Source organism: Buteo buteo, chromosome 23 (genome assembly GCF_964188355.1).
Source record: "Buteo buteo chromosome 23, bButBut1.hap1.1, whole genome shotgun sequence".
Lineage (NCBI taxonomy): Eukaryota > Metazoa > Chordata > Aves > Accipitriformes > Accipitridae > Buteo > Buteo buteo.
Window position 1 is genome coordinate 23,390,432 of NC_134193.1, and position 144,179 is coordinate 23,534,610.

Genomic DNA, 144,179 nt, shown 5'->3' on the forward strand with positions numbered 1-144,179 from the left:
AGCACGGGGTGGGGGATCGCTCTTCCCGGCTGTCGCGCTCCCTCCGACGGAACGAAGGAGCGCGGCCTCTTCAACCGCGGCTGCTGCTGCTGCTGCGGCTGCTGCCCACGCACAGCCCGGGCAAACCCGCGCCCCGCACACCCACCGCGGCCCCGACGCGCCCGGCCGCGGTCGCGCTGAAGCGCGCGGAAGCCCCGCGCACCCGCGGCAAGCGCCGTGTAGGCAGCGGGAGCGGGCGCGGGGCCGCGGCCGATCGCTCCCGGGCCGCCGCCGCCGCCGCCTCCGCGGGAGGCTCCCGCAGCCCTCGGGCCGCCGCTCGGCCCGGGCGGGAGGGCGCGGGGCCGCCGGGCGCTCCGCCGGGGCCCCGAGCCCGCCGCCGGCCGCCGACCCCGCGGCCGGGCCCTCCCGCGAGCAGCCCCGCCGCGACGGCGCGGAGCCGCCCGGCGGCGAAGGGCGGGCGCGGAGCGACGCCCGCACCCCGTCCCGCGTCCCCGCCGGGGCCGGTCGCGCCGCCGCCGCCCGCGGGACGAGGCCCGCGTCCCCCGCCGGCGCCGGCCGCCCCGAGGGACGGTCCCGCCGCCACCTGCCCGCGGCCCGGCGGGGGACGCGCGCTGCTACCTACCCCGGGCAGGGCAGGAGCCGGGAGCCGCCGTCGGGCCGGGAGCGGAGCGGGGAGCGGGGAGCGGAGCGGCCGGGGCCCCGCTCCGCCGCCATCCTCGGCGGCCGCGGTCGCTCGCTCGCTCGCCCCCCACCCCCCGGCCCGGCCCCCGGCCCCGGCCCCCGGCCCGCGGGGGCGCGCCCCCTGCCCTCATCGCCGCCCGGCCGCGCCGGCCGCCCCGGGGTGCGCGGAGCCCGCCCGCCCCGCGCCCCGGGCGCCGCCGCGCTTCGGGGGCCGCAGGGGCCCGGCGGGGCCAGGGCACTATTTGACGTCGAGGAGACGGATCACCGCGGCGCAGCGATACGGCGCGCACCAATGGAGTTCAAATGTCAGCAAGTTTGAGGAGGGGTGAGGCGCCGGGGGGTGTGTTCCTCCGCCGCGGCCCCTGCTCTAAACGGCGCGGCTCCTCGGGACGCCGCATGGCACATGGGCTGCGGAGCGCCGGGGAAGCCCCGCCGCCCCGCCCGGCCCCGCCGCGCCGCTCCGCCCGGCCCGGCCCGGCCCGGCCCCGGGAGGGCCCTCCGCGGAGGGCGTGGGGCTCCGGCGCTGCCGGCGAGCAGGTGACACCGCGGGCTGCCCTGCGCCCTGTGCGCGGCATGTGCGCGCCCGTGTAGCGCGGGCTGCCCCCATGGGCAGCGGCGCCGGCTCTCTCCTCTGCCCCCCGTCTCTGGAAGCCCGGGCAGGAAACGCTCCTCATGTCTCCCAGATAAAAATAAAAGCGACTCCCTCCTCCCGGCCGCAGAGTGTCCCCGAGCTCGGCCAGACGCGGGGCTGAGCCGGCCCCGCCGCCCGGCAGCGCCTCTCCCCCGCCGCCCCGGAGCGCCGGGCCGCGCCGCCGGCCGCCCCATGGATATCGCAACAGGTCCCGAGTCCTTGGAAAGGTGCTTTACGCGGGGCCAGTCGGACTGCTCAAAGATGCTGGACGGTATTAAAATGGAAGACCACCCTCTGCGCTCGGGTCCGGCCACGTTAGGAGTGCTGCTGGGTGAGTTGCCGCTCGCTTCTCGGCTGCGCCGAAAGCGACCCCCGCGCTCCGCTCGGTGCCCGGGGCTGCGCGCCGGCGGGGCCCGGCCGGGCTGCGGCCGCCTCGCCCCGGGGCTGCCGGCGGGCGCGGACCTTTCTCACCGACGTCCGCGGGGCGAGGGCTCGGCGGCGGCCGTCGAGCTCGGTGTCGCCGAGCTGCGGGGCGGCCGGGCTGCGCCGCCCCGCCGGCTGCCCCCGGGCCCGGCGGGGGGGGGGTGGGGAGCGGGGCCGGGGGGCAGCGGAGCAGGGGCCGGGGCCGGGTCGGGGGAGCGGGGCCGGGGGAGCGGGGCCGGGGCAGGCGCTTCACGCCGCTGTCTGCCGTTCGCAGGGTCGGACTGCCAGCACCAGGCCGTCTGCGAGGGCTGCCAGCGGCCCATCTCGGACCGGTTTCTGATGCGGGTGAACGAGTCCTCCTGGCACGAGGAGTGCCTGCAGTGCGCGGCGTGTCAGCAAGCCCTCACCACCAGCTGCTACTTCCGGGACCGAAAGCTCTACTGCAAGCAGGACTACCAACAGTAAGAGCGCGGCGGGGCCCGGCGCGGTGCCGCCGCCGGCGGGGGAGCCCTGGCGGGGCGGCCCGGCCCGGCCCGGCCCGGCGGCGCGCTGCGGGCTCGGGGCGCGTTTCCCAGCGGGCCGCCGCCGCGAGCCCGGCGGAGCCGGGAAGCGCCGCGCCGCGGGGCCCGCGGCCGTGCGCGGGGGGCGGCCTCGGCCGGCGGGGACCCCGGCGCCGGGCGGCGCGGCGGCGGGCTGCAGGCGGGCGGCAGCGGGCAGGACCGGAGAAACTTTGAGCCGCAGCGCCCGTCCCGAGCGGGGAGCTGCTGCCCGCCCCCCCCCCCCCCCGCCCCCGCCGCCCCCCTGCCCCGCCGCGCTCGGACCCGCCGCGGTCCGGGACCCCGCGGCGCCGTCGGGGGCGGGGGGCGGGGGGGGGGGGGAGGCGGCGGGGCCCGTTCCGGCCCGGCCCGGCCCGCCGCGGCTGTCGCCGCCCGGGCAGCGCCGCGCTCGGAGCCGGCCCGCGGGGCCCTTCTGCCCCGGGCTCGCCCCGGCCCGCCGGCGGCCGCGGCCCCGGAGCCGCGCCGGCAGCCGCGGGGAGCGGCCGGCCCCGGGCGCTGACCTGCCCGCGGAGCGGCTGCCCAGCGGCGGCGGGGCCGGGGCGCCCGAGCCGGGCTCGGCGCGGCCGTCGGTGCGGCTGCCGCGGGCCGGCCCGGCGGAGCGAGGCCGGGCGCGGGGCCGCCGCCGCCCCGCCGAGCCGCCGTCGGGCGCGGAGGGTGCGCGGGCGGCCGCGGCGGTGCCCGCGGGGCCCAGCCGCGGGGACTGGCGCCGGCCGCGCCTCCGCGGCCGGCCGCGGCGGGAGGAGCCCGGCGCTGGCCCCGTCCCTCCCGGGCCGGGCGCTGCCCGCGCTTTATTTTATTTCGGCTTTATCCCCAAATGTCAGGCTTTGTCGGGAGGCGGCCCCCCGCCGCGCCGCGTCCCTGCGCGGAGACAGAGCCCCTGCCCCGCGCCGTGTTTGTCCTCCCCTGCAGAAGCCCACTTCATGCTTGTCACCGAAATTGAGGATCCTTTTTGTACCGGGAGGGGGGCGAACATGGGCACTTCAATCACTAGGACATAATATGGCTCTGCTAGAAGTCTGGCAACAAACAAAGAACAACAACTATTGGTTTGCATCAACTTTTGTCAGGCATTCAGCAGGCTTCCAGAAAGGCCTGAAGTGGCTTAGTGGCAACAATGTGCATTTCATAGCTACAGCATGAAAATCCATCTCCATGGAAACTGGTAGTAAATGCTAACATGACATGCTGAGTATAAATATTGTTAGGGTTATAACTCTTGTATAAATGGCCCAGATAAATGTCCCCCTGTTTAGGAATTACAACAAAACGTGCTATTTCGTGCTGCAGCCCTCACCAGCACGCTACCAGAGAGTCCGCCACAGGCCCGGGCGTTTCGCGTGAAAATCACCCGGAGCTTGCCTCCGCTGGGCCGCTGCGATCCTGCCCTCGCGGGGCCGGGCCTTCAGCTTTATCTGTGTTTTCTCGTACCCCGGTGTAGGGAACGTATCCGCGGACTTTGTCTTTTACTTCCACACAGAATAGAATGCCCCGTGGTAGCTATAGCTGTAGATCAATGAAACTTGTGTCTCTGTAGGTAGCACTACCTTAGCTGTTTTTGTTAGGTAGGAAAGAATTTATAATAGTCTTTAGGCTACCTAAAAAAGCATTATTTGGCAATGTAAATATTTACATTATTTGCGAGCAAATGTACCCTCTAAGTCCCATCTTTAGTTTCTGTAAAATAAAGGATCACGCTTCGCACCTTAAAAAGCAAGATTGTAGACTATTGCTTTGTAAAAACAGAAACACTTTTCGGACTGAAAATAGAAATGTCACCGCTTCAGAACTTTCCGTATTATCAAAGGTGTCCGATTGTATAGGGGGGAAATGGGGTAACCAGGCTGACGAGCAATAAAAAGATATCAACATGTTAGCCTTTGTTGAATCCCAGCACCTAGTGTGACATTACATGGTGACCTGCTGTGTGTGCCCCTAAGGACTGACAGCAGCAGCAGCTCATGGAAAGGGGAGGGGAGACACGGTAAATCAAAATTTGTTTTCTCTGAAATTTTATTAGCCCCAAAGAGCAAACATGTGAAACTACGCTGACATTGTTTGTGTGCTTTCCCTGTCTGCTGCCTTTTAGACTCAGAGAAATACTCTCTTATGATAGATAGCTGAAGGATAAGAATAGCTATTCATACATGCGAGCAGTTCTCATGGGCTGTGCGATGCAGATGATCAGTTTTATCAGTGAGAGTGTGGAGGGAGGAGTGAAGCCATGAGCAAGTTGTGCAAGTCACCTCCAGCGTGCTGGTACAGCCATCATCCTGTGCTGTAACATACAGGGATGTGAAATGCCTATATGCCAAGTAAGCGTGCTTTGGAGTAGTGAGGTGGAACAGTGTCAGTATCGGAGGAAGACCGGTATCAGTAAAATCAGATGCTTTTTGTTATCCCAAGTCCTATTTACAGATCTCTGGGGGGGGGAGGAAAAAAAAAAAAAAAGAGGGGGAATAAAGATTACTTAAATATCTTAGTTACTGAAATTTGCTTTAAATAGATTTTTCTGTACATAGTAATGTAATTTAAAGGTCAGATTTCTCCAGAACTCCCAGGACTGTAATCAAGTGCTGTGTGTATATCTTTGGAAAACTGGTGTCTCGTCTTTCTAATGAAAGCAAGCTTCTGATGGGTCAGATATCAGACCTTAAACCTTTCACTGGGTCAGGAATGATTACTGCCCATCCTTGGATGAGGGCATTTCACATTAGGGGGAAGGGTGAAAACATTTTTGCTCCCCCCCCCCCCCCCCCCCCAAATAAAAACGTTGGCTGTTTGAAGCTACCCCTATGCTTGCAATGTTAGAATAAATCCTGGGGGAGATGGATTAGTGGCCCAAGCAGAGTTTGAAGTAGGCAGAGGTGCCTGATAAGTGTAATTTGTCACAAAAATATCATCGGTGCATCAGTGGGACAAGCTATGCGTGTATTTTAGACTCCTTTCATACAAGAGATCCAACAAATTTTTGCAGGAGTACATCGTGATCTTTTGATTTAATGTAAAGTACTTATTTTGCTAAAATTTAAGATTTTGAGGGTCACAGGTACATTTGATTGCGAGGTTTTTAAGGGGAAAAAAACCCAGAGCGGTACAGTGGCACCAGGGAGGCTGACTCTTGCAAGCCCAAGTCAAACAGATTCACTTTGATTTTAATGAGAGCTTTGCCAAATTGCAAGATTGTTGCACATTTGGAACCTTACACTTGCACTTCTTTTCTCTAAAAGAAGTTTTCTTTCTGACAAACTGAAACCTTCAGAATGAATGTTTATCAAAAATAGGGGGTTTGCGGTAGTTATATTCCGGTTCTTTGCTTAAATGAATTTATTTATTGTACCACTCATAACAGTGCTTCCTGCTATAAAACATTAATAATTATAAATATTACATTGCTTTCCCATTTGTATCTTTTCAATTTTTTTTTGATTTTTGTGATTTTCTGGTTTGTTTTTATCTCACTACTCAGTGTTATGTAACAATTTTTCCTAGTTATTGCTGATAGTAAAGAAAATATATGCTATGAAAAATAACTGTTTCAGGTTACATATTTCATATGTAAGAAATGCATGTAATTTCTAGAAAGATCCATATTCCTATTCTAGCTTTGGAAATAAAGGCTGTAAAAGAGGTCATTTATTCGAGGGATAGGGTAGCAAACAATCAGCTGCTATTTCATAATTTTTCACTAATGCATTCTAAGTTTTGCTTAGGGTGGGAAAGAGAAATATTTAGATTTTTGTTAGATTCTTCAAGATATGTCAGACATTGTTTTAGCATCGTTATTGGGTGCTGTTAAAAAAGACTTAGTGTATATTTCTGGTATGTCATTATACTGTTCTTCATCTTTGAGTCCTTTCTTGTCAGTGACTAGGTTTATTTTTTATGTACAATCAGCACGGAGCAGCACGTACCTCGCAGGAAGGAAAGAAAATGCTGCGAAGCCTCGTTGCTGTAGGGAAATATCACCCTCTCCAGATTTTGGAAATTCCTTCACATGAGTATAATACTGAGGCTGATGTTTCCCAGTTCAGTTGCGTTTTCTATTCGAAAAAAGACAAAAGCTTCCTATTAGTAAATGTCTCTTATTTTTGTGAATGTTATTTTTCTTCCAGAGGGAGCGAGCACGCGTGTCTGTCGTGAGCGCAGGCTGTGGAATGTAGGCAGGATCCGTGGTACAAGAGGTGACTTGAGCTCCCAGATTCTGCTACATGCAGAATGGGTAATAACTGTTTGCTAACAGGAGGATTTTATTTGTTTTCAGTTTTACTTTTTTTTTTTTTTTTTTTTTAACTGAGGAGCACCAGACGTGTCGTTACACTCATCAGTGCAATTGTTCATCATGAGAACTCGGCAGAGTTGTGTAGAACAGCGGTGTCCCCCTCCGCTTCGTTTGTCTCCCGTGTCAGACTGGCACTGACTGGTCCTTGAGCGTGTGTCGTTAGGGAATAGCGTAAAACCTGACTGAATCTTAGAGATGAGGAATAGCCTAAGCACATGCCCAGGACATGGAGTAACGATTAAAGTTATGTCATCCACTAAAAATGCTTTTAAAAGTCGCTGAAACACTCTGGCATTTTTGCTGAAAATCCAGCCAGCCCTGCGCTATCGGACACATCAGCCCGATTAAAAATTCTCTGTAGGATCAGGCTTTTGTAGCACCTCGAAACAATTCCAAAAGCGGGAACGTTGAGGAAATGTAGCTGTTATTTCTGCCGATGACGTCAGCAGAGTAGCCGCGATCGGGCAGAGCCCCCGCAGGTCCCCCCTGTGTCAGCAGGAATTCATCTCTGCAGCACGTAGGGAGGCTGCGGGGCAGATAACGGCACGGGCGCTGGGACGGCACCGGCCCGGCAGGGCCAGCCACGAGCCTGGAGCTGGTTCGGAGTTAGGCTGAGTAAATACTAGCGGGGATCTGGAATGGAATGTGTTTTAGGAATTTGGGGAGACATTTTGGTTTTCTGCTACAATCATGGTAACCTTGTTGGACAAAATAATTGCAACGGTAATATGTAATTTGCACTAATCCATGGTAGAAAATGATAGGGAGGATCTTTTTGCAATGTAGGCAATAGGCAATTAGATTAATAAGAGGATAATTTATAATTCTTAACTACTAACCTGACAAAAAATAACCAATAAATATGAGCTACACTGCAAGAATTTCTTCACTGAAATATGTAACGGGAACATTTTGTTTTCTGTTTAGAAATCATGTCTATTACTTTTTGGCCTAAACTTTTGAACTAGTTCAAAGGCATATGTCACACCTTTTCAACTATCGATAATATATCATGATAAAATAGCTGGATTATAATGTCTCTTCTTAGACAAATTACATTACTAGTGTATTTCAATCGTAAATATATACAAACCCCTCTTGCTTGCCTCCCTTGTGAAGCAACCAATAAGGCATGGTACCTCTTAAAATGCTTACTACTCTGGTGAACTTGAAAGGTGGGCGCATATTTAGCAACAACTGGAGGCTGCTTAATTTAGTCAGCTAGCTGGGAAGAAATATTCAGGAGGAAGAGGAGTATGCTTGTCGTAATGCAGCTGTGATTCTGATTTTTCATTCCAGACAAAATTCAAATTTAGACTAAATCTGCCATTTCTTGTTGTGACAGGAATTGATTTCATTTTATATAATACCTCCTTCTCCTGGAATGAAGAGTACAGCAGATACAGTAAATTACGAGAGGAGAGCTTGAGTTCCCTGCATACTCGGTGTGCAAGTCAGCGGGAGGTTTCAGCGCACGAGCAAGCGGCCGGGGCCCTCCCCGGCTGTAACGAAACACACGCGGAAAGCCACTGCGCTGGCTGCCCTGCGCTGGGGAGCGAGGGGGGAGCGCGTTCGGGCACACAGACACACGCGCGTGCACCCCCCACCCTGGCACACGTACGCAGAGAAGCCCTCGGACGCCTGCTGACGTGCTCAGAGGGGTAATCTGGGGGGGGAAGAGAGGGCTTAGTAAAACGCTTCATTTTTCTTGTCATTGCTAGGCTAAGGGCAGGCAAGTACGTTCTCTGTCTGTTTGGTTTGCACAATACTCCTTGCGCTGTTCAGTTCTTGTGGTAGTTTTGGAAGAATGTGGTGTGTAAATATAACAGCAGTATTTCGTGGTAATATTAGAAAGGGATTTTCTACTGCTTGGGCTGGCTTGGACCATGCCGCGAGTTGCATAAAATGCAGATTCACAAAAAGGCTGTGAATTTTAAATGCCAGCGAGATGGAGAAAGACCATTACAATGTCTTTTGTAAGGGGTGCACTAGGTCAAACGACATACTTGCAGAAAAAACAGGGATAAATGCTTCTTTTTGCCTACATTTTTTTTGCCTGCATGATATGTCATGTTATTGCTCAAGTGAGGTAAGAAAGGAAGCACGTAAATAAATAAAACTGCAAAGTGAATTGTACAGTAATCTCCAGTAAAGGTAAACAAACTGGGTATTGCTCTTGGATAGTTTAGTGTGGTAGAAAGGTTTTTTTGGCATGATTTGGGGATGATTGCATTACTCACGAGGCAAAGATTGACTCATAATGAAATGACAGTTTTCTTGTTCATTACAAAATATAAAATCTCCACATTTGTTCTGAAACAAAGAATAAGGTTAGTTGTAAGTAACAGTGTGACGTGAACCTTGACAGCTGAGTCTCTAACAGCTAAATAATGAAATTAGAGGAGTTACTTTGGGCTTAGATGGGTGCAATTAGGAACAGAAATTTCCTTTCTTTAAGTCAATTGGAATAGATATATCAAGTGGGCAGGGAATGATTATTGAATATACACCTTGCGGACTATGTAATTGTGGTATGCTATGTCTAAAGCTATGAATTAAAACTGATTTTTGTTTGATGAAAACATATTAGAATTTTTTTTTTTATTATTTTTTTTTTAGAAAGCAGAGGTGTTTTCTGAGTTAAGATACTTTAAAAAATGTAACAGAGAGATAAGATTATTTTGCAGCAGTGGGAGCTTTAACAGCATTGGTAACATTCAGGGAAGGAGACACCACTTTTCTCTATTGGTAACTAAGTAAAAAAAATATGTGAACAACTTTGTATCTAATTTAAAATAAATGTTGAAAGTAAAGCTAGACTTCTGAGTTGGAGAACAGAGACCGTAAGGGAGAAAAAAATGACAATACTTGTAAGGTAAAATGAGCTGCCTTTCGGTTTAAATGTGATGCTCTTTGGTATTTATAACATGCATGCAAATACAGATCTGAATCTTGCATACTTTGTTCAGGCAAATTATTCACTGTTTCTAGATGCCTCTTGAAATTCAACATAAAATTGAGGCAGATCTTCGACTTTATTTTTTTTTATTTTTTATTATTTTTTTACACATACTAACCTTAGGTTTACTTTAAGTTTCTGGACTTGCTTTGGCTAGACTGATATTCCCCAAATGAAATATTGTCTTACTTTTGTTTTACTTTTTGGTATGCCTGCAATTGCTTTGAACATATCTTGACAAACTTGTCCGATCGCTATGACTAATGCAGTCAGTGAGACCCGAGCCAGCCCCTGGCATCAGCGGGCACTAAGAAAAGTAAGGGCAAGTTACTGCTGTGAGAGGGATATGAGGAGTGGACGGGGACTTCTGTTCCCTGGACTTGACCAGGCTGTTCTCAAAACAGCCATTTTGCAAAATAGGCTCTGGTTGTTCCCAAACAAATTACGGACAACAAACCTTTTCTCCTTTTAGATGACCAACACATAGACAGAATATATGCATTGCCATTGCCCTTTATGGGATGCTAAATATACCTTACAAGTAGAAAGCACCATATGTGGCATAGTATGCAATTTTAATGCAGATTATGTAGAAGCAAAACCCTTAAAATGAAGTTATCTTGTACGCAACATTAAGTATCCGCTGTCTCGAGAAGGTAAAACATTCAATCAGTATTGCCAGAGGAACCCAGGTTCTGTTACACCAACTTTTCCGGGCTGAGATGGAAATCCAGCAGCCCAGCTAAACCCACCTGCGTGCTTCTCATTGCAACGCTCGTACAGAACTGGGGTATTGTACTCACCTCTCAAAAACTGTTTGCCTGTGGGCAACTGAACAAGTAGACATTTGCAAGATTGTATTACAGTAAAGGAATTGTTAATATGATTAATTCCAGTTTGTTATTTTGTTGGTTTTGAAATTTTACAGTGATCTTCTTTACAGATACAACAGGACTGCTATGGCACAAATTGATTAAATGCCCCCAATATCAACATAAACAAGGAATAACGTATTTCTTGGGAACTTTATAAGTGTTTATACCCTGATGCTCCTGTAGGAAGCCAGTACATTTACAGAGTATGCTTGTCGTGGAGGTCATTTGCTTTGCCTCTGTAACATAATATTTTTTTAATATGCACAAAATTTTCCTTTGCAAATGTTGACGTGAACTTGTGAACATGCAATTCCTATTGACTTCAATGAGAGCCATCCTTGCTCATCAAAGGACAGAATTTGGCTCTTGATTTTACTGCAATCAGTGTATTATTTATAATGTACAAGAGTGCACATGCACTCTCCCAGTAAGAGCTAATGGAATTTATGTGCACATGCTGAGGACCAAATCCTCCTGGTAGCTGTTAGGAAGTTTACTTTCATGTGTTTGTTCCTTCGAGTAACCTGAATCACCATTCACTGATTACAAAACCAAACGCAAACAAAACCAAAAAAAGGATAATAGTCTACATCAGTAATGTTTTTTTGCAGTTGCTACTTTTATTAGAGGTTATTATTATGATAGGAAGCAAGCAAATTTGAATTTGCAGAAGAAATGACTAATATTGTTTGAAAGCATTTCTAATTACAGCCAGTGGTTACTCGTCGTTCTCTCAGACTGATAGAAACGTCATTGCTTCTTACAGTAGTTTCTCCTTACAAATTGAGCACTGGTGCATTCCTTGCATATTAGCGAGAAAACACTTTTCTCGTAGAATGTGGACATGGACGGTGTGACTGGGGATAGCGTTTGCTCTCTGGAGGTGGGGCTCGGCAGCGCGCTGGGCACCGCTGCCTGCCACAGCTGGAGCTGGGGTCACTGGGAGCTCCGCGGGACTGGACCCTTGGGCTGCAGCATGATACCTGCCAAAACTCATTAGTGAGAAAGGTTACAGTTCTCATTAACATCCACTCCACAGAACAGTTGTTTTCAACCTGTGGGATCCTATCCTTTGGCATAATCAGCTTGCCTACAGCCAGCATTTTTCTATCACCCGATAGAGCTATTTCTGCAGCTTCCCAACGAAGCAGCTTCTCTGGTTTCTGTTTTTTTCTCTTATGTCACAACTTTAATCCAGTTTTGGTGGTGGTGGGGGGTGTGTTCTTGCTGAGGTTTCTTTTGATAATGCCTGTGAAATGAGACAAGTATTTAATTCTATATCGTACAAGGAGGTTTATTAGCAAATCACAATAAAGCACTGTAGGAAATAATGAAACGGACAAAAAAATGCAAACCAAAACACTGAAATGACCGCAGAAGAGGCGAGCTACCTTCAGTTAGGGGGATACTTTGGTGCAGTAAGGTCCGGCTGTACGTGATAGTCTGGAAGCCCCAGCACTATTCATAAATGCTCAGTGTCTGCTGCAGACATTTCTCTGTAGTTGGTGATCTGGGCTAAGCCATCTCCAGCGCAGCAGCACCTCAGCTATTTACTTCAGCGGTGCTGTGCCCTCAGTTCTGTGGTTGACATTGTCCAGGAGCAGGCCAACCTGCCCAGCTCGTGAGCCTCACCCTGAGCTTGTCAGATGGTCGGGAGCCACAGGAGAGGTGCCAGGAGCTGCAGGGAGCTGTGGGAAGGTGGTGAGCAGCGGGGAGCGAGGGTTGACCTGGCTCCCAGGGTCCCACCACGGCCGCACAGGCTGGAGCTGGCTGGGCACACAGCCCCATTTCTGCCTCGGCCACTTCTTCCAGCAGCTGGGGATCTAGGTGACCTGGTCCATTCCCCCTACCAGTCGAGTGACGTGTTCAGGATATTGGAGTTGTGCTGGCGCTGCTCGTGAGCTCACGTGGGTCAAAAGCCACAGGCTGGCTCTTCCTGGCTGTGGTGGGCGAGCGGGAGCTGGGGGGGCGGTGAGTGGGGGTTCCCTGCATGCGTGGGATGGGGTCACGCGGGTTACCCATTCAGGTGGGTCTGCCTGGGCATTGGGAGGTTGGCATTTCTGACTTTCCAGGCGAGAAAGATCTGATCCTCCCTCCTTCTACTCCCTGCCCCCTGCTATTAATAATTGTGGTTTGCAGGCTGAATATCCACTCCATGAAGGTTTGTATGTACATGCAGGCTTGAGTCAGTACCTATCTGTTATAATTTGAGAGCTATCTTCAGATTACCGGTGCGCGCAGCGGGCTGCGAGTGCTCGCGGATGTTGGCAGCACATTGCTCCTGCAGCAGTCACCAGCACCGGGAACACTCCCTGCGCAGAGGGGCTGACGCTGCCAGCTTGTGGGCCCCGGTGGGGGCCTCAGCCAGCAAATCCCCGCTCCCAGGGCTCCCGTGAGTAATGCCATTGAAGCCAATTGCCCCGGCGTGCAGTGGCTTGCAGTGTCATGCAAGGTCAGTTTACTTACCTGACAGCAAGTGTCTAGAGAGGGCTCGGTGGAGGCGCTCGCTGAAGTTTCTGGGGATGGGGCTCTTCAAAGGCAAAACCCACCCTAAAGAGAAGTCGCAGTTTAATGTTGTGAGTTGTCTTCGCCGTTGGATCTTGGCATGGGCTTCATCTGATGGCAGGAAAAGTTTCGCATGTGGAGCGTGACCCTCCGGGTCAGCTCCCACTCACACTGGAGTTGATGAGGAAAGCGTGGTGGGGCCCTATATAAACGTTAGTACCAGCAGCGAGGCTTTAGAAATCCCTTTCCTTCATTAAGCATTCTGACAAAGCCGAGCATGTGCTCCTTGCTCTGCTGGTGGCTCTGTGGTCCTCTGCAAGGCACTTGGCTTCTCTGTGCTTGTGACTGCACTGGGGAAATGCAAATACTGTATTTCGAGTGCTTTCCAGTCACCTTCTGGTCATTAATAATTAGAGTCCGGAGCGAGAAAGGAAGAGGGAAGAGAGAGCAAGAAAGGAACAATGAGCAAGACCTACCTCTCTGCAGAGGTCAAGGCAAAGCCAGGCCGCCCTGGGTCCCAGTGAACAAGTTTTGCATATTGTGTGCCGCTCTCTTGACATCTTAAGAGAAAACGTTTTTCTGAAGGGATTCTGTTGATACTAATTTTATTACATGTCGGTCTGGTTTTTATTACATGCAATCACACAGACACAGCATCTCTACTTTGTAACAGTGACAGGGGCAACTAAGGAAGGCTCAGTGAAATTTAGGCGACCGAAGCCGTACAGAGAAAGCCCCCCCAGGCTGTCGTGCCAGTAGAATTTGCATTTGTACCTGGGAGGGGAGAAGTCCAGAGGCTCCAGGATTGCTGTCAGCCCTGCAGGTGAGGGTGCGGACCCTGCGGTGGTGGGCAGCTGGGGCTCAGTGGTGGCTGCTGTTGGACGTCCCCAGCGCACGCTGCCATGAGAGGACTGGAGTGACCCTGCGTGCCCCTGCGGAGCTCAGGTTCGACGGCCGGTGCAGCCCGTCCAGCTGACACTGCCCCAGCCCCATGCAGCTCGGCGGCAGCTCTAGGCTCTGCCACTGCCATAGTGCCCCTTTCCAGCTCTCCCCTTGCAAAAAGGAGAGGGTGGGAGCATGGGTGGCAGCACCCGCTCTGCCGTCGCTGCGGGCAGGCTTGTGCATCTGCTGGAGGCTCACGCTGTGCTCCCCGGCGTCAGGCAGATCCTGCCCCATGCCCACAGGCTCCGGCTCGGCGAGGGTCTGCCCTGCGGTCGGAGGCACGCAGCCGACAAGCGTGCGCTCCGGTGCCGTCACCCACCGGTGCCAAGAGCTGGCTGGGAAGTCCTGCTGCCGTGCCGGTGCCTCTGCCCGCCTGGGGCTGGGGGAGGCAGTACCGACAGCCTCAGCTGCCTGGGTTTTCATAGCCTGTTTCTCCCTGAGGTCTAGGGAGGAAGAGCTCCCATGTTCTGGGCATCGCTTTGCCCCAGGGGCGATGCTGCTCTTCTAAGGATTCCCTTTCTTGTCAGCCAAACATGCCGAAGCTTTGCAATATCTGGATACCTTCTCACTTTTATTTATTTACACACACATATGAGAAATTGTTTACTTCATTACTTCATTTAGCAGCCAAGCTGCAAGGAAGCTGTCCGCGCCTTTTCCCGTGAAAGTTATGAACAGGTGACAGTAACAGTGTTGTAGCCATGTGCTGTTTGTGCTTATGGCAGCATTTGCGTGAGCACTGATGCTTACAGCAGATACTACAACGTCCTCCGTGTGCCTTTTGGTTTGTCTATGTGTAAAAAGAAAAGCAACAGGTTTTTTACAGATGAGACACAGCGATGGGAGTACTTGTAGTACAAAAGACAGGTTATTGTTAAGAGCAATTTATGAAATGTTGCGAAAGTACAAATGGAGTAAAACTATTTGAGGGAATAAATGGCATGTGAAATGTTGCAGCGATACTATCTCTACTTGGTATCATTGGTTTGAACCTGCCAGGCTTGGTGGTTGGAGCTGCAACAAACAAGTGATTCAGCTGATGGGAGCAGAAAGCGTTACAACCAACAGCTACTCTGTTAATGGAGGAGCGGGCAGAATCCCACTGCTGGGGGCATCCCCTGCTGCAGCCGCTGCACCCTGGCTGCTCCTGGCTGTCGCAGCCCTGCCAGGAGCTGCCGTGGAGAACGTTGCATGGAGGAGGCAGAGTTTGTATTTCAGTGGCAGCTTTCCATCGTGTCCTGTGCTGGCGGCTGTGAGGGCACTCGTGGCCTTTGTGGGGTCCCTGAACTCCTGGGTGGGTGTCCTGCGCTGGAGGGAGCAAGGCGATGCTCCGGGGGCACGCAGCTCCTGCTAGCTTGGTCCTTAGAGTCGCGCTGCCTCGGCCTCGCTACCCATGCCCGGGCCAGTTCCCCAGCATGGTTTTGTGGGTGTGGAATAAATTAGCCTTGATGGCGCCTGCATTAATTTTATGTGGGAGAATCCCCAGAGATTCCAGGGCAATTACAGGGAGAGCAGCCTTGCCCGGCACGGCGTCCTCCCCATCCAGCCGCTGCTCCCCACGGAGGAGATGGCAGGACTCGGCGAAGCAGCGCTGGCACTCCGGTGGTGCCCGCTCCCTGCGGACGCCCGCCTGCCCACAGCATCCCCCGTGGCAGAGGCCAGAGCCGGGCAGTCCATGGTCCCACGAGTGACTGTGCTCCACGGCTGGCCCAGGGCGATGGGACTGAGCGCTGGGCAGTAGCGGAGCTCGCTGTGCTGATCCGTGTCTTACAGAAAGGTTGGAAAACAAGCCCAAGGCAAGCAAGCTGTCTTTGTTTCATACATGTCCTATGAATATTGGTTGTCTAGCATAATTGAAGCCTGTTCCATTTGTGGCTTTTTTCTTACTTAAAAATTCAGCTCATATTTTGGCAGGGGTTTGTCTGAGCGCAGAGCGGATACATTCAATGACAAGAGCTATAACATTCAATTTGTTGGATGCCACAATTAAACCTCAGCTTTTTCACCCAGCCATCTGAAAGCCAATTGCGAGTTGTCACTCAAGCAAGAATACATACAAACAAGGGCAGTACATAGCCCCGGATCCTAACAATGTGATTTTCATCGCCTTACCAGTCTTTGGGGAGTCTTCAGCTTCCATCTGGAAGTACCTTCAACCCTTTCCAGCTACGGATCTTGAAATAGCTAGAACAGAGAGAAAACCAAAATTACATGGAGTTTATTGCCATTTCAGAAGGAAAAAAGTGTTTGAAAAACTTTATTCAGGAAGCCAGGGGAAGTTAAGTGGGAGACATTTGCCATTTCATCAGTCTGTTGGTGATAGCCATTCATGTCATAAATGGCTTGTGTCATTTGATGCCAAAAATAACACAATTTTCCTCCCCAAAGGCCTATAGGGTTTTTTTGCAATAAATGTTTATTTGTTAATAATATACTTTAAACAGCCCAGTCTTGACCTCAAGTCTCCAAAAGAATCCATCTTCTCTCTGAAAAATCCTACAAAGTTTGTGTAATTTTTTCTGGGAAGGTGTAATTGATGGCGCAGTGAAGGGTAGCGTGTTTGCTTTAACTACTGCAGCTGCGTGGATTAACTGTTTATAAGGGCCTACTGTGCTTTGAATGGCTACTTTCTTAGATTTCAAGCTTTAGTTGACAGCACTTCCTAATGGTTCCTTGGATTTGCTTAAGTTCGATCAGTAAAAATAAATTTCTGCACTTAGCTCACCCATTGTTCTTTCCTCATTGCTGCTTTGTAAGCTTTTAAACATTCATTTGTAGGCATTCGCTTTCATCGATTAGCCTACACCCTGCAACGTTTCAGATGGGGATGACCAGGACAACTCCCTGACAGAGCTGAGTGGGGGGCTGATCTTGTTCCACATCTCGTGTTGATTTCAGGAAAAATGTAAGAGGAATTTGGGTGCATAGCAAATAACCTGTATGCAAATATTTTTGACAGGTTTTCTCAATTTAGTAATCAGAGTCTCTAGAGTCTAACACAGAACTGGCAGGTATGAAATATGTGTGATTAAATATTTGAAAACGTAATAAAGGATTTTGTAAATACACATAATATAGAAACTGTTGTTTTGAGAGAAAATAGTAAGTCAGGTAATTAATTTATAATATGTTGCACTGTTTTGAAATTGCCTTCCCAAAAGCTGGAGTTAGATTTCCACTGGCAAAGCGTTTGTGGAATGCCAGTGACATGTGATCAGCAGCCCAGTAATGTAACAATTGTCTTTTCACTAAATCACCAACTACCACTGATTTAACCAATGTTAAATCACATTTTTCAGCTGCTTTTGTTCTGCCATCAACCACTCTGATGCTTCTTTCTTATGATTTTTCATGCGTACTTTTACTAAAAAAGCAAAGAATTAAGACATTTGTCATATTTCTTTTGTTAGTCCTTAAATGAAAATGTGGTTTTCTTGAAGAACACTGGAGGACTTATTTTCTTTAAGATCATCTGAGTTATGGGAGAGAATTACACTTTTAATTTCTCAAAGCATTTCAACTTAAAGTGCTAGTTTGTTCTCAGTCAGACAGGCACTTGGATAAAATAAGGAACAGTATGTGTAAAATGAATGGAATTCATTTTTTCTTTAAACATTTCACATTTGCAGAGCTAAATTATTTGGATAATATGCACACTCAGGTGCTTTGTGTAAAACTTACTTTAGTGGTACTCTGTGGCACTAAATGGCACTAGTCGTTTACACAGAATATGTTTGTAGTTTATTAATCGTGACAATTGTATGATGCTTTAAAACTATATATTTTGAGAAGCATAGCTTCTAGCTTGGGCTGTGATCCTGCATTAATAAGGTGGTTAATATTACTCAGTCTCTTCAGTAGCTATTTACAAGGTAAAGTTACACGCACAACTGGTTGAAGAACTGGGGGCCTTGGGGTGACTAAACTGCGTGGTGAATGCTCATTTACTTCCCAGAGGCATTTACTGAGGCAATCTGGGCCACAGTGACCTGAGCAACTTTCCTCTTCCGTACCGGCAAAGGCTTGGCTAATCTTTGTGTCCATTTTGATATTTGCAGGACAGGCTTCTTGACCTTCGATTTAGCCTTTGTCGGATTAGCCCTGTTAAAGCAAGATCACATCCAAGCTCTCTTTCCCAAACTGGAAATATTTGGAAAATAGCTTTAAAACTTTGCATGGCTTCCTGCTATTCTGCTGCTTCTGGCACCGCTGAGGAGTTCGAGCCAGACCAAATAGTCCCGCTGCCGCTCGACGGCGACGGTGGCTGATCCCCCCCAGGCCCCCGGCTGCGGGCAGAGCTGCCTGCGGCCCCCCGGGTGGGCAGAGAGCAGCGACCGCCCAGCGGTAACGGCAGCCCGGGCCGCTCGTCCTCTCTCTCCCGGCCTCGACGTTTGTGAGTGCCGGACTGCGACACGCACACAGAGCCGTGCGGCGCACAGACGTGCACGCGCAGGGGAGCGCCCGTGCCGCACGGCAAACACGTGTAACACGACAGCGGGCGGCACGCGCAGCGGGCGATGCCGTACCGCCTGTGTGGATGACGGCTCGCCCTTCGTACTCCGTCTCCCAGCTGCAGGCACAACGGCCTCCTTCGGCTCAGAACGATGGCCGGGGTGTCTCGGGAAGGTTGGGGGACTACGGATGAGGACCCGAGTCCCATGTTTGCCCGCGAGCTGTGCTCGCTATGTCTGGGGCAGGGGATATGCGTGTGGGCTGCTCATGCCGCAGCTGCACAGCCACACGGGTGGCCAGCTGTAGCGTGTCCGGGCGCCAGAGCCACCTCCTCCGCACCAGGGTTCAGGGTCTTCTGGTCGGACAGAGTATCCCGTCCTTCTCCTCTCCTTTCTCCCCAGAAGAGAGTACTGTGCAGACCTCGCGTGTGCCCTCTCAAGCCTTCCTCTCGGGCACGGGAGAGCTTCCGTGCTGCCAGGGCTCCTCCGGACACCCTGGCCTGTGTGACACGGTCTGGATCCTGACCTGCTCCCGGCCGAGCCCAAGGCGTAGCGCGGCAGGTGCCGGCCGTCGCGGTGGGCCTGCAGGGGATGCAGATGCTGACGTTCCCAACTCGCCCCTCCGGGCTCTGGTGAAGTTTCTCCTGATTCATTTCTGGCGGTGTGCGGTGATTCATGCTATCAGCATCAGCTGCCTGTTTTTGAAACTGAAAGAAACAACCTGAAATTGGCTAGAACAGTCACATTACTAAGGCTAATTTGGATTCACTCCTGTAAGAGGATATTAAAAGTCTACCTTTGTTTGTTGCACAGAGACTGAGCTTTAACCATTTTTTAGTCTTTTTGTCAGCTTCTTTGGTAAAGCAACTGACATAACATTTAACTTTATCCTTGTGCATGAGCACTCCTGCTAATTAATTCAGTAACTCTTTTGACCTTCTGTTTCAAAGATCACAACTGGTGCTGTTTCTGCGCAGACACTACCATCCTTCAGGATTCTTAGCTGTTAGTTTATTATGAGCATGGCTGTAGTGTAGATGGCTTGTATCTTTGTGCCGTTATATTCTTGTAATAGCTAACATTAACAAAGTTAAATGGACAAATGAACAAGAGAAAGAGAAGAAAAGCAAAGGAGCAATTAAATGTAACTTTTCATCATGAAAAGGATTTCACTGGTTTATCTTCTAATAAGATTATGTCACCGACACAAGTACCTAGGAGCCCTTGATTGACAGCCTCCTGTACTTTTATCAGGCAGTGTGACACTAAACCTCAGGGCCTTTTGTCCGATAGAGTGAGCTCACGGAAACTTGCCATCCTAATCCCCTTATTCATGTCAAGCACAGAAAAGAAGTCCTGATCAGATGGCACCTTACAACAGTGTCACCTCCACCCCCTCGTCACTGGATGGACATGGGACATCTCCTGCTTTGTTCGCTGTCTGCGCTTTGCTCTGCCGGAGCAGAGCTGCAGCCTGCTGTATTACACAGCCCCGCTCCCGATTCCTGGGAGCTGGGACTGTTGCATGGGTTTCACGTATCCTGTCTCGAGCTACCCTGCATGACGTGCGTTTGCTGTCCTGCTTCCATCCAGGGGAAGCTGTGTATGCGGTGCAGAAAAATCCCAGGGAGATGGTAGGAGGATTCACAGGCTAACTTTTTTTGTTTGGATTTTCTTTCTGTTTCTCTAAAGAAAGTAAGGCCTTTAAAGGAAATATTTCCTTTTGTGTCGCTTAAGACCATGTAGGGAAATGTATCACTAAGCTTCTTCAAACCTTCCATCCAGAAAAAGGAGTAAGTGGAACTAAAAAAACCCCATCTTTTCAGAAGCATAGGATCAACATGAAGTGCAAAATATTATTGTTGCTCAGTGGTAATTTTTATTGGGTGTAATACTTCTTGAAGCTCGGAACAGAGTTTTATGTCCTCCTCAAAGCGTGGGTACCTATAGAATTCGCTCCTAAGTGTCGTAGAAGTCAGCAATTCATCCCAATCGCTGGTATTATAAGTTTCATAGCTCCGGCCCTTTCTTAGTTGTAGGAATTCCTTTGTGCGTATCCCTGCGGTAACCTATTCCAACTAGCGGTTCCCTGTGGTGCTTTATTTACTTGTCCAACTGTTTGGAAGTCTGTTAGTCTAAAGATCAGATGCTCTGAAACAAATCTTATTACTTTAACCAGCTCTGCAAATTCTTCTTTCTTCATTTTTATTGACTTCTCTTCAGCTAGAACTAATACACATGCAGCAGGTGGGCAAGTATGTCTCTCAAAGTTTAGCCTCTCAGATTTAACATGAGAAACTATAAATCTTTTTGTTTTCCTTGGAAAATGTGGGAAACCACAGGTATTTGAAGAGTTGCCTCCTCAGTGGATTTGTGAAGTTTATACTGCTTGCTGTAATTTTTGAAACAGAAGTCTGGGAAATTTTAAGAATGCTGCATTCTGGGGGATAGACTAATTATTTTTTTCTTGCGTTAAGTATTTTTTCAAGCTGTAATCAAAAGCAAGGGAATGGGAAAATTTTAAGATGTTTTTCCTTTCATCCTGGCACTACTGGTAGAGATACTGAGTAAAACTTCCTTCAGCTAATCTGCGACAAGCTGGTTCAGTCGGCACTACTCACCAGTCCTAGTTTTAGAAGGTGTGTCCAGCTCCTCTGTATTTTTCATCTCTATGCACATTTTAAAAGTAATTTTAGATGTTAAAAGTCAGTGCTAATTAAATGTCTTAAGAAATTATCTTTCAGGAATTCCCCTTTCTCCGCCCCGTCCCCCCACCCAGTCTCCTGGCGACCTCGTGCCTCCCCGGTTGGAGCACACATCTCTTCTTCGGGAGATGCTTGCATGTCTCGTGGCACTTTCCTCCCGCAGATATCAAAGTCCTTTGCAAAGCGACCTGCCCAGGGTTCCTGCAGGCCGGGGCCTGTCCCAGGCGCGCTCGTCCCCGGGACACACCATTTCTTCCCATGGCTTCTAAGGACCGGGCTGCACCAGGATTCAGGATGGGAAAGTTCTCATGTCTGGGGCGTGCAGAGCAGTTTGCTGCTGCTTCGCCTGGATGTGTCTTTCCACCTTAAGCACCAGCAGTTGCCGTCATACGGTGCAAACAAGGGAACATACACACTGCCTTGTTTTAAAAAAAACAGCGAGGGAAGGAACATACAAGGTAGCGGCTTTCCTTTAGCAGAGCATGTTTGCTTTAAACACACAGCTCTGCTAGAATCTCAGAATCAGTTATCAGGTATCAGTCTGGCAGCAGTCTCTGCAGCAAGGACAGGGCTGGAGGTAGTGAGCTGAAAACTGTTAAATACCCAGCTAATCGGTGAGGCTGGTGAAGGAGTCCATAAAACGTCTGTAAACTTTAAGGTCAGTTAACTAATAGGTGAATTGCAGCAGACAGTGTGATGTCAGGGTGTGCTTGGGGACAAGGTTCAGTAAAACCGTAAACGGCCGTCAAAACATCAGACTTTCAAAGCAAGCCTCCCTGAAATGCAAGAACAGGAGTATTTTAACACATCGGAAATGTTAAAGGCAAACCAAAGCGATGCGATACAAGACTGCGTGTACTTCAGAAAGGGTGACTTCAGAAAGCAATCTGGGATCCCATTAATCTCATGGGCTTAAACTTTGGGGCTCTTCACCGCTGCAGCTGGTGCGCGGGAGGCAGTAGCTCCGTCAGCCGCGGTGCCGGTGTGGGGTGTCCTGCTGTAACAACGAACAGGTCTGTTTCAGAAGGACGTGGGCAAGGCAGCATGTTCTGCCTCTTCCAGAGGGAACCAAACACTGTCCTTACAGTGTGCCCTGAAGCTTTACACAGCAGGTCCTCTTGACACATCCTGCCCTTCTCTGAGAAAGAGGGTCAGTAAATGGGGGAAACAACCATCCGCTCACAGCGAGGCCGGGGTGGTGTTTCTGTGTTAGCAGCACTTGATGCTAAAGCATTCTCATTGAAAGAAAAATAAATTTTGTTTGGACCAAAAAAAAGAAAAAACCTTTGGGGATTGAATTTCAGAGCCTCCCTGCTTTCCTCTCAGCCCCCTCCGAAGGCTGAAATGATTTGTGTGCGAGGGCCTGTGACCCAGGGAGGCATCGAACGGCGGAGAAGGGAAACATTTGGAGTTCAGAGGGACAGTGGGTCTTGATGACCAGCGTAAGACAATGCAGATGTTTCAGATCATGAGGTCTCTGATGATGATGAGAAAATGCCCCCAACAGCCTACGGGCTGGGTTCTTCTCTACAGCCCTTTTCTCTTTTCCTTGGTGTAGTGATGCCACATCTCACAGGATTAAGTTTTTAGGATTTATCATGGAAGAATCTCTGTGCATATTGTATTAGGTAGCTCTGACAAGTAGAGTGGGATTTTAATTTCTCACCGGGGAGTGTATTACATCTCTGCCCCATGGGTGTCGGCGGTGGCAGGGGGCACCCAAATTGGCGGTGGCAGGGCTGGGCTGTGTGTGCTGCAAGCCCTGGCAGTGGCCCGTGGAGGAGGAGGGCTGTCTGCAGAGGAGCAGAGCCAGAGGAGCAATGGTTTCTGGATGAGAGTCCAACAATAACTGCATGTCCCATTGCCTTGTCTGATATAAACAGAGATTTCCTGGAAGGAGGACAGATTCTGGGACAAGGGAAGAAAAATACTGGCAGAGGGGAGAAGGAGGAGAAATCGTTCAGGATCCTAATTCAGCAGTAGGTCTGACGAGTGCCTGTGACACTGACCGCTTGCCACACCGTCTCTCTCTGCCTGGTGCCTGCCTGTCCATCTCAGCATTCCTCCACTCAGGAGGAGTGGAGAGAAACTGCGGGGCAGCACCAAACCCTGTGGATGGGAGCTCTCGAGACCCAGCCCCGGCGCGTGGATTTGAACCCGTGTTGCAGCTGGGGCAAAGCATCTCTCAGCATCAGAGCTGCCGGGCCAGAGTTGTATGAATTTTACACCTCGGCTCTGCTGTGAGAAAGTGTACCAGCATTATATATACATAACATATATACAAGCAGCAGGAGAACGGCGTAGGCTGTGGAGCCCACGTTGGGGAAACAACCCCCAATTGTATCTGGTTTAAAGCTTAATACATGAGAAACAGCAGACAGCAGTCCTGCTGTGCTTGGGTGCTTGCTGGGGTCTCTGCCGGACAGAGACCCTGTCCGTACCCAGGCCCCAGTGCAGGGTTCTGGTCCCCAGGGCCGTGCGGGGCTCCAGGACGGCTCCTGGCCGTTGTCCCACAGGGCCGTGGCCTCAGCCCCAGGCGGGAAGCGCAGCGGGAAGATGCCCGGGAGACAGCCCTGTGGCACCGAGGCGGGCGCAAGCCCCTCGCTCCCTCACTGGGCAGTCCCCACCGCGACTGGAAGCGGCGGTGGGCACACTTTGCTCGGAGGCACTCCCCAAAGTTGCGGAGGAAAGCCCCGTACCGCGCTGCCGCTGGAGCGGGGTGAGCAGTGGGGCTGGCCGTCGGCTCGCTTCACCGGGTCCGCTGCAGCACCGGCAAGTCCTGAATTACATGTCAGCAGGGAGGAGAGAGGAGACAGATTTTAAAATATTGTTTGCTTAAAAAAAGAATATTGTCTGTTGGCTTGAGGGAGTGCAGAGGCCGTGCAAGGTCTTCCCGGCATCTGTCTCGCTGGGAGGAGGACGGCTCCCCACGTCCGCTGCAGGAGGGGGTGAAGAAGGGGCTGCAGCGCAGTCGGCCGGAGCTGCCACCCTCGGCACGAGGCCCGGGTGCCTGATCCTGCCCAGCCCCTCACCGCGGCTCTGGGCACGTCTGCGGAGCACCGCGAGCACCAGGGAGAGGCGGCAGCGGCGGGTTTGCATCTTGGCACCTCTGCGAGGGGGACTCTGGCTGGAGCGATTCCCGTGGACGCTGCCAAGATGGAGCCTGGCAGAAGAGTGAGAATTTCCTAACTGTGACAAATGCCTGCCTGAAAAAATGTGTCTTTATTTACCAGTGGTGCGTTCAATTAGCCTGTGTTTTGGAAAAGCTATCTCGTCCCCCTGACAGTCTCCCCTGCGATTTGATCCACCTCTTCTCAGAAAAAGGCTAGAAAATGTTTTGCTTTCACAAGATTTAGGAGCCCTGTATTTCTGGTGTCCCACTCTGCAGCCCAGCTTTGACTTCTTCTGACACTGACACAGGAACTTTCCTTCTTGGCTGTATATGCTACCGAGAGCGCCTCATAAGCGAAGCTTTTCATTGCCTTTTATATCTGATGGTAAGTTTCTGTTTTCTTATCGGGTGTAGCTAAAAAGTGAAAACCAGAACATGGTCCCCAGAGAACCTCTGTCATGAGGGGTTATAATTAAGAAACTGCTTCCCTGATCTGTTGTGATTTTGAAAAAAGTGACTGTGATTTTGAAAAAAGTGACTACCACCTCAGCATGATTTCTCACCAGTGAGACGGACACAGCTTTGCCTTTTGATTTTGGCATTCAGAGTTGGGCTTATTAATGGAAACTGAGCATGGCCTTTATTATCATTATGGTTGACAGAGCATTATTAAGGGCACAACTGAAGTTTTGTAAGCATGTGCTGGAACGTACACTTAAAATATTAAAGAGAAGTTTTCAATAACAATTGTGTTTAGAAACAAATGATCTTGGTTTTCCATTTCTGGGCTGTTCTGTGTGAAGCCAAATGATTGCTGTTCCAGGGATACCGTCTTTCTGCAGCATTGAGTTTGGGGTTTCAGACACAAGAGAAGCAAACTGCCTACTTTAAAATGGTGCTGAGCTAGCAACAATGCTTCTGAGTCCAAAACAGCTTCACAAAGTACCATCTCTGGTAATCAGCTGATTTTTTTAGGTCATATGTAAATTAAGAACACATCTGCTTTCCATATGTCCCACATACACAGCTTACATATGTTTTTGGATGTATTATCTTAATCATATTTATTGGCCAAAGCAAAAAAAATTGAAGTTTAAAATATTTTTGGATTCATAATATTATAAAACCAACAACTATAAAGCAAATGAGTCATGTACTACACTCCAGTTATAGTGTACAATTACGACATGTATTTAAGGGCTATATTTCTTAGCTAGAGCAAAATCTATAGGCAACAATGCTATCTCTCCTGTATTTTTGTCTAACAGAGATCTAAGGAAAAATTAATTACACTTCTTTGACTGATTGTTATTCTGCTGAAGTATGGTTCTAATCCTTATTAACATTCTCTAAAGTCATGCATGAAATATGACTTTTGCACCACACTCTGTGGCATATGTTTTCTCTTTCCAGCGTATTTTTCAAACTATCTTCAACCCTCACTGCTGTTCATTATTTTAAGATAGGTTTAAAGTTTGCCACAGTCTCAAAACTGATCCAGTACAGAGCATTGCAAGGGAAAAAAATGACACATCATTCTGCTCATGAACACAAATTGCTTCTGATTATTTAGCTTTGAATGTTCTCCTCATACTGTTTTTATTAAAAGCCCCAGTATATTTACTCTTGATAGTGTCTTCAATTAAGTTAAAAAGAGTCCCTTTTCTATAGCAGTATGTAAAGAAAATAGTTGTTACAACCGCAAAATTACCGAAAAAACCTGGTTCTAGTAAAGTACTACTTCAGTTCAACAACCACAGCACGGAGTTTGCTGTTTTCTTGTAAACTTTCCAACCATTAGATAAACAGTGTCTGTATCTTCACATAGAAAGAAGCACCCTCTCTTTGTTTAAGGACAGTTGTTTTCCTGCAGCTCTCTGCAAAATATGTACTCCATTAATCCATTTATCACTATGGAAAACTTGTCCATTCAGATTTAGACTGACTCTTTTTGACCAGTGGTGAGTAGGTCTTTGCTCCAGGAACAATTTTGGTAACAAATTGCTAAACGACTTAGGCAGAGCGCGCTGGTTCTGTTCATTTGCCTCGTGAGCGCAGTTAATTTAAGCTGTGACAAGGGGAAGGAAAGTTGTTACAAGTGGGATCCTGTGACTTCAGCACACATTGCACACAGCCAGGAATGTTTTCCTTTTCCTTTTATAAAATAGTGATTTAGGAAAATGGTCTAAGTTTAGCAGTTTCTGGAGCTTCTACTCTGTTGGCTTCACAATAACTGATTTTTCTTTTGAAAACATTGTCTTTTAGTGCTGTGATGTCACAGCCTAATATTGTACAAAGGCGTAACTGGACTAAACATGTCAGGAACATGTCAGTAACTTTCCATAAATTATTCAGTCTCTTTGGGAAAACCCCTAATTATGTGTTAACTCATTTTCTACTTCAGAGGAGTTTTGTCTTGAACTTCGGAGTCCAATTGCTGGGGAGCTTTTATTTCTTTTTTTATTTTTTTTGGGTTACTGTATTTCTGCTTAAAATTCTTTGTGTGTGAGCTCTGACAGAGAACTCCAAGGATCTGGCAGAAATGGGATGGCAGAAATCAAAGAATGGAATCAGCTTTAAACTCCTTTAGAAAAAGCCCTGGAAGTGTGCAGGATGCGAACGTCTCTGCAGAGCCGCACTCCTTCCTCCGCTAAGAGCAACTGCCGTGCATCCCTGAATGAATACTTTACATGCTCCAGGCTATAAAGCTGTTTGTGCTTTGAAGGCAATGGGGTACGGAGGAAAGGACTGTTTGAAACATGTCACTTTGAACTGTGTTGGAGGGTCCCAGGGAGCTGGCCACCTCCGTCCGCCCCTGTTCCCTCAGAGGTCTGGTTCCAGTCTGCGAGCCCTGGAGCCAGCCCCATAGTCTGGTCAGGTGGCCCCACTGTGAGATGTCAGGCTGATAAGTGAAAGTAGAGACTTTCGAGTGAAGATCAAGAGTTTACTGCTTGAACTGCATCTCTTGCTATGTGTAACAGTTCAATATGGTAACAAAAGGGTTTTCCTGCCTGCAGAGACAGATGCTGCCTTTTCAGAATGTTGCTTTACATTTGAAGCCTCAGCATATGCTGTAATAAAGGCCATCCTGAAACTTCAATGGATTGCATCATGAGGAAATTCAGAGAGGAAGGAGCTTTAGGTGGATCTGCAGAATCTTTTATGAACTAATACCCCATGAAAAAAACGGGACTATCAAGTAGGGGTCAGTCACGGCTCAGGATCAGTGCCGTCTTGTGTTTTAGCTATGCTAGCATTCCTGCCAAGATGACTGGATAGGGGAGCAGGGGCTGGGACGCTGCTAAAACACCCAAATTATAGGGGGTTGGGGGGGGGAGTAAATCTTGATCCTACATTTCCTGCCTAAAGGGTTCATCATTCCTATTAGCTGATATGCAGAAGTAACGTAGGCACAGGACAATGCCACATTTAGCCAGTTGCTGTACCAAGAAGTGGGAAATAATTGAATCTTCCTCTCGGAGCGAAACTGTGTGCATATTCTGTATTATTGAGACTCAGCAGGCAGATGTGAGCATACTTCTCCAGCCATTCTGCATCACCTTTGTGGCAGTTTTCTCTCTCTTTTTCCTCACCGTCTCCATTCTTCCAGACAAGTCAAAGACTTGCAGCTTAAGAAAGCAAGCAACCGGAGGCAGGGACGTTATCCTGGCTCCCTCCCTGAGGGATGTTAGGGCAGCACTTGCTGTGTCTTGTGAACAGGGAAGGGTGAGAAACATTCCCCTTAGCTTTTTATTTTAAAGATGTTGTTTTCAATATGCTTTTGCTTATCCTTTCTGAAATGGCCTGGCAATTAAGCTTTACTTACTTGTACACGTGTTTGTGAAAAACAAAACAAATAAACTCTTGTTTATTCTCCAAAATGAATCTCACAATATGCATTTAGTAATGCCATGATGGTTGGGAACAGAAGTTGTCCGAAGCAATGCATGGATGCAGTGTGCTGTGTCTTATGGTGGATAATAAAAAGAGTAGAGATGCTGGGGTTAGAATATGGAAAATGTGCAAAAAAGAGATACAGGGTAATTCTGATAAGGAAGAGAGGCTAAAAAGAAGGATGTTAACTCTGCTCACCCATTATGAATAAACAGAGAACCCTCTGGCCTGCAGAAAGGGTGTAATCAACAGATGTACTAGTTGGTTTTAGTAATTTGCTCTGTGACAATCTTGAATGGAGGAAAGGCTGTAAATTTCTGTTTGTTTTAGTACTGACAGTAGGGAGCAGTACTAAGCTGGCTGCCAGCTAGAGTCACATGGGCTGGAATGAATCTGTGCTTAAAAACGCAAGAATTTTCAAAAGAAAATATTTTGTGCCTGGTATTTGAATTCAGTTTGTGTTATGCTGGGATTTTGTAGAGGTTAGATTTGTAATTTCACGTTTTTACAGCCAAGTTTTTGTCTCTCAGCAGTGTAAATCTACAGTACTTTCACTGAAGCAGGGCAAAGCCGGTGTGAAGTTTATGCAACTTTATCTAGCTCAGATCTTCCAGAAAAGGGCTGTCAGATGAGTGTGAACTCTCAAGCCCCCAATAAAGATGCTGCTATTAAGTATAAATACAGAGTAGTTTTTAATAGCTATAATTAACGTGTGTGGTTGTTTTAAATGAATAGAAACTGGTTTTGTGTTTCCATTTTGAAGGCGGGGGTTTTATTTGATCCACTGGAAGAACATAAAAAGTGAGGGTCAGAGCAGGGCAGGTGCTCTGACAGCAGCAAGGCACGGTGCTGAGGAGAAGATGGTGAGACGGGGCACGTGGGGGGATGCCGCCCCACGACCTCCCCCAGCCTGAGGGGATTTGTGACTCGGAGACTTCCAGGGTGGGGGAGCGAGTCTTTAGAAGCTTTGGACTGTACAGTTTCAATATTTAAATATTTCTTCTAAAGGTTGGATTCAAATCCCTTCTTCCATCTCATTCTCGTGAAGAACGTGCACGCAGGCAATAGTCAGGGTCCGTCTATCGCTGACAGAAATAGCGTCCCTGGGTGTCGTTCTGTTGCTCTAGCACAGGACTGGGGGGCCGGGGCGGTTTCGGCGGCGGCGATGCCACGGGCGGTGCGAGCTGTACGCTGCGTGGCACTGCGTTTACCAGCCCTGGGGCAGGATGCGCGCGGTCCCCCGTCCTTCCTCTGCGGACGCCAAGAACACGGTTCATTCTGGAGGAGGCGGGGAGGTCGGGGCAACAAGGCTGGTCGCGGTCAGCCTGTCTGCTGCTGGCGGCAGGGGAGAACCCGGCCGCAGCCGAGCCTCTGGTGGAGGAGGAGGCTTCGGCCCAACTCGACGCCACGCCACGCCGAAGGCGTAAGGCGGCTCTGGAGGCAGCGTGCTCGGCGGCGTACGCGTGCGAGGCGAGGGGCTGCCTCCCCTCGTGCCGGACCCGCTGCCCACCGGCGCAGGCCACGCGGGCGCCGGGCCGCCCGTCCTCTGCCGAGGCTCTGGCTCGCACCCAGCTGACTGCGCTCCAGAAAGGAGGTGCTCCTCCGCCCCGGCCCCGCGGGCCTCGACGCGGTAGGCATGCTGAGAGCACACCGCGCACACTGACAAGATCGGGTTTCGCACAAAATGCAGCGGCAGCCAAAACCTCCTCTTAAAGCGCTGCCGGAGGAGGAGCTGGCGGTGCTTCTCCCTCTCCCCCTCCCTGCGGCAGCCTGGAGTGCCCGGGGCAGCCTGCGCCCTGCTCCTCTCCACAGCACCCTGGAAGCAGCGGCGGGCAGCCCTGAGCCCCCGGGGACTGGCGCCTGCTGGCCTCGGCCGGGCGAGCGCCCTCGCTTGCTTCTCTGCCCAGGTCACGCCGGCCCCCCCGGACGCTCAGCCGGCGACTCCTTCTCTGCGTGGTGGAGCGATCTGCAGGAGGGTGGGGATGGAACCTGCCCCAGACACCTTGTCGCTCGCAGGTGAGGGTGTTCTCCAGGGCGGTGAAAGGTGTGAACCCCCTCGAGGGGAGGGGAGACGTGAACTGACATCTCCCACTTCCTTAACCCACCAACTTGCAGCCCACAGTCTCCTTTTTGCAGCCTGCGGGTGAAGGCCTCTCCATAGTACCGTACCGTTGAGTCCTAATTACTTTTTGCGTTGTTGTAGGGTAGCACATGTCAATGATTGTCCCACAAAGGAAGCAGCGATGTCCTGTACAGCCTCAGCACCTGCAAGGACATCTTCGCGCTCCAGCCGCAAAGTTGCTCTGCGTGTTTTATTCTGGGCGTCTCGGCTGTCCGTGGCAACTGAGAGCACAGAGAGAGCACAAGCAGTCCATTTTCACTGTTCTCTTCTCAGGTCTGTGGTGGAACCGTCAGCACTCGGTACGAAGGCAACATCATCCTGGTAGAGGAAACGTTAATTTGCTGCATATTGTGAGATGGCATATGCGTGTGCCCGCATGCTTGGGCACGGATGCCCACAGTGGCGAAGGAACGGTAGCACGGTGCAAAGCTCTTCCCTTCCTGAGGGCTCAGGACATGAGGCTGTGAGGAGGGGATTAGGCAGGCTGGCCTTGTGCAAGCTGGGGGTGACTCTCCGCTTGTATCAACACTTGCACTGGGACCGCTCCCACACGTGGGGTGACGGGATGTTGCTGCTGCTGTGTCAGTCCCAGGGGAAACAACCGGTGTGCACGTGTGAGCCTGCCAGGCTGATCCCTGCGTGATACTGAGCATGAAGGCATTCCTGAGGCTTCCTCAGGACAGGTTGAGTGTCAACCAGTCTCTGTCAGCATTTCCCAAGCTGTTTTACCCCCTGTCCCACTTCCAGGTGAACTTGACTGTTACGCCCCCACTTTTCTCAGCCTGGGCACAGTGCCGTGCTGACACGGCTGTTCCAGCTCCAGGAGCTAATCCAAAGCCCCCAAGCATTCCCGCATCCTGTCAAGAGGGAGTACCCACAGTTTGAAAGTATTGGCATGTGTGGAAAATGCTGGTGCTGTGGCCTGCAGAGCTCCTGGAACTTGTTACTCCTGCTGATGCACGCCAGCATCGCTGGCAACCTGTTAGGAGAGGTCCTGGTGAGGTGACCAGGGGACAGCCATCAGCCTCATTGTTTGAACGTGTGTGCTGGTGCCCGTGAGAGCAGAGAGCAGGACCCTGGCTGTGGACGCAGGAGCTGTATCAGTTCAGCCGTGCATCCACACAGTCCAGCTGGTTCACCCCTTGTCACCAGAGCCCCATTACATCCCTGGACAGTTTTCTCTCTCCAGCTCCTGCTCCAGCACTCACTGCTGCAGTGGTTGAGGCTCAGGGCACATGGAGCTCTAAGGCACATAGTCCTCTCACCCTCCTGATTTTCTTAGTTAAATGTCTCAGCATTTAGAGTCTCCAGACCCAAACATCATCTAGCTATGTGTAAGCACTGTGACTAACATCTGTCACATGCTGTTTGCTCTCCCATGTCTATCCCACAAGGAGAGGTATGGCTGGTCTCTAGAGGCAAGGTTGGGAAAAGGTGTGTAACAAGAAAAAGAGGGTTGGGTTGGTCCTTTTTTCTACAGGAGATCATAATGTAGATTCACTGAGAAAGATATTTCTTCTTCCCTCTCTGACATCACCACTATCTTATTCACATATGACATGACCTGGCTGCTGACTGTCTATAAACTGACAACATCTGAGCACTGGGTTCCGCTGGACACAACACGCACAAAGATTTTAACTTGACTGGCCTCTTTTTTTCAAGCCATCCATTGCATTCCATATACCAAGGCAACTAATAGCTGCATGTACCATGAACAGAAGGTATCAGAGAAGGAGCTGATCTTTGCAGGGACTTTAAGCAAGGGGTCCAGCAGTGTATTATCACTGCATCTTGGAATCATCCTGGAGACAAAGATCTAAACCATTTTATTACTCTTCCATGAGCCTCTGCTCCTTTTCTCCCAAGAGGCACAGGTGAGGTCTGTAGCTCCTTGTTACTAGCTTTACATGCTGCTGCGCTCTCCAGAAGCTTCAAAATGGCAGCTTGCCCTTGGGTGTGTTTTCTGGTTGAGGTGCTGGGCTGGGGGACCGGAGTGGCTGTAGGCACAAGAGCAGGGCTGCTCTTCAGGGTGCCCCAAGCTTCTGGGCAGATGAATGGGCTCTACTCTAAGAGTGCAGAAAGTTATTTTTGTGATTGAATTGCAAGCATTTCTTAGGGCCTGTGGGCTTGTAGTTGTTTGGCTACTGTGGTAACGAGGCGGATTGTCTGTCCAGACAGCAACAGGCATAGAGTGTCCTCCTTACTGCTGCATGGGCAAAGGTCGGTTCCACAGCACGACTGAGAATGCAAGCAGGACCGGAGAAGGAGAAGAGCCCTGGGAAGGAGCTGAACTTCGGGCTGGTGTGCAGCGAAGCCTCCCAGGAGAACGAGTCTGTGGCATTTCACTACTATTGCAGAGAAGGTACCTGTGAATTTCTTGGTGAATCCTTTAGTCTCTGGTGGTCTGTAAATAAGCATAAAATGCATGTTAGTTTTGGCTCAGGTTTCTATTCTCAGATGAATGAATTTGAATGAACTTGTCTTATCTGTGGAATCTCTCTTGGAACTGATGTTTGCAGAGAAGATAAATGTGCTGCTGCCTGCCTGCTTGTCCTGACTTAATCTGTGATGCACTGAGCAGTGTCCTGGGGGGATTAGGAGAGCTGGAAGAGAGCTTGGGATGTCAGGCTGCCAGGACCTGGTGCTGTGACCTGTATCGGTTTCTCCATCGATGATAAGGCTGTGGATTGCATGTTAGCCGTAGAGCATCATGGTTGCAATGTTTTCGAACATGTTTTTTCATAGGGAGGCATTATACATTGGTGTCCTGTTATTGCAGCATCCAAATGAAGATACGTACTGGGAAAAAAAAAATCATTCCCCACTCATGTGCAGGGCAGGCCAGCATACCTGTCTAGTACAGCACATACCACTAGGGAAGTCTGCCTTTAGATGGTAATGTTTTTCAGGTTGGTTTTAGCAAATGTTAAACCAGCTTCAGATTGACTGGACTCTCTTTCCAATTCCGCGCACAAGAGCTTGTGAAAATTCTAAGTGAGAGCATGCTGTACACTGCAAATGTCAGTAAATTACACTTGTAAAATATAAACCACAAAGACATGTTGAAACTGTCTTATAATAGTGGTCCTTAATGTATGGATTCAAACTTAATTAGTATCAGTGTCCTTAGAAGGATGCAACAGTGTCAAGATTTCATTGTCCTATAAACGAAGTGTTTTACCAGAGAATTGCTTAAGCATCTTTTAGACTAAGGATTCATTCAAGGTGGAAATAAAATGAACTGAAAATGACTGAGGGGTGAGCAATGAGCAGTCCCCATAGGCCAAATCTCAGTAGGAGAAAACACTTAAAGTTTCTTTAGTGCTGGCAGGTTCAAAAGTCAGGGCTGGTTTCAATTAGCCTGGGAGAGTCTCAGTGATAAACAATTCCTGTGGTCTTGAAGCAAAGGGGCTAGCTGCATGCAGCCATTCTAACTACTTGAGCTGGCCCTATTCCCTCTGCTCTGGGAGTAACTGTCTCTTTGCATGAAGTATTTGTCATCGTTTGTATATGAATTCTTCTGAGTTTTTGAGAGCAAGGAAAATACAAAGTTTTCTGGTTGAGGCATTTTTGGTCTGAAAATCCCCCAGGGTATCAGCTTAAAATATGCATGACGTTCATGCAATTTATTTTCTTTAAGGGGCTGGAAAATGTGAGTGTGTGCAGATGTGTTTGTGTGCACATGTGTGTATGGCTGTGTGATCCCCCAAGTTCTGCCTGAAGGATAAGCCCATGGGAACGCCTGCTCTGCAGTTGGGCAATGCAGACCCACAGGTGGAGGAGGGCTGCTGCTGCCTGTGACACACAGTCCCACAGGCAGGCTGGCCTCTTGATCATACCTTGGGCTGGAAACCTTGTTCGCTTCTGCCCATATTATTTCAAGAGAGGGGACAGGAATTTCAGGTCATTCCAGCTGTGTGTGTGGCATAGGAGCCTATTCAGTGCTCCTGGAGCATCTCCACGTTTTGTGGTTGCGCGCACTGACAAAGCCCATTGTTACAGTTCTTCTGGCAGACGTGCTAAGGCATTGCAGTGCCGAGATGCATCGTTTCACTGGTGCTCACAGTTCATAAACTGTTGAGAAAATACTTTTACATCTTGTACGTGTTATATAGGGGTAAAGTGAGAAGCTGGGATTAGAAATACTATCTCTCTTATTCAAAAAGATCATATCCTCAGTGTGCAGTGCTACTGAGGCAGGTAGTAAGGTGATAGTTCATCTGATCATTGCCTTGAGCCTCAGTCGGAACTCATGCCAGTCACTTTTTTTCAGGCCTGCCAAGCCTATGGTGACTGGATGTGCCTTTGTGCTTGCCATTTATTTTCAGGTGACCAGAACAGCCCTCTTAAAACTAAAATCAATCAACAATATTTCTGCATTCAAATAATCTTAAAATAAGCTCCCAATACCCAACTCTGTGTCTACCCAACTCTCAGAAAACATGGGGCTGAATGTATTTTTCTAGAATCACCATTACAGCATTTCAATTTTAAGAGCATTAAATAGGCAAATCCAGCAGAGAACACAAATAGCCCGTAGTCGTCTGTTGGATTTTTTTTTTTTAGCATGTTTTGGAGATAGCTGTTTTGCTTGTAGACTTGAAAAGTCTGAAGTCACAAAATACTACTACTTCATGACCCTGGATACTTCTATTCAGACTTATTTACTCTTAAAGATATATGGTAACATGCTTAAGGATAGGTTGGAGGATTATGTATAATAATTATAGGCCAACATAAGCTCTTACTCCGTAAAACTTTTATTTCTAGCCAAAATGCTAAGAAGCATAAGCTTGCCTTTTCCATTTGAAAAGGAGATGCTAGTATTTTCCCATAATATGGCCAGTACAGCAGAACCTATTCAAATGTCCTTTCACCTGGTGAAAGAAAGAAATTTTTTACAAATATGATTTCTGTGCAACAAAACAAACTGCACAGGATAGTTCCATAAGCCCCTTTAAATCATGCACGGTACAAATCCTTTAGAGCAGGAAGATCTATTTTTATCATGAGAGTTTCCATAGCAAAAGCTGATTTAACTCCTTAGGGTGAAGTTCACGCCAGTGCACGTCTCTGTGAAAGATCAAACTCCCTTTAACACATGGATGAGGGACCTGCAGAAATCTTGCATTTGGAGTGGAGAGCAGATGTCCATGCACAAACATCCAGGCATGCACTGAGAAACTTCTTTATAACTATGATACGGTTCCTTCACCAGCAGTGATGAGATTTCAGAAAACTGTGCTGAGCAAACACTATGGTAGTTCGGCTGCAAGCAAAAAAAAAAAAATCTTTCCACTGTGCTTTTTGGAGCAGAATGCCTTGCATGAGGCAGCTTAGAAACTTTATTCTTGGGGAGGGGGGAGATTATACAAATTTCACAGTTCAGCCCAGTCTCAGAACTGTATGAGGATGCAGTGGTCACAGAAGGAAGACATTTAAGAGAGCAGAAAACTTCTTGCTTTGCACACCTGCTTGTCAGTTGAGCATAGCCTTCTCTGAGGCAGGCAGCGCAAGCAGCGGATAACCCACGGTGAGCAGCGAGCATCTGGTGCCATTCACAGGCGATGGTACAGACTTCTCGGGTATGCCACAGCCTGGCATCCCGTAGCGGGTTGGACTGGCCCGACTTTCTCCAAACCGGCCTTTTTCCATTCAGGAGAACGTGTCCGGGGCTGTGGGACCCAGCCCTGTTCCTGGTCAGACGTGTCCAACCTCTGTGCATGCGTGTGCATGCTCTCTGCTTTACAGAAATTGGCATTTCAAGAAGGCCCTCTGTGTAGCTGAGGACATGGTCTGTCGCCATGGCAATGAAGGTGATGTCACAGGTGGAACATCGTGTTTTCAGGGCTGCAGCCGATGGGGTGGGAGAAAAGCAGCTCGCCAGGGTAACTGAAAAGCGTTCTTGCAGCAAGCAGCTGCAAAAAATGGTTTCGTGTAGGACTTCGGTGCCATCCCCAATAAATGATGGATGTGTTGACCTGGGACTTGTGATACCCGAGTCTCGTTGCCAAATCCATCGCAGACTTGGGCTGCGTGCAAGGGAGTGGCAGGATTACCTCACTGGCAGGTGTGATTTACAGGGTGCGAAGTGAAGCAATTAGGCTCACGTGGATGTAAATCAGCCAGGATGCGTCCTTCCCCGATCCGTCGCTGGCTCTCCCCAGCGGGTACGGCTGCTAGCGAGCGAATTTGCGCCGGCGGCCCTGCGAGAGCCGCGGGCCCGGGCCCGGGCCCCGCCGCCCCCCGGCCCGCCCCGGCCGAGGCGGCAGCCGCCGGCGGGGGGTGCGCGGCCCGGGGCCCGGCAGCCCTGAGCGGCGGCCCGGGTCTGCGCCGGGCCGGGCCCGGGGCTCCGAGGCGGGCCGGCAGCGGCGGGAGGCCCCGCAGGCCGCCGGGAGGGTCGGCCGGGGCGGGCCGGCCGGGCGAGCAGGCCCGCGGGGGGACGGGGACGGAGCCGCCGGAGAGCGCAGGCCGGTGTTTGAGGAATTCCGGAGCAAATTCCTTCCCAGCGGAGCTGGAAGGACCTTCGGTGGCCATTCCAGGCCTGGGTCTTGCACGTTTTCCTACGAGCTGCGGCAGCCAAGTCGATTCTTTGAATCCCAGCGCAATGCCTCTTTTTTTTTTCTCTTTTCTTTTTCTCTCCCCAAGTAGGCTTCTTGGTGAAGGCTTCCTACCGCAGTAAAACGGGCAGATAAAGGTAAGCTGTGGCACTGCCACGGTGTCTGAGTTACTAAAAGATGATTGGTAAGGGAATCTGACCCAGAAGGTCTCGTTTCAGGTGTTGCATTCTCTCTGTCGCAGCTTCAACACACGTGCTGCCAATTCACACTGAAAATAGATATATTTAAATTACTTGCTTGCACTCTGAAACTTGAAAAATAACAAAAAGGCTGGGTAGCTTTGTAAACAAATTGTTACTGGATGAACACTGTAGCAATACAGAAGTTAAAAGATAATACCTCCAGAGTGATTCTTGCATCTCTCACTAAAGTAGGGTTTGGTTCTAAACTTCTTTCATGTTGAACTTCTACTGAAGATTGTCTTTAGTCTGAAGAAATTCTCTGGGGAGTTCTGCTTAAAAACCCTAGAATACAAACTGGTTTTAAAAAGGAGTTGAGTTCCATGATCTGTAATTAAGCAGGATTTCCACTGAACTCGGCGTAGGGTGTATTCATTTGAAAAATGCACAGAATTAATTCCAACTTCAAAAATTTGACTTGTCATGTGTAGATAAGAATTCAAAGCAATATGCAAGCTCTGCTGTTCAAATGGCTCGGGGTGTCAGTGTTGAGTTGTTGAGAGTGTATAAATCATATGTATGTGTGATTCTCAGGCTAGTACCTGGGGATTTGCTTGATATGATTATACGCACTGCTCTGCTCACTTAGTTCATTTCACGTCTGCCTCAGGAGCGACCTCAGGAGGCGTTTACATTGATTATTTCCCTCACAACAGCCAACACAGTTCAAATAAAGCAGACTATGCATAATTAAAGGCATCATTGCTTTCTCACTCAAAATAGTAATGGGGCAGTGGATCTAATTTCCTACTTAACACAGAAAGGCTGTGCTTATTAACTATTCCTGTGATTATTGTTTACTAAACTCATTTTAATAAAGGCCTGGCTTTCGGGTTTTTTTCTTCTGGAAGACCCAGGCTGTTCTGCATATACTGTAAGAGCATGACAGGGCAGACAGCTGATCTAGAGAGGGGTTATGCACAGCACCTCAAAAGATCAGACATCCAGCAGGAATTATGCAGGTTCTTAGCTGAAGATTTACACTACAGGCTAACATTGATGCTGTGCTGCAAGGTATGCACCCATAAAAATTGTCGCATATAGAAGAGTCAAAAAGAAGTGGCGGGGGGGAAGTTCCTATGTTAGAAACACCCAGGCAGGCCCTTCTGCACATCATCTTTAGGAAAACAAACAGGAAAGCTCACTTTAGCACAGCTTGACTTGGCACTCGGTACATGCCCTGCCCTGTTATTTCTCCTCGTGAGTGTTGGTCTGCGAGGCCATCAGCATGGAGCAATGAGAAGCCCGAGGAGCTGCCCCTTGTTGCAGGGGAGCACCCTGGGCGTGCTGCATTGTGGGCACTGTACTGTCAGCACGCCCCAACGCAATTACATTTGAGCTTGCTCATGTGGTGGACAGCTGTGGTTTTCTGACAATGCGGTGGTTAGTGTAGAAGACGCCCACTTTCAAAGCTAGCCTTGTATCTGTTTTTCCTGTGGGAGAGGTTTTTAGCACTGCCCGTAGACTCTGGCTTGCATGCTTCAGAGGGCTGTTGTGTTCTTATTTCATTAGCATAATAAAATCTGCACCTCCCAGTTCATTCCCTTGAGAACTGAAGCAAAAGAAAAAAAAAAAAAGCAGCTCATACACTGACAACACTTGTGCCACTGAAAGGGAAAGTTGGCTGATGAGGAATGGTTGAAGGATTGTGCTGATGGCATGGAGAAGCAGCTGATCCAGCCTGATGTCAGGCAGAAGCGTGTCGGCTGCGAGCCTTGATCCAGACACCGTGCCCTCGCAGCAGGAAACGATTACACCACGCAGGGTTCCTGCTCAGGCAAGACTTGCACGTGGTGTCAGGCCCTAAATTATCAGCTCTCCAGAAATAAATTTAGAAAGTTAAGACATTCTGTAAACTGGTCTTCTCATCATCTGGTGGAATTGCTAAACCCAGGGATCCTTTGTTAAGCTAAAAATCAAGGGAAGTCTGGGGCTAAATTCTGTGGGAATTTAGCCAGAGGTGGCAGGCAAAAAGTTGAGCTTAGGGACTTGTAGTGAGAAAATGTTCGTTTGGGCATTGTCTCACCTTCAGCTCTTACTCATCTTTCCAATGCTGCATCTTGCTGGTGGGTTTTCTGAGGCTGGGCTGGTTTGTGTTTGCAGTGCTTGACCCGGGCAGGAGGACACAAATAACAGAGTAACTTTATGGTGACTTGTACATGCTGTCACCTGTTTAAATTGTTCAGATTTTGTGGGATAGACATCCACTCAGACAATATCTTGCTTCTGATGAGTAGGGGAGCCTATGTTCCGTAATTCTTGAGAAAAATCTGTCAAACCTCATTACTCTTGGTGAGTAAGCACCGGCAGCTTTCCTGGTTCAAACATCTCTACCAAAGTTAATAAAATTTTCCATAAAACGAGGACACTGCTGGATGCTCATTCCCCTCCTGTCTTTTGGCCAGCCTTACCACTCTTGTCCACCGAAGTCCGTGCCAGAGCTGGTGCGCTGCATCTCCCGGTGCTGTTGGAGGGCCAGGGAAGTGCATCAGACAGCCCAGCCTGGTGCCTGCTCCTGCCTTCACTCCAGAGAGTGGTCCCCCAGACGTCCCTTGGGACACTTCCAAAGCACTGGCAGGAGGGCCACCGAGGCTGACCTTCCCCAGCTGTATTCGCACGGGGACGCGTGGCCAGGCTGCACCCTGTCCGTGTGTGGGGCTGGGTGGCTCAGAGGGGTCAGGCTGCTGGCCCTGCCTTGGGCACCCCGGTGCCCAGACCTATGTCAGCAGCCTCTGCCCTTAAGGCTCGGGGGTTGTTTTGTCCAGAGCCGAGTCCTTGAGGCGTTCGCCTGGCTCTGGTGCCGCTCCAGTGTGGTTTGCCAGCCTGCGCTGGGAGGTGTTCAGTCCCCAACCCTCTGCAAGTACAGAGCAGGAATCGGGTCTGAGCTGCTCTGAATACAAATGAAATGGAAGGCTTCGTATAAATGGTCCGAAAATAAAGTGCCCTGTACCTATTAGCCTCACATTTTTCTTAACTTGAGCAAACTGAGTTAAAACAAAAGCTAGTGATTGTAAGAAGTAACTGAACAAACTTCTGTGAAACAAAGTCACAAACTGGGTTCACTCCACAGGCTGTTAAATACCTGACAAACTTCTGGTTAACTTTAGCAAAGACCAACGACAAGGGGGTTATTGCCATTGTAAATTGTATCTAACAGTTTAATAGTTGTAATACCTGGTATGTTCTTTTTAATCATATGTGTCTGGAGTGTTGCAGAACAGAGAAAGCATCTGGATCTATAGCAGCTGAAGTAGAAAGTTGTTTTTCTGTTTACAATATGACCCTCTGCTCATAATAATGTTCTTTAAGTGTGTAGTAAGTGTGCGTCTTGTGTGCATGTAGACTATATATTTAGTGTGAGAAAAAGGTATATTTTTGTGTATGAAAGTTAAGATTCTAGTGGATTTTTTTAAGATTGGAAGTGCAAAAACAAACACAGTAAGCAAACCCATGTTGTTTCCACTGCCAAAGGTCTGTCAGCTGGCAAGATGACTGTGTTATGGTGAAGACGGGATGAGGGCTGTCCGGCAGGGCTGTCACATCCACGCAGATGGGACTTGCTGAATCTGAGCTTCGGCAGCCTGAAATGTTTCCACTCCACAGATGCCCTACAGAGAGGGCTCAGTAACTTAAACTTTCCCAGGCTGCACGTATATGCCTATTTAGACTCTCTTAATTGAGTAGTTTGTGTGTGAATATATCTGTGTGTAGCCAAGTGGAAAGGGGTTGTAGATGTGGTGTGTAGATATGTAGATATTCCTCAATTTATTTTAAAGACTCACCCTAATGACTTCTTTTACAGGCAGGAAATGTTAGCTTTAACTGCTAGATAACTGGGAGGCAATAAATGGGACTTTGCAGAGCTCTATGTCATGGTTCTGCTGTTTCTCTGTGAGAGGTCAGTTTTGGAATAGGTGGAAAAGATTCTGCTTTTCTTACTCTGATGAAAAGCAAAAGCCATAGAGTTTAAAGGGAGGGATGGTGCTTTTCAACACAGCTGGAACAAGCCAGGGTGGACCTGCAGGACATGTCACACAAGGCACTGAGATCAAAAAGAATCAGCTAAAAATGAGCTATCAATGAAATAAATGAAAACTTATTAAATAACTGCAGTATACTCTGCCTTAGATGTGGTTTTAGTTCAGCAATCCAGAGTCCAGCTCCAGCACGCAGCTTTCCTGTAGAAGACACTGCACTCAGGAGTTCAGCAGCGCCTGCTGATGTCCTGTGGGGAGGTGTTTCAACCTGAGGCCCCCAAGCGTTCCTGTGTGCCCTCACCTCGGGGCAGCCCTTGGGGCATGGCTTTCACTGGACTTCTTTCCGCTTCCCTCTCTGGGATGGAGAGAGAGGGACTTACTGCAGACCTTCCCCTTGCGAATCCCTTGGCTTGCTGCGAATCCCCCTTCACCCCATACGCGATGCAGAGCTGAGGGCAAAACTATTAAAACAGGGCTGTTCTGAGATGGAAACAGTAAAATAATTTCTGTGTTGGGGTTGCTTTGCTTACCTCCCTCCTTCATGTGCAGGTTTTCGAAAGTACCTCGTTTCCAAAATGCAGGCCTCTGTTAGGATCAGGAGAACCAAACCTGTTCTCTCTCCCCATTGCTCGTACAAGAAGCTGGTTTTGTGCATGGTTCCAGGCAGGGTTTTCAGGACTGGCAGAGTACCACGTGCAGGGTATGCTCTGTTATTGCAGAAGATGTAGATGCTGCATAGGTGGCAGGAGACTGCAGTCCCCAGGCAGACATCAGTGCCCAGGCAGCCCTATGTAGGGAAGACTGGTACAGTCCTATAAAGAAAAAGTCAGAGCTGAGATATCATCTTAATCCCTGTGAAACTCTATCAGAGGCTTCCAGTAGTTGTCCTGTAAATGAGATATTTGGGGAGCAGATGTGTCTATGGATGTTTTGGTGAAAACTGGAAACATTGGAGGATTTATCAAGGCAAGTTGCCTCCTGTAGCCCAACTTTATCCCAGCCAGCTGCCAGTGTTACATCTTGCCAGATTTCTTCCTCTTGCTTCAGAAGGGAATGGGCTAAAAGTATTTTTAATCACAAATAAATGTTTGAGAAATTTACAGGGTGGGGGAGAAAAGCTCCCTGTGGATAAATAGGAGAGAGTCTGAGCCCCAGTTCCAGACTGGGATAACTTTTTTCCATTATTTTGCATGAACCACTTGACAATTAGACTCCTGTAAAGGGCCTGGATAGGTGGTTACATGATTGCTGACACCTGCACTTATGACCTCATGCAATTAAATCAAGCTAAAAATACTGTGATTGGAAGGTAGAAGAGGTCTATGGCTGTCACCCTTTTGCCTCTTGACAGGGGTGGAGCTACATCGACCAATTTTGGCAGGATGCGTGCAGAAGAGGCAACTCACACAGCGGTTGTGGACCAGTGATGCATTAGGTCAGTGGGATTGTCCACAGCCGTTTCAGGCTGTTGTTCTTCTACGTCCCTTCACCAGGAAAGGTTGATATACCTTTTTGAAGTGGTTGATGGCAGTACTGCACGCTTGCTTTGCTGTGGGCTGTTGTTTTCTAGCTGGTAGGCTAATTGTGGTACACTTTTCTCTTCTGATATGGAGTATTTCTTCCAACCCAGTGAGAAGTGGTACCTTATTTTACTGATCATCAGATGTGGCTTGGGATCCTCTCACAGTGTTCACACCGCTGAGGTGCAGAGATACCTTGGCTGACTTTTTAAAGCACATTTATTGGACAAAGTTTAAGATGTGTTCTGTCGCTTAATCCTTGTGCTGCCTTTCACTATAGAGAACTGACCAGAGTATGTAATTTGTCTAAAATTTTAGGACAAACAGTATCAGCAGTACCTAACCTCAGGGAACTGCTCATATAGAGTAAGATGTAGTTATTGAGTCTGTGATCTGCTCAGTCCTGAAATTATTCTTGGGATCAAACAAGTGGAGTTGACTCATAATAATAAGGGTCCCAGTAGGCCTAAATAGAAATTGGTTTTCTCGATTCTTGCTTTCTGTTAGTGTTAAATACAATCATTGACACGTCATTTGTGTCTGCAGATGTTGACACAGTACTTGTGAAGACCTAAAATGTGGGTAGTCTGCTGCTCTGTTTGCAGCCACGCTGCTTTGTGCTATCCTAGTTCTCCAGCTCACAAAAGAAAAAATAACTGAGATTTGTCTTGTCTTGGGCTGACAGTATAGCCAAGTGATTGCCAGTCCAATTTGGCAGTTTTTAATCATTTTATCTCTGTTCTCTTCTCTCTGGGGAGACAGTCAGTGTTTAGCAGTCTGCTCAGAAAGACCTTGGGGCTAGTTTCAGCGGCAGTGGCTCAGAGCTCCGATTATTAGCTCTGCTCTTAGGAGCACACTGCGATCTTTCCCAAGGGAGTGGTGTGAAAAATTAACACAGGCTTAGAGCAGCAGTGCAGCAGCAAGCTATGTAACTGTAATTACTCCATTGATATTCCTCACACAATAACACTGTCATCAGTCATTTACATAAACTTTTTCTCCATGAAGAGGGAATGGCTGCTTATAACCCTATTGGGTGCTTCCAGAGCATGCATTATACATTTTATTTGTTCTAATTTCAGACTCAAGGCCTGTAGGAACAGAAAGAGGAAACGTGCAGTCTTTTCGTTGTTGTCGTTTTTGCTATTGCAGCAGTAAGTGTGCCACTCTGCACGCCCAATCGTGCAGGCAGGCTAAAATGTATCTTGACGGGATACTGGGAACCATTTCCAGGATTTGAAATGTTCAATGTAATTTTAAGAAATATGGCAGTATATTTTAAATATTTTAAACAGTTTGGTACCCAAACTCTGTCCAGAGTCTCAGTCTCTCACCCTTTTGGTCAGGCCAGGTCCATGAGCAGCAAGTATTGTTCTGCTTGCAGAACTCCTTGGGACGTACTGGCTTTTCTTAGATTTCTTTTTCTTCCGCAAACACATGGCATGGGTCTGTGCCCTCTGCCTGTACCAGGCTCTCCTGTAGCTCCGTTTATCTCACCGTGACCAGAAGGAATGGTTGTGTAAGCCACAGACACGCTCTTCCTGGCAGCAGGTAATCCAAGAGACTAACAAGAAATAAGCGGTTAATAAAATTCAAAATTAGCACCATCTTGTCTTCTGCCAGGGTCACTCATTCCGTCCATGTCCCTTTTACAGTGTAAAAGCCAGAGCTACATCAAGCAAACCACCCTTCCCCCAGGTCAGAGCCATGCAGAGGTGAGCGTCCCAGAGCCTGAGCCAGCAGGCGGGTTCTGGCCTGGGTGTAGAGCTCTTTAAGTGGACAGCATGCTCTGTGGCTCTTTAAATACAGGTGGCCATTTGAGCATTGGCTAGCCTGGAACAGCTTGACCCTCTTGCCTTCTCAGGTTGTGCAGGATCACGCAGTCACTGCATCACCCCACCCAGTAGAAGGAGGGAGAGGGAGGAGGTAATTTAGTGCTCAGCTCCTTAAAAGAGCACCTTGTTAGGGACGAGATGTCCCTATCCCCATAGGAGAAGTGTTAAACTTTTGTAGATATTACACTTCCTCTAATTAAAGTCTTTGGAGCCAGATATTCCTGGGGCCAAGGCTAATAATGTATTCAGAAGAATAATAACCCTGTCTGAGCTGCAGCATGTTTATTGATGGCACCGGTACCTGACGGTGCTGACCGTGTCCTGCCGCTGCTCGGTGCTGCGCAGGCCTGCAGGGCACAGCATCCCATATTGCTGTCACAGTAAAAATTCTGAGCGCTGCAGCAGGACACATCTAGTGGGAAAAAAGGCGCATGATAGTCAAATTTCAGTTGCTGAATATTTAATGAAGCCTGCAGTGTTTATTTGGTTAGCCTGTCGATTTTTATCGTTCTGTCAATAGCTTCTCATATGTGGCACGGTGATGATCTTTAGCAGCCTGTCCCCTGGGAGCCAAAGCGCTAAATGCAATTATGGATTTTATACCGCAATGTGTTTGATATTTCCACTGATCTAATTTGCAGTCTGGTAGTTTATTGTTTGGCATTTTAATGGCGTTCAAATGCTATGGAAAATTTGATTTCTCTTTATAATTCACCCTAACATCATTAATGCTGGTAGCCGAATGGCATGGATTTTAGAGGGCTAAATATATAGGAAAATCATTTTTTTAATATGAACCAAAACAATCAGAGTTTTAACTAAAAGGAAAACCATGTTCTATTTTTTTTTTTCACACTTCCTCTTTGTCACTTTTCATTAAACATTAAGATTACTTTGAGGAAATGGTAAAACAAATGCTAGACCTTGCCAAACGAAATACAAATGCAATATGTCTTCTGATGGAGGCTTTGCTGTAGAGCTCAAAGATCCTCAGGAGTCTTTAGAGAGAGAAACAGAATGAGAACCATCTATTAAAAAGTCTTATCAGGCTGTTTCTCTCTTCTGTTCCAGACCCCTTTTGCTTGATAATTAATCTTCCATATATAATTTTTTTCTCCTCCTCTGATGTAGCTGACAGAAGCCCTGAGCCAACCACTTCATCAGATGCATCTATTTCACTAAAAAAAACCAAACCAAAACAAAAACCCAAACCCAAAAACAACAACAACAACAAAAAAACCCTCAACCCCAAGCCACAGTTTGGTAGAAGTTCTTGAATTCTGGACTGGGGCCGGTGGCACAAAGAAGGGGCACACAGAACTGCATGGGGCTAGGTGGCTTGGGGGAGTTAATCGTGGTGTTGTTTTACACATCTACAACACTTTTATTGTGCAGTAACTCATGAGTTATGGGTCCTCTGCAATTGCAAAATAAATCCTTTAATTAACCACCTAGTCAGAAACAATTTAACCTCCTCAGTGTATCTCATAAACTACATTAGCCCCAGATTTATTTAGAATACTGTTGTGCAAGTGTGATCTATTTACATTAAGAAGTTTATGCCCTTTGTTATGTTGAGTATACTGGGACAAGGAAACACAAATCTGTTTTATATGGTTTCATCCATGGCTTTTAATGATTTTACTGAGTGTTTCCCAAATAGAAGCAAATGCGTTTTTCCACTGTGTGTTACATGACAGCAGGCAGGATGATAACTATTTCACGTATATGGGTAGCTTCAAGTTTCTGTATTCATTGCTTCTTGTTAAGGACTATTTCACAGACAACAGTGCTAGAGAGAAGCTTACTCCTCATACGTCCAGTGAAGTCAAACTATGCAGTGGCAAGCTGACAAGCAACAATTCTTTCTCCAATACTGAAGAGTTTGTTTCTCTCTTTCAACAGAGGTGTGAACACAAAGCCATTTAGTGTAATAAATCTTACAGGCTGCCACAAATAGAACATGCTTTGTGGTTTATGAGTTTAAGAACATTAAAGAGGTTCAAGAGAGTTCCTCTTTTAATGTAACCAAGTAGAAAAGCCGACAAAAATAAGAAGTCACAAAGGAGTCTGAATGAGGTGCCAAAAGCACTAATGAATGGATATAGAACAATCAGCTTTGTGTTTCACAAAACATTTCAGCAGTTGTGTTGGACCAATGGACAAGTTTGCTTTCTGGATGAGATCAACCCCCAGATTCTCAGTGCCTCTCCACCACGTGGTGGTATGGATGCTCCTGCCACTTGCACTGTACCTGGAAACAGCAGCAAACATTGATTACATTTATAACTCATCTCAATTCTTTCCCCCAAATAAATTTTCCTTAAAAAAAAAAAAATTTCTCTGAACTTATTAGATAGCAAGAGCAATAGTGATCATGTAGAGGAGAAACTGTTAACTGCCACATTTTCTTCCATGGGGTGAAAGTCTCAGGGTCCTTGTTTTGTCCCATACTGGTACACAGCACTGTTGGGTCACAGCAAGGTTGGGCACTTGGTGTACCTGTGCCAGCAGAGGTGCTATGGAGGTCACCTGGACTCTGGGAAATCCTCTGCCTGACCCTTCTGGAAAACTGCTTTTCAGGAAGACCAGTCAGGGATTGGACAGTGTTGGATCACAGGCAGCAATTACTCTTTGGGCATCTTCGCCTTCGGCCAAGCCAAAGCACAGGTGAGAGCAGCCGCAGGACCTCAGCAGGTTGTTGGGGATTGGGACTGCTGAGCATGCTGCCCTGTCCAGGGCTTGCTCTGCTGCAAGCCTCCCACGATGCAGTGCCTGGGACTCAGTGGTGTGTTTGGGTCCTGGTTAGTTATTCCTATGACTGAGCTGGTGCCCATTGTCCATTTGGACCCCAAAGTGACCCTTCTTGCTTTAAGATCTGCCACCCTGACCCTCAGACAGCAGAATCAGGGGCACAACTGGGAGTCCATCTTCTTCCACAGCAGGGGCCAGAGCGGACTGGGATGGGAGCGCGGGAGATGGAGCAGCGGGCGATCACAGTCCCGCTGCTGTGAAAAAATAAACAAAGCATTTGAAGAATACTCAGCAATACACAGACTGCGCAGTGGTAATGCTTGCTGGAAATAGGCCAAAACATCACACAACTGTGTTATCTCCAGCAAATATATCGAAAAAACTACTGTATTACTCAAGCTTTGGCCTACGATGTTTTCAGTTGATGTTTTTGTTTGTAGGAACGAAAGCTAACAGGCTGTCACAAAATTGTTGAGAAACCTAGTTAGCAGGAATTTAAAAAAAAGGCAAGCCACCAAGTTGTGGAGTGCGGCAGGCTAATGACATAAGGCCTGGCCCTCCAAGTGATCTGTTAGCAGATGATGGATGAATGTGCACCTCACTCGGCAGCGCCACCAGCCTTGCTCCATTCTTGAATATCTGTCAAGATGTTAAGTGGACGACTGCAATCAGCAGTGAAATAAGACCTGTGTAATCTGATGTTCCACTTAGAAAAGAAAACAAAATTCCTACCACCTAATATGAGACTACACCAGCCAACACACAAAGGCCTTTCAAGCAGGCTAGGTATCTGATAAAAATCTTTACACCTCATTATCATTTGTAATTTAGAGATATGGGTACAGCTGTATCTACAAACAGGGCATGATGACATTTCCAGGGATTTTTATCTGTGGCTGTTTCCAGCGAACAGCTCTTCATTCATACATGTACTTTTATATTCCATCTAATGTGTTCTTTTATTCAAACTTTATCTTGCTGAGAAGGGTAGGCTGCCTGTTAAAAATATCCCTTCAGTAAGAATTGATGTAGACTGGCAAAAAAGGCAGCCTTCTAGTTCTCTGCGATGGAAGTTTGGTTTCAGTTAATTCCATTTAGTCAAGTTGTTTTCTAGGTGACAAGAAATGGAGAATTTGCTGTCTTTAGGTGCAGAAAAGTTCTACCTCTTAGGGAGAAAAAACGCAACATGAATGCTAAGTGCAGTTTTGAGTAAATATCTAGGACAGGACAGCCCAGAAACAACATCAAGCTTTGTTGCTATTTAATCTGAGCCTTCCTGATTGCTTTTACCCACATAGTTTGGATTACAGAGGATATTAGCAGATGCAATTGAATGCACAGCAGTTTGCTGTGAGAAGGCAATCAGCTGTGTAAGCACCTTGACTTCCTCAGCATTATAATAGAGGTTTGCAGGATGGATGTTGAGGCTGGAGAAAGTGCATCTAGAGGATTAACTCAGTGCTTCAGCAGAAAACACTCGAGGAGAAATGTTCATACAGCTCAGCCCTGACCAGAACATACCCCTGATGCCTTGATGGTGCCAGACCAGCTTCCATGCTTGGTTACTCCTGTGCAGGCTTCATGGGATACCGTGGAGGGGAAGCCCTCCACATGTGCAGGAGTGTGTCCCCGGGTGCGGAGTACTGCTGCGTCCTCACTGCGTGGCTAGGATTGGTGGTGCCCCACCTGGAGCAGCCAGGCTGCATCTCCTCTTTTGTGTCTGGGCTCCTTTCCAAAGGAGATCAGGGTGCAGAGAAGGGTGCTTTATTTCCAGGTCTTATCCCAGAAAGCAGCTGGGAGTCAGTCAAGGCACAGCCCCGTGGTGGCCCGGTGGAGCTTACCATCCCACTGTGTAGGCACGGTTTCCACGAGCAGTGCTCTTGGCACGGTGCTGGATACCGTGCCTGGAATTTTACACAGATCAGCAGTTCACGTGCACTGTGACATGGTTCCTTTCCCTCTCCTCCACTACCCTGGAGCATGGATGTTACTCTGGTTCTCTGGGATGCACAATCTCATTCTTCAAATGGATACTTTCTTTTGTTTAGAGTGTATGTCTGGGGAAAACAGGCAGGAGTCGCAGAAGTCCTGCTCTGCTCTCCTCCCAGCCTCCCCTTGGTCTGTGTTCTGTGCTGTCGGACCCAAGCTTTGACCTTCTCCCACAAACATTGCTCCACATGAGCACTGGGAGCCTCTGGGAGCAAGGAGGCATGGCTCTGGGAGGAGGTGGTGAATGGCTGGCACAAGGTCAGTGAGGAGTCTTGGAAATGCATCCAAACCTCCAGGTCATTCCTGTTTCCATGGTTCCCTATCGGTGGCAGGGGCAGCGACAGAATACACATTACCCACAAAATTAGAGATACTTTTGTGCTAAGGAGCATCTCGGCAGGGGTGTCAGGCAGGGTAGGGTCCTGGAGACCCCAGTGGTGTTTGCATGTTTGTGAGGTTTGTGACGTGACTGCCCACACCACAGCCCCGTTGGCTGTGACCATTGCGTGCTCAGCAAAGAGGTCCTTCTCTCTCTTGCTGTAAATCCAAAGGGATGTATCCTGTGGTTACTAGGCAGCTCCCCCCATAGGTGAAGTCAGTCTGAGTTCAGCTACCATGGAGGGCACAGGGCAGATCCCCCAGCAGCATGTGCAAAAGGTGCTGAGCACCTTGGTTGGTCTTTATTTTGGGGGTTTGCTTTGAAAAACTACATGTAGTTTGATCTGTGAAGTTTAATATAATAGTTGAGAAATATTCCAGTGGCCATAATTCTAATAAATATTCATGAAATTCAGTGGGACAGAACTCCCTGTAATAGATGAGAGCTCTCATTTTTTCAAGCTGTCTTTACAGCATTTTGCTCCTTTACTCTCCCAATGTGAGCTGACTGTGATTTTAGGATTATAGTCATAAATAAAAAGGAGAGATTGCAGAACATTTTATGGAATTCTTCCTTGCCAAAGACATTGATTCCAAGCTGCTTCAAACACAAAGCAGCAATAAAAAATATTATTACTGTTGTTACTATTAGTAATGTTAGTGATTCTAAAAGGCAAGATCTTAAAGAATAAGGACCCCAATAGCCACGCAATATTCCTCATCTCCCTTCAAGCTGCAGATGCTCCCAAATTCTCCATGTCCTATATGAAGAATCTCAACCAGGTGCAGTGCAGTTCCTATGCATTGACTCTTCATGATATACCATTTAGTGGAGTCCAGATGTGTTGTGCATATTGTATCATGTCACTTGTTGCTCTTGAGTGTTGTGTTTTTAAAATGCCATGGCTGATGTGGTCCAGTTTGCTTCTTGAAAGCCAAGAGTGCTGCTTATGGCATACAGGTGATACATCATCTAACCCTTTTATAACTTCTTCCCTGTGTCCTAACATTTTTCTGAAAATTAGTGTGACCGTCCTAAGACACCTGTTGTACAGCCCCTCTCGCTGTGGAGATGCCAATAACTTGCTGTTTTCCTTGTGTAACTGGAAGGGACAAGTAGAGATCTAAATTTAACTGAAAATAGTGATTGAAATACATATATTGCATTTGTTATACAAAAAGACAGTTCTTGACCCCATAGTTAATTAAGCAGTTCTAGTTATTATTATTATTATTATTATCATCTCTGGACAATTTCACTAAGAAGGAATAGGAAGGGAGACTGTTTAAAGAGAAAAGGTCAAGAAGGAAGAAAGAAGGGAAAGGATGGAGGGCTGGAGTAAGGAGAGAGTACAGGTTAGGCATAGGTAGTGATTAATAAAGATGTAGACTCCTTCTTGGGCACTGATGCAGCAGCTCACTGAAAGGCTGGAGCAGGACTCCTGATGGGACTGCAGTCCTGGGAAGGAGGATCAGTTTTGTTGCACTGGAAAGCTTGTGGTGGGTCACTGCTGTTCTGTTACTAGTCTCCCTGCCTAGCACGACGTTTAAAGTCTCAAATCCTTCAGCTTTCTGGATTGAAAATAGTCTGTATGCCATTTCAGGCAACAGACTACAACATACCATGAAACTGCTTAATGCTGTAGAAAATTGCTAATGCAACATAACAGAGCCCCTTGAAAAATCGGATAACTCTTCATTATATGCCTTCCTGGGTCCCTTTTGACCGCGTTCACAAGAGCATCACTTCCCACAGAACAGTTGCAGCTCAGGGGTGCTGCTTGGATGTCTGCTGTGACTGCCTCCCCAGGTCCTCCCTGGCATTGTGTGCTTCTGCAGCAGGAAGGGATGCTAAAAAACTGCTCTTACAGTCACTCAACAAGATGCTGCATCAGGGATTGCAACTCTCCAGCAAAGCTCAGTCTAGTGCCCTGGTCAGGGGGAACCCAAAGGAAAAAGACAGAGGGATCTCCAATGTTCCTTTTGTTCCCCTTGCCTGCTCTTCTGCATGGGCTGCTGTTACTGAGGGAGGAATGCACGGGGGGTTGAGAGTCATCAACAGATGCTGCATCCACATGTTCTCTGTGCAGGCGTTATTTGGCTGTTTAGTCAGGGCTAAGGAGTCACCTGAGCTACAGCAGTAAGAGAAGACTCTGTAGCTAATGCTAGATGATGTAGTTTTATGTTGGGCTGGCAAAAACACTGCCCTTTGGATTAGGCGTTGACCTGCAGTATCACACTAACTGGGAGCCAGGCTCCCAGTCATTAGGTGGTGAAGTACGTGTTACGTAGCAATGTAGTGGTTAGGTGCTGTCCTGATGATAAAAGCTTAGGCATGGACCCTTAAACACCTGATGGCTCTGAGTCTCTCTACTTCTAGTAAAATACGGACAAACCCCCCATATATAAGGTATCCCTGATTTAGCAATGAGAAAGAATATGGTAGTATGCGCATCACATAGCTCATAAGGCCATAAAAATTAGGTTAACAAAGATTACTGAGTAAAGGAACTATATACGTAAATGCAAAAAAAAAAAAAAAGCATAGTCAGTATGTGCATAAATATGTTCCAGGCAAAAAAATATAGGGAGTCCTATAGGAAAAGACAATTACAGAATTTCATACTTTTGGGGAGAATAAAAGTTCACTGAGACATGTCAGCCTTTCTCAGCGACACAGGAAATTTAGAGCAGCAGAATCAACTGCTATGGTGATTCCTTGTATGTTTTTATCTGTCTGATAGAATACCTAAGCAGGAATACCTGGGTAATCATGGATAACCTAGAGAAATAGAGATGAGGGAGAAGAGATAAGGTGCATGGTTGCAGTCCCCGTTGCTGATTTAGCTACAGAATAGCAGCACAAAAATACTCAAGTCTGAAAGGAGCATAGAAATACTCAAACGCAGCGTGACATTACATGCATTTCTAGAGCAGTGTAAAGGGGGTCCACATCATTGAAAGTCAGGCAACATAAAAGGTGCTTGGGCCTTTCTGAAAGGAGGGGGGGAGCCTGTGGTTGTGTTGATAGACTTAAGCCCTTTCCAGCCTCTCTGCAGCTGGGTAAATCTCCCTAGGATTGGGCTGGCTAACAGAAATATTGGCATTCCTCAGTGCTGGGTGAGTGAGTACAACTGATTCATTTCTTTGCTCTGCAGAGTAATTCTAAGCAGCTTCTTTTTAACTGAAAGGATCAAAGTCCCCAAATGAGAATGTGGTGAACTTGATACTTCTCCACAAGCCCAATGGGCATGGACAATATACATTCTGTAACCGAAACCTTTTGGGGTTTGTGTAATACAATACCCTTTCTGTAACCCCCACCCTTTTCTCCATCCTCGTGACCCTGCTGCAGCTAAGGGACCGGACAGTAGAAAAACATGTCAAGCATGAAAAGCAGCAACTTGAGGGCAAACATGACCCCTCCACTGCTAGTTACTGAACTTCTGAAAGTACGTCAAGCAAGCAGAATCAGCTAAAAAGGGAGGCCAGGGACACCTCATGTTGTGCGAGATGGGAGGTTAGGTCTTTGCTCTTTAGAACTAAAGTGTTTTGTTTTAATCATGGGGAGAGCTGCTGGCTTGGCACTGTGTGAAATAGATTTAGAAATCCTGAGGAAGGAGGAATTTCTCAAAACAGTAAGGAAAACAAAAGTCAGCAACAGGGAAGAATTGGCCAGCATTTTTACAACAGGAAATGTGGAGGATACTGAAAAGAGAAAATTAATGACACTGGGAGTATGATCCTGTTAGCTGTTATTGTTGACACCTCATCATTTCCAGACTAAAATGCCAGCTAAGGCCATGTTTCACTTGACACTAACTTAGGTCATCTTTGCCTTGCCCAGAGAAAAAGAAACATCAAGCAAGAGACTGAAACTCTGTAATAAAAATGGAGCGCATCATGAGCAACTCCTTTGCGTTTGGAATCGCATCAGCAGCCGCAACATGGCTGCTGCAAAAACTCTTTGCGTTGATTGCACCAAATATTTTGCTGCATTTTATTTTCTGAGGTAGAATAAATGTTCCATTTTGAGCAGTGGAAAATGCTAGCTCTACCTATTTTAAACACAAGTGTAATGTTTTATAGCCCATAGAGGGATAATTACAAAGTACAAAATCACAGATTTTATAGCCGATTTTCCCAAGAGTGCAGTTAGGAAAACAGTATGTGTCATGTAGCCAATTTAGATAATGATTCTGATAAAGATAAACTGAATTGTTTATAATAAGTAATTGGGTCTACAAAGGCCCAAATGACACAGACGAGTACACAAGCTTAGAGGCACAGGAACTGCAGCCGCGGATCATGTGTGCATTAGCTCCTGCTTCCCAACTGCCATGCTTCTGCCCAGATTGTGTTTGGCTTGGATCTGATGCTGGGGCTGATCTTTGTAATGCAGTTAACTTTCTCAGGAATAGTAAAGATTAAAAACCGTTCAAAAGTTTTCCGTTGCTGCGATTCCAAGGTGGTGTCTCTTGCAAGGGTCTGTACTGGGAGGAACCATGCTTAGGGGAGGCAAAGCAGCGGATTCCTCTTTGGCAGTTGAACAAGGAGACACCCAAAAGCCTGAAAATGGGAAAGAAAAGCCCCAGTTTCCTTGCTCCTAAGGAAGTCCTGGGGCTTGTTCAGAGCTGAACGATGAAGAATACTGGCCTGGTAAATATACAGTGGCACTTTACCACAGGCAGGAGATTACTTGTTGAGTAGATTATCTCTCTTGAGATAAGACAAAATCCTTCAGACTCAAGTGGAGTATCTTGCGTAGCCTATTAGTAGACGACGAGATGCAGTTTGGGCCCAGCAAGCCTCTATCAATCACAAGATGAAGTAAAGCTCTAATTATCATTTAATTGCTGCCTTCAGCTTGAGCTGCCCTTCTTCACAGCTTTCTGCATCCATTTGAGATTAGGTTGCACTAAAATGAGAACTGTAAAGGGCCTGGCAAAGGTGTGAAATTCCCTGGGTAACTGAATTAATGGCAGTGTGTTCCTGCTGCTGGGGGGTTTCTGTTCTCTATGAAGACAGAATGAGTGAGGGCAAAGGGACATAATGGGGAATTGGCAGCGATAGCTCTCAGCCATTTGTTCACAAAAAGAATGACACAGAATGTGCTGGTTTGGCCAAACTTGAGGGGAACAAAGGAAATACCAGTCACAAACATTTGATTTTATGCTAATTTTGTGGAATTATGTTAGTAATGTGTCCACGTAGGCCTGTGCAGTTGAGTATGAGCTGCAGAATATGAGCATTGGTAACTGTAGTTTTTCTTTTCTATGTTACTCTTCTAGGGCATTTTGAAATTGATTGACATACAGGTTTGGGGTATTTGGGATTTGGTTTGGTTTGATTTTTAAGTAAGGCTTGTTGTTGAGCTGTTTTCATATGCTCTGCATGGCAGGTGTGTTTTCTAAGTAAATTGCAGAAGCAGAACAATGTTTCTCATGATGAAACTCTAACAGCAGCCCTGACACTGACATTCATCATTAAGACACTTGTCTACACTATGTAACTTTGCAACATCAAATCCAGTTGCAAAGATAATTACAGGGCATTAGTGCCTGACACATGGAGTTTAATAACAGAGTAAATATTGTGGTGATCTTTGGAAATGCATAAATAAATAGATAAATACACAAAATAGAGTTGTCTGGCTTTAAAAATGAGCTCTTTAAACTGGTATTGCCTGAGAAACAGGCATAGTTGGAACTGGTCACTTAACCTCTTTAGATGAAAGACATAGTTCTATGAATCCATCATTTTACTAGTCTGCCTGGCAAGCAAATGCTACTCTTCCTAAACAGGTATTGCTCAGTACATGTTTGCAGTGCCCTGTAACAAAGTGAGCTGTGCAAACTTAACACCTGGGAGCACAGGACCAGCCCTTCCATGGTGGTTGGGTTCCAGGAGTTAAATATTGGGAAGTCTTAGGACTGTTTCCAGAAAATAAGCATTAATAGCTTGACAGATTTTTTGAAAGCATACCTCTTTTCATTTAAAATGAAAAACCTGAGTGTTTCCAACAATGTAGTTGGGATTCCTTTGTCCTGACACGTCTTCATTTTAATTCCTTTAAAACTCTTCGTAGTGACAGTGCTCAATGCCTTTCACACACATTCATTTATCCATTTAACGTCAAGGAGTTCAGAGTCCTCCTTGTCCCTACCTAGGGACTCCAGTACTCTTACCCGCATGGTTTACCAGCCTATCCTTGGCAATCACAAAACAGTGGTAGGTAGAGCAGATTTTTCACTTTAAGTGGATGTGGTCAGAGATGAGCAGATTTCACTGAAGCAGCAGTATCTGGATTGAAGGCCAGAAGCGTTGCTGGTCAGGCAGTGCCTTTGCTCATACCAAAGCAGCCCGGTAGGCTCTGGATGGCCTGTGGTGGGGCGGCGAGTCAGGAAACAGCGGTACATCCCCTAAGATTATCCTTTGCTTATGCACTCGCTTCTCTCAGAACTGACTTCAGGCCACAACATCTATGCATTATGAGACTTTTGTCAGGTAGATGAGTGTGCACGTCACAGCCTGTGCAGGACACCTGGGCACTGGGGTAGCCAGCTGCTTAGAGCACATAGAGTTGAAACCTGCAGAAGCTTTGCAACAAACTGCTGTTCTGGCACAGGACCATTAAGTGTGGTTTAACACAGTTAAGACAGGAGAAGGGAGTAGGCTTGCCTAGAAAGAAATTTTTCTTTAGAAACAGAATAAACTTGGTGTTAGAAACAGAGCTGAAAGGATGTCTGAATCCTCTTTTTGGGGGGAATATTCATTTCATCTAGCCATTGCCAAAATAACTGTAAAAGGCAAAGGATGGAACTGAAATGATCATTATCTGCCAGAGACTTCACTACAGCTGTTTTTTTTTCTTTTTAAAATGTCCAGTTTAACCTAACAAAGCTAGTTATGGCTATCTTGCTGTATTTGTCAGATGCTTGAGAAAGTTTCCATGCTGAGACTTTGTATAGACAGATTTAAACCAATAATAGTTTTTTGCAGCCCAGTTATAAATCATATAAAATTAAGGTTCATAACAGGAGAGCTGCCGTTGCCTTATCCGTAACACTGCAGAAGTCTGTTAAGACTTTCCTTTAGTTAAGGAATTACAGTAAGCAGCACCTTACCTGCTACTGCTGTACAATATGTGCTTTTAAGTTGTAACAATGTTCCTTCATCTCACTTTCTACACTCAGGAAGAGCGTAAGAGCAGGGCAGGCATGTAATGAAGTGAGTACAACATGGAATAATGTCTCTCAGTAAATATGTGGACCAGGGACCTCCTGATCCAGATGTCTTACCAATATATTGTAAAAGAGCATGTTCTTCTCTCTTTTTGCACTTGGCAAATCCAAGCAAAGTACCTGAGTTTTCAGGGTGCTCCAGTATCAAAAAATAAAGTACTGTTCCTTTCAGTAGCATACTAATCAAGAGGTAGCGTCATCTTAGCAATTTTAAGCATAAGCAGGACGCTGGATGGCTCCAGTTTATTCAGTCCAGTGCTGCTTCTGCAGTCGGTAGGGTTTTTAAGTGTCTCGTTGCATTGAGTTTGACTGTATGAAGCTGGTTCATGGCTTGACAGAACATCCTTGGAAAGGGCGATGATCTGAGTGCTATGTGCCAAGCACTGAAGAGGCTCTCAAATTATGATCAAAACAAGAAATAAGAGTTATGTAGTGACTCTGGCAGGTAAAAATACCAGAAGACTGATGATTATTTTGCTTCTAATAGATCCAATAAAATTCTGCTTGCTTCAGGGAAAGCAAAGATCGGTCAGCAGTTTTCAGACTGGTGCATGCAGTCTGCACGGGTCGTGCAGGGAGTTTGTGTCCTCTGAGCTTCTACGTGCCCACAGTGTCACCACACAAAAGCAGGAATTTAGATCACCCCAGTATGCTTTAAGGCCTCCAAGTACATCTCTGTTTTGCTGCAGAAAAGTTTTGCTGTAATGAATCAGAAGTATATTGCCTCAGCTTTCTAGTCTCGCATCCTCTGATCCCTGCAAGCTTTGACAGCTGATGGCTTATTACCCCAAAGCATTCACTGCAGGTACAGCACAACCCCTGTCATATGTTTGAGCTGCAATTTGTGTTTAGCCCTTTTATCTCTCTCACCTTGCTCAGACTTGGGGAAGTGTGGCTGTTGCACTCAAAATCCCTCTCTGGGGAATCATTTTATCCACACAGCAAAAGGCCCTTGGAGAAGCGAGAAAGCCTTGACCGAGCAAAGTCAAGCCTTCTCCAGGATGCACAGCAGAAGCTGTGAATCCAAGTGAAACACCCAAAGCTGCCCATATGTATCCAGCTTCTCCTACTCCTTGCCAGCTGGTACAGGTGGTGCCCGCCGAGCAGGGCAAAGGCTCGACCAGCAGCCCACCCCACCCGCTGCGCTTGTGTTCAGGCTGGTTGTGGCGTGGTTCACGTGGAAGCACCTTCCCTCCAGAAAAGGTGACCTGCGTGGCCCGTGGAAGCTGGTACACCAGCTCATGTTAAAGCATCTGGCTCATCTGAACACTCAGTGGGGTTTTCCTGATGCCATTGTACTTTCTGGAAATTACCTTCCACGCTGGCTTCATTAGCTTTCCCCCTTGCAGACTTCATTGCCAAATGTGCCTTCGCCTGTGTGTCTGGTGGGCTGTGAGGTGTGGGCTGGTCAGGGCGGAATTCTTGTTTGCAGGGCTTGGTGCTCTGTAATTACGTTCAGCTAGAGCTTTCTGTGGATAGGGATAGATTCACAAGTTATAAATAAGGGATTAGGATTTTGTCCACTTTAGGCTAAGCTAGTTTGCTAGACTTAGGAGTTGTGTAAATTTTAGGTAGACAGGCTGGATCAATATTTTAGGAATATTTAGGAAAACTTTAGGTCTATTTAGGACTTCAGTTAAAAAGGGGATTTATTCTAGGTTTAGCCACAGCATCTCAAGAACTTGTATAATATATTGTCTTTTTTTATGAACATAAACCATGTGGCATAGGTGCTCATTATTAATTCAGAAGATATTTGTCTTTTAAATGCCCATTTTATTTTAATAACTAACACTCCTTAAAAGGTCTTAACATAGATTTTAAAAATAATCATAAAGGGAAAGTAAGAGAGAAGTTGTAAACCAAGGTTATTCTACATGCTGGTATGCTGGCGTTTCAGGCCTTAATGTTGTGGTTGTCAAACTTCCTGCAGTCTAATCACTGGGAGATGCAGGGCTGTGTAGATTACAGGGAGATGAGTAACTGTAGCACATGTATTTACGTTGCAAAGATACGTTTGAATCTTTTCAGGTGTAAAACAATGGGTTTGGGTCTAGTGTGAAGGCCAAAGAATAACAAACGTGACTAGCTAATTGACTGACTTTTGGGGTAGATTTTGTACTCGTATATTCACTTTGCTGGCTCTGGTGGGGAAAATTGCACTTATAAGAGCAAAATGTGATTAGAAATGGAGCTTTGTTTGTTGTTTTGCTGCTACTATGATGTAAAACTTAAAAACTTTTTTTTTAATCCATCTGTCCCTTGTGCTTTTTCCCACTCCAGCTCCTTGAATTTTTTAATAATTGTTTATTTCTCAAGAATTCTATTGGAAATTTTTCTTAACTCACAGAATTTTTTCATTTCATCAGAAGTAATATCTTTCACTCGGAGCCTGATTTGCTTACAACAATGACAACAATTTCTCATACTTTTCTTAAATAATAAAATAAATAGACCATAATGGTGAATAAGGAGTTTACATTCCCAATCAAAAGAATACATCTGTGGAGATGAGTTTCATTAAACTGTTAACTGAAACAGCGACTTATAAAATTGATTCCATCTTTAGCCAGTGTAGTCTGTGCTCTCCTGAAGACTGTATTTGTGAAGCATTCTTTATTTAAGATAAGCAAAAAAACATAAAAGGAGGCCTCTTCACCCCCTTTTGCTGTCTCTGGGTCAACATCTCAACCTCTTCATTAGATTTGGAACCTACTAATTAGATATAATTCATTACCTGCAAAAATGAGATAAAAAATCAAGAGCTGCTTTTCAGAATAAGGCGATCTTTCCCCTCATCCATCATGGCTATAAGTAACCAATTTAAAGTCAGACAAATGCATAACCAGCATTATTATCTTGTCATAACTAGTTAGGGAGAAAGACCTGGAATAAGCTGGCATTATAAATGGTTTTTATCACATTATTTTGCAGTTATTTGTCAGCCACTTTGCTTAAGATAAATGTAGAACAATAATCAGATTCTAAAAATGAACGGTGGACAAGATTTTGTTAATTGCAAACCCACTTCTGCCAACAGAACTCTCTGTAGTGGGGCATAGTTTATAAATTTCCTTATGGAGTAATTGTACTGAGCATATCTCCATGTTGGCACTTGAAGGTCTAATAGGCCAAAAAACAGGAAAGGGCGTCTCCTCCTTCCGAAACACTGTGCAGTCTCACAGCAGTCAGTGGCACTGCTCATGTCCCAGTAGGACTGCTGAGCCAAGTGACCAGGGAGGAGTTCTTCAACTCTTGGTTGTTCTTGAAGTGTACTGCTCTTAATGCAATATACTCCATAATTCATAGAAAGGAGTCTTGCAACAAGATAGAAGAGATGCTGATGCTGTGGGAGACTTCTCGGAAGTGCAAACAGTTTCCTTAGGTTGGATTTTTGGCAATCACAAATGTCAGTGCTGTGCTTTCTCTGCTAGAAAGAAGCACATGATTAAATCCTAATTGCAGTGAGATTTTATTGTGACAGCAGCTTCAGAGCGTGACTGATGTCTGCAGCTCTCCCCGCAGTACGTTTCTGGAGGACCACGTTACCGTCCTCCCTAGAGTGGAGGTGGTGGAGGGTGCGAGCCCAAGGAGCACACCAGGAGTTGCAGTGCCACCCTCTTCTGCGTGCTGTGATTTTTCCCTATGACTTCAGTAAACCAGTGTTTAAATTCATGTTTTAAAGAGGCTGACTGAAGGGAATATAAGGACGAGGTTCTAGCAATGTAAATCCCAAGCAACTGTCTCAGCTCTGCTTTCATTTAGACAAGGAGTGACTTCAAATTTAAAATCCTTCTATGGAGAATAGGATCAAGCCATGAATTATGCAAATGTTTTAATGACCATTGGAAACCACTCTTAAAATTTGGAGACTTCAAATGTGGAGGAACGTTTCTTCAAGCTTGCCAAGTGAGAGCAGAACACCCAAAGTGATGGGCTGTCTTTCCATGGGGTGAGACAGAGAGCTCGAGAGTGGGGAGCTTGCATTAAGGACTAGTGTTCCCCCTTGTTAGGGGAAAAAAGTCTTCACACATCTTTTCTTCTGGTAGTGAAAATACTGTGGTTTGTGCTCAGTTGAAGCGTAAAAGGGTACAGTTTTAAAAGCAACAGAATTACTGCAGTGTGGTTGTGGTGAAGGAGAACACCTATTCTAGTGTCTAAGGATGCAGAGTTACTCAACTATGGTGCAGTACTAAAATGCACACAGAAGTCACAAAGTCTGCAGATCTGATTAACTGTAAATCCAGGGGTTTATTGCAGTCCTTTCCCCCCACGCCCCATAGATAGGTGAGGACAATAGCTTGATTTTGATCTCAGCTGCAGCACAAGTAAGATTTCAACCTAAGATATTTACTAAATTATTTATCTTATACAGAACTTTCACTGAAAAACAATTGTGTTTTATGTGCTATTAGCAGAGTACCATGTAGGTGCATCTTATTACAGAAAAAAATACTTAAGGAATATTTACTGTCTGGGGTTCCTTTTAGTTTTCATAAAGCCATGTCTAACTGAAAGTGTAAATATAACTACAACTTAAAGGAAAATGTAGCAGGAATAGGGACACTTGCAAATGACAGGTCTTTAGAACTTGAATTATTCTTCTATCATCTCAAAGCTTAAGCCATCACAAGGCAAGGTAGAGAGGGTTTATTTTCCATTTTTTTTTAATTTTCAATGAAAATTCCTTGCCTTCTGTCAGCCCATGAGTATCAGCATATTAGTTATGTTCATTGAATCTGCTATAGAGGTGACTGTCAATGTCCAGACTTCCATCCTGCTGCAGCCTTTCGGAACACAACAAAAGCAGTGGTGATTCTAATCAGATCCTGCTCTGTGCGGTGTTGTGTTCATGCTTCTGGCTGTAGTGCGGCTCAGCATGCATTTGTGTTTCCAAATAAATACATTCTGGAAGGCAAAGAAATGGTTCCACCTGATTTTTGCACTCCAGGTTCATTTTAAAGGGCTGATCAAAGGGCAGGCTTTAGACAAGTTTTCCTTTTTTTTCTGGTTAATACAGTTTAGGTGGCTGTGGCATGAAAAAACTTGACAAACTGTTAGCATTAATGTACTGAGCATAATGAACACCAACCACAGAGCACATGGTGCTTGTCTGCTTATTGGTGAATTTAACTCACTTTAATTGCAGTGTTACTTAACGTGATGGAGATGTAGCCCTCAGAGGGATCATTTGAGGGACGAATAATGTATTTGTGTAAAATTTAAAAAAAAACACCAAACAAAAAACAACACCACAAAAACACAACAAACCAAACTACTAGCAGATAGTACTACTAGCTGTAGTAAATTATAGTTTAATAATTATTATCTAGATAGTAGTTGGCTTAAGGTTAAAAAGAGGCACTTCTGGAAAATAGGATAAAAGCTTGCCTGGAGCACAGCCATTGGGACTGTCTTTTGCAAGCTATACTGGTGGCGAGACATTCACTAGAGCACCTGGGAATAAATTGAGTCTGCTGGGAGGAGAAAGTATCTACCCTCGGGGCATGTCAATGGAAATAGAAGGTGACAATGAGCCCAAGGCCTGCTTGGCCATATCACATGGGTCTCCTGATTCTATTGAAGGTATTGCACTGCAACCTGCCCTCTGAGCAAATCTGACACCTGGGAGGTTTTCTGTGCAAGTGGGAGGTGTAGGACCTTTACCCTCTAGCACAGAGCTGGTGCCGTAGGCAGTGGGACGCTGGTGGTGTTAGAACCTCCTTATGTCTGTCATTTGTACCCTGAACATTGAATATCTTCCTCATTATTCATCCTACCACACTAGAAACAGCTGGTCTTCAAGGGAAATTACCTAATGAATCAACAATAAGGCTATTGTGTAGGCGTGACATTTCTGATAATAAATTATTGCTTTCAGGAGGTTGACCACACTTGTCAGGGTTTTGTGAGTTACAAATTCAGCTGCCTTGTCTTATGCTGTTTTACATAACTGACAGTGTAAAACCTTGGCATTTGACTGTAAGTTATTCCCTCAACTTCTAGATCTGTATCGTAAAATTTCTTTTCTTTCTTCATTTGTTCAGAATAATCTTTGGGCATTTCCAACCCATACTTTGAAATTATATTCATTTGTTTTGAATTGATTATCTTTATTGTGTCATATCTCTCTTAGACTTAAATATGAATTTGATTTTTTTTTTTTAACTAGAAATGTAAACAGGCTATAAATGCAAGGACTACATTTTTTATTTCACTTAGATAAATGATGTGTTTGCATATTTCTTGTATGCTTACACTTGAAGGAGTAGTTTTTCAGAAACCCATGGCATGGAGAAAGATCTAAATATTCCCTTCCTAGCTTTCCAAAAAATATCTGGATGTAACCAATTAATGTAAAAGTGTCTGGCCCATATGAAATATGCTTCAAAGATTATTATTTTAAAGCATGCTTCTTTTTTCACATGCAAGTGTTATTTGCCTTTGTGTATACAGGCATGTGACTAGTTAGTGATTAAAACCAAAAGTCTTTGCTCCCTTTTAGCTGAATGCAAATGATACTGAAATTCAGTCAGTATCTGCAACAAATTGGATGCTTTATCTCTGTGGAATTCTGTGGAACCAGTTCTTTAGCTTTTAATACTGTAAGTCTTTTCATAAGTAGCCAACAAGTGGAAAAGGACAGCACTTTTCGCTTTCTGCCAGATTTCTTGGGGGCAAAATGCATACTTGCAAATATGAATGAAGTAGGCTAAGGTAAGTCAAGCTGGAAAGGAAGTCAGTATTCTTATGCAAGTAGTTGTGGAAGTTAAAAATGAGATCTAAGGCAGGGAATACATGTTCCAGCAAGTATACTGGGTTTCAAGCACTCCCAGTGACTACTGTTACACTCATTTCTTTTCACAGATAGTTGATATCTAATGTCTGGATGGACTGTGCTGCTGCTTCTGCCTTGTACAGAATATGTTTTTAATTTAATGCAGTAGGGCATTTTAAAGTGTTATGTAAGGCCCACTCTCACTCAAGCACTGGTTGATTATTATTATTTTTTTAATAACAATTCAGATTTTCAACAGGAAGAAATTAACCAAAAACCCAGTGTGTCTAAGAAGTATCTTCTGACACTCCGATCTGAGAACTAGGAAACCAGCTTCGCTCAGTGTTACCAGGGCACTCTAACTGGTCTCCTGTCTGATGTGGTGCCAGGATCTCAATGTCCATGGTTTTCTAGGAAGGTCAGTTGTAAGTGGAGCAAAACTAATAATTACTGCCCTCACCCCAAGCCCCCTAAAACCAGAAAGTCCCCGGGGAACTTGTGAAGTAAAATGTCCTCCAGGAGAAATGCACAAAATCTTGAACACGCTTCAGAGTGGTGCCTGGAGGCAGGATCCTCTGCCTCTGGAAACACAAGCATAGCAGACAGGGCACTGCGTTGGTCCCCTGCTGACCCCCGGCCCTGGAGGGGTTTCTGAATCCTGCCTTTCCAAGTCTTCCATAATTTTTATTTCCTTTATATGTTGCACCCCATATGAGGCACTCCCGGGCGCCCTGAGCACTCACTCCTCACCGGCCGTAAGGGCAGTCATAGGCAGCAGTGTCAGCAGCCGTGCCCTCCCCATGGAGGAATCCAAACCAGTGGAAAATCAACAGTCTCTGCCTTCACTGCCGCCTCATTTCCCAACACGTGTGAAGTGACCTCTGTGGTTGCAGGGCCTTAGCTGCGTGCCCTCTGAGGAAGGAGGCCCTATGGCCCCAGCACCCGTGGCTCTGTTGCCATCCACCACAGACCTCAGGCACACCGAGGGGGATGGATTTTCACAGGGAAAATAGTCTTTTTTTTTTTAAATAATCTGCAGCACAGCGCTGGCTGCCTTGGCACAGTGCCCCTGGCCGGGGCTGGGGGTGGCTGGCAGGAGACACAGCACCTTTCTCCCGGGCACTGGCCGGACGCCGGCCGTCACTCCCTGCCCACGTCTCCCTCTCGCTGCCTGCACGGCCCCGTGCGTGGCAGCACCGGCTGCCCCCAGCCCTCACCAGAGAGGTGCCCTGAATGCCCTGCAGCCAGCGTGTCCCTCCGGGGACGCGGTGTCCTGCTGGGCCTCGGCTGGAGCGAGCAGGAGACTGCCTAGGTACCGCCTTTGTCTGGGGTGGCTCTTCACATGGAGGATGGCGGCAGTGCAGGTTGGTGGCCTCAGAATCGGTCTTGCCCCCAACAGCAGTGGTTTGCAAGCTGGTCCCCAGTCATAAAACCTGCAGTCGGTCCTGCCAGGCTGCTTGGTAAGCAAAGGCCAAATGGTGCAGCGGAAGCTGTGAGATACTGTGACCTTGAAGCATAATATCTTGGCATCAGTTAATTAGTTGTGTGTTTTAAGTGTGCTGATGGTGATGAGTTAGTGGTGGACTAGCTGGTTAATTGTGGACGTGTTCTGTTTGTAAAACAATACCTGTAACCAGGGCCGGGTACGCTGGGCAACCAAAGGCAGGCAGACACACATAGGCAGGAGCAGCTCTGCAGCCTGAGCCTGTTGTCCTGCTATCGCTGCCCCTCGGAGAGGGCCTTTGTCACCACCTCTTGCCTTTGCTGCACTGCCTTTCTCTTCTGTTCCCTCCTGCCCTGGAGGAGGACTCGTCTCCTGTCCCTTCTGGGGACGTTTCAGCTGCTGCTGGCACCTGGGGGCGGGTGTGTGGGGATACCCCCAAGGGGCTGCGGTGTGTCTGCTGCCAGCACCAGAGCAAAGCACTGCTTGGAGGGCCTGGGGATGTGGATTTGTAACAGCTTGAGCGTGGTCACCGAGGGTATTGAAAACGGCGGTAGTGTGCTCTCCAAACGGCTGCTTTGGTTGGTTGAAGATCATTGCTAACTAATCAGGGCCCAGTGATTCACGTGAGCGCCGTTCAGTTACAATGCAGAGATGAGATGACTGAAAAAAGAAGTGGAAAAAGAATTTTAAAACATATAGCCAAAGACCAACCCTACACAATTTTGGGGTGGGACCATATTGGCCCAGAAAATTTAGCTGGATGTTAGTGATAATCAAGGTCCGCTGGAGCCTTTAAATTTTTCTCCAAATTAACGTAATTTCTGGGGCCCATTATTGAAAGCAAGTGCCTGCTGTGCTTTTTCCTTTTTCAGATAATGGAAGTTCAGCTGAAACAAACAAAGGTGTCATAATGGTGTCACATTGTCATTTAACTTTCCCCACCAGTCCTCTGATAAAGACACGCTGTATTCAGCAGCATACAGACATAACAGCAGTTCTGTCTCCAAAATCTGGCTTTACAGCGTAAGGCCTGTTGAGTTTCCATGGCAATGGCCACAAATTCCTCCCCAGCTCTTCAAAGTGAAAGACATATTTGTTTTGCTCACGCAACTTTGTAGCACAAAAGCTCTCTCTCTTTTTTCACGTAACACCTGCTAATCTGCACTTGGTCCCTTTGAAGCCTCCTGCTGATCAGAAATTCAAATACATTTTTGCATGCTAATCTTAGTGGTAATCTAGAGCTTGTGTCTTTCATGTTCTGTCTGTGAAAACAGTTTTCTTTATAAATCACCAAAAATGTTGGCCCTGGTCGCTCTCCATGGGAGGATGAGCCGATAGGGAAATCACGCTGTCAACAGCTTGGATGTCGATTCTCTCAAGGTGCAACACAGCTTGGACGAAGCTATCAGATCAGGGCTTTTTAACCATCCATTCACTCTTTGTGAAAAGAAGGAGAAAGGAGAGAGAGAGAGGAAAAAAGAGGGGGAAGGGCTTTCATTAGCTCCCGGTGAACCCAGCACGCTGTGTGTGGCTGCCCGGCTGTGCAGTGCGACAGGGCTCACGAGGGGCAGAGCGTGGCGCTTGCAGCCCGGGCGCCTTCAGCTGTCATTTTACGCCCTGTTCCTGTGCGTGTCGGCTCAACAAAGGAGCAAGTATGGCTGCAAAGCTAAACAAATGAGCATTTGCTGCAGTGCTTTTCTGGTCATCTGATGAATAACCACGCAGCCACAGCGCTGAATTTGCAGCATGCGCTTTCCCCCACGGTCAAGGCTGCTGCATCCACGCCGCTGCAGCGCTGCGGTTTTGGGTGGATGCTGCTCCAAATGTGGGTGTTGGCAGCATGCAGGGTCCCCCCTGCCTGTCAGGTGCTGGTGTGTGAGATGCAGCTGCCCACACTGCCCGTCCTCCCTCGCTGCAGACCCCCTTTCCTCGGCACTGGAGTGCGCGCAGGCAACCTGCCTGGCTGGGGCAGGGGGTCCCAAAACTGCCAAGGGTCCTGATGCTGCCTGTGCCATGGGGGGATTTGCCTGTCAGAGAGGATGTGAAGGTCTGATGCCCTGTTGGCCTGTAGTTGGAGATATAGTTGTAGTGCTTCACAGATACTCAGTGGTAGCTTTGTTTACATGTGCAGTAAAGGATTCAAATAGTTTGGTCTCTGGGGTATTGCTGTGTGTCCATGATCTATCTGGACAAAGTGCCAAAGCCCACCAAAACCCTGTGTCCCACATGTATTCCAGCCCCAAACCTGCTCTCAGTTCATTTTCCAGTGGTACTGTGTCCAGTGAGTGCCTGTGCTGGCAGTCCAGCGTCAGCTGCAGACGTGTTCACAGTCTATGCTGTGTTACTGTGGTGCTCCTTTGTGCTTCAGAGCTTTAAAACAGAAGGGTTTGAGTTGCACTGCAGCTTGGACATGGGTAGACCTCTGTGGCATGGTTATTTTAAACGAGCCAGTCCTCACAGAGCTTTACCTTGTTTAAAATTATCAGGTTTTTTCCACTACTTAAAGAAAAAAGAAACCTTCATGGTTAATTCCTTAACTAATAATTTGGTGAATATATACAATTTTCTTCTTGGAGGAAATAAACAGTTTACCCACTTTTACAAGACGTGTTACATGTTCAGTACTTGCTGAGTAGTGCATTTGGTCAAGTCTTCTCTCTCCCAAAGCCTGAGCTGCAGACTGACCCCCTCTAACTGCAGAGCTGGATCAGGCACCCCGGGAGCGCTCTGCACAGTGCCTGGGGATTTCTGTCTGTGAGCTGAGCCATACAGCTTTTCTTCCATGCTCTGAATTTTATAAAATCTTAACTTTCAGAAAAATCTTTATTTACGAAAGCTCATAATGCATTTCAAGGAGGAATGCATACTTGCTGTTTCATACAGGATCACTAGCAAAATATTTGAAAAAGGTTTTTCTGTTCATTGTCTGCTGCATCTCGCTGCTATTCAGACTCTATTCAAATTCTCTTCCTTTCTTTAGGGAGAAGAGTCTGAGTGTACAAGGGGGCTATGGTTTCTACAAGCAGATAATATAACCACGTAATATAAACATGGCAATAATTTCCTTAGGCCCTGTGATCCGTCAGGCATGTTGAGAACAGTTGGCAAAGGTCTGGGGAAGTTCCCAGTGCTACACAGCAGCTACAGATAAGTTGCCTTTCTGCCTTGCTCAGCTGCAGGATCCACACCCCCGGCGCTGGAGAGGTCCATCCTGTCGTCTTTCCTGGCAGGGTAAACCTCTGCCTTTGAAGTCATATGCCCACAGCTTGCAGAGCTGACTAATACATCAACATCAGTAATTTACCAAAAGAGGCGGGGGGGGGAAGACCCGGGGGGGTGAAAGAAAGCTGCAGCATAAATCTCGCTCTGGCTTTATTCTTTTACTTTAGGTTATATGTCTTTAAAGGAAAAAATGCTGACAACATGCTTGCTCACAAAAAGCCTTTTGAGCCAATGCCAAGAGTTTGCTCAAAACTGGTAAAAAATCAGAGCTGAGATCTGAGAGCAGCACTGAATTTTCTGCTACTTCCCTGCTTTATTTTAATTTTCCAGTAGTTGAGATGTTCAGTATGCCTGCTGCCTTTTGCTTTGAGGCGTGGGTCAGAGCATGCTTTTGTCTTTTGAAATGGGTGGTCACTGGTGTCTGACTTGGTGAGGATCCGCTTGAGTTTGTGTGTTTGCTTTCTCTGTATCTGTTACTCTTCAGTCTGGCAAGTGTGACTTTAAAACAATATTATTTGGACTGAAATAGTGCAGCCAGGCAACAAGGGGCCTTGTGCCTCCGGGAAGGGCTTTTCCCCTCTGCAGAGAGCAGCTTCATGAATGGTAACATCTGCAGACCAACATGCCTGCAAAGCTCCCTGTGCCCTTGCAGGCAGGGCCAGGTTCATGCCATAGTAACCACTGCAACCACAGCAACGGCCACCTCACCTTAAACATCCTTCTACGTGGCAGAAATCTTTTGGTTTCTGTGCGCTCTCATCTAATGATGGGATGCTGCAGCAGTAATACTGTTGGGCTTGTTTAGTGTTCCAAGACATGAGGTCCTGGCAGCTAGCTCTGGTTCATCATCAAGATTTCAAGCCTAATAAATCACAGGGAGTAATTTTTTGATGAGGATTGTGCCTGGCTAAGGGGAGCTGACCCCACACGTTTTTCTTCTCTCTGGCAATCTTAGTGCCTCCTCTAATACACTGGACAATGACTACTTGTGCCTGCAAGCAGCTATTCATAATTTTGGTAGAGGTCCTCCTACAAGGAAATGTAGTCCAATAACTACGTGTATTGCAGTGGCTTTCCACGTGAACGCTTGCACAGAGGAGCGCTATTGGAAGGGTAGATGAAGGGACCACTTAAGGTCCCTCCAGAGCCCCAGAAAGTGCATCGGTATCTCTGCATTTGCACATGGTGACTGAAGGACCTGTGTTATTGTACAAAGTGTGAACAGCAGCTTACTGACCTTTTACAAACCTTTCCTAATAGTGACTACCTTCCCCTTGAAATGCAGAGAGCTCAGAGCCTGAAATTATTGAGGAGTTTAAGATATGAATCCCAGGGAATCTCCTGCCAGAATCTCCTCCCGCCCTCCCTGAACAAGGGGAGGCCCGGCAGTGAATGTGCTGTGTTCTCAGAGATGCTCATGTCCTACTGTGGAACTGTATTCCTTGCTTTCTCCCATATTGATTGCCCCTCCAGCTTCTACTTCCAGCTACCTTACTTGTATCTAGAAGATGCAATGTATTCTCTTCCACTGAAGCTGATGGGTCCAGAATCTCATATCCAAATATTGATGCTTTAATTAAAAAAATATTTTAAAAAAATATATATTCCTAACCTATTCTATTATAAAAAGTTGATCTATATGGAATGCCTGGATCCCCACAACTGTAATAGTGATGATAACATGCCCTTTATTGTTTCTTGTGCTGTATCATGCAGTAGTGTTATAGCCATGCTCCCCAAGAGAATGCAGTAGAAGTTCTTAAACCTCAGGGGCTTTTGTGATCTTCTCACTTGCTATTTATAGCTGATTAAGGCTCAATCATGGGATATAATGATAGTTCCTCCCATGCTATATTGATCCCAGTGGGAGCGAAGGGCATTCAGCACCTCACATGATCAGACCCTTCACATCCGTGCCTCGCTGCTCGTAACAGAATATGAGCAGTAAGACTGAGCACTCCTAGATTTTCTTATTCAGACTCATTTCGAGCTCCGGCTCAGACTGGAGATTTGCTGAGTAAATAGTCTCAACAATAATCTCAGCCTGATTCCAACTAATTAAATCCTGTACAAACATCCCTCTCTGGGCCAATATAGCAAAAGACAACGAAAACACAGAAAACCAGACATAGCTTTCCTCCAGATTTTGCTCGGCCCTTTAATCCTGTATCTTTTGAAAGATAGTAACGTCCATAAGATGAGGGGTCAGCCTTCCTGCCCTCAGCATCAAGCAGTGGAATTTTTCAATAATGAACAGCTGGGTCACCAGCGACACAAAAGCTGCTGTAATATCCTGTAGGCTTACGGGGCACAACAGAAATCCCAAAGCAAATCATGATGTACACAGAAAGGGACCGTCCTTTTCTATTAAGGAGGCCACTTCAAACCAGTCTCGACACCACCTTTTCTCCAGCTTTTTGGAGGCAAGATTATCCCCTGCGTATATTTAATTACACATTGGGGGGTGGCTTTGATTGCCTTTTTAGAGTCAGAGAAGTTAAAGAACGTAGTTTGAAGGCTCTTATTATCAGTGCTCCATCCGCGTGCTGTCAACCAAGATGTGTTTACAAACAACCGTTGAGATCGGGGAGAACAGTAACACTGCACTGGGCCCAAGGCTGGGTTTTGCACTAGTTTGACAGAATTGATTGTATTAACCCAGACTCCAAGTAAGTGTGGTGAGAGCTTGTGGGAGGGGGAGGTATGGGGTGTTGCATTTGTGTTTTAATTTTTATGAAACCCCATGGAATTCATGGCCTTTTCCAGAGAAAGAAAAAGTTACCTTGTAGGGTTTTTCCTAAGTACCCAGTAAAGCAAAAAGTAAACCAGTGTAACATGGCCAAAAAATAAACACTATAAAAACTTTTTAATGTATCACAAAAGTCAGTCTGAGATGTATGCAAGATATGTTGGAGATTCCTGATTAAAAGCAGTTTGTGTCAAGGAAGTTACCACTTGCAACATGTAGAACATCTGACAGTGATTAAATGGACCTAGCTATTAGATTTTCCTAAAGAAACAATAGTTAAACATATCTCCACAAGTATGAAACACTTTATGTACTGTATCTGGTACACCTCATTTAAATTGACTTAGATGGAACAGACACACTAAGTCTAACTAGTAGGTTATTAAGAATATAAACCTGGTGCCCAAGAATTTACAATCAGTTATATGGGAGGTATCCTGACTTTCCTCCTTTTCCCAGGGCTTTCATTTACTAAGCATATGCTGTAAAGATGTCACATTTACAGCAAGGGACATGTTTAGGATGTTTCTTACAAACAGTTTTAAGTTACATACCTGTAGCAAATGCATCTTGCTATGCTGTAATGTGCTGTATAGAAAGTCTGCCATGGGCTCTAGAAAATGTGTGTTAAAGGAAGAATGTATGTGTTGGGAAGAACACATTCGTAATTTATTTCTTCAGTTCGCTTATTAGAGCTCGTGAATTTTTGATAGAAAAATGACATAAAATTGTTTTCTACAGGGTGACAAGCTTTTCAGCTCTGTTAAACCACTTAGAGGTTTGAGAAATATGGTTTAAATTAAGCATATCATACTTCTAATTCTGGTGGGTAACAAAAAGAAGAGTGGAGATTCATCCAGCCTGTAGTGTTTGGTAGTTGCAAATAAACTGTGTGCTGTAAGTAATAATCATTTTAAGAGTTTGCTAAGAAATACCTTTTTGTTTGTTTCACTTTTGGATCAGGAGGCATGTTTAGATGGTTACTGCAGGGCTGTACTTGCACGTAGGTGCTCTAATTCGTGTTTGTACATTGCAGGGGAAGAACAGGCAAGTCAGAAGACTTTGAGTTCAGCATTTCAATCTGCCTTTAATTATGGATTTCCCTATTATTTTGTGAGATGAGTGGGCAGAATTGCTGAAGTAAATGGTTACAGTGCTATAAGCCCAATCAAAATCACTGTTTCAGCGTGTGGAAATCATATAGTCTTCATACCTCTTTTCTGTATGTCACTTACATTGAAAGGTTTTTAAAAATAATTATGCTTCCATCAACAGCCAAAGGAGGTCTGCTTTCCAGGCTGGCTTTTAAAGCCCTAACCTACCTCATTCTCTCTATCTGTACAGGGTCAAGCCAGGAATTGCATTCAGCTCCTCCAGAGCAGCAGAATGCTGAGGGTCAGTGTTTAGTAGATAGGAAATCATGTGAGCAGTCTTCTGTGGGGCTCAGAGCTAATTTATGGTTAAGTCCAAACTTCTCTAATTTGCATAATGCCAAGTCTAATAAAACATTCATGGGTAGCTTATCTCACTTCCAGATAATTTAAGATAGACAAAAATTAAATTGGAAAATATTGCTTCAAAACTATGAGAGAAAAAAGGAAGACAATGTCTTGAGTGCAGGAGACATATTTTGCTACTTTTTATTTAATTATCTTTTTTGGATTCACAAAATTGTTTGCTGAGTTACTGCCAGGTAGAAGTCTGCCTTATGCACAAAACTGTCCAGGGTTCGGTCTTTTTAATGGGAATCAAAAAACCACTGGAATTCCAAGGGCTGATGTGGGTCAGCTAGAGGATGGACTTAAAGGATGTGGCAGGTATGCTTCATGGGGTGGCAGTAACAGTCATGCTATAAGAAATGACAGCTTTAAAGGTAGTTGTTTTCTTGCAGTTGGATTCAGCTGAAATGATTAGGGCTTGAAGCTTTGCCAAGAGTTCGCTCTTAACCAAGAGATCATTACTGCAATTAGGTGATAGTTTTGACCAATACATTCTGTGAAATGTCAAATACTGAAGTGTGCGTGGGAGCAAAAGAAACCACAGTTTAAATGACGCTTCTGGACTTGGTGTTCAGCTTCATGTACATTTATCCTATTCTGTTTCTGCCATTTGGCAGCTGATGACCAAAGTCAGCTTATATAATAAGCAAGAAAAATACTGGAGCCGTAACTCTGGTCTCTGTGTAACTATTAGTGGGGGACAACTGTGGATCAGCAGGCGAAGCGAAGCTGGCCCCTGTGTGCCGGGCAGCCAGTGAACAGGCTCCCGCACAGCTGCTCCTCCAGCCCTTCCCCAGCTCTGAGCGCTGCTCCGAAACACACGGGCAGCCATCCTGCTTCCTCAGCCTTGGTTTTCCTATACTCGCTGCTGGGTTAGATCAGTGCTGTTAGTCATGGTTGTTACAAAAGCGATCCTAGCTTGCTGTGCTCGGCACCGTACGGCACAGGAAAGCAGAAAGTTGCTGTCATGAAGAACATAGAGTATACATGGAAAAGCCAGGCAAAGGCAAGGAGTGTGCAGTGAACCAGAGGTAAATACTGCGTTAGAGTCACAGTGTCTTATGGGGTGGAGCACAGCTAGAGAGGGGACACGGTGGGATGAGAAAGTGTGATGGGGCGATAAGGAGTTAAAGCTTCTGAATAGAGTTAAACAGCAGAAATTTGAAAAGTTACATCTTTACCCTTGTGCCTGCCGGGGGTGTGGCAGATGATCCTTACATAGGTGCAGGACTGGGATGAGCCCTGCTCACTAACAACAGACTTGCAGAGCAGCCTGCCCTGGTGAGTCCGCGGGCACCATTGCAGAATGGCCTGAGGTTTTGCTGGGTGCTGTGGCCCTGGGAGTTCTGTGCTGTTCCGTACAGTTACCGTCACAGGACTCAGAAAGGAGTGTGTTGCAATTTAGGTATGCATACGCACATAAACACCTCAAAGTTTATAGATCTGTGCAGTGTGCAAAAGTGCACAATTAAACACACTATGGATGTGTATCTCTGAAGCCTATATAGATAATGTAATATTTTATATAATACAATGTCTCTTGTTTCTTCCCCTGATCTGACCAAAATTTCATTTCCCTGTTTATTCCCTCTTAATATTTCTAGGCTGAGTCCCTGCGCCTTCCTAACGTGGGAGTGCAAGTCATTGCTGTATAGGTGCTCTCTCTCAATGCAGTTTGACTTTAATGTCAGCTGTCATCACCCTTGGCAGGGCACTCTGAAGGGTTCTCCTGCAGTATCTCATCTGTGCTGGTGTTCTCTGACACAGAAAACCAGAACCAATCCCCTTCCTTCTCCTAGCTACATCCCTTCAGCAAATACTGACAGTAAGGGCATCATTTCTTTACAAACGAACAGGACAGCAGCACATCAAGTCTGCTGTCTCCCAAAAGCATAAAACAAAAACCCACACACACACTCCAAACAAACAAAACCCCCAAAACAATCCACTCACTTTTTTCCTCTGCTTTGTGATTTCCCCATGGCATGGCAGAAACGTTCCAGTTTTCCTGTACGTGGAGGCTGCACAATTCAGTGCTGGGGCCATCTTCCTGCTCCAGAGCACATATTTAATGCTGAGAAGCAGAACGCTCTCAGCTGTGCAAGATTCATTTCTGCATCCCTGTGTTACTACAGAAACTACTCTAATTGCTTTGCATCTTTCTGCATTTACAGGTTAATCCTAGTCTTTACTATAAGATGATTTAACAAAATCAGGACCAGAGCCTTATCAAGAAGGGCTAGGGCTTTTGTAGAAAGTTACTGATGAGCTTTTACTAATTTTTAATGAACTGACAAGTGATAGAAACTTAAGGCAGATAGTTATCTGGTGTGCACCAGCTTTAGGGTGCAAATGCACAGACTTGCATTGAGCTGCTTGTATCTTCATGATATCTGAATCAGGTTCTCCCCTTTTTGTTTTATGTTTTTTGCCACTGTCATCCCGAGACTTCTCTGTATGTATGATTGCTGATGGGATTGTTGGTAGCTTTCATGATACTCTTCTCCTAAATTCAGTAATGTTTATCAATAAGGGCTCATTTGGAAAGGTGTCCTGTTAATCTGTTCATCCTGTACTCACAAAGGGACATGGACTTTTCTTGACTAACGCAGGAGTTCCTCACAGGTGACTATGGCACACAATCTTGGTATTTCAACTTCTTTCCAGAGACTTGTGTTTGGAAAATGCTGATTTCTGCTGTGTTATTAACTACCAAACCTGCACAGTCTTTCTCCCAGTTCTGACAGAATTTGGTAATAAAAATGCATGTGTATTTTCCAAATGAGATTGCAACTTTAGGGGTTCAACAGGTGTGTCATGTCGCTTAGATATGTGTCTCAAAGAGTGTGGACAAGTGGCTGATGGGGTTTGTTCTTAGCATTTTTGTGCCAAATTATTTTGATTGTATTGACTTACTCGTATGAAAGCTATGGATTTTAAAGCTCATAAATTTAGTCAATGGTAAAATTTAGTCATTTGCATTGGCAAACACAGGTTTTCATAGTGTACAACTGTGATACAATGTCGTCCTGGCCAAAAGAATTTGTACCTTTTCAGAAAATGCAAATGTTTCTTGGAAATGGCTGTGTTTTACTGTGAAATGTCCTCAAGATGAGGAGCTGGAAGGAGGTTCCCTCAGCATGTTCAGGCGTTCAAAGCAGGAAGCAATGCCATCAGCAGCTGCTCTGTCTTCAAGCATTTACTTCAATGCTCAGGGATCTTTAAATCATCAGCGTCGCCTGTCCTCACGCAGATAATCTCCAAGTTGCCAATAACTGTTTTCTTGCATAGCCCCAACTCAGTCCCTCACAAGGTGACAACTGTCTCCTACCAGGTCCCTATGTGATCTTCACTGCTTTCTGTATCTATCTGAGCAGAGGTGGCTCTCATACTGGGAATGCGGGGGCCATCCCCACCAGAAATTTCTAAGCCTTTCTCTGAGTTTTATTTACCTCCCCTGTTAAGCACAGGTGGTGCATGGGCCAGAACAGGAGATGTACTAGATCACCACCTGCTCAGAGGCATTAGAGGTGCTGCTCTCCAGATGAGGGGAGAATTGGCGGCAGCACACAGAGCTCTCACTGGAGGAGACCAGCAGGAACAAATGCAGCCAGCTCAAAGCCAGCCATGACCTATCTGTTTCCTTGCTGCTGTCAAGTTTCATTTATTTCTTGGTAAGAAAACGAGCTGGAGTTGCTGAAGGTGTAGGATCTCTCTCACCTGCTAGCTGTATGCAGCAGTGCCTGACGGCTGCAGCAGGCACATGCCTGGAAACTGCTCTTCAAAGCCCCTCCAGACCCCTGGGAAATACAGTTGTCCCCAGGTTGTGGGTGAAACAGGTTTTTGTCACTGGCAGCCCACATCAGAGCCATGGGTGGAGCAGGAGTGAAGCGAAGCTGTGCGAGGACTTCTGGGGTCCCACAAGGCTTCACAGGTGCTGCCCAGAAGTGATTTTAAAAGTGCACTGTGAAGAAATAAATTCTATGCCCATTTTTGAATGTGTGGATTAGCATGAGCGAGGCTGTGCAATTTTTTTAGTGAACCAGATGGGTGCAGGAAGGAGGGTGTGGTGAAAAATTCAAGTCTGTGGCGCTGCTGTCCAATTTCTGATCTTGGTCTTTTGCAGATGTGTTTTTCCCAATACCTGAGCTCTTAAAAGACCATTAGGATCCAAACACTGTTCTTTTCATGTTATTGTTGTTATTTGGCTTTGGTAACTTCTGAATGTGCTTGCAAGTTATGAGAAAGCCCCTTGCCTCGGTCAGCAGAGTTGGTTGTGGACTGACATTTGATCTGTCAAGAGTCTATTTTTCTAACAAAAAAATCCATGTTTGCCTTTTTTTTCTATTGAGCAACCAATAAGTCCAGCTTCATTATGAGACAAAGGATGGTGTGAGCTTTCAACAAGCAATGGTTGGGTATTCTTTATCCAAAAGAAACCATATTACACTTTGCCAGTATAAAACACATTCCCACCAAGGAGACATTAAACAAAAGCACTCATTTGGGGACCGGGGGGGGAGGTTGATGCTGCCAGCCACAATCAGATGACAGATATTTTTGTTAGGAAATAATACCTTTCTCTGATTTCCTGAAAGGTTGAATATAAAGCATAAAACAAGGGACAGTGATGAAATCCAGAAGAATTACCTCTGTGTATTCTGCTGGAAGAGAGTAAACAAGTACCTATATGCCGCCCAGGTACAACAGGCACTGTTTGGACAGCTGCATTGCCCATTGAAGGGTGCTGCTTGATAGTGGCTTGGTGATAATGCTAGTTTCATATAAGGTTCATTTAAAATTGTACATCTCTATAGAGATAGCTGTGTTAATAAACCCTACACATCAGAGAAGTTGGATTTTCTGATGCATACCAACTACTAATGTAAAACATGCTCCAGTGAGAATTCCTTGAAAAACTGCATTTACTGCTGCAATAATAGTAAAAGGTCACCTTGGATCACATTTGCAAAAGGTCAGACGCTGGTGGAGATAACAGCCTGTGCACACAGAGCAAAAGTTGGTAGGTTCATTGTAGTTCCCTCTGCAACCGCAGCTGAAATCCAATCAGGATTAGACATAGAAAAAAATTTCTTCCATTTTGACTGATTCTGTGGTGGGAGAGGGATTATTCATACAGTAAGGAATGTCTCTGGGCCTGGTAAAAACTGTCAAAAAAGGCAGAAGTATTTTTAAATGCACCATTGTGCTGAAGTCCTCTTGTATTTCTATGTTCTTGAAATGCATTGGGATGAACGCACGTCTTCAAAATGGTTATGTCAGCCCAGTATTCATAGAATAGCTTGTTTAATGTAACATGGCACAAGGTATGTAAAGCAAAACGTCTGTATGTAAGCTTTCCAGCTTGACTTCTGTAGTATAAATCTTGTAGGCATAGGGAATTGTTATCCTCAGTTTGCTGGGAAGTTTTCAGTATGAAATAGTTGGAGTTCAGTTGTTCGCTGCAGTGGATTCTGCATTCTCTAAAGTCAGTTCTGCGGGAATTTGAGAAACGCCTCCCTCACGAGTTGCTGCTCTCTTCTCCAGCCCCCTGGAGCCCCACCAATAGCTGACAAACCTCAAGCACAAGGATAAAGAAGTGCGTACTGAATACTGCCTCTCCAGCTGTTCTCAACCAGATGTGCTGAAACTGTTGTAAGCTTATTCTCAACATTGCGGCTTTTTGCTTTAAAGAAAATATATTCCTGGAGAGGTCCCCATCATTGAAATGGGGTCCCAGGAGGAATTAGCATTTCTGTACACATAAGCTGTCTCTCCATCAGGCCCAGCAGTGACAGGGAGGAGAGGGGTTGTGAGAATGAGAATCCCGTCTAAGAAACACTAAGTCATCTCCACCGTCTTGCAGTCCAGCCTCTCTGGTTCTTATATAAATTATATGTGATCTACTCCAGGGTAGTTCAGGGGAGGTTAATTCAGTTGTGATGGATTTAGGTTGTTTTGAATGATTCTGCTGGTGATATTTATTTGTGACAGGGCACGGTCCAGAGATGCCCAGTGAAGTTTGTAATGCTTGTCCCTGCACAGAGGGTAAATGAAGGTCTTTGCCTAATGAATTTATATTCCATTATAAGCAAAGCGCATCCTTCTTTCTCCAAGTTATCTGGTATCAGTTAAGAGACGCAAGAAGCGTCATTTATCTTTGAAAATGAAATGTTAGGACACATGTCAGAGGCTCCTAAATGCTTCAGTGAAAGAAGGCAGCATATATTCATGGCTGGAGTCTGCCCTTAAATCTGATCACATTCTCTGTTGGCCCCTAATTCCATCACAGTGACCCTTGCGGTATAAGGTGTAATATAAAGCAGCAACTGACAGTAGTTACTGCAGCTGCCTAAGACCTGACAGGGTTTTACTGAGTACACAAGAGCATTCCGTACCATTTATTGCGAGTCTCTGAAGGATGCAGAGTGATCAGCGTTCTTGGAAATGAATGGGCTTTTCATGTTGTTGATTTCATTTCTGGGGATGGACACAGCACTCCCGAAAGCGAGGGATTAATAGTCCTGGCTGGATGCAAGCAAAGTGCAGCCAGCACTTCACACTCTGACGCTTGAATCAGACGCTGAAAATAAAGTGTGGGACTCGGAAAGAGGTTTCCAAATATTTGACAGAGAACTGCCAGTGAAACTTAGTGCTATTCCTATTTCTAGGCTGCCAGCAGTATCTAGTAAATTTTCCCAGAGAATCACTGCTGTCCCCGACATGGCTTCGACATTGCTCTTTCTAACCCCCTTGTTCTGCTTATGATTTACCTTTGCCTCTGGGGCAGTTTGATGTTGCTAAGCAAAGAAGAGTAGTTGTGTCTCCGGCATGTTTGGGGCACTGGCGCTGCTAGGCAGACACTTCAAATAAGCCTCAGGGGCTGAAGTGCCGACCAGGGCTGCTACCTCTGGCATCCAGTTAATTTTTTTGTAGAAAATGCAGCAGAGGCTCCAAGGAGGCATCGCCAAACAGTGAGCGCTGGAGTTAAAAGAGCAAGAGAGGGGCTCTTTGTCTGAGCACCAGAGCGAGCTGAAAGAGCGCGGGGAGCTCGAAGCAGAGGCCCTGGGGCTGGACGCGGCCGGTGCGGGGCTGGGAGACAGAGCGGACCTGGAGCCGCGGCCCAGGCAGGTTGTGGGCTCGGCGGGCAGTGCAGGGCGGCCCACGCCGCGAGGAGCGGCTCCGGCGATACCTGGGCGATACCTGGGCGACACCGTCGTCCCCTCTCCCGCCACGCAGCTCTGCCGCGCTGCTGCGGGTCAGCACGCCCAGCCAGCCGTGGGAGTCCGGCGGACGGCATCGAAGCGTGCGTCGTCCCACGGCTTCCCGAGCCCGGGTTCTGTGGGTGCTGCCCCACGCGCGTCCGGCCCCAACCGCCGTATGGGAGCCTGCGAGGCGACGGCTCGCGGGTCCGTACCTGCCGTCCCGCGCGGTCCTGCTGCCTCAGAGAGTTGGTGCCTCACCTTTCTGTCAGAAACGGTAGCGGGTATTGACGCAGATCGGCTTCGCCATCTCAACTTTACAAGGTGTCTAGATGGAATATTGATGGTTTTGGGCCTCAGAGTGACTAATTAGCATGCAGGATTCCTCAAAAGGGTTAACATGGGATCTTTTTAATTGTCAAAAGAGTTTCAGGCTATTAGTGTTGGCATATTCTTCAATAATCTGTTTTATTTTTACCTGCTGGGAGCTTAATTAAAAAACAAAGAGGCTCAATTTAAAGCCCATTACTATGCTAATTTTGTAAGAACTGGGCGGTGATTAAGAAGCTTTAAAAAGAGGAGTTTAGTTTGCTCTAGGGAATGGGTTGGAGGCAGGTTTTATTTCGTTTCATTAGCTAGCTACAATTATTTATAAACTAAATGGAAATGATATTAAAGAGTAATGAAAAAACCAGCATCTATGTATTATTGAACAGCAGAACTTTTTTTAATTTAGCATCGAAGTGTGCAGAGCCTTTATTACTGCAACTTGCAGTTAACGCAGCTAAATGCAGTTGTTAAATATAAGAGGCTTTTTAAATATGCCCATAAATACAGAGCTGTCTGGTTTGCTTTTCCTATAGATCACTAGAGTAAGTTTATAAAGATATCAACGTGACAATAAAGATGAACTACTGTCTCTGTTAAAAAAGATTTTATGAGGTTTTATGCAGGAAAATTTCTTAACAGAATAAATTGCGAAGACTTATTTTTCTATACTATGTATGTAATGTTGTATAAACTAACAGCACCACAAACTTTCTACTGTCTTTTGCCTGTCATGCACGCCCAAAATAATACATGCAATTCCAGCAGTGTGAGGTGTACCTGGCAGGAGAGCGGCTGCATCAAATGGATGTTCAGAAGCTGAACGCCAGGCAGGCACCAGCGCAGCAAGGGCTAGAGATGTTTCTGTGGATGTGATCTGTGAAAGGGTGGGGGCGAGCAGCAGCAGGGAAGCCTGTCTCCTGGTTTGGCCGTGTGAGTGGGCAGTGGGAGGATGGTGCTGTGGGTACAGGTATGACCAGAGAGGGGCTGTGAGGTTGGCAAGAGCCCCAGAGAGAGCTCCAAGCCTGGGCAGGAATTTTGAACTGAATCCCCAAAACAAGGGTATCTGTGGTATCTGTGAGGATGTGGGCAGGGAGATGTGCCCTGTATCTGCCAGAGGAACTGGTAAAACTGGTGTGTTTCTTCCCAGCCATGGGAGGAGGAGGAGGTGCTGAGCCTCTGGCTGGAGAAGCAACGTCTCTGGTGGCATCAGGGCCTTCTATAGAAATAACACTTTCCTATAAAATATGTAGCTATTCCAGCTTGTGTGGCATGAATGAGATCTGGTTAGCCCGGCCCACCTAGTAGCTAAGTTAACTTAGTATTTGAATTCACACTGAAATAGTCGCTCCATTCTTCTAAAGGAGCATAAACTCTGCGACCCAATGACCAGCACTGCCGTTCAGTGCTGAAACCTTTGTACCGCTGCTCACTTTGGGAAGCTCTCTTGCTGTGCCAGGGATGGGGAGTGGGAGGAAGCCTGGACCGCCTGTCAGATGTCAGCATCCACCAGGCAGAGCGTCCGATGAGGAGGAAAAGTGGCCGGAGGGCCAGCAGCTGATGCCAGCCCACCCTCATCGGCTGCTCAGAGCAGCCGGCTTTTAACCTCTGTAAGGGTCCGTTTCAGCCTGGCTGCAGCACGAAGCTCTAGGCACGGGTGGCCAAGCTTCCCCAGAGTGTCTTTGCTTCCATGATTAGGGAACATCTGCATCCATGTGCCTGGTCTTTAGAAAGCCTGTTCTCTCCAGCACGCCACAGAACAGGCGTGCTGCTTTCCTTCCACGCGCAGGAGACCAGTGTTGGGGCTTAGGACTGGCCTAGGGCCTCTGTATTTCTTGGATATGGGAGCCAAGTCTTGGCCGTGAGACTGGCGTGTGTGCAGGTGTGGGCCATGGGCTGGGTCTCTTACAACTGTGCAGGCTGCAAATGTTTATGAAGCTCCTGCAGGGAGGAGTTGCATGAGCCCTGGGAGGCTGCAGGCAGCCACATAAGACAGGCAGGGTTGCAAATTGAGCCATATCGGGGGACTTGGATAGTGTTGCAGGGGTGCAGAAGTGAGGCACCAACTGCCTGAAGCGCTGTCTGTCCCAGCTATGCCCCACCACGGTGCCAAGAGCGCAGGGCTGAGGTTGCTGGATTTGTCCCTGCTCCAGAGTTCCCCCAGGTTTGGAATCCTGCAGGAGACCAACCCCCAGGGCTGTCCATACTCTGCAGATCCCTCCCCAGGTGTCACTGCTGTCAGTGATGCTATCTTACGCCCTTCCTCAGCCACACCTGCACATTTCTTCAATTCTTTTTTTTCCCTGCTGGAATGGGATGTGCTTCTCATACACGGTGCCTTGCTGAGGAGGTTGAGCCTGAAACGTGACGTGTTTACAGAGAGTTTCACATTGGACTGGGGATGGGGTGGCAGAGAACTGTCTCTTTCTACTTAAATGTTATAAAAGGGTCCTTTGGGAGTGTAAGAGGAAGTTTTCCATGAAGGGGGCCTCAGGTTTGGCTTCAGTATTTAATTCCATGTACAGTGTACTGACCAGCTGGTGGAGATTCACCCAGACGACTCCTAGACGGTGACACAAGGTGTGTGAGGCTCACCCCGGGCTACCTGGAAGCCAGCGGTGGGGCTGCGGGTGCTGCGTCCCTTCTCTGGGCTCTGGCTGTCACTGGGGAGTGCCAGTACCCCGAGTCCTGGGGAGCAGTGAATGCATTTCCACTCTGCGTTGCTGCATGTTTCAGACCAGCATTTTTTGAGCGAGTGCTACTGCTGTGAGGTTGTGTTAATATGTGGGGCCAGGGAGGTGGCTGTGCATCAGATAGGCATTGCTGTCCCTCTGGGGGATGGCGATCCGCAGGGCACGGCTGGCAGGACGCCCAGAGGTCCTGCAGGAGCCTCTATCCCCAGGGCTCGCTCCGTGCGCAGGGGGTGAAGGGGGCCATGCCAATGCCCAAAGCTAGCCCCCGTGTCAGGCAGCAGGATACCTCTTTACTGCCCCCTCAATTAGCCTTTTTAATTGTCTGTATCAGGGAAGGGTGTGAACGGAGACAGTGTGAACTTCATTATGGGGAATCAGTAAGAAGTAGGCTTTTTTTCCCTCACTTGTGTTGAACTTTGCAACTGAGAAATCAGAGGCCCATCAACAACTGAGCCACTTCACCTCTCAAACCACGACCATTTCTCTCTTCAGTTTACATATCTGGGGCCAGGATTTGCATAATTTCTCTGTGTTTGGAAAGTGTTTAGTAGGTACTGCTGTCCAAATAAAGACATTAAAGCAAGGATATGTAAGAAACCCACACAATATTTGCATTTATTTGCTTGAGACCTAATCTAACTCTGATGACAGTAGTAACTGGGCTAGCCCACTCCAGGAAACAGAGAAGAGCTAGCACTTTCAGAGTGAACTGTGTGACAAAAATGGGACTATTTTGCTTTCTTCCGATGACTGTGAACCCCTTCCAAGTCCACATCCAAGAGCAACTATTTTCCAGACAGAATCTGTGAATTGCCTAGGCGCTCTTGAGACTCTTATCCTGAGGTTTGGGCTTTTTGCTGGTATGTATCTGCTTACAAGAGGATTTATAACTGTAGGGATGTGTTTCATGACAGAGCTATTGCTGTTGGTTCTCAAACTTATTTTTAATTAAATTTTGATCTTCCTGCCATTTTATCTTTATAACAATTTTATACTTCTCACACCAAAATGGTTGGTGGGGCATCTCTTAACTTAAACAGTTGTTGCAGCCAGTAAAGTGATTCTTGATGAAAGAAAGAAGTTACGAGAAGGCTCGATACAAGAATTAAAATTACTTGGAGTGCCCTGCACATCTGTGACTCAAAATATCTGTAGAAACCAGCAGGATTTCTGCTGTCAAAAGTCTGTGTGGATCCTGAGTTTGTCATGAGGTACAGCATTCTGGAGCCGTTTAGGCTCTGTCAAATCAAAGCTCACCATGTTGCTTCCACAGTCACGTTGGGGAGAAAAGCGTAACAGTGCAAGCCTACTGTTCTTGTGGGTAAACTCAGGGCTGAGCCTAGCCACAGAGCTGCCTCTTGAGATAAAGGTCATGCAGCAGAATAGCTTAAAATCCTCCTTTGGTTCTAAAGGCAAACCGGGCTATCCAGGATCCCCGAGGTCTTAAATGTCCCTTGGCCTTCTTTTGACCCTGTATACACCTTACATTCTTCCTTTAATGATTGACACTCAATGGGTATGTGCCTTCGGGCATACTGAAGTTGTAGCTGCTTCTTCATCAAAGCAACTGTTTACAGCTGGTTTGAGTTGGATGCCAATAAACAGTATTCTTTTTGTCTCAAAATAAAAAGCAGCTTAAGTCCCTAATGATAAGGATTTTGTGCTTTGTAGAGGAAAAATTCAGCTAGGTTGGGACAGCCAGCCACTCAGCTTAGCAAGTCAGAGTACTTTATACTTCCAGCTAAACCGCTTTTATCTCCTCAAGTGAGTGGGCTATAGATTCTTATCATTGTGGCAGAAGTGATGAGGGTAACATCTTTAGTTGGAAATCATTGGCAACATGTGGAGAAAGCTTAAGATGTTGTCACACTTTAACTTGGTCCTAATCTGTTCAAAGGCAGTTCATGCTTTCTAACTGCGCCAGCAGGTAGTGAGAGGGAGTCAAAGACCATCAGGGTAAAATAGCTCATGCTTTTCTTTGGAGAGTTTATGACTTTCATAAAGCGGGTACAAAGAAACTGCAGCAGTAACTGTTACTGTCTAAATGAAGAGCTTATGTTCACCCAACCATATTTCATTAACTTGTACACCCAAGCTTCTACATTTCCTGCCTGCTCAGTGCAGTGCTAGAAGCAAATCTTAAATATTTTAATGCCTATTGTCAGTGAAATGAGAACGAGAGAAATGCCCAGATCAGCCATGCCCCTTACGTGACCATCTGATGTGTCCATCACGACCAGCAGGTAGGTCGTACAAGCGCGCTGCAGTGTCGCCTATGGCGTTCACAAATTTCCAGTGTAAACTGTTTTGTGAATTGTGACGTATTGATGTGAGATCCAAAAAAGGAATCATTTTCCTTCCAATGGCCAAGTGAGACACTGCTAACAACACTTTAATGTCAAAGCTGGGGGTTCTGTGAGGGAGTAGCAGAAAATAGATTTAGGTCAGTTTGACTGACCTCTCAATGGAGCTAAGCATTTTTAAAGTCATCTTACCTGTGAATGAGGACCCAATCCTGTTCCTGATGGTGTCAAAGGAGTTCTTCATTTCACTTACTTGAAGCAAAACCTGACACAGCTTCTCCTTTATTTATCTTTAGCAGATGATCTAAACCTCAGAATTACTGGTGAGCAAACTTCATTCTATTTCAGCAAATATTCTGTTAAAAAAAGAAAAAAGGTGCTTTGTCAACTTTGTAGAAAGGACAGTACATTCAGAGCAGGATTTTTTTTCAGCCAGATATTCAACAAAGCACCTAATTTTTGGAAATGTTTACGGTGCCCTCAGGAATACCATGGGATATTTCTGTGCTTTTATAGAACAATTCCAAGCTGTACAAATTTTCTCACTAAAAGAAAGGAATGCTGTACTGATATGGTGTGGTGGGGATTTTGTACACTTTCTCTCTAACAGGCTTCTCTATTTTTTCTCTCTGTATGCGCATGTGTGTGTATAATATATATACATATAACTAAAAGTTAAGTAGTATTTTCCAGCTTTGACCTACTTACAAGTTTTCATTTAATTAAAAAAAAATTCTGAAAAAGTTAATAAAATGTTTAGACAAACCTTTCAGCCTTGTGAGCTTAAGGGAATAATCCTCTTTGCATGCCTAATAATGTTGTTGGTGTCTAATGGGATTTCATTTTCACACATGTGGAAGTGTCCTGTGTGATATATGTTTAACTGCTGGAATAACTTAAAACCTGTGCTAATGTTCCAGGCAAAAGGAGGGTCTGGACATGCTATAGAGCCTTGCTTATTGATAAATCTTTATGTACGGATTTAGAGAGTCTAGTTTACCAAAGCCTGAATACAAACACAGATTCTGATAGCTAAGTCTTTAGGACTCTATCAACTGTATTTGGTCTTATAGAAGCTAGGAGATTTTGGTAGTTCTGTGTTAATCTAAAAATTCAGTTTATAGGGCAGCTATAGTAGTTGTCCATACTAGAATAACTAGGCTAGTCTGTTCATTAACTTAAAGATGAATCAGATGTCTGTTCATTAATGTAAAAAAGATGAATCAGATGTTTGGAGTCTTCAAAAAAGCCTGTATTAAGAGAGCTATTTACTTTCCATCATAATATTAATAATAAGTAATTGACATGATGTTAATAAGAGTGATTCCACATTACAAGAATAAATTATCATTCCTAGACGTTGCAGGACACACCTTTAGGTTTTGGGTTTGGGTTTTGGTCTTTTTCGTGTTCCTTTTCCTTTTTCAGTAGTCCTTTTTACAGAGTTTTTCCCAAAGCTCTGTGCCTCTGGTAAGACTCTTCTGTCTTCTCAGAAGAACAAAGTTTGTGAAAGAAGGACAGTAAAGAAAAACTATGTGAGATGATTGGGGGGGGGGGGGGGAATTCATCAATGAAAGGCCAGGCTAATAGAACATGATTTAGAGCAGAATATAGCAGGGACTTTTCTAAGACAAGCAGCAACTTTTCATGCTCAGATGGGGATTCTTGGGTTAAATTGCTATCTTTGAGTTCTGAACTTGGAAAGGTATTAAAGTGGAATTAAACCTTTACACAATCCGGCTCTTGTGTCATTCAGGATTTTTTTGGGTTCTGTTTAATTGTACATCACAGCAGGGTTCTGAGTGACTGGTGCTCTAAAGAAATGAGGGGTAGGGTTAAGTCTGCAGCCCACTGCTCTCTGCTAATCCTTCTTGTTCCTTGAAGAAGGATTTACTTTTGCTGCCAGCTTGTGAAAGACTTTCCTCCTCCCGAAGAGATTGTTGTGGCTTTCCTGGGGAGGTGTGGTTGCTATAGCAGGGAGTCACGCCTGGGTATTCTCTCAAACCCTACTGAGAATGGGCCAAAAAAGAGCCGAAGAAGAGTAAAACTGGGGATTAAAAAATGGAACAATGGGAGACAGGAAGATAGGAGTGGGAACAAATGGGAATTACAGCACCAAAAATAATGCAAAGTGACAAAAAGAGGAAATAGAAAAATAATAGCTGACAGTTGGACTGAAAAGAGAAACACTACAAAAGAACAATTTATTTTCAACAGGCAAAGAAAATAAAAGGGCATCTGGGAAATAAGACACAGGCCTGTGTTGAGGACTTTTTTGGTTCTTACTGTATTGCAAACATATATGCACCAAATACACAAAACTTTCTCCATACCCCCTTCTCAGTTCCACCTTTGCCAGAATCTGTTTATTCAAAACAAAATCTTGGGTTTTAAACTGTGTCTTGACTTATTTGCCGTAAATGGTATTTCTAATTGTGTCTTCCTAGGGACTAAGTGTAGGGTAAATCTGGGCTTTTCATATAAAATATTGACATGTAGATCAATAACAGAAGAAAAGATCCAACTCTGCTGAAATTCTGTTCCTGAATGCTTTCCAAAGAAATAACTGCCTCAAGGAAAATGCCAGTGGGCACTTGGTTTTGCAGCTGCTTACTGGAGACAAATTCTTCAGCTCTTACCATGGCAATGCCCCTGACATAAGTACCTGGTCCTGCCTCTGCCTGGGCGCTGCGCTCGGCCTCTGCGGGAGCAGAGACTGTGCCTCCCTCCTCACCCCGCTGCCATTGCGTCCTTACGTTGTGTTGACCAGCTCATTGCTCTGTTGTAAAGAGCTTACCTTGAGGATTTTTAGATGCTGTCTTTTGCTCCTAAAACCCTTTGCTCTACAAATCAAATGCAGCCTAATTTTGCAAAGGTCTGAACATTTTCATCCTGGTGAAAGAAGCAGAATTCTTCATTCAGTTTAAAGTTTGTCACATTACAAATAAAATTTAAAAAGAAGCCAGTTCCACATCTAACAGCAAATCTCTCTGAATGCCTTTCCTGCACCCTACTGCTTTATATATAGGAGAGGCAGAGAGATGTAACAGATGAAACATTTTGTTTATGAAGTGTCTATGTTTTGTTTTATTTCACACGTTTTTGCAATATAGATAACAGATTACACCACAGAGCTTTCATTGCCTTGTGCTATAAAGATACTATAAAGCCTTTCTGGGTATTAATAATAGATTGTGTTGATGAGTTTGGAGAAGCTGGCAATAGACCCCCCACTGTAAAGACATTAACACCACAGGACTAAGGTATCTTTCCCTTGCAAATCAGTTGCTAAATTGGCTGTGCTGATGGGTTTGGGCACAAGCTCTTGTACAGCATCAGTGCAGCAGGCACAGGAAGTTATTTTGTTTTATACTGGCAAATAACGTTTCTTCCTCTTAATGTTCTTAGTTGAGAGGAAAGGCCCCGTGTAAATTCTTTCCCTAAGTCATTCTTGCCAGCCAAGAAATAACTTAGAAATTACATTTGAATTGCTTTGACACACGATTATTTTTTTCTGTAAAAGTGAAGGCCGGGGCAGTGAATCACCAACAGTACAATTTCCCTGCTTATAGGGCCTTTAGGGTGAATTTTCATATAAAAATTATATTAGAAGAATTTCCTTGTGTTGTTGGCGATGTAAATTCAAAGGCAACTGTAAATTCAGTATGCCACTTACTGAACAAGAAGGATAAGACATCTCATCAGACTAGTGAATATTCAGCACACTGGAGACAGGCGGTCCTCACACGGAGCTGGGTTATGAAATAAGACCCCCTCTCCACGCAGAATGCAAGCCGTTTTGCCCACTGGAAATCAGTGAGGTTGTACAGGTAGGAAATAAAGATGGATTTAGTTTAATATGTGTAAATAACTGAATAAAAATCCAAAGGAAGAAAAATGAAAAAAAAAAGTGGGTTTTCGGTAATGACCTAGCTCAGCAGAGTTGCAGCAGAACTACAAACTCCCCAACACGTACTATGCTTTTATAGCACTTCAGTATAATTTGAAGCAATACAGAAAGCACAACAGCAGAAGCCTGTTTAGCCTTTTTTAAACTCATAGACAAAAATTACATTCTTTCCCAAATGTTTACACTGCCTAAAAATATAATGCTAACAAAATCATCATATTTTGTTAATCCATTAGGCTTCTTAATTGCAGCCCTGGCTTTATCAATTCAATTGGCGCCCTTAACTTTTATAACAGTTTCTATTCTACAGAACAGATTAGGAGAAAATTGCAGCCATAATCTGTACAGTGCAATTGCCGTGCTATAAAGAGGAATGGGAGTAGCTGAGAAGAGCAATTGGATTCCCAAAGGTGGAGCACAGTAGAGCAATATCAGTGACTTTGTAAATGAAAAATTGTTTTAATTCCCTTCTAACAGCAATAATTCGATTCTTCATAAATTTTTCCATCAAAGTGTTGTAAGGAAAAATGCTATAAAATAGAACTGCGTGGCAGTGATGGAAGACAGTTGAACAAAGTGGTCAATTAGGGGATGAAAATTAAGCAAAGAGAAGAATCCGTTCTGTTATGTTCTGCTTGAAGTGAGAAACTCCTCTGCACTTTGCATTTTGTGTTTTACTTCATAGTTAAGGAAGATGTAACTTTTTAGGTCATTTGGGCCCCAATTGAGCAAGTTACATTAGGATGGCAGCTTTGAATTCTCTGTGTCTTTTTGCATTTCAGTGGATCCATTCGTTGGGTCCTTTCCATTTGTCTCAGCATCATGGTCCTGACCCTAGAACCAGCAGTGCACAGAGCTTCGGCACCGTCAGCGAATGCTGGGCTGACCCACTGCAGGGATTTTGAGATGTCTCAGCTGCAGGAGCTGGGGTTGGGTACCGGGTGGCTGGGGAGTCCTGTGCCCGGTGGCCCGAGGGCCTCCAGAAGGTGACGAGCAGTCACCTGTCACCACGTGAGGGGGTGGCTGTCCCAGTCCATTCCCCTGCCAAACACCCGTGCCATCAGAGCAGGCGGCAGCCGAGACCTGTCTTGGTGTGTTGGGAGGGAGCTGGGAACGACCGGTCTGCACGAAGGTCCCGATGGACCAGCCCTTGCGGGTGGAGCGGCTGCGGGGATCCTGCAGTGTCCCGAGCTCTGCTCAAGAGGGGACGTCAGCTTGCTGGCCGCAGATGACTTTTTTCCTTTGTTGAAGCTACGCGAAGAGAGAACATTAACACAGGGCAGAAGACTTCTTGGCAGTTGTCATGCTGTTGCGGTAGAGGCCAATGATGGTGGTCTGTTTGGGACTGCTATGTGGCACAGAGGTACATGCAGACCCGCCGTCCCTGCCACTAATGGGAAGCAGAGTCTAAAAATGAACCAAATCCTGCTCCTATTGAGGCAAATGGAAAGGAAGGAAATCAAAGGAGGGGTAGTATTTTTGTGGATATGGTTGTGACACAAGCTATCGTCTGGATATGGCCATGCTGTGATGCTGCCTGGGGCCCATGTTTGGTGGACAGAGCAGTTATGTGAGCTTGTTTGGTGGGTCGGTCTTTGGTGGACAGAGCGGTTACATCAGCTTGTGGCATCTGACAATGTCCATGGTCCAACTCCCACGAGCTTCAGAGCAATATTTCACTTAGCATGGGATAACATGTGGCCTCTATTGTTATTTTATCCATTAGGTTGCCTTTGCATGGCAGTACAGCACTTCTCATGAAAATGCAGGTAAAACGTTCACAGGAAGAAAAAGTAACTCAGTAGTAAGGTATGCTACATTTTAATCTGTGAATCCGAATCCATGTTGTGAAATGCAGTTTTAAACATAAGCTTTCACCAGTTGGTATTCTTACTACAGCACCTGTGGATAGAGGGTTAATAAGTATTTTCTTCGGTTCTCCCTGAAGAAGAAAAAGGTTTCTTTGTTTTAGTTTCTCTCTAAATACTACTTTTTTTTTTTTCTAGAAACTTTTAATTTTTGCGCATGTTTTATTACGACTCGGTAAAAGGGAATTACTTTCTTTTACTGAAGTTTCAGCTATGAAATTGGCTTTAATAAACTATGTAATTATTTTTTCTGCAGGGAAAATATTTTAAATGGATTGTTTCTTTTTTTAGGGTTTCTTTTTTTTTCAAATCATAAAATTATAATATTTCTGTTTTGCTTTAGTGCATTTGAGATGTTTTGAATGTTCAGAATTCAGTGTAACCAAGCAACAGTTTTCCTTTTTTATAAGCACCCATGAGCTGTAAGACGCTACAAAAAATGTTCAAGTCCTATGCTGGAAAAAAGACCCCAAAAACATGTATAGTGTTTTCCCTATTCTATGTCATCTAAAAAGACGGAAGTATCAAAATTTCTCCCAAAGAACAAGTAACAGATGTCATTCATTAGTAATTTAATTTCTTCTCTTAATAAAACTCAGTTGTGTGAAAAGCGTAATATATTCTACTTCAGCGGTAACATATTTCGTACTATACGAGTGCCAAGCAAACTCCCAGCTGGCTATATAGGCACGATAGGGTTGTCATATACAGGCTATTATCAGAAAGAAAAGTGTCAGAGCTAGACTATACCTACAATATTTACAAAAGCTTGTGACCACCATCTCTGCATATTTATTAAATAAAGAAAAGCCAGGTATCTGCTGTGGCTTCTTGCAACACATAATGTCAGAATAACACAGAAAGGAAAATGATTTAATGTCTCTGATAGGTAGACAGCAGCATCTGTCCTCCTGCATATATCAAACACGGCTTAATAACTTCCTATTTACTGCTTCACGGTAGAGGTCCAGTAAATAAACAACCTGACTGAATTAGTCTATTTTTATACCTCTGTCCTGTATAACAAACCTCTTGAACCACACTTAATATGAACAGCAAATTTTGCACTGCACATGGAGATCTCTCAGCACAGATTAAATTAGTTATAATAAAACAATTAAAATCTATTTGCCCACAGACAGGAGGAAATGAAGGACCTGGGTGAGCAATAGAAAGGTAAAGGGTGGGTTGTCAGAACATCAGAAGAGTAAACAGCAGAACCGTGATTCTCAGGAGCATAGCAGGGTCAAACTTACTGCAAGATAACTACGCGAGAGATAATAAATCAGTAGTACGTATTAAACACCAGATGGTTGTGCCCATGCAGGAAGGCACAATGGATCATGTAACTGTGGTTGTTTCTAAGGATTACTGATTCAGCCTGACTTCACAGGGATATCCTAACAAATAAAATCTTTATGGCCTCTTCCGCTGGTGAACATTTGCATCTACTGTTTAAAGACAGGACCACATGTCTTAGTGTTTTCATTGCCCCTAATATATATGCAAAATTAATTTGTTAGGTTCACCCAGTTTTGGCTGGTGAAGATTTTTTGACTATCTAGTACTGTAAAGTTGCTTCGCAGCGATTATTACAGATACTCAGATGGACAGACAGGCCATTGTTCCAAGCTTTAGCTCAGCTGAATCCCCCAAGTGTTTCAGGCGTAGAGGCAAACACACTTAAAAACTCCTAAACCTATTGAGTTGTCTTTCAAAATTGTCCAGGCAACAGAATTTATTTATAAAACTCTTGCAATCGTTGATTCAAAACAAGGTTTTCTTGTTCTGCTGTTCTCCTTTGTCCTCTTTGAACAATTTTCTTTGGAATGTTTTCGTTGTGCTTAGGAGTCGGAGATTTCCTGGGGCTTCTAATAAAGGCATTTGATTTCCACTCTCCACATACTTTAACAAGTCCAAGGATTTTGAGGTTTGACATTAACTTAAGAGAGCTGGAGATAATCAGCCATGGGGGTAAAAAGTCAGAGTTATGCAAATTATTTGTAAAATGTATAGAAAGCAAAAGAAATATTTCTTTAAATGTGGTTGGTGTGGGACAGAGTCTTTGTCTCAGCACAGAATATCTGCATGCTCCCCTTCAAATTTATGGCTTTGATTGAAACCTGTAAAGGGGTGATCTGTAAAGTATTCCTGCTATCCTACACTTCTCAACAGGTTTATTACCATTCGTTTATAAAATGAACAGTCTAATGAGCAGTGTTTTAGATCACAGATATCAAAGTCTGGTCATTTGTCAAGATTAGTTTCCTGTTGTGAGATTGCCTTGTGCAAAAAAAGTGCATAACCTTGGGTTACTCTCTGGAAGCTGAAAAAATACCTATAAACACTTTATAAGATAGATTTAACAAGATTTTATAATCTCAGAATTAAATCCAACACGGCGCAGTATGCGTGTGTGTATTTGTGTTGAGTGCATGTTATAATGCAGAGAGTACCCAAGTGCAGAGTATGGAATTTTCTTACCTTGACAACAGACAAATGAAAGGTATGGAGTCCGTGCAGTATTGTCAGGCCAATTTAATGTTAATTTGAATGAGTTAACACTACGTCGACGACAATGTAATCCGTTGCAACTAAAAGGCTGCCTTCGGAAACATTGCTGTGAAAGCACCACCTTTCTGGCAATAGTCAACTGCCAACAAGTAATACAAAATATTTTCTATTTATGTGTTAGACATCTTTTATTTGAAGAAAAAGAAAAAAAAACACAAAACCAACAAACAGTAAAGCAGTATGACAGTGAAGGTGCTACTCAGGTCACCATCATACTCCATAGCACAAGGCTAAGAGGAAAGGAGATGATTTTTATGTCCCAGTTAGCAGGAAGGGGGGGGGGGGGGGGCGTGTGTGTATGCTTTCCTACTTAGAATTATCTGTAAACCGTGTCCCATCTGTGTGTCCGCCTTCCCTGGACGGTGGCATAGTTCGTGGTTTGCCTGGAAGGACGGGGGAGGCGGGCGCAGCCTCGGCCCGGGCGCTGCGCCCCTCACCGCAGCGCCCCTCACCGCAGCGCCCCTCACCGCAGCGCCCCTCACCGCAGCGCCCCTCACCGCAGCGCCCCTCACCGCAGCGCCCCTCACCGCAGCGCCAGGCCCGCCGCCTTCGGGCCCCGCACCGGCTCCCCGCGGCAGCTGCCGCCTCCCCGGGAAGGTTCGGCCCCCCCCGCCCCGTTCTCTGCCCGCTGGGGAGGGGAGGTGGGAACCCGCTGCCTGCCCGCCCGGTCGGTCCCTTCTGCCCCGCCGGCCGCGTTGAGCGGGACCCGCTGCGCGGGCCGCGGCCGCCGGCTCCCGCCCCGGCGGGGAAGGAGCGGGGCCCTCCCGCCCTCGGCGGCTGCGGGAGCCCGGCGGCCGAGGGCGGCTGCCGGGGGCCGTCCGGGAGGAGAGCCGGCGGCGCGGCCGTCCCGTCGGGAGAGCGCGGCCGCGGCGCGGGGCTTTTACCGTCCCCGCGGCCTGGCGCAGGCAGTCGGGGAGGCCGCCCTGCCCGCGGCGGCCGGACCGCCGTCGCTTCCTGAAGGTTCTTCTTGGGGGTTTCTCGGAGCAGCAGCCCCGGTTTGAAAGGCGGGCGAAGGCAGGCAGCCGGAGGCTGCGGGCGAAGGCAGGCGGCCGGAGGCTGCGGGATCGGCAGCCGCGGCGGCCGCTTCTCCCGGCCGGGCCGTGGCCCCCGCGGCCCCCGGAGCGGGTACCGCACGTCGGGGCCGCGCCGTCCGCTCCCTCCCCACAGCCTCGGCCCGAGGTTTGCCGAAGCGTGCGCAGGTTACCTGTCGCGGTGGCACGAGTGGGCCGATGCCGGTCAGGGGAGCCGGATGCCTTCGCGCCAGACCTGCTCATCTTCGGAGTCTTTAAGTGCGCGCCATCATAACAACAGTCTTCAGGCAAAAGAGACAAGCCTAATTAAGCTGAGTCAAATACGTTTAAGCAGTTAAAGAACTTTTTTAAGTGCGTGAAAGCTGTTTGCTCGTTTTTTTCCCTTTGTGTTTTAATCCTTTCAGATACGTTACTGCGTTTAGATAAAAATACTTCCTGCTTAGGAATTTGCTAGCTAAAGCATTGTAAGAAAAACCTTGCAGACAAACCCGATAGGCTGTATGAAATAAGATGGCCCGTTTACTAGTATTGCCCGTGGGTCCTGCGTGGCATCAGTTTCCCCTTAATAGATTTAATTCATTACGTACCCAAAAGAGAGCCACTCGGCCCACCTTGCATGGCTTGTACGATGCACAGCTGTTACCTTGTGGCTGTGGTCGTGCAAAGGTACGCACCGAGCCAGCAAGGTTAATAATGTAGATCTCTTCTATTAGATGGAAAGATACAGATGGGGAAAACCCACAAGTTCTGGGCACTCAGCCTTTCTTTGGATACCGTATGCAAATGCATTTACATGTTCTTTTCCCTCTGCCCATTCTGTGACTCCATCAGCTTGCTGAGGAGCTAGTGACTGCCATTTTGCTGTACTTCTCAGCTCAGACAAAATGGACGCTTTGGAGGAATCAGTAACTACCACAGCCTGTGCCTCTAAAATTGAAGTTAATCACCTTTTTTTATAAAAGATGGTAATTTCGGGGGGTGGGAAAAAAAAAAAAATCAGCGTACCTCATCCTAAAAGGCAGAATCTCCTTTTTTTCCCTGTGAACACATGGGTGCAGTTGTGTTAATTTTCATTGCCGAAATGTAAATGTTAATGCACCTTGCACTTTGATGTATTGTCATAAAAGACACTGAATTTCAAATCACCAAGCCCACTGTGTGACACAGGGATGTAACTTAGCTATTCATCTTTATTTGAAGCAGCCCTCTTCCTAAAAGCTCACTTAGGGAGATTCCCAGTTGCCATTAGAAAAGCAAAATAAAATTAATCTAAATCGTTCCAACTTTATCTTAGAAAATTAATGATGGATGAAAGAGGGGGTTTATAAAGGTTTAATAAGAACTAGTCTGGAATACAGTGTATATTCTAGAGCCTGTGATTATAGTGGTAATTTAGCAGATTGTATCACTGCCTATCTCTGCCAAAGGATGTTTCACACCATTTAAAATGCACAGTACTCCCTTCAGAGACAGGTTGTTCTGGAATAACTCAACATCCAAAGAAAAGCCATGTTATTTCACTCCTCTCTCTATCAATTGCATGTGTGCGATTGCGTGTGTGTGCGTGTTGTCTTCTCCCCAGCAATAGCTCTAAGTTTTCATGCTTGTTTCTGTGTTCATTTATCAGCCTCCTCAGAGACAGACAGTACCAAAAATGGAAACTAATGAAATCTATTCAGAATAGGGTTTAAGTGCTGAAACCAGAGTGCCTGTATAAAACAAAGCGTGAATTGGCCCTTCCTCTAAATGGTGAATTAAAATAAATTTGGTTTTGAACAAGTTATGCAAACTCTGAGAGCTCCTTTTTGTTTCTCATTTTGAAGAGGAACAAAACAGTGAGATAAGGACAAATCTTAGTATTTTTTTATCCAGCAAAGGTGATTTGGGAATCTCTAGACCAAAGGGATTGAGATTTGAATAAATTGCATGCCTGTGATGTTTCCAAGACTAAGGATGCAAGTCTCGCAGTGTGCAAAAGCGTGAGCCAAGCTGATCTGTAGTTAAATTAAAGAATTTGCTGTATTTAAATTCACACAGTGTATGATCTGACATTCCCTTTGGCTTTACTGCCTCTCTTTCTTACAGGCTGTTTGCTGCTAAGTGCAGTGGCTGCATGGAAAAGATCGCCCCAACAGAATTCGTGATGAGAGCCCTGGAGTGTGTTTACCACTTAAGCTGCTTCTGCTGCTGCGTTTGTGAACGACAGCTGAGGAAAGGGGACGAATTTGTTCTTAAGGAAGGGCAGTTGCTCTGCAAAAGTGACTATGAAAAAGAGAAAGACTTGTTGAGCTCGGTCAGCCCAGACGACTCAGACTCAGGTGAGCTTTTCCCACACCCGCTCCGACTGGAAAAGCCGCAAGGGTTTGTAGAGCTTTCTTATAGAAAAGTATATCCATTTTCACATCTACTTTATCTCTATGCACGTCATCCATGCAAATTAGCAAGCACAGCTAAAAAAAATCCCTACTTGCAGTCAGTTCTCCCTAACTTGACTCCCTTCCTTAACTTGCTACTTAGTAAAGGACAAAAACTTTTTGTTTTTGTCAAAGTATTTTTCTGTAAGATCAGAAAATGGGAATCAGACTGACTTCAGTTACTTGAGGCCTCATTCAAAGTGTGCTGTTTTCCACAGGCATTCTTCCATCCACTTAACATATTTTTCAGGGCATCTTCTGTGCATGCACTTTCAGTACTGATCTAGGCAAAATGGGCAAAGTAGTAATATGATTTTTGAGAGTATTCTCTCTGCCAATCACAAATGGTAACTTTAAGAAAAACTACAAGTACAACACAGAAGTACTGAGGAGAATCTGGACCAAGAAGCGGGTTTGTGCTGCAGCAATAGCATGTACAGTGCAGGAAGCCAGGGCAGCTGCCCGCTTGGCGAGGCTGCCTGCGTATCCACTCCTGTCAAGGCAGGCAAGGGGGCTCACACAAAAAGGAAAAGAAAAAGCAATAACTTGAAAGAGGAGTTTAGGGGAGTCTGTCTCTGGGTGCTTTCAAGCCAGATACAATGCTTGGCTCTCCTGACTTCCATCCCAACTTCTCCCTGGCAGTACGTCTCTTCTGTGCTACTAAGGCTCTAGTTTCTGATCATCGCTGTTGTCTACCTGCTGGTTTTGTGTCTGAGCCCCATCCACGAGTCAGCCTAGGAGATCATCTACGTATTGACCTAAGGATAGCTGCACTATGGTTTGTATGCTACATAGAGTACAGAAGCGAGGCATGCAAAGTGAGGCTGTCTGTCCAGGGCTGGGAACACAGTACTGAACAGGACAAATAGTTCACACACTAGATTTGGGTTCTCCAGTCCAAAACCCAGGGGACTGAGTGGTGGTTACAGTGAGGACTGGCTTTCAGGCTCACAGGCAGTTCCAGGAGAGACGGGATGCCTCCTTCCTGTGCTGTATACACTCAAGGACACTGGAAACCTCCTGCTGCTGATGTGCCCTGGCTGATCCCAAGACTAGAGACAACGTGTACACGAATTGCTGCCAGCCATCATAATTGCGCACTCGTTTCCCAGGAAAAAGTCTAAGAAAATCAACAATTACCGTTCCATTAAGCGTACAAATGACATGAATGTTTGCTTCTGGTTTATGGGAAAATGCATTATTCCAATTTAGCTAGGAGCAGTAATTATCCTTAATCTCTAATCTGAGAGCCATATTCTCCACATTGCTGAAATTTATATTTTCATGTCAGGAATGCTGCAAGACAAAGGTCACTGCTGACTCGGCAGGACGTGCGGGACTGGGGCCTTTCTTGGAGCAGCATGTTATTTACTGCCATACTGTATTTGCAGGACCTTGAGTGCTCTGCTCTGTAAATCTCATGTCACAGGGTTTGGGCTCTTTGTGAATTTGCCTGAGGCGTGTGAGTTTCCTACTTGCCCTTCAGCATGTCATTCTCATCGCTGACTTCAGCATCCTACTGTCCTCCTGTCTGTGCCCAGACAAACCCCCTTTGAAAAGCTGCATGTGCAGGGCTGTCCCCATGCTGCAGCGATGGGCATGGGGATCCTCCTCCCCTGCCTTCCTTACTCACTGCGCCGGCACTGGTGGCTGCTGTTTGCCAGCCGGCTGTGTTTGAGATCTGCTTTGGGCACGGGTGGGCTCTCCTTCAGGACCAGATTTTCTATTTTGTGATCAGCAGTAAGCTACCACAGTGGCACAAAACAACCTTGGTTTCAATTTTATTTCCCCTTGGCACAAGGCGTAGTTTCTTACTCCTGGAGATGCTTTTTTTTCCTCATTATTCTCTGTTAGCCAAACCCAAACCTGAAAAACAAGTTGACAAATTAAATGGGATGTTTTGTCTCCCATTGTCTAATACATTGAAAACACAGCTCTCCCAGATGCCTGTGTGAGAGCAAATGATTTCACATAGCCCTGGCTGAGAATGTGTCCTTCTCCAATCAAATATTTATCCACTGGACACGAAAGTAACTCTCCAGTGAGCAATATTAATCCTCACAAACCTTTCCTTAGAAAAGGCATGCTGGAAAGTTAATAATGTCATGGTTATTAAAATGACTGAACTTCTCTTTAATCATTAGGCAAAAGATGCTTATTAAAGTAAAAGGTGATTAGATTGCTAGGTGTATAATAATCAGACCCTAAAATGAATTAAAGTCTAACTTGTTAATTCCCCAAATGTAATCTTTGAGTATATAAAAATTGCAGTGTGTTTTTTCATGTTGAAGTCCCTGTAATAGTACATTAAAGTTTTCTGGAAGAATAATCAGTAGTCTGGTGAAATAAAATATGCTGAGTTGAAAAGTTGTTTTTCACAACAAAATTTGCACTTCAACCTTTGCCACTGCAATTGAGATTTCCCAGTACAATATAGTAACACACGTAATAGATTGTACGACTATTCAGAATTTAACTATAGAAAATACAAATAATATGTTTGGTCTACACGAGCATGTACATATTGTATGTATTTACCAAGAAAGAAAAATTCGTGCATACACATATAGACACATTGTAATACACAAGGAAAGAATGCTGCTATTTTCTGTGGGATACAGAAATGAGATGGCAAAGTTTATATTATCTCTAGAGCTTCAAAATATTCAGAACAATAACTGGAATCTACACTATATTTAGCTAAACAGACTTTGAGGTATTTTTGTGATATTTGCGTTTACACTGTTTTGCTGCCATAGCGGTGTGGGCAGTAGTACCTCTCTGCAACTAATGCTTTGGGAGAAGAAGCGGCTCTGCTGTGAAGGGAAAGCTGTGTATCAGTTGGTGTGGTTGCAGCAGGTGAGCACACAGGGGACCAAACGAAGCCAGAAAGGCACAAAGTCTCTTTGTGCCTGATTCCTGGAAGTATTGAAGCATATTCCGAATTTCCATCCCTTGATCAGTCCCATGCCCTCAATTAAAAATTAAACACACTTTTATGCTTTTGTGGCATTTGATTTAGGCAGTGCATGCAAATCTAAGATAGTCTCTTCCTGCCCACAGTTGCTTTAGATATTCAGATAAACATGGGGTAATAGTTGAACCTGCTGACCAGTTTGGCAGCTGAAGAGCAGTTCTCAAACACCCTGTTATCTTGGTGGAACAAGTACAATTTTATATCCTGTTTATTTTTCACCAGTTAAAAGTGATGATGAAGATGGAGACGTTAAGCCCACCAAAGGACAAGTAACCCAAGGAAAAGGAAGTGATGATGGGAAGGACCCAAGAAGACCTAAACGACCAAGGACAATACTTACTACGCAGCAGAGACGAGCATTCAAAGCATCCTTTGAAGTGTCTTCCAAGCCCTGTAGGAAGGTAGGTGCTTCACTGGGGAGCTGAAGTCAGCTCTGACAGCAGGTCACGGGGGGTGACAGGGTCAGATAGCCCCCTACCCCTTCCCGGTACAGCAGCAGGCGCCTTGGGGTGAACACAGAGACCAGGCCAGCATATGGCGATGCTTACCCAGATACCATCTCAGCCTGGAGCCATCAGCAGCTTAGGACCAACCAGCTCATCGTTATTTCTGGATATTCACCCACGGCATGCAGAGCAGCGCCGTGCCTGATTCCTGCTGAACAACAATATTTGGTTCTTACAAACATGAAGTAGGCCTTGACTATCAGAGCCCAGGTAAACAAGTGGCATTTGCCCTTCTCCTTCCCACCGCAGAGGGAGTCACTGTCCAGCGAGATGAGTGCTCAGCATTGGTCACACTACTTGTCCTTCCAGTCTTGCTTTTTTATGAAACTTAACCTTGCTGTTGATCTTGTTTATAGCCGCTAGGGAAAGGTATAATGTATTGCTTCACTGGTGAAGCTGGTGAAAATCAAATCTTTGTGAAAAGCAACCCAGGTAACTGTTTCCTCCTAAGTTTGACTGGAAAAAAATGGAGTTGCATTCTGAAAACTGTCATTTTTGCAAAAAGTTACATTCTCCTGCTGACGCACAAAGTACGTCTTTTGGGAAAGTGCAATGTGCCTTTTTGCCATTTTAAAGTATGAAATTGTACCTCAAGAATATGAAAATTGTTCACAGCCAAATTTATATCTTTTTGCACAGAACTGTTTTATGGGTAAAATAAAAATCATGAAATGACTTAGTGTTATTCTACATAGCTCAGACTATTTGTTCAGTACTTATGAAACTGGTAGCGACATGAAGGGCAGAACTTGAACAAACTATGCAAAAATATGAGGAATTTTAAAAAGTAATTCTGTACCTGCAGTTTTTATTGTAAGTACAGGCATATTCCTCCTAACATAACTGATTAGTTTTTTTAAAAAATATTAAAAAATTACATCATTAAACATTCCCTCCTGTAGGTCAGAGAAACACTGGCAGCTGAAACAGGACTCAGTGTGCGAGTTGTCCAGGTCTGGTTTCAAAACCAAAGAGCAAAGGTAAGTTGTTTGTCAAGTTCTCAAAAGTAAAACACAAATTGTCCTCCAACACAGATTTCCCCTCCCCTAGATGTAGTACATACCGGAGGTCCCAGGGACTGAACTGTATGTATTTTGCGTGCACTGCTGTCTACATCCATACAAGAAAGGCAGCTTTCAAACACAGACATTTAAGTTCATGTGCTCAAAGCAACATGAGGTTGGGAGTAAATTTTGCATGCAAATATGAACTGGAAACTGAAATGTTTAAGCTTAGAAATGAAACGGAACCCACAGTGGTGTGTGTGTGAATATAAATGTTCTGTATTAATTGATTCGATGTTTGCAGAGAGTTTTGTAAGGAAACAAAATTGTTGTATTCAGAGCTGTGACATTGTTCTGTTCTTCCTCTTTTATTCAGATGAAAAAACTAGCACGAAGGCATCAGCAGCAGCAGGAGCAACAAAACTCACAGCGACTAGGGCAAGGTAGGGGATTTGTGATGAAGGCAAAGCAAGGGAAAAGAATCTGCAAGGTTTCTTGAAGTCCCATTCCCCCATAATGTCTGAAGTACAGCCATACAGGGCATGCACAAGTCTGTGGATAATGTGTGCCATCATCAGTGGAAACACACAGAGATGCTGTGTCTGAGTGCCCACCCCAGGTTACCCCAGAGCTCTCCCATGGGGCCAGACCCTGGAGGTGCTGACACAGAAGCTGTTACCGCCTTTCTAGAAGAAATGTGCAGTAGCGAGGAGCTTTCACTGGAGGAAGTCTCCAGGAGGCTCACTCTAGGTAGATCCTCTAGTTTGTTTTCTCCTGAAGAAAGGCGGGCCATGCTCAGCTGGGCATCTGCAGAGTCCTTGCAAGGGCATCAGCGTTGCTGCCACAGCCAAGGCACAGGGAGCCCCTCCTGTGCCCTGGCAGCTGGCTGCACCCTGGGGCAGGAGCTGTGCAGAGGCACCAGGGCTTGCCCTTCTGCTCTGTGGATGCTCTTGAGGTTCTCCAACTCCCAAGGCCTTGCAGCCTCAAATCTTCCTCTTTATGCAGAGCCAGAAAAACTGGTACCAACAGAAGTTAGAGAATAATAGGGCAACGTCACATACAGGATGGGCTTTGGGAAGATACGGTCCAGCACCCAGGAGCTCCAGAAATGATCTAGTCAGAAACTACAAGTTGTTCAAGTTACTGCTCAGGGATGTACTCAGGCAAAATTTAGAAGGCTCCTCTGGTTGACAAGACACACCTAGCTGCGTTCACTCTGTGCTCGGGTTCAGTATTGCCACTGATGCTACTGTCTGCTGCCTCTTTGTTCCTAAGCAGTGACTGTGCTCTCCTGTTTGCTTTGCAGAAGTAATGTCCAACCGAATGGAAGGGATGATGACATCTTACACGCCACTTGCACCACCACAGCAGCAGATTGTAGCAATGGATCAAAGCAGTTATGGCACAGACCCATTTCAGCAGGGTCTTACCCCTCCACAAATGCCAGGCGACCACATGAACCCTTATGGTAAGGCATGCATCATTCTGCCGCATCAGAAATAGCAGGGTTCCTATGCTGGTTCACACACCACAGGTTCAGTAGAGTTACTTGCTTTTATGTTTTTTTTCTGGGATTTGTACCAGGGAATTTGTACTAGTCAGTTTTGTCTGTATATCTTCATGTACACATAAGGGGGGTAGAAGAGAGCTCCTCCCAGGCTCCGGACACTCTTCAGAAATATTTCACAGTATAATTTTGATAAATGATAAACCAAGCAACATCACCTCTCCAGCTCCACTTTTTTAAACCACTATCCAAGACATTGAAAAATAAATAGTACCAAATTGTAGCTCCCTCACAAGTTTTTCCTTTTTCTTAGAAGCTTTGGGAAAAAAGTGCCTTCAATAAAGAGAAGTAATCAATTCATTCCAAAATGAATAACCACCCCTGTAAGATCCCTCAGATTGGATGCATGGATTTGTTAAAGAACAGTTCTTGAGCTACTGAGAGATGTGTCACCACAGGACAATTCTCCTGCGTAATTTTATTCTCTGCCCAAAATCAAGATGATGGTTTGCTTTCATGATTTCCTGACCACACACCATCAAGTGGATAGGTACATCAAACACATCACAAGCATTAAATGCCTAATAATTGATTCTGGACAATTGCAGTGTGGCATTTAAATAAAACCTAAGAGGACTTCTCAGACTGTGATTATTGGCCTTGCTGTAGCCCACAAGGGCCTGTTATGTCAGATTTGTTTCTGCTGACCAGGAGCACTTCATTGTAGAGGTCCACGTGCATATCACTTTCATGAGCACGGCATGCACAGGCCAACAAGAAATCTGCTTTGGGTCTGTGTTATTACTTTTCCCACTGAGACAAGTCCATGGTACACACCAGGCATTTTGGTAAATCCTGTAAGGAGCTGAGGACATCTGAAGTGCCAATGAGCATTAGGTGGCTTGTGATTTTGTTGCTAACAATTTGCTTGGCTTTCTAAGCAAAACTCCTTGAGAGGCAGGTTCTGTGCTCCAAAACAAGTACAGGAGATAGCACAAAGCCGTTTCAAATGAGTGCATGAGGAAAAAGAGCCAGACTAACACTTTCTTAGTGCTCACAGGACTTGAGCTAGCGCTCTTTCTGGTACCTTAGGAGTTGAAGTAAGCTGAAATCTTGGTTGCTAAGGGAAATAAAAGGTGCTGTTCCAAACCAACCCCAAAAGAGTGGAGTTTTCTGAAGTGAAAGCATATTTACAACTTGAGGCCAGGGAAGCTGGGTCTCCTCCTGGGTCCTGTCGCATTCATAGATCTGTCTTTTACCTTGTGTGTAAAGGAAGACCATTACTGGTTATGGCTCTCAGACCACTTTTCCCTGTCGCAGGCACTCAATGTCTGGTCCCACCTTCCTCAGCGGCCCCGGTGCCCCCGCAAATGCCGGATCCCAGCTCACAGAGAGCTGGGGACCTGCTCCTCCCCGGCACCATTTGCTCCTGTCATCAGCCAAGACTCTCTTTTGTGCTGCTGACTGAAGTATAAATTAAATCCTGGCAGATTTGAGTGGCACTGCTGCCAGCTGAACTCTGTCAATTGGTTGCTAGCCTTCCTTGTTGTAGGTCAGACCCTTAGAGCAAAATTATGTTAACGTGTAAAGACAAAACCAGGAGCATTCCCTTTTGCTGCAGCGCACAACATATGAGCATCCGTGTGTACTGTGTCCTCCTCCGGCTGCACAGAATCCAGCTTAACATATACGTTTCATTTGCAGGAAACGACTCCATTTTTCATGATATCGACAGTGATACCTCTTTAACTAGCTTGAGCGACTGTTTTCTTGCCTCTTCCGAAGTTAACTCCATGCAGGCTAGAGTAGGAAACCCCATTGACAGGCTGTACTCTATGCAGAGCTCGTATTTCGCCTCATGAAAATAAAAGAAAACAAACAGCCGGCGTATATTTAGCCAGTGACTTTTTCCAGTGCAGACTCTACAGCCATATGTTGCCCAGCTCTTCCTTCACAGTGACTCCTGCTGCCTCTGGACTGCAAAGAGCCTTTTTAGGAAGACTGTATCTGTGTGCATATATGTGTATGTATGTATATATATATTAATACCTACCTACCTACATACATACATATATATATATATATAAACAAAATACACCCACCAGTCCCATACCCTTGATTCCCAGCTTGCACCAGACCACGAGACAAGCACGGAAGGAACAGAAGACCCTGCTCGTCAGCAGCCTTTGGTTTGGTTTGGTTTGAGCTCATCGTTGTAAAGGAAATGGATTTTGTGGAAAGCTAGACCTTTTCCTCCTTTCTCTTTTCCTTTCTTTTGGATGTTTAAACTTTTTTTTTTTAAAGCCACTGATACTGACATCAGTCGACCATATGACAAATAAATCAAAGAAACTGGAGATTCCTCCCTTTTCTTACTGCATGATTCATACTATGTTGTGGATAAATTGCCATTTGAACTGTGAGAAGTTAATGTAAATGTGACGTTCAACATTGTTTCCTTTCTACACTTTTTCTACATAACCTAGATCTGCTCATTAGTTTATAGCCCTTATGCATATGATACTGAGGAAACTGGTTAACAGTAATATTTGTGGAGAAAGCCAGTGATTTCATAATAAGAAAGGTCTATGACCCTGGAGAGGAGATGCATGTTAGGGACAGAGGCATTTAGGTTAGTATTGATCTTAAATAATTAAAACTAAAGGTGCTTACAAGACAGAGTTTTAATTTTTTTTGAAGTGTGAGAATAAAATATTTACATTTGTTTGTAAGTATTGCAGTGCCAAATTTCAAGTCTAGACCATGATTGGCAAACATGTGTTGTTCATTCTGTTCTGTTTATTTATGTTTTGCATGAGGCATAAATGTGCTGCGCTCCATTGTCCATCTGGAATAATTAAGCACTCCTTTAGTTAATTATCTCGCCTCAGCAAGAATCTATGATATACAGTTCTAGCCTGAACCATCAGAAGTCCTGAAATGTGCACCAACTGGGGAATAAAAAGAATGAGAGAGGTCGCAATGGGAGGTTTAGGTACATTGAGCTGGAGTCTAATCCAAGTCCTGCAGGTTTCACACTGGCAGGACTCCTGTATTTACAATAAATACTCCAACTAACCTATTAGTGCAAATGTAAGAAGAACAAGTACAGAAATTGAAGGCAATGTCCCAGCTGAAGTCTGAATGTCTCAGATGCTGAAGTTTGAGCATATGTCATATAGGTTTTTGTAGGGCATAAAATATCATAAATAATAATAGTATAGTTATAAATATTGCCTGGTGATAATTATAATGTGGAGAGGCAGACAAGTACGGTCATGGCTCTTAGTGGAGAAAACTTCATGGGGAAAATTTGCCAGGGTAATATCAGTAATTATAGGGTGTGTTCAAAATAGAGCTCATGGGGAAAGATTGGCAGGATAGGCACTTTCTTAAATAAATACCTTTAATTTATTGACCATAATAGCCGAAAACAAGTCCAAAGCATTGGTTAATCCAACTCCTCCAGGCTGAGGACTGGTACTAGGCCAGCGCCCCAGTCTCCCGTGGGGCTCAGCACCTTCTGCAGAAGTGCTGGGCTTTGGGACTCCTGTTGCAGGGGGGGTCAGGCCAAAGCGGGGCCCCCATAGCCTCAGCACCTGGGGAGACAGCAACCCTGCCGAATGCCGGGGGCACCACGGCCTTGGCAGAGGGGGGTCCTGCTGTGGAGCCCCGCGGATGGCTGCCCACCCCTTCACTGATGGAGAAAGGTCTTCCTTGTGTCCCGGAGGAGTGGATGGTAAGGATCAGATGATAGGTCCAAGAGAAAAAATAAGATCACATTCCTCCCCCAGTGTGGAAATGTGGACCAAGCATGTTAGAGGTTTGTTGAGAAAGCAAAGTTTTATTTGCAAGATAAATGTGTGCATTTTCACTCTGTGGAGGTGAGGAAAGCACCAGGGGAGAAGACTATGCCTGTGCAGTGCAGAAGAGCGAAATGCAGACCCAAGGCAAGCCCTTCCCGCCGCTGCACGGTGGCAGACCTGCTGTCTGCGACACACGTAGCCCTTCGCGAGCGAAAGGGCTGATGTCTCTGCGGGGATGCCAGGGTGGTGCTTCCCTCCCTGCAGGTTCCCATCTCCTCCCTCCACCATGGCAGCCCGAACTGCAGGCTGCCATGCCTAGGGAGATGGGTCCATCCCTTTCTGACAGGGATGTGTATTTTCAGTTGAAGGTTGTGAGCCCCTGCATATGTTTTGAAATTGGAAGAATTTTCTTTTCTCACCCATCCCGTTCAGTTATTTTTCCCTTTCCTTGTGTATCAAAATAAATAACAATTTCCTTTCTCTCTGCATGATAGCAAACATCTATAAAGAACTCAGGTGATCCTCACTGCTTGCAGGGCAGAAAGCAAGCAGATTTCATATGGCACATTAGAAACATTTGTCACCACCGATCTCAATGGATTCATCAAGTTTTCCTCCCCACCCTTCAGCTGTGCTACTTTAGAGTCATAGAAAAGCATCTTCACCATCTCAGGCATACCGGGTTTATAGACTCTACACATAGGCACAACCTTGCTTCATCCCTCATTACTGGCAGGATCAAAATGGCATTTTTAGTGTTTACAGGGACTTATATGAGAACTATAATGTGACCTACAGTTTGGAGAACTGCCTTGTCCCAACTCTACCTCTGCTGCTGGGCTGGATGTTGAAAAAAACAATCCATTTCCAAGGAAAGAATCAGATATTCTGTTTATAGCTGAAGTAACCATAATCTTTTGCTGATTTTTTGGATGACTGTTTGCCACCTTTTTTTTTTTTCCTTTTCATTGCTTGTACATACCATCTCCTCTTCCCTTGGTGTGTTGTATGATGATGCCTTAGCTGTTTGTTCCCCCATATTCTACCATCTCTGGTGCCACGTGCACAACACAGTCAAGCCCTCTGGCATGCGTAACATTTCCCATGCCACTGTGGGTTGCTGCTGGTCAACGGAAGGAATGCATAGCCAATGATTTCCAGTGGACCCGTTATATCTGGCAAAGGCCAAAGTTCATTAAAGCAAAATAAATGTCACTTTTTTTGTGGAATGAATTACCCTACTGGAGTGTGATCATTGTGGTTTTAACCTGGGACCTGCAGTAAAAGATTATATAGCAACCTCTGACCTTTTTGATTTCTGCTTTACTCTTCTATTGTCAAGGGAATGTCACCAATCAGGTGAAAGTAAAATGCTTAATGGGCCATATCACAGTAATATCTTACACCGAGTCAAATTGATAAACTCTTGCCAAAAATTCTTAGCATCTGGCACTTCCACGGAAACCACAAACAATGATTGCACATATGGGAGCTTGAAGGCTAGAGGTCATGACAGCAGTTTATTACATGCACCTTACAGTGATCATTTTCCCTAGGAAATTAACCTCTCTCTAATATAAATGCGTCAAGTGAGCTCTTCACGGTGTTTCAATCTTGTTGTTTTGGCTAAGCAAGGAATACATGTTAAGCTAAAGTGGTGACAAGATGCAATTAAGTAAAAGATGATTGATTAGGTTTCAGTGTTTGCTCAGTAATGTTTAAAAAAGATGACTCTGAGATCAGAATGAATATGCTAGGTAGTAGCTTCCTCAGAGGTCTTTATTGTGCAGTTACCAGATCTGTAATGGTGGCACACAGAGATTTCCAGCATTCAGAAATGGTTACTGAGCAGTGCGGTCCTTGATCCCGCTGCTGGGCTCTCGGCTGGGCAGCAGCACGTTTCCACTGCACGGCTGACTGTCGAGGGGACGATTCCTACCATACATTGCTGTTCTCAGCCCCCCCATTTACCACAGCACTATGGATTAAACCCTGTATCACAAGTCGTTAGAGGCTGGTGGTAAATGTGTTTCACAGTCACAACATGGAAGACAATTACATTGATGTAAGTCAAGTATGGTGGTTGCAATCCCTAAGATTGAAACACCATCCTAGGCATTTTGATCTCCTTTCCTTCTTTAAACTCTGTCATCAAAAAAATCCAGATCACTTGGCTCAGTTGCTGCTAACCATGCCTGAGATGTGACTCATGTTAGTCTCAGGATGGCTGCTGAGTGGACTTTTCAGACCCACCCCGCACAAGTTGGATGAGTATTACCAGGTCCTTTGAAGGGGTCATTGCTACTCTGTCAGCAGCAACTTGGCCACCTTGCTGCGCTGTCATTGCATGGGGAAGGTCCTTCATGCCGGCAAACCTTCCAGGGATGATGTGAACCCACTTACCTCTTCCTACTGTGCTCAGGACTCCCTTCCAGTTTCCTTAAGGATCAGAATTATATCCCAAGCCACCGCCCCAGGGAACCCGGCTCTGTGATGCTGCTAGGGATGCTGCAAGCTGGGGTTTGCGAGAGCACCTCTTTGAACCGTGTCATAATAATTCTGGTTGTCCCCAAAAGTCACTAGAAATTAACAGCAGAATCCAGGAGGAAGGGAAGGGTTCTTACAAGCCTGGAGCTTGGTCACAACGGTGAAAGGACAGAGAGGCTACTGAAGCACATCAAAACCATGGGAGCTGGAGTCACAGTACCCAAAGTCTCAAGTGTTCAGGATAGTGCTTTACACAATCCCATGCCTAAACCACATCATGCAGATGCTCCCTGTGTGTGCAGGTCCATCTCCAGCCCACCCTCCTTGCCCCAGTGACACGGGACAGCTGGCCACTGCACCCACAGCAGCGTGGCCAGGGCTTCAGGCATCCATTCTCTCCGGTTAGGGGGTCCTTGGGCGCTTGCTTACCTCTTGGCAGGTACCTGAAGTCTTTTGGCTTTGGTGGGATTTAAGCACAGTCTTGTTCATTTGAGGCCTGTCTGAATAAACTGACAACTGTTTGCCCTTCTCAAGGATGCAGCCCAGGTCCCCTTGGTTCTGCACACCCTGTTTCTGCTCAGCAGTGACTGTGAAGGGACTGCCAGATACTTTGCATTGGGAACTCTGTTTTTAAGTGAACACCCTATTTTTTAGCTGTGTATGGCTGTATTACTTGTATATTTATATATTCTGTATTTATGTTATCGAAATGTAGTATTTTGTAGCTGTCTGTTACAATTTGTTTAACTTGTAAAAAATATGACTATGCTCTCTCATACTTAACCAGCTGCCTTTCACCATAGATTCTCTGCTCCTTTTCCTCTGTGTTGGTAACAAACCACCATAATGTATGTAGATCGGATTTTTTTTTTTTATTTAATTACTTGTCATTGTTAAATTATTTATTAGTGTTTTTAAATTTCATTTCACTGCATTTTTTTTTCTGCCACCATTGCCTGGCAGCTAAGATACATGAGTTTCTCATACATTATGCTCCTTCCCATGTGCACGAGTGCGCACACACACTCTAAACAAAAACAGAAAAAAAAAAAAAGAGAGAGATTACACTTCAGTATATTTGTAAATAAAAGCAACCTGTAAACAAAGCAGGATTTTCTTTCAGTGTGCAGTTCTTTCTTTGCTTTTGCAGACTGAAAGCGTCTTCTCTGTATCCTGGGGATGGCACCACTGTTCTCTCAGGCAGCAGAACCGGGGGACTGTGACAGCTAGGCACTGCATTAATATTTTTAGTAGTGTGGAACAGTAGCCCAGGCTGCTCAGTGGGTGTCCTTTCTTCCAAGGGGAGACACAGCAAAGGCAATGGCAGGGTCTCCTTTCACGCTGTTCTTTGGCCTCTGCGCCTTGAGAGCTCCTCTGCAGGGATGGGTACAGTCTTACACATCATCACAGCCCTCAGCCATTTTTGCATGGGCTAGTTTAGGACAGGAAAAGTCTGTAGGAATTAAAGACGGTGCAACCAGACCAGCCACTCAGACAGAGCTCTGTCAGGACCAAGATGTGTGTGGGGCAGGCACTTCTTGTTCCTGGCAGCACCAGGAAGGCTTACTCTGAAGCACATGCATATGACTAGTCGTCTGCAATGAGCCCAGTAGCATTTTGGGCATACCTGGGGTCATGACAAGCCTGGGTGCACCACTCCTTTGCCACTGGCCACAGGCACAGCTATAGAAGAAACATCTGTTCATTACAGCAAACGGCTTGCACCACAACCACAGCAACTCACTGGCCCTCTGCTTCATCCATTATGTAGCAGAGGTTGGAGGATGAGCAGTGTTTCGGACGGTACGTGAACTGCTTCAGGGGAGGACGTCAGTACTCATTGCCACCATCTGCGGTGGCGATGTCCAAGACTCAGATAAGGTAAGGGCTATTTGCTGCTGTTAACAGCAGCGCTCTGGGCACAGCCTCCAACGATCCTGCTGTTTGCCAGGGCTCAGCGGTCTGGCAAGGAAAGGCTGACTCGGCACACCCGCTGCGCCCATGCCCTGAGCAGCCCCTGCGGGTGACAGCCAGAGATGGGATCCTCACCCGGTGGCACGTGGTCTGGTTCTATCGGTCAGGTTTCATTGTAAAGCAAGTTAGACACTGTTAATAGGCTCTCTTGAAAGTTTGCCATTAAAACTACTTTTAAGCTGAGAATTATGATTTCCAGCTAAAAGCAGTTTTTCACCTACAGAAAGGATGTGCTTTGTTTTCCAGGGAAAATTTAGATTTTTTTTTTTATAGAGATAAAATGTCTCAAATGGAAAATTTCTGACCAAAACCTGCTAGGATTTCAACAGACACTGTGAGAAAAGAACATTTTCTGAAAGAGATAGTCTATAAAGGGAAGCAAAGCAGAGCAAATGCAGGTGTGGAAAGTGAACCAACTCCAGAACTAGGCAGCCAGATAATCTGGGCCAAGGTTTTTAACCACTTTTTCTCTGCTTAAGTGACAGAGAAGTGGCCATGTGGTTATTATTTTATTATCTTAACCAATGCCATTTATCCTTAAGTGAAAAGCCAGCGGCATTGCCAACTTGGAGAAGCAGCACGAGAAGAGAGGCGCAGAGGTGCCGGGGAATGAGACCGTCCCTCTCGCAGCTGCCTGGTGCTCCGGGCCTCTCCCGCGCAGGTCCTGCTTCTCGGGCTGGCTGTGCCTGGGGACAGGGAGCCAACCCAAACAGAGGACCTTGCCAGAGGAACCGTGCTGCTCCGCTGGTCCCTGCCACAGAGCGTTCGTGCGGGAAAACAGAGCGCTAGTATCCTCGGGGCTGGGGCTCAGAAAGCCCTCTCTGCTGGCAGTTGTTTCTGGTCTGTGCAGGCAGCACACAGGGACCACGCCAGCGTTACAGCCCTGTCCAAGGACCACGTCCCTGCGGGTCCCCGAGCATCCCAGGTTGCCCCGCACGGTCAGCAGGTCTGTGCGGCCAGGGGGGCTCGCCGGGACGGACGGCAGAGGCACAGCCAGCGGCCCCAGAGAGTCGGCTCCGTCGTCCGAAGAGGCACGTGTATCTGCATGCCTCGGAAGCGATCCTCTCCTCGCGCGCCCCTGTACAGGCTCCCGCTGAAGCTGCGCTTGGGATTTCCAGCGACTGAACCGCAGCAGATCTGTTTGGAGCGAGAAGCGGGGCCCAGCGCCGGAGCCGAGGTGGCTCGTCTGCCTGTCTGGCCAGGCGAGGGCTGTGGGCAGCGGACGCGTGCCGAGGGCAGGCAGGGCAGCCCGGGCGCTCGCCGGGCACTGTCTGAGGGCGCAGACCGGCACGGCCGGCCGCCGGGCCCCGCTGCAAGCCTGGAGCGTCTGCTCTGCCCGAACCGCCGCCGGCACTGCCCCGGCACGGGCTGACGTGGCAGAAGCCCTGGCAAAATGGCGTGTGGCGGCTGTGGTGATTTCAGGGAGACCTAACAGGATCTTTACTGAGGCAAAAATGCATGCGAGGGGACCTGCATGCTAAAATAGACAAATGTGTATAAGTATTACCAATGGATTATAACGTATTCATCTAGTAATGGCAAATTTGAGACCAATATAAAATGATAGATACTTGCTGGAGTCTCTTGGGCCATGTAAACATGAACATGAACTTCAGCTGAGGTCTGATCCGGTCACATCTGATTACTCATTGCCATTCCCCAGGTCCAGAGCCACTACATTTCTTTTCTATGCCTCAGGCATAAAGTCACAATTCCTATCTTTTATTAAAAATCAAACCATACAATTTTACAGCTAACCTGATATCACCAAAAGGGGCAGCCCCGTTTCCACCCCCTGCTGCTGGTCACACCATTTCAGCATGTCCTTTGCAGCCCTTGTGCAGCAGGGTGAGTTCATCTGGCTTGAAAAACAGTCCATTAAGGACCAAAATGACAGTGTTTTCCCCTGGAACAGCTGCTTAATCTGACTCGTGCTATAAGCACTGGGCTGCAAGAGTCAATGAGGAGAGAAAGGGAATGCACCAGGGAACTGCGGCTGGGCTGAAGGAACCCCAACTGCCCTTTCCCACAACAAGCCGCAGTTTCCCCAGTGGGGATGTGGTGCACCCCAGGTGGAGGATGTTAGAGAACCACCTGATCTTTCCCACTGCAGTTTGCACATCATGCGTAGAACATCACACAGGGCACAATACGTCAAGAGGCAGTAGCTCAGTGACACAATAAAAATTGGTCTTAAGTGTTTAAGACTTTTTTCCAATATATAGTTCCTAAGGATATGCACGTAACTGCTGAGCACAGATCTCTCTACTAAAATTCTCTCCAAGGTAAGGGAGGATACATAGTCCTGAGTTCAACCTGAAGGCCTGATCTATAAAGCATCTTTGTTCCCAGTCAGCACCTTCTTTTCCTTTTGCTGCCCAGCTCCAAATTGCATCATCCTGTCCCCCTCATGCTTGTTATTGGTGGAATGTCACTAAGGAAAAATGAATTGCCATTAGCAATTGGTTTCACCTAAGTCAGAGTTAGCTACTCAAATATTCATGCTCTGTGTGCATCTAATATTTATGAAGGAAGAATTACTGAGTTGCCCATAGCCATTTCTGAATCTCCCAAAAAAAGATAGGTGAAAGGGATCAGCAAAAAAGAAAAAAAAAAAAAAAAAGATGATTAATACATTTGGGGCTTGGTGTTCTGCATTGTTTGTGCTCTGTTTCTCTTTGGTGTCAGTGAGACAGAATGAAGACTGATTTATATGCCACAGCTGTAGCAAACAAAAGAAGAAGCAACCAGGGAAATGGCTAGAGGTAAAAATGCCGGTGCAAAGGGCTAAAGGCCTGCACCTGGGTACTGCTTCCCATGCAGTCTACCCCCCCCCTTGGAGCACCTTGTAAAATCAGATTATCTGCTGGACACAGGAGTTCAAACAGCCCTTCAAAAGATTTGTCTTAATAATTGCTGCCTTATCTTAACTTCTGTTTTTTTATCAGCCAAACTGCTGCTGGGAGGCAGATCCTGAGGATAAGGTGCTGTCACTCTTAATTATTATTACCTCTTATAATGAAAACACATTTGTTCATCCTTCTGTGCACTTGGAAATGGTGTAACTAATGAATGTCTAGTGTTTTATCAATATTTTTAATAACATGAAAGAAACATTATGAGTATGGCCCCACTGTATAAAATGATTGTACATTAAATGCTATTAAATAAATAGCATACTTGCTTCTCATTTATTTATATTCAAATATAAACCAATTAGTCAGTAAGAATGAAACACATTTTTACATTTTCAGAAAACCGTTCTTTCCTGAAAACCAAATTTTGCAGTTAAGATGCTGTGGGGCTATTTTCCATCATGAAGGAACATGGTAATTAGCACTGGAACCAGCAGGTACATTCTGAAATGAGAGAGATGATAGAGAATGCTATTTCTTTGTGTAGTTATGATGGGAAAACAAAACAATTCTCTTTGAAAGCCCACTAATAAATTTGGTTTGTAGTATTTATCAAAGCAACAGCCACCATTTGCATTCTCAAACTCTTTTTTCTCATACTTTGAGAATTAAATATGAATTACTGGGATGAAGTGAAAGCACACCACTGGTTGTACCTGTGGAAGACCTTAAATTCAGAAATTATCTGCACATATCCATCTCCTTGGCCTGCAGCTCCTCACTTGGGTCTGACAGTTCCCACCGATGGTGGCTGGAGTTGGACTCACTCATCATTGCCAGCTCGTCAGTCACTGCGCTGAGCCCCAGGGATTTGGCTTCTCTGCTTCTGCAAATCACAGGCTCTTTGAGTATCACACCGTGAGCAAGACATGATATTAGACATGACCAGAGCTGCGCCCCAAACTGCAGAGGAAAGAAAATAATACTGAGCAGAGAATTATGTAGAACACAACGTGAATTAGAGCAATGCACATTTTACTGGCTCTTGATAGAGTATTTGCTCTTCTCTACCCTCTGTATTTACCCTTTTGCACTTTTCTACCCTCTGGATTTACATTAACTGATAATCTCTTGACCTTTAGTTAATAAGAGGGCATTGCATTCTCTCTCTAGCAAAAAAGAGGAAATGGAGTGATATTTTTGTATGCCTTTGGGATGGTGTGTCCATAAGGAGCTATGCAGGGGACTAACAGGACATCTACTCACTCAGAAATCTTCCTACCCACCACGTGTGCCAGCTAGCCACTGATTAACTAGTAGTGAACATGAGATCCATTCCTAGCAGCAACAGATAATGAGGGTTTGATTAGACCCTGGCATAGTCAGATGATGTCCGAAGGAAAAAGGATTTTGGAAGACAGGGAGATAAAAGCAATGCTTTTATGACAAGCATTTAATAGCCTACACCAGGAGTGACAGGCTGGAGCTGTGAGCAGAGCCCAGAAGCCTGGCTCCAGTGCTCAAACCACTCATGTTGTCTGTCAGCGACATACAGATTTTTCTCATCGTCTTGTGCTTGCATGTCCCTCCTCTTCCAAAAAAAAATAAAAATCTTTCCATATGCTGCGATATTTCTTCTTCTAAAAAGGCTTATTCAGAATTCAAGTGGTTTTGTCAGAGTTGAGCCATTTTTCCATACAAATTACTGTAGAAAACAGTAAGGTGCTGAAGGATTTCTTACAGCCTTCTACCTGAAATATTATTTCCTGCATAAACAATCAGCTTCCTTTTGGAGCATCAGGACTATGACAGCCTCAATACAGTCCTTCCCAAAAATACTTTTAGCTCTTCCACTGCTTCAGTTCAGTGTTCAAGACATTGTGTTGTTGTGAGAACTGTGAAGAGACAGAGGCAAAACAAATGGAGTTGAGAAGCCAGGCCATGGTAGTGGCTGAGAGAGACAGAGTTGCAAGGAAGATGACGGTGAACAGGACAATGGAGATCTAAGGTTATTTTCCTCACACAGTAAGGATGCCTTCTGGTCCTTTGAGACAGGACTGAGGAGAGAGTGGCTTCAAGGGCTTTGTGTTGCCTCCTCCCCACAGTCAGAAATGCACATGGGCTTTGTGCAGTTGCTGAGGAGACCATGCACAGAGTCCATTCCCCTCCTTTCTCCGTCCAGCGAGGTCTTGGTGGAGCAGCAGCATTCCTTCAGGCAGCCAGTAAGGCCCAGACTTGCCAGCAGTGGCTGCTCTGGACAAAAGTGGGGGGTGGAGGAGAGCCCGGGCAGCTGCCCACGGAAGGCAGGACCGGGGCAGGAGGAGTCCTGAGCTTGCACCTCTTGCAGGTCCAGTGTGCCGCCTCCTCCCCTCAAGTGGTGGCCCTGGGGCCACCTGCAGGACCCCTGTGGGCATTGGGATGAGGACGAGGAGGGTGATGGAGACAGGGCTGGCGGAGGAGCAGGATCTATGGTGCACTGGTGTCCCCCTCTGTACGAGGCATTTCAGGGCGTGCCTCGGGAAGAACACCCCTCCGCTTTGTTACCTGGGCTCCAGTCAGATACTGACTCTTGTAGCCCTGAACTTCCCTCATCCAGCCCTGGGGACAAGCCCTGCCCAGCAGATGGGACAGGGACCTTTCCCCAGGTACAGCGTGAAAGTGCGCGCCGCTGCGCTGGCCCAGGGAGGACGTGGGTCACAGCATTTAATGCTTTTCTAAGGAAAGTGTTTCACAACACAGCAGCCTATATTATTAAAATGAGGAACATGGGACATGAAATGCCTTTTCCTTCTAAACACCCATTCTATAATTACCGTGCCCTCTCCCCCCCGGAGGGAGCGTGTCTGTGGGTGTTGTGTAATGGTTATTAGCTGCACACCCACAGACAGCCAAGACATGCAGCTCTCTCCACCACACCTCCCTTGTTACCAACGCGACTTAATCAGGCTTGCTTAATTTGTTCCTTTGTTCAACTGGTAACAAGTAAACTGGTGTCCAGCAGAACACAATGAGTTACTCCTGATCAGATTACCAGTGATCTATCCCAGCTGGGGCATTCCCTCACACCTGTGTTGCCAGATTAGGGTCGATAAGGAGCTGCTGATAAGCATTGCACAGAAGTGCTCCCAGTGAACCGCATGCATTCCCTTGATCTTTCTTTGCACCTTAACGCTATGCGAAAACCTTTCCTTTAGGACTGAGAGGAGGAACCGGGTAATTATACTCCCGGTGGCAATAGGCTTTCATGCAGGACACAGCAATGGAAACCTGCTGCTTACTGAAGCGGGCAAAACGTATGTGACTAAAAAAAAATTAATCACAAAGACCTGGGTAGCCTAATCTCTTTTTTTCATTACTATAAAGAGGGAGAAGCCCTGAGCTATGTACACTAGGTAGAAAGAAACAAAAGTGTGTTTGAAGGCAGGTTGCTAATAGGCTGGCAGCTCCAGGGACGCACCAGAGATGTGGCTTCACAAAGTGATGCAGCCTGTATCTGAAACCGTGCGCCCAAACAGGGCCTTTTCTGCTTGGTTTCTTACCCTCTGTATCAGCTGATTGAAACAGAAAGCTGGAACCAATATCCCAGTTGTAGTTCATCTGCCTGTCTAACTTCCAAAGGCAAGTCAAAGAATGAGTCTCAACAGCTGTGCTTCATGAATGCTTCTTCCTTCAGTTGGCAGATGTTCCCTGAGAACACCAGCAAGCGCAGCCTGTGTCTGTGTCCCAGTTCACTCCAAATGTTTTTGTATGTGTTGTGGCGATTACATGTACCATTCCTAAAAATATTCCTTTTCTCACTGATACATCATTAGTTAGTTTGCAAAATGCTTAGAAAATGAAAATGCTAGGCAAGTATGAAATCTGATCATTTTTAGAAGGACTGAAGCAGCAGTGACCTTCCATATGCTGCTCGTACACTGCTGCTGCAGTGCTGATGATAGAGACCACATCTACAGCCAAGAACAGCCAGCTACAGTGTAATTTTCAATTGCTGCAATAATGCAATCTGCAGTTCATAAGACTGCAACTTGGCACAGAGAGGACCAACTGCCTCAAGTTCCTGGTAAATCTGCATTTGAACTGCATTTCTGTGAGACTAATGCATTTTAATGACGTTTGTAGCAGAATTTGCCTGTTTCTTCACTTTCTTAATCTCTGAAACTTTTGCGAGGCCTTTCAAGTATGGAAGATTCCTGTAAGACAACTAGAACATGCATGAAAAAGAACAGGCTTTTGAAATCTAATCTTCTCCAGCTTAAAATAGAGGTAGTGCTAGGCTGTTGACAGTAGGTCTCTGAAGACTTTCAATACACTTTTTATTCCATGGCTCTGGCACCACATAGGAAATTAATTCAGTGACAATATTTTCATTAGATTATAACCCAAGTTCTCAATCTTAGGCACATTTGTATGCTTGTAATACATTCTAATTACTTGTAAAGAATAAGTCTGTGTGCTGGTTGGTTTATTGAATATATTAAATTAATGAATAAATAAATTTGTCTCCATGCTGGGAATGCCACTCGACGTCAAAGCTTGCCGCAGAAGGAACCAGAAATGCACTCATTTGTAGTTTTGGTAAATGATGATTTGTATTGTAGGTGGACTTTTCTGTCTCTCACAAGAGCGATGATTGAGAAAAGCACTTCCCCCCCTCCCCCAAATAACAGAAATCAACTGTGTGAAGAGCCTTTTTCTTTTTTCCCTATTTTTTTTTTTTAATGATTGCTCATTATGAATTTAGTCAGGAGAATTACTCTTTCCGTCTGAGCTCGGCACCTCACGTGGGTTCTCTAGGGTGGAGCTCTCAGGACATTCACCCACTCTTCTACTTCCATGCATTTCTAAGTTAATGCAGAGTAGGAAAGAAATAGCAGATATATGAATTAAAATCTTGATACTGGTGGAAAAAAGTGTCAGATTTTAGTATGGTGTAGTATCTGCCCATACTATGGGGTTTTCTGTTTATCTTGTCATATTTCAGTAAAAAAAAAATTATTTTTAGCCTGGAATGAAGTCATCAGAAGCGAGAATTTTTCTCAAAAGATGGGAAATTCACTGTTTTTTAAGAGAGCTATTGAACTTCTATGGTAGAAGGGACAAGTTTCTCTGTTTCCTCAGTGCAGAACTGCAAGAGGCTCATCTTACCCCTTCTTCATTGGTTTATTTAGTAATGTGTTGCCTACTAAGTTTTCCTTTCATGGAATGATTTTCTTCTCTGGCCCATAAGAGTGCAGGTCTTAGCATGCAAGGAAGCCGACCTGGTATTCTGGCACCAGCGCCAGCACTGTTCCCTGGAGCAGTAGCTCTGAGAGCGCTTTGGTTTACAGGGAAATGCTCCTTGTTTCTCAGAACCATTGCATCTCCTTCAAGTGCCAAATTTTCTGATAAATTGCCTTCCAAGCTTCAACAAGCTGCTGGTTCCGGATCCCCTCCTGACAGCGGGATTCCATGACATCAAGAGCGACGTCTTCAAAAGTGCTTACCGAGAACACGGAAAAGAGCACAAGGGACTTGAGACAGGAGACATCATTCCTATTGCCTCTCGAAGAAAATGTAAGCGAGATTCAAGAGGTAAAAGAAAATAGGCTTCTGGTGCTGGAAAGCTGTTACATCAGGCAAGAGGCTTGACGGTAAGACTGGGGCAAAGAAACAATGAAAATTTCTCTTCCAGCCTGTTGAAATAAGAATCAGTGGAACAAGACGATGTGGTTTTTTGTGTTGTTCGGGCTGCAATGCTTTGTTAGAGAGCTATTCACCCATGTGAAAATGCATAATCCTGTCAACCTGCCAAGTGAAACTTTGGGTGATCGGCTGCGTAAGTGCTGGTAGCACAGGATAAAGCTGCCTTTGGCTACTTTCAATTACACGCCCAATTCTTTTAAGAGTTCTGAATATTTGGGAAAGGAGAATATGCAGAACTTGTTTGTTTACATCAGATTGTGCTGTGTTTTCAGGTTTCTCAACTGCTTTTGTAGCATGTGAGCACAGCCCTAGCCCTTCCCCTTCCACATACCTGGCAACTTTGTTAATACAGCAAACGAATCCTCTCCAGGAGAAAGGAGCCGTGTCAGGCTGATGTTGTGCAGGGTTTCGTCATTTCAACAAAGTGGGAACTGGAGCAGAGACAGGCATTAAACAGCGAATGCTTTGCAAAGCAAAGTGTCAGATACTGGTGCTGCAGCGATGATTCAGGCAGCCCCAGGGGGCATTACCGATGTCTGTGCTGGGCTGGGTTGGAGGAAAGTGTCGTAACCAAGGGCAGATCTTAGCCTTTCATCTTTCAGGTACTGCTGGAAGCGTGGCCAAGCACTGCTGGGCTTGGGTGCTGGGAGAACAGATGGGAAGTGAACTCAGTTTCTCTCTGCCTCCATTGAGACGAGATGGCCATCCCAGGGTTCGCAAGGCTCTCGGTTGTCTACTGGGCAGCAGTTCTCCTACCATGGGGCTTGTCAGCAGCCTACGTACCCTGCAAGCATCACTAGGGAGTTTTGGCAAGAAGCTCTAAGCATCTCACCTTCTTCAGAACTGAAATATTTTTTCGTGGATCTGGATGCTTTCAGGATGGCTTGCCTGTGCAAGTAGCTTTTTTCCATGGGTGATTGCAAGTGAGGTCTTTTGGATGAGGAACGCACTGAAGTTGACAGCTTAGATCCTTTGAATTTCTGTACAGCTTTCTGTTCTGCACCAGGGTGGTGCTGAGCCTGCCCTAATTAGCTCAAATTACCTTACCTACAAAAAGCACAAATTCATTCTCGTGGTACCTTGCTTATCTCTACACAGAGCTACTGCAAAGACATGCCCCTGAGGGCATCACAGTAAATTTCTGGACCTTAATTCACATGTTCAAACTATTATTCAGACTTGCACACCAAACTTATTACTGCTTTCAGCAATTTTCAGCTCCCATTAAAGAATGCTGTACCTTTTTCTTTTTTAATCTGCTCAAAACATGCAACAGCATTCAGATGTGTGAAGGGGCACACTGAAGAGCCAGGGCATCAAAACCCACCTCCAGCTGGCCAGGACTTAACAGTTCAGAACTGTTATGCCCTGTGACAAACCTATCCAGATTAAGCAGTCCTTGCTTTTACTGGATACTGCACTTCCCCACATTATTCTAGTTACCCACTGCAAAAGGAATCATTCCACAGGGGTAAGGTGGTAAGGGGGTAAGGTGCTGCTCTGCTAGTGCTACTAATGAAGCAATGTCTCAATTAGGTGTCAGATAGGAGTTTCTGAAAGCTGGCGCTGATATCTGCAAGTCTGGAATATTTGTGTTTCTGTACCAAAAGCAACAATTACACCACAGGAAGAAAAACAAACCTCCACAGACTAAGTAGATAAAAACGAACAGGTTTAATCAAAGCAATGGAATAATATTTTATCAATCATCGTTATGTTGCTTTGCCAAACTTTACCTTATAACACTGGAGGAGAATGGATTTTTTTTTTAATTCTAGCAAAAAATCTGACAGACTGGAATGAAAAGCTAACTTTCTGAAGGTTGGGAAAAAAGTCTTAAATGATTAGTTTTGAACCAAATGCATATATGAGTGATTAAAGCTTTTACTAATGAAAATAAAATGGTAACATTAATATTCTAATATAATTCAAAATTAAAGAAAAAGTTTACGTGACATGACATTTCTATGTAACCATTATTTTATTATTTCTGAAATAAAATTAAGACTATCTGAATAAGACCAATTTCCCCCCAGAACTGCTCTTGCAAAACTATGGTATGGTCCAGATACCTGTCCTGATTTTTCCTGTCTCTCTTTGGCCTTGCAGCCATATAAAAGCAGTCTCCTTGCTTCACTCTGGCAACCCGAGGATTTCTTACACTTTATTTCATCCAAAATAAAAGATATCCATCTCTTATTTTGCCAAATCAAAAAGTCTGACCTAGATCCTTATCAGGGGCAGAATGGAGGCTGGAGCTAGTATGCAGCTTCCCAGGAAATCGTAAGAGGCAGCTTTTCCTTATCCATTTGGCTATTCAGGCCCCGCTAGTGACACGCTGATCCTGCAATGATGGTCTCCGACGCGATGCCCCGGTGCCGTGCAGACCCAGGCTTTCCCTGGGCGCCAGGCGCGCGGTTCCAGGTGGTTCAGACACTGACACCCACGTGCGGTAGGAGCTGAGTGCAGGGTGGGGGCCACCCTCCCTGTGCCCTGCCCCGGCTTCTGCTCCTGGGAGTCAAAGCCGTCTCAGGACCAGGAGAGGAGCAGAGCGGAGTCACAGAGCCCCAGGCAAACAGGACAGTACCCTAAAACGGGCCCTAAAAATAGGAACTATGAACAACCCATCTAATATTCTGTACAACAACCTGAGCATAACATGCAAGTATTTATAGTGCCATTGTATATAATGAATTAGAGAAAAATATCTGTAGTACCTTCTCCTTAAGACTCTGTAAGGAGTTAAGTCCTGCAGCAACTTTCAGAGAAGTCGTGTCTGCCCACTGCGTGATGGGCTCCCGTCAGAGAGGGCATTTACAGGCGCTATGATTCAGGGAATAGCATTTATTTTCAGAAAGGCTGCCAAAGAGCATAGATGGTTATTCCAATCAGATAGAAAGGGCAGGGAAAAGTTTAATGAATTAAAAATATTCTTTTGTTGAAAAGAAGTTTATATGTAAGGACTGTATGGGTGGCTAGGGAGAAAAAAATGGAAGCACCAGTTTAAAAAGAAAACAGCATGTTTTATCTTTCTGAGCCTGGCATGGCTGTGACATGACCAATGTCTTATATATGTGAAAATCAAAAGGTGGTTTTGGTGTTTCTTTTCCAATTTTGCAGGAAAAAATCAAGCAATCTTCCCCTCTATACCTGAGTCTTCACAGCATTTAGCTTTCAGACTTGTTATGGCTGCTAAGAGCAAGAAAAATGAGCCATGAAGGAAAGCACAAGCTTATGTTAAGTGACAAGCATTGTCGCTGAGGTGTGCAGAGTTTACTAGCACATCCCATCTGACAGCAGCAGCCTGAGAAGAACCTGGCTCTGAATAATGCAGAATGCAGTTGATTATGAATCTAGGATACACACTGTGATCAAGGAAAAGATGAGTGAGATAAAATAGATGCACAGTGTATGCATATGGCCATACAGTGTGAAACAGTTTTTCAGGTAATGCATACTTGAAAAAAGTGCCCCATGTGCTCCACCTGTAGGACATCACGAAACCAGCATTTCCACGGTTATGCAGCATATACAAGAAAATGCCTGCGACGGAGGAAAGGCTGGCGCACTCAGGGAAGAGGCAGCATTAACAACAGACTCTGCTGTGTCCCTCTGGAAGAAAAACTTCCTACTAGTTTTGTCAGATGCCCAGGTTACATGCTATATGGCAAGAAGCTGTTGCTCATAGACTGGCATTGACATGGCAGATAGCAACATAGCCACTGGTCTTGGCAGCATTTTGGAGCAAGATTTTCACAAGGATTAACTGTTCTTGAACAATTTCGCCAGTAGGTGAGGTACAAATATTCTTTTCTTCCCAATCAGACATGCAGGTCTTTCTTGTACAAACTCTGTGGCCAGCAAGTGGAAAATCTTGCCATCCAGTTATGCAAAAAACCCTTCAATGACCCTGTGGTCGAGTCTATAGGTGCTGATGGAGGGCGGGACTGTGTTCCACAGGGCAGCCTTCTCTCCAGCACTTTGGCCCTGCAAAGTAAAAATCACTGGCACATTCCTGTTCTTGCACAGCTTGGCTTTTGTGCGAGTTCATTCTCCAGATAATTAGCTTGGAAGAATTCGGGGCAAGTCCTTTCCTTCCTGGTGCAAGAGTATTTATGGCAGCAAGCAGGTTCTGTCTCCAGCAAGCATGGTCTCTCCACTCAAGACCCACTTACTGAAGTAACAACAGGAGGAGCAACAATGGGTGAATTTGTTGGGGAGGTTTTGTTCAACATGGAAAAAAAAATTGGAGAGCCAGGTTGGTACTAGAGACACCACTGCTGCACTAGCTCACTTTCATATGGTGACTTCTGGTATCACCCTTTTCAGCCTGTGAACATCCTTTGCCTTGCTTCAGTGGCTCTTTCCCCTTCCCTCTCACACTGTTCTTTAGCTTTCTTTTCATCTGCCTCCTGGGAGAAGGGGGTATTACTGACCTGCTCTTCTGCTCACTTGCATCCTGCAGTTCAGCAGTTCTTGGCCTAAGAGCTCTATCATCCTTACTAATGCTGGAAAACTCAAATTCAGGCAAATGCTTTTTGCAGGTAATTTCAGACAGTAACTCTTGCTTCTTCTCAGTATCACAAAGAAACCAAAGGGTTTGGACTTGGGTGCTCCCTCAGCATACCTATACTCAGAAAGTAAATGTGTACCAGAGATCTTGCCCTTCTCTAAGGAACCGGCAGCCATAGCTGAACAGGTCCAAAGCTCACAATCAATGTTGGTGATGCTCTGGCAGGAAACCAACTGACATTTCTGGCCTCTTTGTTTAAAAGACTCACGTTGTCATCTGTGGTGGCAAGTAAAGGAGATGGCCGCTCCCAGACCAGCAGTCTGGTCTGGAACAGGGATTCACAAGTGTCATAATTTCTATCATTCCTACTTCCAAGTACAGTAGTGCTTGGGTTTCTTGTCATTCATACCTCAGTTTCACATCAGACCTTTGTCCCCTGGCTTGTGCTTCTAAGAATTCATATAAACATCACATATGCACTCCTTTCTATCAGAGATTTTTATGAATAGCTGCCATAATAAGCTGATATGTATCTCTAAATTTTTCTTGTAATTTGATTTCATGTTGATGTGGGTATCAAAGCTCTAACACATCAAAGCAAATACAGGTAAGCCTGGCTCTTGTTCAAACATCAGAAAACAGCATGTCTCCAGGATAACTCATCTTGGGGGCATCAGATTCATGCCTCAAAATGGATGTTCTGACTTGCTGCATGATCTGGCCATTAAGTTCTCAACATACTTAGCAACATCTGATGAAGTTGCTTATATTAGTATTGCAATGTTGTTGATAAGAAAGCAGCCTTGGGCTTCTTTGCCCTGCTGGATGGTGTACCTCTGACAAAGGGTGGCTTCCAAAATCCCACCCCTGATCAGACCATATCTGAGCTATGTTGTTCACACAACTCATCCACTACTGCATTAGTTTTTTGATCTCAGGTCAGAAATGCAAGTGCATGTACCATGTAAGATGGTTGATTGTTGCCATTCCAGGATCCGTTGTATTCACTCATCAGTCAGTCAATATGTATCTTGCCTTAGAAGCTGCTCCCTGTGATGTCTTTAGAAATGCAGTTCTGATGAAAAAAAGTTGTTTTTCAACCGTATCAAGCACATCATATTCACTTCAAACATCTTGTGTCACTCACAGCCATGAACAAAATTTTCATGTTTCATGGATTCAGTTTCCATGAGTAAAATTGGAAGGGGGGAGGAATGTCCATTTCTAAGTGTCCATACTCTTTGCACAAAATTCCCATCTAAATATTTGTATTTTCTGCTGTGCTGCAGTGTTTGTGGTCTATTTTTAGGTGTAACCAAGTCTAGAAATTTTAGATTTATTCATTCTAAACTAGCGTAGAGACTAAACACACACTACCTGCCTGTCCACTTCACATGGGCTAAGAAAAAGATAACTCCCTCTGCTATCAAAGTAGGTTATTTTTTGTTTCTTTCAAACTTTGGATCGTTAAAATATGATGTAGCTGAGGCCAACGCTGAGGCCAAAGCATATCAAAATCTAAGAAAAGACTGGGTATTTGTGTGGATGTCAGGAACACTCTCAGCTGCAATTAGTGAAGGGAATCGTTTTTGAAACCAAGTAAAATATTTGTTAATCTCCACTCCTCCGCTCTAATAACTCTTAATGCATTTCTTCCCAAAGGATTATAGAGTGTGTAGCAGCAAGGTAAACGGCTATACCTGCTAATGGCATCGTTTTTGTTCTTGGATGGTGCCTGTGGAGCGCCTGCAGCCATGCCCATGGGCTGACACACCAGGCTGTTCGGATGCTCCAGAGTCCCACATGCTTTGGAAAGCACTCAGGACTTGCATCCTCCAGGCCAGAAGAAGACTGGGCATGTCACGTGCAAGAACAGATTGTTCCCAGGAGCTGGCTGAGGTGATACCTCGCTTTAACCTATTGCTGCTTCTAGGGATATACCCGACCCCTCCATGATATCGCTGTTGCCATCTGGGAGCTTTGGCTCTGAGTCCTGTGTGTTACCATAGTGCCATACTGCGACATCCAGAGTACTTTTTCTGGGTCTGTATTGTAATAGCATGTAGGAGACTCTTGGCACTCTAAGGATGCAATAGAAAGACTCACATTGTATCATTAGTGATCTAATCTATGGTGACTGCTCCTAGATGAACAATTCACATTAAAAATGGAGTACCATGTGAAATATCTGCTTCTTCAAGAAGTATTGGGCTAGCATCTAAACTGCCATGTGGATATTGTCCCCCATCACTTGCAGCTGCAAATATGACACCTTTTTATTCTGTCTCTTTGATTTGTTATCAGTTGTTTGCCTGCTTAGGTCACCTGTGGATATGTGTGTTAGCAGTGCCTGTGGCTCTGTGTGGACTGCAATGCCCTTTATGAAGCTGGGTATTGAAGAGGTAGTTGGACTGTGCCCTGTTCCACTCAGCAGTGGCTCTGCTGCCAGCAGCACCTGAGCCCATGAAGTTGAGCCAGGTGGCTTCTCCAAAGCCTTACAAAGCTGAAGGGAATTTGTAGAGACAGTGGAGTACCCCTGCGGAAGTAAGACCAATGGTCCCTGTCCTGCAACATATTTCACATGGAGCTTAACAGGGCCAAACTGGTGAACAGCTGTTATTCAAGTGTGACATTTTGTGTAAGACAAATGAGCTGGGAGGCAGTGTGAAGATGTGTTCGCCTGCCATTTCAGCATGGACACAAAAAATTGATGCTGAGATAGTGTCAGCATATGTGGGCTTTGATCACTGCTGATGTATTATTGCACTTGAGAAAGATTGTGCTATTTCACATGGTACGGAGATAGTAAACAAGCAATTCAATGGTTTAATAGAGTCTAAACTTCAAAAATGTTGACTCCAAAATAAAAAGGTACAGTAGCATGTATATAGTATATAGTTCAAATATGTATTTGAAATATTAATTTGCAAAAATCTCCCATTAAGTTTCTATTTTGAGTGGTTTAATAACTTCCTATTAAAGAGCAATTTATTTTTTAATAACTTTCTATGAAGAATTGTATATAATCCACTAGTAATAAAGTGTTACCAGATAATGCCATAGACAGTAGTTGTAATCTTTCTCCCTTTCAAAAGTGTCTTTTGAATAAAGTTTTAAGTTGTAATAAAGAACTATAAAGCACTATGTTATAATCACAGTGAATTTTTTATGCATGTATGGAATTCTAATAAAGAATGCTACCATTGTACTAATTACATCCTGCTCTTGTGTGTGATCTCACTTGGAACCTAAACAGCATAAAGAACTCAAAAAACACTTGCTGTGTGGCTGGCAAACAAACAGGAGACAACACATAGGCAAGGAGCTGAGCCATAGGAACACCTTGAATCTGAAAAAATGTAATGTTCCATTGAGCCTGAAAAACCCCAGACTTTTAAATTGTGGCACTGAATAGAGCTCACCGTGAAACCCAGCACAAACTTTTTCTCCTATGCAGAAAATATTTTCCTTTCTTCTAATACTTCCATGGCCTAACTCTTTCTTCCCTGGATTCTGGTGAAACTTGAAATGGTTTTCAGTAAGTTTTGAGTCCTAGTTATTTGTGAATTCGGTTCAAGGCTACGGGAGAACTAACATTATTCAGACAATGAGAGAAAGCGCACACTAAGAGGTTGGTTCTTAAAATAATTGCGTGTTCAGCACTTCAGTGAAAACTGAGATTACAGCCACAAACCCCATCTCCAAACCTCCCTTCCTCTCTTGCCATTCTCAGCATCCTCAGAGCAGAACCATAAAAGAAACCCCCTATGGGAAAAAAATTGCCTGTGGCCTGACATGGTCTTTTTTCTGCTCTTTACTGAGCATCCATGCAGTGTGAGCTGGTTAGGCACAGAGGCACAAGACTTTCCTCTGGATCTAGTTACCCTCTGTACATCAGGGTTGCCACTGAATTTTTCAGTCGGTCCAGTCAGCTCAGTTATTAGTGTTTCATACTTCAGTTGCTATAGCAATGTTGTCTGTTATGATCAAAGTCTGTAGGATTTTTAATGTAATCGCCATCCAAAAGCTGAAAGAAATGCTATGGGAAGGATTAGTTGAGTTTCAGAGAACTGAATTAGAAACACAATTTTAATTGATATTCAGTAGTATTTTGGCACCCAGATCCTAGAAGCCCTCTGGAAATCCTAGACCAGGCCAGTGGGTGATCCACTATTTCAGCACTGTGCTCAGTAATTTTATCCTCAAACAATTTTAGTTAGGGACACTCCCAACATCTATCTCACAAATTACCTATGGAGTCACATCCCCTGCAGCACTGGTAGGATATTGTATCATGCATCTTTTTTAGCTTATGACTGGAAAAGATAAGATCTGAAAAGAATTTGGTGGTGAGGTAGGTGATGAAATTCTGCTGCTGTGTTTGAATACATCAGGCAAGAATTGTTTTGAGTCCTGAATATGTATTCAATTTCCACAGGCTTCTAGGTGACCATCTTTTGTGGAGGGAGTACAAGCATTGATATGCAGATAGAACACAGTAACTATCAATAATCCAATGACACCTGAAAAATCAGGAAATACATTATTCCAAAATAGTGAATGGACTAAGAGCCATTCATATCTTTAACATTAGATGACAGAGAATACGATGTTGCCTGTATTGTCTCAAGTTTTATTTGTGTGCATAGGTAAATACAACTTAAATGATCTCTTTAAAGATGCTTATCAGCCTCTGCTACTCATTGCACCGAAGGCATGAAAATAGTTATTCAGCAGCAGGGAGAAGGGGGAAGGAGACCACTGCAGTTTTGACCTTTCTCCAGCTCCGTGGGTATGATCTGGAAAAGGGCATATTTTTATTTAACCCACAGCACTGAGCATTGTCCCTTAGGCGTTCAGTGCAGATGTGAACACAAGCAGCTGCTTAGATTGATATGCAGAATAAATGAAGTTTAGCCACCACATATGATAAACTGTGGGAAAGGTAGCTAGATGTTGGGATGCTCTTCGCAGTAGTATGCTTTATGGAAATGAGGATACTGTGCGGTGATTCCCTATAAGGCCCAGCAGGTCAAAATGTGGGGAAGCAGGTAACAAGAGTAGGTCCTAATGAGACAGGCATAGCTTGCACAGCTAGCTCTATCTCTTGCTGAGGCGCAAGTAGGTAGAAAATGGACATGCTAGGATCTGCCTGCTGGCTCCCAAGCTGGGAGAAAGGTAACCACAAAATACAGAAACAGACAGTGGAAAAAATTATCCTGTACTTTTAATGCACCTACATCAAACACATTGGGGAAGCAAAGTTCCAACACCGGAAAACGGAGAGCACTATTTTCTGATCATCATTTTCTGATGGCTTGTCTGTTTGCAGCTGAGTCAGACCTGCCTGTTCACTCTTGCATGGAGAGCTACCCGCCAGAGGCCAGGAGGAACTGGCAGATTATCTTGACATCTTACACCAGGGCAGCCTGTTATCTGAACATGGACCAGGACTTTGCTTTGTGGAAAGGATCCTGCCTGGGGAAATCTTGCAGTGGGGCAGCACAGCTGGTATAACAGCTTCCCTCCCGTACCGCCCCCCCCATGCCCCCCCTCCCCGCCAAGAGTGTGGATTCAGGTCTCATGTCTGAAATGTTCCTTTCTCGTCCCTTTTATGTTACCATGCGTCTATATTTCTAAGCAGGGGCATTATCCCTTCTTCCGTTTTACCTTTCAATAAAGCAAACCAAACAAAGAGGTATCAAGCCCCTGAACATCAATGGGGAGAATACACGCATATTCTTGGGCTGTCCAAACTATAGACCTAACATCCTGAGATGCAGCAAACACAGCTTCCCTATTGTCCGGGCTACCCCAGCTGAGCTGAAAGGAATGGCCCAGGGGCGGGGGAGAGGAGGATCAGCTGTGGGCCTGATCCCAGCTGCATCCAACCAGCTTTGTTACAGGCAACAAAGAGCAGAAGAAAAGACTTTTGTCCTTTATTGCAAGAGCGACCAACCTCCGTCTCATTGGCAGGGGTGACGATTAACCGGAGAGGATTCATTTATTGTTTGGCACTCGAGATCTCCCAGCAGTAGTCCACTCCAGCGTGCTAAAATAATGGGCGGCGCCTTGTTTTTGTAAATGACTCAGTCTGGCTTTGTCTCTTTCTGTGCCAGACTGCACAGCCTGGAAGAGCTGGTTGGCAGTGGTGGAGAGATCTCACTGAGAGATGGCTATGGAAAAAAGATAGAGAAAATGTGTGAAAAAAATTGCCACGACAGGCTGAAGAGTGAAGCGAGGTCTCCTTCCAGTGAACCTGGAATAAGCAAACAGTGCCGGGTTGACAAGCGTTTCATGAGGGCTCCAGCACCCTATCTATAAAGTCCCGTCTGGGAGGACAGGCAACATAGGCTACTTATGGTAGGACCTATAGCCTGGAGTGAGTTTTATGGAAGAACTCTTGACCCCTGCAAAAGGGCATAACATGAGAGCAAAAACAACACCACTGCAGCGGTCGGTGCACTTTCCTGTAAGAGCAAGAACTTCCCACCGGCTCAGCTGGGGAAGAATGAATCCCATTCAGGGACGGAGGCTTGTACCATGGAGGCCTGCCACCAGACACCCCTTCCTGATGCTAATCCTATTCTTCTGCTGCGGATCAAGTAATTTTTGTGTGAGTATTTTTCCTTGGCTAAAGAAAAAAGATATTTAACCACAACAAACCTGCTGCCAGCAAATGTCAATCTTAGCTTCTTGGGTCTGTATTATAAGCACCAGCTACCAATTTCTGACTGTCATTTACTTTTTACTGCAGAGGTACCTCACACATTGACACAGATCTCCTGGCAGTGCCGGCGCTTTGCCATCCTCCTGAAAGCAAGCATGTGCAGTCCTCCAAGACATGAAAGAAACTTAATTAGGTTTAGTGCTAGAAGGCACCGCCAGCAATGTTTTAAATATTCTCTTGCAACACTTACTCGGGAGTGCAGGAAAATTCTCCTTGCAAAGAAATACTTTCAGTAGTTTGGAGAGAAGAGAAATACAGCCTTGTAAGATTTAAACCTTGCTTGGTTACCAGCCTGCCCCTACTCCAAACACTTAAAAAACCCTCCTCCACATTCAGGTAACTCAATCATCATTCTAACAGAGGCTGGAGAGGGACAGCATCTTCATTGCATCCTGTTAAACCAGTGAAGAAAGGCAAGAGAGCCACACATCCTTATTAAGCGAAGCTTTGAAATACGCTTTTTAAAATCTTCTCACAACAATTCCAACAAACAAAATGTTTTATGCTTTTTTATTAATTTTTCTTAAATTAAATGGATGCTAGTAAACCCATGGCCTGGACCTGACCTTCCATAGCAGTAGACAACAGCCCCAAGTGTGGATTTATTGCCCTGATACCAACCCCTCGGCTACCACCACCCACCAGTGAGTCTCCATGCTCAGCCTCAGACAACAACATAGGACTTGGCAATTTCCGAGGTGCTTGACCTTCACCAGCACAGCTCAGCAGCTTCCACCCACGGCTGTTCCGAGGGGAAGATGTTCCAGTGATGTGGGCTGGTGCTGCACAGGGGCAGGGAATCCAAGTGGCTCCAACTCATTGCAAGCTCCCCCAATGACCTGCATCTGATCAGACACATGTCTGATCATTATCAGTTTGATTGAACCACTGCTGAGAAATGCAATCACCATTGCTTATCCTTGAAAATATCATTGTTTGTTCCATGATCCATTTCCTCCACAATTCTGCTTTGATTTTTTTCATGAAAATTTTTCATTTTTCAATAGCTCTTTGATCCCTAACCTCCTACTTAGTACCTCATATTTTGAAAATACTATACTGAAGCAAAATTCATCATGAAAAAAAACGCACCCCAGCCCTGATACTAAAATAGAAAAAAGATACCCTGATGCTTCCACCACTCTTGCAGTGTTCAGTGATGCCAATAACTCAGAAACAGCAGAGGGCTGAGAATTAATTTTGCTAAACCAGAAAAGGGCAAAATTTATAAGACCTAATAATATAAACAATAATTTATCAGAAAAGAGTGTCATCTCCAAATGGCTGTTATGACTTAAAGCACCCATTTTGCACATTGCAAGTACTAGGAGAGCCCACAGTCTGGATGCCACTATTGCCTGTCCTGCTGAAAAGACCTTGTTACTGCCACACACACTTTACTAAGGCTCTGGCTGTTTCTCCCTGTTTCTGTTAATGATCTAGAAATGATAAAGAGCAAGCTAGTTCCAGTCAGGTTACATTAAGTTGGGAGCACTGAAAACAATGGAGACACCAAAAAGAAGTTGGAGCCAAGGAGCTAGGAGTAGAACTTCTGGAAGTCTGTCCCTATATAAAAGGGCTCCATTGTCTCTGTTGTCCTGGTGGGGGAACCATGGGGAGCTCAGTCCAGCCTGATGGTAGAGGAATGACTTGAAACAGCACTGGCCAAAGAACAGTATAAAATAAGGACACAACAATCATGGCAGCAGAGCAAACAGCATGAGTGTGGGAAAGCTTCTGCCACAAAAACCTGGTTATCACCTTTTATTCTGGAGAAAAAAAGTTCTTTGCAGCTCACTTTAATTCCCATGGATCCTGAATTTGAGTTAATTTTTCAGAACTTTCTTTCTTGGCTTCTCTCCCTTTCCCTCATTACCCTAGGGCAGCTTTTCTTTTTGATAATGAAACATCATCTTAGCCCAAAGTTCCCTGTGAGATACTCCAGGATTTCTCTCTGTATTCTTGTTTGTGTTCCTTGTTGCCTGTTTAACTTAGTCTCTTGTATAGAGTGGCTGGAAGCAGCTCTGATAGTAGAGACAGAAAAGCAAGAACGGGGTGGTGGGGGGAGAAGCAAGGAGCAAAGTTTATTTTTAGAACAATTTGGATGGTTGCAGTCTCTATTCTGACTTTGCAAGCTCAAGGCAGCCAGACCTCCTTTCAACACCTGCATGTCCTGGACAGCACCTGATTTCAGTAAGATGCTTTTTGAGGGTGACAGCAAAAGAGAAAAAATTTAAAATGGGCTTTGAAAGAGGTGGCTGAGTGAATAGTAACTCAGCTTCAGGGCTCCTGATGCTGTGTGACTTTGGGTAATTTATTTACCTCTTCTTCATCTTGTCAATGCACTTCAAATCAGCATTGTGGTTGGAGGTTATGCTGTCCTTACACAGGAGTTGTTATTGTTAATCGGATTACTGCATTCCATTTTTGCCATTGTTTCTGCAGTACAGATTCCCATCTATGGTAAGACTCATTCACCTAATGGCATTACTAAATTTAAGAAATCAGTTTGTATTAGTTACACTTTAATTGAACTAATGCATTAGAAAACATTTCAGTTATCATCTGAACAGAGTGGGAAGGGGAGCCCAGGGGCAGCATGTCCCCACGCGATGCGTGACACACAGGTGGCAGCACACTCCTCTGGCACCCAGCTCAGGTGAGGTTTGCCCATGTACTGGTCCCACTCCCATGAGTGGGTCTGTTTTCCTGGGTGCTCGCCTGCTTGCCTGCTGGTTCCCTTGCTCGCCAGACACCTCCCTGTGGCAGCCCATGCTGCTTCCTGTTGCCAAGAAAAACAGCGTTTCACCAACTTTCTGAATTTTGTTTTATTTTTGCTCTGAGTGTCCTCAGCACACTCATTAGTGCAAGCCTTAGAATGAGCTGAAAATGAGTTACAGATGGGCACTGAGCACAACAGAATGCTACTATTTGTTCAAGACCCTTTATATACACATCTCTCACCCAAAATGCAAAACATAGCAAGAGCTGGCAAGAGACAGCCAGTCTCCATGGCTCAATTAAAAATAGAATTAAAAATACATTAATAGCATTAGATACGTATATTTATATCTGATTTTTAGAAAACCAGTCTTGAAAGGGAAGATGTCAAGTGCAGAAACAAATCAACAAGCAGAGAGGAGAGGCTGCATTTGCTGCTGTGTCAGCTGAGCAGCCAGCACATACTGCAACATTAAATATGCTGTCTCAGTAACGTGTCCTTCTTGCTTTCCTCAGCCCAGCCCCTCAAATCTCTGTCACACCATGCATCTCACAGTGATATCCAAAGGGAGTGGTGACTCATGTCTCACTGTGCCTCTATGCATCAGCACCACAAAGACCTGTGCCACCATGACCTAGGTATCACACCTCCCTGTAGAAACTTGGTTCCTGGGCTCCAGCAGTGGCATGGCATTACCAGCACCAGCAGCGGGGCACTCACATGTGGATGCAGTGACATGACTGCAGGCCATGAAGGATTTCCTCCAGGAATCAGATAGCAGGCACAGTTGCCTTTTGCTAATTAGGCATGGTCATAGTTTCTAGACGTCACCAACAACATTGTGCATAACAGAGTCTGGAGGCCACAGTCCCCACAAAAGCCCTGGCACCACCTGCAGCCCTCATGGCTAGTTGTGAAGTCTGTCGCCTGTCCCCTGTGTCCCCTTAGCACAGCTTTACACACAGTGGCTTAGTCCAGTGCAGTGCAGGCAGAGGGAAGGTCCTCTTCTTAGAAGAAAATGGAGTGGATGGAATGGAATGGAATGGAATGGAATGGAATGGAATAGAACAGAACAGAACAGAACAGAATATTTCTGTTGGAAGGGACCTACAACGCTCATGTAGTCCCACTGCCTGGCCACTTCAGGGCTGACCAAAAGTTAAAGCCTGGTATTAAGGGCATTGTCCAAATGCCTCTTAAATGCTGACAGGCATGGGGCATCGGCCACCTCTCTAGGAAGGCTGTTCCAGGTTTGACCACTCTCTTGATAAAGAAATGCTTCCTAATGTCCAGTCTGATCCTCCCCTGAAGCGGCTTTGAACCATTCCCACGTGTTCCGTCCCTGGATCCCAGGGAGAAGAGCTCAGCACCTCCCTCTCCCCACCTGCTCCTCATGAAGCTGCAGAGCAACGAGGTCACCACTCAGCAAAGTTCGGTATCTTCCTTTGGAACAGATAGCTACAAAAATCATATAGGAAATCAAAAGGAGAATTAAATGACATAACCTAGGTTTCTACTGGAACTGCAGTTTACAGCCTTGAGGCCTGGCAAAAGTGAAATCACATTTTTAACCAGGTAGATGTTTTATGCTTTTTCTCTGAAGCAAGGTGGGGCAAAGCAACATGCTCAGACACCTGTTATACAACAGGAGGAGTAGAAAGTGGGTGCTGTCTGTTCTCCTGCAGGAGTAAAACATTTTGTATCTTTCTACTTTCAGTACCAATACTTGCTTCTCTCTAAGCCTACTATTGTGGTAACACAAAACTAGACTTTTGACCAAGTCCAGAAGAATGCTCTAAAAATAACTGTTATGGAATCCATTGCCCATTCAAATGTAAACATTAGAGCATCCATCACTGTGACAGGCCTGAATGTTGTACCCACAGCAAGTGAACATAACTATCACAAGGAGGCATCTCCTAGAGATGCTGCTTCTGACAGTCCAGTCACGTCCCAGTGTCTGAACTAGCATTTGAAAAACTGATGGACTTTTTTTCCTTCTGTGGCCACGTCTTGCTCACAAGGTCTTTTCTAAAGGTATTGGCAAGAATAACTTGTTGCTGTTATCAAAGGATGGATGTGACCAAAGATTTCTCTATCCAACATATTTTCTACAGTTGGTATCAGAATTTAAAGAACTATAACCAAGATCAGAGTCTGGGTGAAGCACATGAACTTGGGTAAATTCATGCAGCAGTCCCATGTGTATAGAGTACTCAGTAAATACACAGTACTCTGTTTTATGCAGCTGCAGACGGTAAAGCGTAGATAGCAGCCCAGCAAATAGATTTTGCAGCTTGTCTTTTCCATGACACTTTGTTAAATACATTATTGCTTCATCATCGCTTGCGGTTTATTTTGGCAAGCCCAGAACATCACATTTCTCAAAGTCTTCTGTACCTTAATAAATCCAAGCACATTTGGAACAGAGAAGGGAAGAAACTAGATGCATTGTGCACAACTGGTAACAGTTTCCTGCCACGCCTGATTAACGGAGTAAAAACAAAACTCAGCTTCTGTTGGAAGAGGTCCCATCCAAGGTATAGGTTGTGTAAATTGCCCTTAAGGAAAAGAGGAAAAAGGACTCTTGCTTTGGGGGATTGTTGTGGGTTTTTTTTAAGGTTTGGTTGGTTTTTTTTTTCCCGAACAGTTTGATTTTACTATGAGGGAGAAGAGGAGGGAGTCCTGCCAAGCAGGACTGGGACACTGGTTCTGCTACTACATTTCCTGCCAGCGCAACTCTTCCGCAAGCAGAAGTGAACATCCTAGTGCATAGGTCTCGTTCATCCTTCTGTGCAGAGTCCATGGACTGCACAGGATTCACATTGATGTGGTGCAGTGGTACAAAGGATGGATGGTAAGACATGGTATTTAGAAATGGGGGAACTACCTCTTTGCCAATCTAAACATGACTCCAGACAGGAAAATTCCCACCTCCCACCCCCCTTTATTTCACCACGCTTGGTTAAATGATGTCATGAAACCCAGTCACACAATTGTGCCCATTTATGTGCCAACCACTGCCTCTGCTCTACACGTGTATTTCAAAGAAAAACTATTTGAGTTAAAGTAGCCAATTCCCTGTTGTTATGGTTTTTTTCAGAATAGAGTTAAAATCAATTTTTATTCATGCAGCAGGTTACTTTCCATTTGTTCTGGCAGCTACTCCTTAGTACAATGCTCTTAAAATAGTACATTGGAAAACATCTTTTAAGTCTTGCAGTGTATTGTCAGTGTTAATGATAGCAATTGGCAACTGTGTCATCTTACACAAGGTTGTGATCCTCTCCCATTAGTATCTGTAAATATTTCCTTGCCTAGCAAGGCAGCTTCAGTTTGCCACCACAATCAGAGCCAAATACACACAGAGGAACCGGTACCTTCATGTACATTTGTGACTTCTTTTGAATCCAGTTTTAAGAGGTACTTGAAAATCTAAGAAATTAAGTGGCTTCCTATAGGTTTCCTTTGACATAGTCCATCTTCTGTTCCTATAGCTCTTGATTCTTCATTGCTGAACTGTTTTAAGATGTTCACAGAAATTGCTGCTGTGCTCATGGATGTGTAAGGTTTTTTCCTTCAGCTGTTGTTCAGCAAGCAAACACTCTATGCCTATGAAATGTTGGCCAGCACAGTTGTCCCATTTTTTCAAGTACCACTGCTGACTGCAGTTAAACCTTGAGAAACTTGTGACATTGAATAGTTAACAATGCATACAAATGCTCTACCAGGTCTTTCTTTGATTATCTTTACAGGAAATGTATAGGAATTTGGAGATTCCTAAGACTAGGCGCTAGATGCTTCCTGGACACTCCTAGAAGACATGCTCGGCTCACTGGTAAAGGAACCCATCTTGGTGTTGTAGGTGGAAAGGGATTGCAAACTGTATCCCAGAGGGGGAGATGCTGAACATGTAACGTTAATATACAAATAATGAAAGGAAAGAAGAACCCTATTTTGTTTCTAGCCATGATGGACATATAGTAACCTTATGCTCTTTCCATAGCACTTTGGCAGATTTCCTTATTGCCCTTTTCATGGCACATTTCAGAATATAGCTGGAATCTGCAGGCCAGAGCAATATCAAGCAGGACAGTTAGAGACATTCCCACAGATTGTTTCAGCTTGGGAAGATACTGCTTTGTGATCACAGCAGCTGGAAGTATCAGGAGCTGAACTGTGGCAGGGAGAAGAACAGTGTTGTAGTTACATGCATAAAGTATAAAGTTTTATAAAGTCTTCAATGTATGTGCCTTGTCAGAATTTACAATAATTTAAGGTGCTTATTATTCCTTCAGGCATGGAACTCATAAATATTACTCAGTGCTATTTGTCATTGGCTTCTCTGTCATGCATAAAGTAAAATTAAATACTTATCTCTATATCGTTAACGTATTAAACATTAGGATTTATGGGGTTTGAGATCTTACTTGCTCTGAGAACATTAACTTCCTGATGAAAGATCTAAATGCAAATAGAAGGAACGCCAAAATACCCTGGAACATAATTAAGGATACTGAGGTGCAAAGAAGCCCCAGGCATAGGAATGTGCAGTTTTCTTATTTCCACTTTCACGGTGGGCTAGTTTTCTTTTTTCCACATTTCAACCCACTGTCCCTGTGTGCCACCTTGTTTCTTTGTAACCAGTCATCAGGTGAAGAAAATGTAAGTGCATTCTTATATGGATTATCAGAGAAAAATTGTTCCTGGCTTAAAACATATCCTTGCTGTCTGTACTGGGAAACAGCAATTCACCAGCGTCTAGAAGATTAAAAAAAAATCATAGATGACCTTTCATATGAAGAAAAATTCCCTTGGTAGCTTTACTTGATTTGTTGCTACTGTTGCTATTCAAGGGTTCCCGCAAACATGCATTGAATAAGGACAACTTTTAAACAAAACTGTATTTCTGTAGCATAATAGAAGTGTTTTCTGTGCTGTTGTATAGCCCTAACTAAATCTACATGCTATTTTGCCTATCCAGTGCAGAATAATCACCAGGTGCTCACCCTATTCCCATCTCAGCAAACACAGATATATAATGTAAAAATTTGAGCCACAGCTGATCAAAAAATTAAAGAAAATTAAAGAAGTACCTTCCAATGAGTAATTTTCTATCAAAAAGCCACAGAGACAGTGTCTCTGACAAGCTAAAAAGACATAGGAGTTCCCAATATTTTGGAAGACTAGGAGCTACTAAACATCTTTCAGAAGTTGGGTGAAAAAATTCCAAGTGTTTCTACAAATGGTGCTCCAGTGTGCACCATTTCTGGCCTTAAGAATAACATTTTCCTGGCTTGATTGGTCATTCTGTTAAGAACAATGAAGGACACAGATTTCCAGTTTGTTTCTCATCATGTCTGCATCTTTTCTGAAGAAATCTGAATGTGATGATTCGTTAAGAAAAGTTTACAGCTCCTACTGTATATTTCCATTCTGTCACAACAAAATGTTCTCAGTGGAGTCTTTGAGCAAAATTTTGTTTTCAGCAACATCTGTTATTGTTATTAGAACAAGAAATGCTTCCACTCCTGGTGCCACAATGTTATAATATGGGATATGTTCCTGCATATCCGAATTTTTAAAAAATAATCAGGACAGTTTTGTTTCTTAAGAAATTGCCATTGTTATTGTGGTTTCAGTTTGGTTTTTTTTTTTCCTCACTGGTGATGTATGCAAATGACAAAAAAATACACTGTTTTCCCTTCGGATGAACCATGCTAGAAAGACTCTGCAGTTTTCATTTGCTCTCCCAATCCATTTTCACCAAATAAAGCCACCTAGCCAACAATCCTTTTAGAAATCCACTTTCGTTAAAGATTTTTCACATCAAACTTGATTTTGATATCAAAGGCTCCCCACCTGAACACAATTCTGTTACTTTTTTCCCTGTATCTGCTAACATTTTCTATAATGTACACGTACATACAGGCAAACAAACACATCTGAATTTTGCAAGCATAGCCTTAAATGGTGCTGAAAGTCTTGCTATCTAAAACCCATAAGGACTTACTAAAAGTAATTTTTTTACTTTTTCCATTTCTCTACTTCCATGAGTTTGCTTAAGTTAATGGATTTATGTAAACATTGACTTTGATCCTATGGTTTTAAACAAGGGTGGGAGGGGGTCAGACAATACTGTGCATATCTAAGATTTTATTCAGTGAATTGATCCTCTTGTAAGAACAAGGTCCTTAAAATGTGTCTTGGTTTCCCATAGTGTCTGTCACTTTTCTGACAGAAGCCATGGGGTCAATTTAAGTCTACACTATGGATGCTCACCAAAGCTGTCCCTGTATAGCATTGCACAGGCATCTGCCAGGGGGTTTTGTGGACTGGGACTAAAAGACTGGCCTCAGAAGGAGGCTGTGCACATAATGGTGGCAGAAAATGGCGTTTAACACAATGAAAGTGTCCATGTCCATCTTGAATAGCATGAGTAAAACATAATGCAGGTGGATGCTGCATATTGTCATGTCCCAGGCTGGCTTTAGGCATCAGAAAAGACATGGTTCTTGCATAAAGTTGAGAGTAGAGAACAAATCTGGCACTGCTCACATGCTCCCACAGAAGGTAAACATTGCAGAAAACTCAAATGAGCTATGACACGCACAGGTGTGAGACGTGAGGATGCTAGACTTCAGGGCACCGCAGGCAGATCCAGCTGTTACCACTGCTTAGCCTCCACTCGAATCATGTACTGTCTTCTGTAAATTTCTCCCTCAAGGCCCTATTTAGACAGCCAAAAAACCTTTACACCCTGATGATGCTTCTCTACATACATACATTTGCTGCTTCACCACAGGAGACCCTCCCAGTCTCCTAGGAGGTTTCAGGAGAAGGCTTTGTCAGGACTCTTGCCTGGGTATGTCTGACAGCCCTGAAGCCACTCTTTTTGCCCTTTTTACAGCTGACGCCAAGCTATGTCCCAGCAGCAACATCAGTGGCCTATTGTAAAATACAGATTGAATTTATTGGCACTGTAACATCTTGCATCTCATCCCAAAAGACTAACATAGGTATTTTTTTTCAGAAGACATTTTCTACTCTACCTTGTCCTAGTTGATTTAAATGTCCTTAGTGATGTACTCCACCCTTTGGTTATGAGACTTTCTCACAGCCCAGCAGAGCTCACTGCCAGCCCAAGGTTTGCCATTATTCATTCCTTCCATCATTCCTGCTTTTACGATCCTAAGAAATTCCTCTCCCACTTGTGTGTAGGCTGTAATGTCTCATCTCTGAGGCCAACTAACTTCTGCCACTTTTCTCATCTCCCTCTTGGCCCACTTTTATTATGTTTTGATTCTCGCTAATATTTGTAACTCTTTCCATTTAAGTACAATTAAGTAATTGTATTAATCACTCTATGAAAAAAACCCAAGTTAATTAGTTCAAACTTCACACCAATTGTTGAAAAACCCTATCCTCCCCACTGCTAATGAGAAGCAGAGACAGTGATGAAGGTACCACTGCCACTGTTCACCTACTGTACCTTTTTTTCTCATCCCATAAGGCTGTTTCCACTTCTGTTCATCTACATTCACTTGCCAATATTGCACTGAGTCAGCACTAGGTCCCTTCAACTAAAACATGCCAGGTACTGGAGTCGCATCATGCCATTTGAATGTCAGCTTCCTCCATGGCCCAGATAGACCACTCGGAAAAAGTGGGCAGACACTATCACTTGCTTTCTCTCAAGGCAGTTAAGAGGGAGGACTTGCATCATTTCATGGTAAGATAAATACCAAAATAGACTTGCTAGATCTGTGCAAAGGACTAGCAAAAACTTTGTGCTGTCCTCCATGAGAGAGCAGCAACCAGCTATCACCCAGCATAAACCACTCGACAGATCAATACACTTCTCTTTGTCTTGATAAAAGTACCTTTCACAAAGGTTACTACACGGTGTTAGGAACTGGTTTATCAGACTGTCAGAGGGGCTCAAAAACTTTTCCCATGTATGGATTTAAAGTATGCTAGCTTTGAATTCAAAAGAGTGATTGTTGCCACATAGCTCATCTCTCTCAACATTCTCCAGATTATATTACCATTGCACTTGGGACAATCTCTTTAATCAACCCGGGCCCTGCACTGAGGTACCTGCCGAGAGCACTGTCCACGCAGGACCACCAGACCATGCTGTGGGCCACTCTGAGTCTGACCTGTGACAGGAGTTTCCCAAGGCTGCACTGGCCTCCTTGTGATCAGCAAAATGCCCCTCTGAAAACCTCATTCTGATCTGTGGAGTTTATGCAGATCAATTTATTGACAAGTCAAATTGTCCTCCTGATCCAGGCTTTTGTTGTAGGTGCATGTGTTGATGACTGATTCTTTTGAGGGGAACAGGACATATCTGGCAGCTGACTTCAGCTCCGGTTGGTCTTATTTTCTGGGTTTAGGGGAAACAGCCATCTTTTCTCTGGTTACTTATACTATGCACAGATTAAGGATTTTTATTATATATTAATAACTAAAATAACAGTGGCATATTCACATGACCAGACTCACAGATTATTTTTTTTTTTTTTAACTAAAGAATCTTGAAAAATTAATGAATCTGTTATTTGTTTGGAGATTACTTTATAAAATCCAGACTGAATACTAAAATGCCAGCAACGTGATTTTCAGTGTACCAGTCTTTTCTTTTAAGGAGGTCTTTTCTCATCCGTGCATTATGGATGTTTAATTGAAAGGTTACACACAGGGTCATCAACAAGGCTCACAATGCCTCTAGCCTTACAATACACTTCACTTCAAAGGGATTGGCTGCATTCCTGAGCCTTGTACCAATAAGCACTAATAACACTGAAAAATGAAAACTGAAACAGATGTCTCCAATAGCATTGATTCTTATTAGCTGTTCACAGCTATTCTTACACCTCTAGGCATAACGAAGCAAAGCCTGCGTGCTGGGTGTGCGGCTGCAGAGGGCCTTGGTAATGCCGTTGGAATGCTCCTCTTCGCTGCTCCTCGCTGCATTCTTGACAGACTGTCTCCATTATAATCTTAAGAAAACTTCTTTAAAATGTCATTTAAAAATGCATCAAATATGTAAACTCTTACTTAATAAGGACAGGATTTGACAGTAACATGTATTTCTTAAAATTAACTGTGAAAAAAAGTGATCGAATGTATGTTAGAAAGATGGAACTGAACTGCACATTCATTTGTGCCTTGCTGCAGATCCTAGATCTGTTATGACCACCCAGAAAGAGCTTAGGGCAGCTCTGTGGCAAGATAATGGAAGAATGGCAATCAATAGGCAAAAAAAAGTGTGCATACTACTATGCTGTAAATACCCCGAGCAGACAAGTAATAGACACCAATTCTTTATGCAGTCTATGCAGTGAACAAATGTGAAACTGATGCGGTATAACCCACAAGTGCAATGAGTATTTGTACCCTTGCACACAAAAACAAAGCCTAAAATACATACTTATTAGGGTTTGCAGAGCTTCCTTGTCTGCCTGGTTTTCTAACACATTTTTGCTCTTGGACATCATCTTTCTACTTAGAAGAAGGGCAGCCATGACAGACATGTAACAATCTAGAGGGAACAGATTTTAACCTCATTTAACACATGGACAATGGAAGCTGCTCCTGCGGAAGAAGGAGACAAGATTTTTACTCTGAAAGTTGGTAGTGCAAGAACAACTTTCAAAGTGGACCAGCAACCTGTGTGACAACAGGAAAGGGAGAGCTAATGCTGAGATGCTAAGAGAGGGGTGATATGAGCAAAGCAGTGGGCTGTGCCAAGGTTCGCAGTCCAGTGTGCTCACACAGGTGCCAGGAATTTACACCTTTCCATTGTTGGCAGAGTTCTGTATATTCACCACTGAGTTTAGGTTTGAAAAGTTGGGGTTGTAGTATACTGCGTATTCAGGCCCAAGTGGCCACTTTCCATGCAGAAGAGCCAATACAAGGGAAGACTGTATTCTGCTGTGGATCTCTTAGGAGCTAGATCCACTGTCAAAGTGATCATTGAGAAGATATTGCTCAATACTATATGAAGCATCCTCCCTTTCCTGCATCTGCCTTCCCTGAAGACCTCCATGTATCTCTGGAGACCATTTTATACCTTCAAAATATTAAGTCCGACTTAATCCTGCATCTGAAGGTGAAAATTACTGTCAGCCCTCAACATAACAGAGCAAAACTGCAAAAGAAAGGAAACAATATCTGTCCTGTACAACTGAGAATGAAAATGCAGTACTGCGCCAGAAGAATCATCCACGTAAAGTTCTAGATTCTGTAAAAATTGTGTGCATTAGTCACACTGTGGAAGAAAAGCAGGAATCTGGTGTGATATGCCTGTGGAAACTACCTGTGCTGAAATTTCCAGACAAGGTGGAGCTCCTGACTGTCCATCTCGACCATTGCATCATCTTCAAGGTACATCTCTGCTCACTGTCCAGTTCAGCATGTTAATTTACGGCACTAAACAAACCCAGCAGCTCTTTCCCATGCATATTCTGACATTAGGGAATTCACTGCAATCAAATCAAGGTGCTGTTCCTTGCCGGTGATGGTGACTTTTCCAATGCATGCACTGTCTGACCACTCAGCAGTGCATTCTTCCCTCAGATGAAGAATGCTATCACACAACATACCATGTAGCCAGACCAATTGTAAAAGTCACTTCTGGAATATTAAGAATGGGCCTGTGATGCCTGCACAGGTCTGCGGGGATTGTTCAGCTTGCTTGAGGGGAGGAGTTCACGGCATTTATTGTACGCTGCACCACTCAGAACACATAATTTGACT

The 144,179-nt window shown here is 45.4% G+C and overlaps 1 protein-coding gene across 4 annotated transcripts; it reads left to right on the forward strand.

Annotated features, from left to right (window-relative positions):
- The first annotated feature begins 1,504 nt into the window (after positions 1–1,504).
- Positions 1,505–110,030, forward strand: LMX1B (LIM homeobox transcription factor 1 beta). Of its 4 annotated transcripts, none has more exons than XM_075055149.1 (8): positions 1,505–1,643; positions 2,010–2,196; positions 96,321–96,553; positions 99,849–100,027; positions 101,035–101,112; positions 101,513–101,579; positions 102,443–102,604; positions 104,348–110,030. In XM_075055149.1, exons 1-8 carry the CDS (start codon positions 1,505–1,507, stop codon positions 104,503–104,505), a joined length of 1,203 nt encoding a protein of 400 aa, XP_074911250.1. In that variant the 3' UTR covers positions 104,506–110,030. The 4 variants fall into 4 exon arrangements, with proteins under 4 accessions (XP_074911250.1, XP_074911251.1, XP_074911252.1 ...); XM_075055150.1 differs by lacking the exon at positions 104,348–110,030 and adding an exon at positions 102,957–103,025; XM_075055151.1 differs by lacking the exon at positions 104,348–110,030 and adding an exon at positions 102,960–103,024.
- The last annotated feature ends 34,149 nt before the right edge of the window (positions 110,031–144,179 follow it).

Coding starts and splice junctions, on each gene's coding strand:
- LMX1B (XM_075055149.1), top strand. CDS start 1,505: ATGGATATCGCAACAGGTCCCGAGTCCTTGGAAAGGTGCTTTACGCGG. Junction 100,028..101,034: donor CTTCCAAGCCCTGTAGGAAG/GTAGGTGCTTCA, acceptor TCCCTCCTGTAG/GTCAGAGAAACACTGGCAGC. Junction 102,605..104,347: donor CGACCACATGAACCCTTATG/GTAAGGCATGCA, acceptor TTTCATTTGCAG/GAAACGACTCCATTTTTCAT.